At 38.6% G+C, this 144179-nt stretch overlaps 2 protein-coding genes across 2 annotated transcripts; both read right to left on the reverse strand.

The window, feature by feature from the left end:
• Nucleotides 1-4619: 4619 nt before the first annotated feature.
• Nucleotides 4620-79356, reverse strand: LOC139723073 (ubiquitin-conjugating enzyme E2 E1-like). Its single transcript, XM_071634345.1, has 6 exons — nucleotides 79236-79356; nucleotides 78456-78707; nucleotides 77731-77781; nucleotides 19578-19710; nucleotides 14373-14520; nucleotides 4620-5544 (listed from the first exon to the last, which is right to left on the reverse strand). The coding sequence occupies exons 2-6, from the start codon at nucleotides 78677-78679 to the stop codon at nucleotides 5447-5449; spliced, it is 654 nt and encodes a 217-aa protein (XP_071490446.1). The 5' UTR covers nucleotides 78680-78707; nucleotides 79236-79356; the 3' UTR covers nucleotides 4620-5446.
• Nucleotides 79357-95728: 16372 nt separating this feature from the next.
• LOC139723074 (outer dynein arm-docking complex subunit 2-like) lies at nucleotides 95729-113769 on the reverse strand. Its single transcript, XM_071634346.1, has 16 exons — nucleotides 113543-113769; nucleotides 112541-112713; nucleotides 111428-111632; nucleotides 110240-110483; nucleotides 109243-109512; nucleotides 108441-108571; nucleotides 107546-107705; nucleotides 106405-106551; nucleotides 104583-104792; nucleotides 103091-103342; nucleotides 101870-102196; nucleotides 100433-100617; nucleotides 99581-99695; nucleotides 97925-98113; nucleotides 96963-97184; nucleotides 95729-95842 (listed from the first exon to the last, which is right to left on the reverse strand). The coding sequence occupies exons 1-16, from the start codon at nucleotides 113767-113769 to the stop codon at nucleotides 95729-95731; spliced, it is 3171 nt and encodes a 1056-aa protein (XP_071490447.1).
• Nucleotides 113770-144179: the final 30410 nt, after the last annotated feature.

Raw genomic sequence — 144179 nt, forward strand, 5'->3', positions numbered from 1 at the left:
GTTTCTGCATTTCAAGTACTTGTATTGTAATCACCATCAACACACTATTAACAAATGAATGGCTCCCCACCCCAGTTTCTATGATGTCAGTAATCCCCCCCCCCCCCACTTTTGAACCATGCAGCATTCTTGACATAAATGTCACATCTTACAACAAAATTTCCATTTGTGTATTCAAGCAAATGCATACTGTTATCAGGGGAGGTAACCGCAGACACATCCAGGAAAGATGATGAAGCCTTGTAATATTATCTACTGATTTTGCCCTATGCATACCAGCTACTTGGGTTCACACATTTCTCATCTTGAAGATCAACTCTATGTTCTAAAAATTGATGATCAGTTTGTAGTTTAGCACCGTGTGGACACACTCAAAGGTTAGCAATCATGAAGATTAGTCACTGATTAGAGCTATGTGACATCTTAACCCATTGAGGACGAACTGATTTTGCTACAACACGCATTTCCCATAGACCCCTGCCCAAGTATGCTAGGGACTCGTCCTAAACACGTTAAGGTTTATACTTTATCCAGGAGACATGGAGGGGGGGGGGGGGGGAGTTCCACTAATCGTGCATCGAGTGGACATGATAACCAATGAACTTGAGAGTTAGTATCACCTTTCCTCAATCCCTATTTGCTACCCAGGTCAATCTTCAGTGTGTGTTGTACACTACTGTATCAATGCTCATTGTCTGGTTTATCACCAGTGCTGCGTGCATGTATTTCTTCCGGTTCTGTGGTTCACGCATCCAGTGGGACTCTTGCTCGAAGGTTTAATCTTAAAGATTCTATATCGTGTGGACTCGCGAGGTCCTTTAAAAGCACTAACGTTCATTGAAATTTAAAACTTTGGTTTATTGTTGAAGATTAGAAATGAAACTATCATCAAGCTGGGAAAGAACCAACTCTGATCCATAATTCAAGTAAGACATCATCAGCATCAAGTGTGACTGGACTGAGAAAAGACACAATGGCAACTTACAAAAAAAAAACCAACACAACAACTGAAAAACCTCAATGAACATAAAATGAATGTGTGTGTGTGTGTGTGTGTGTGTGTGTGTGTGTGTGTGTGTGTGTGTATTTCCATGGCAAAGTGATGGCAACGCCCAGTGCAATAAACATAGTTTGTGTCCAAATACATTCAGATTTCAAGTATACATGACATACAAATTACCATGTGCATCCAAAAATAGGGCAATATTGGACTCACGTTATCAAGTTTGCAATAGCAGACATTTAATATTATTGTGCAAAAGGACATCAAATTTGAATATTGAATATTACAACAAATACAGTCAGAGCTCAATCACACACTCATGATATCACTGCTTTTACTCTAAAAATAGGTCTTAAATATTACAATGACATCATTATTAACTCAGGTGACTTTCACTGAAACAAACCTGCTTAGTTTTCCTCTGCATACTGCATGAATCATGTATTTCCCACAGGTTTTTATTTATTTATTTTCGCAAGTTGACTGATTATTTGTAAAATCAGCAACATACCAAAATATTGCCTCCTGAAACACAAATGTAACCTAAATCACCTCCATGATGGGAAATTGTAACTTTGCCTCTTACGAAGGATGATACTTTTCACTTAGATTTATACAAATGATCCTTAGAAACTATACGGCATATATAGTACTGTATACGCTGAATATTTTGCGAGGTTTTTATTTTCACAAATTTCGCGAGTCAGGTGCTGTTCGCGAAATCAAAGACACGTGAAAATATTTACTCTGGTCCCGATGTGGATGTGACGTACGCGTGTACATTTTCTCCGTTCAGTACAGGACTCCATGATCGCGAATTTAACCACTCGCGAAATCGTCGGGAATTCCCAATTCGCGAAAATTTAGACTCGCGAAATATATGGCGTATACAGTATATACCAGTACCTTCCTAAACTTATGTACATTTGTATGTTTGTCATTCCTTACATGTACCTCACCTGTCAGCCCTTAGTCTTCAGTGTCAAACATCCTAGGGAGGGTTTTCGAAAAGCAATGAACTCATTAGAATTTGGAAGGACACTCAATGGGTAAACTTGTCGCGAAATTCAATTTCAATGCATCGATTGTCGGATGAAGTTTGCATCTATCACATTCAATCGAAACAGAACTATTTAAAACTGCTTTCTCACTACCACACTTTTGGAAGTTATAAACTAAAAAAACCATAATGCATGCAATTTTGAAACCGATGCCATTTCTCAGATGGATGAAATTTGAGTTTTGGGGGCTTACCGAAAAGGGGGCTACTACTTCAAACATGGCAAAACAATATGAATTTCTTTGCATACAGGCTTATAGAAAGAGTGGGATATTTTTCCTTATAATCTTATGTGCACACTTTGATGTCTTTGTGAACAGTATACAAAATATTCCACTCTGTCTACTTTTTTTTTTCCAATGCATAGAGAGTTCTCGGGGAAAGTCCTAGCGGTGCACACATGGCTTGAGTATGCAGCAGTGGAATACCATTAATAAAACATTACATACAGATATATTTCACAGGAATCGCCGTCAATCATCAATGAGTTGTAACCGATCAGAGGAGGATCCATGACAGAATTTTTTTTCTCTTTAAAAAGACATTGACATGAGCAATCGGGCAATCAAGGCTTCTGGACATTTATTCTTGATGTAGTCCCAGCTGCAACATTCGGTTCTGAGATCACATTCAAGGCCGCAGGTCACTACTGCTCTCTACCTCAGTGTGCGGATGATACCTCTCATGGGTATCCAGAGTTATTTTCACTTTCCACTCAAGGGGGCAAGGAGACGATTCAACAGATGTTTGGCCATGAGCCAACAATTCAAGCGAATATAAAACCAATTTCATGTCAATAGAGCACCATTTCCATGGTGATTCTGTCTTATGGGAACCTGACAAAGCAAAGCATTTCATTAACATCATCATGATATGACACAATTACATGCCGCTACTACACTATACGTTTATCACACAAGTAGCATGACCACAGTTAATTCACCTTGTGCTTGCTGGAATGTCTCGTGCTTGCTGGCCTCTGACTTTTCAGTTGGAGCAAATTTGTCATTTTCTCTGAAGGAGGTCATCGCCTTTCGAAATCAAGTCGTCACTTTGTCCTGCCCATGTCTAGCATTCATGGCCATTCTTGAAATGTCTTAACTCTTTAATACTATAATCCTCTCTTAAAGCCTTTTTAATTTAATCAAATCAAATCAAATCATCATATTGACACATGTGCAGTCGGTTAACATTATATGGTCAAAGTTTGTAGAAATGAAATCAATGTTGCCTAGAGCGAATACAGAAAGAAACCATGTCTCTGACTGCTCCTAGAAATGGAAGCAGAAGGGTCAACAGCATATCATAGCACCAAAACAGCAAGGTTTGACATTCAACTGCAATTCCTCATGTAATTTCATATCCTGATCTCCTGCAGAACAGTTTCACTGATGCAGACCTGCTTCAACTATGTTCTGTTCAGAGCGTGCTGGGATCCATGGAACTAGCACTATTTAATTCTCCCAGTAAAATGCCCATTACACAAGTTCTCCAGCTATTAAACCACAATGACGCAGATCAAAATGAAATACTCGCTACAGACTGACATACAACTGTAAAATAGTGCCATATGTTCTGTGATATCATGTATAAACTTATCTAGTTGATGGACAATATAACTGCAGTAAAGCTTCCTTTTCTTTTCCATTTCTAAATGGTGAGATAACACTGTTGCAAGGTGGAATCATTCCGTAGTGTTTTCTCAACATCAGTTTTGAGGGTTTTTTTTTCTTACCTCGAATTCAGATCCAGGCTGTTTGCAAACTGCAGCCTATCACAACACATTATTAGTTTACACATACACTGTCCAAAAATCAACAATATCTCAATAACTACCATAATCAATTGAAATAATACTGCACTTCCGTATCCAACCAAATTTTCACATCAGCTTGCTAAGGCTGGTTTGCACAAGTATCCAGATGTGTCCACAAAACAACTTGCAAAAAAAAATAATGTCGACTGAGAATACAGTAAGAACAAAACTCAATGGTACTGTTTCATGACAAGCTTTTCGTGATGGTCGCATGGACAAAATACAAGTTAGCGATTACCATTGTAGCACACACTTGTCACCAATCATGAATCTATCAAGTTGGAATCATCCCTTAGATTTTTATTTTTTTCGTCTCTGTCACTCTCGATCAACAGCGCCATCTTTGGGGACGACTCGGAGAATGTACAACTTGAACATTTACATATAGAGTTAGCAATGAGCAAACATGCGAGAGGTTCGATAATTACTGACGGAGCATGGCTGGTGCAGCCTACCAGTGGTTCAAACCCTTTTTGTACCGCTTCTCATCTACATACTGCGTCTACGTCTTTTGATGGCACTTCAATCACATATGGACCAAGAGAGAAAGAAGCGATGACTAAAGACAATTCACGGAGTGAAAGAGAGGGGACCATTGCACAGAGTAAGTAGCAGGGGGGGGGGGATGAGAAAAAAGAATAAGAGGGGAACATACAAAGAGAGAGAGAGTGAAGAGGGGTACTAGTGGGGAAAATGTTGAAACTTTTAAAGAAAAAATCATTTAATGGCAGTATTCAAACTCATTCAAATGTAAAATTCTGTCTCAATCGCCTTCTCATCAATTTGGCATTCCCCAGCTAGGTAGAAAGAATCTTGGGCAACATCTGGTATCACACTGTCTGTGAAACTCGTTTGGCAAGCATACTTTTTGTTGAGTGATGAATATATCAATAGAGAAGCACCCATTACGTGATGGGAGTTCACAGAATCCTACAGACGAACTATGTTACACAACGGTAACTGTCATCTTTCTACGGTCCGTTATACAAAAGTGAATTGCGATAGGCACACACATGATCCTGATAAAGTTCCTCTCCCCAATGCATCGGCAGCAACAGGTGTATTCTCTATAAAACAATGAAGCCTGAAGCACATTGGGTGAGAACAACACAAAAACAAAACAGCAAATGACATTACTTCCACTTCAGATGTTCGTATCAGTCCTCTGACTAGATAATCAATTGAGAACTTGAACTGGGTTTTATTTCCTCCCATTTTCTTGTATCAATCACCAAAGACTTGATACACTAGATACACCCACATCCAGCCAGTTTCTCAAAGATTGACACATCTGAACTTTAGAGAATGAAGTAATGCAATGCACCAGTGGTGGGATGGCATCCCTCTGGCTACGAAAAGAAAAAATGATGCAGAGTTTTGAAACCACTGGTAGACTGTAGCAGGTAAAACTTAAAATCTAGACTTTACTGTACAAGATTGTGAAAGAAACAGGGGGAAAGAGGAGATACACAAGAGAAAAGCATCAGAGAAAGAAGGAGAGAGAGGGGGAAAGTGAGGGAGAGAAAGAGAAAGAGGTTTGCCCGCAATGTCGCAGACGACTCCTGCGTCATGTCGCAAACCTCAGCGTCCACTGCTTGGCTATCCTGTCGTGGTCCTCACGGTTGGATAAATACTGGGTTGCTATACTGCCAACAAGGGGATCATCTGCAATGATAGATGGTACACAGACATGTGACAGGCATGATAAAAACTGTTGCGCTACATGATATTGGCAAGCACATTTTGGAGACAGGAGGAGGAGGAATACATTTACCAGTATACCCTACTAACAAGGAGGTGGGGTGGGAGAGGTCTCCCCCCCCCCCCCCCCCTGCTGCTACCATGCTGGAATTTTATGCTCATGGACAAGGAAGTTCACGAATTGTAGCACGTATGCAATTGAACTGTAGACAACGAAACAAACTGTACCAAACTCTGGGCAATTTAATTAGATATCATAAAGGTGGCAATGAATCCCACCACAAGGGCATGCCATATAAGATGTCATGAATAAATGTAGCCCTGTTGCATAAAAGTTGAGATCAAACGTAAGTCAGAAAATCAAGCATGAGTCTCTGAATACTCAATTTTGATTGGCTTATACCAGACTTTAATACAATATGTTTGATTTTCTGACTTATGGTGCATTTTTAATGCAACAGGGAACAGTTCACATTAAAAAAAAAAATGCAATGAAATGCATGAGAACAAGATATGACTCACAGGTAAACATCTGAAGAAGTCAGACAAAAAAGAGAGGAGAGAAGTGATTACTTTTAGAGCGATAGTGACTCATCACAGATGTCTTGTGGAGTTGTAATATTATGCGGCATAGGATCATGCGATTGTTATTGCCATTGATGAATGCTACTCTGCTATTATGCTCTACACTAGACATCCACTGATATAAAAGAAGTGATCATTGAACAACATCCATAGTACACACTCCAGACATGTCAAGAGAGTGATACACTTTTCCCCTCCCCCCTCAAAAAAAAAAGAAAGAAAAAAATGTTCTACGTAGAGTATCAAGGGTAAGTCAAGTTTTGCTATACATTTTAAGAAAATGATAGCATGTTTCTCATAAAAAGAATAAAACAGAAGAGCAACTCTGCCCCTAGCTTACTACTAATACATATATTTAATGATCTTTTGCTTTAAGAAAAAACATTTGTAGGTTTTTTATTTTGTTTTTTTCAAAGTTCTTTAAATCAAAAACTGCACACAATTCACGCCTAAATGGCAATGAAAAGAGGGAAAAGACACTACAGTAAGAGTGTAGAGCCACAAACCCTCATCACTTATTCTTGTCTGACTCACAGATATAAATAGCACCCTCTACTGTTCCTTCTACACACATGCCCAACAACAAAGGCAGCTAGCTCGTGGAAGGTGCACATGGAAGCTCAGCTAAGCTACAGAACAAACAAAGCTCTTTAAGTACCTGGGCTTGCCAAAGGTGTGTTGACACAGCCCAGAAAACTGACACACAAATTTTGAGGACATTTTCAGGAGGCTATCAAAATGTCCCTCAGCTTCTTTATGTGATCACCATGTGGAATGCATCAGAGCTATTCATGGATACTGATAACATCAAGCAAAACCCCAAAACAAAAACAAAAATAAAATAAGACACCTGGCATAGACATTTGAGCACGATTTGATGTTGGTGTTCCGTACATTATATACATCTTGAAAAGTCTACATACCTTTAAAACTGATACACCTAATGAAGAACAGGGTGTTCAGACGCAAAAAAAAAATTATACAAGAACGGTATAGCTATACCAAAACAGTATAGCTATACAATGAATTTATATGTCTAAATGCTGACTAACGAAACGACGTATAACGAAACGACGTACAACGAAACGATGGTTAGAGCATCGTTTTGAACTAGAACTCGATAACGAATCAGCATTCCATCATGTCCATTGTGCGTCTGAACGTATGGCGACCATAGAACGGTGTAACTGGGCGGGGCTTAATGGGAGCGCGCATGAAAGGTGACCCCATAGCTGTCACTCATGACCATAACAGCATGTGCAGTGGGAAACTGCACATCTACACGTGTATACGACGTTTTCCAGAACGGTCGAGATTAGAGTCTAAACAGTCTGTCGGCTACACGATGATTCTTTATACCGGTACGTCGTTTCTTTATCGAGTTTTGGTATAAACTGGCTTGCATCTGAACAGGGGGGAAGGGCTCTGGCATCTCTCCTGTCATATTAGTTCACCTATGATAATTCTTGAATAAGATCTAAGATATCACCACTCAGGAATTCTGATTATCTGTATACATGAAATTGCCATGCACCAAAATGTATTAATACAGTACAAAGTTTTTGAATATGCTATGAAATATCCTAAAATTTTACCTCCTTTTACTGTTGCACTGTTTTGATTTCTGCATTCCACTTTATCACACAGATATTTCTTCATTGTCCCCTGTTTGCAACTGCCTATAAGCTCCAATGTGTGTATGTCAACTGATATGCATGTCATTGGCAGTTGGGGTGGGGGTATGTGGGACAAGAAGAGAGACTTAACACAACAAAAATTGATAATTTTTAAATCATGTTTCTGAAACAAACTTCTGAAGGTCAGGAGTTTCAACATTGAAATTAATTTTCTTGTGGACTGCAAAACACGCAGTTAGTTATTGCAACTGATTAACAAATTGTGAATTGCAAAATTCATGAAAATATAACCCTAGTGAAAATAACAGCTTATACAGTAAGCAGTCAGTTATCATACAGCATTTCATTCATTTTTTGTGTATCATGAGTACATGCATGTATTTGTGTACCATGGTACAACTGTACAAGGTTGAGTCAAGCCCCACTTCCTTTTGAACAGGTGTAGAGGTCACACCTTAAAGATTACAAATGTGCACCCAGAATCGAGCACTGTATGTTTAACAAGTGTATGCCGATTACTAAAAAACCTTTACCCATGATTGGCAAAATGTTATCTGAGAAGAATCCTAATTTCAGATTGGTTTTGGAATAATAATAACAACACAATGAGCATGAAACGTTTCTGTGCAATGCACTTTATAAATGAAGTTCTTTTGGAAGTCTGAAATCGCTCTCCATCATAAAGTAATATAATACTGTTGTAAACAATGTCACAATATCAGCTACTTCGCAATGTAACTTGAGAATAGAACATGCATGGGGACCAGCAATCCTGAATTATATTTCATTAAGTAGGCAAACTATATGTATGACTAAATGTTTTTTTTTTTTCTTAATACAAAGAGTGCAAGTCCCAATAAATTTGTCCAGTTTTTAAAATCAAAATGCACACATACATAATCACAGCAGAAAACTGTACTTCTGATACTTGTAACAATTTCAGTGCAGAATGAAAGATTGCTGCAGAGCCTAAAGCCTGCATTCCTGCTATTATTTAAAATAAGATCATTGCAATACCAGTACAGGAATGATAAAGACCATTTTAACCTCATCTGGGATAAGATGCTCAGTACATTAAAAAAAGCTACTCAAAATCCCATCGGCTCCTGGCTAATCTGTATGCTGAGGCCTGGTCTCCTGATTTGCATAACACAAGTGGCACTGACGACTGTGTCGTACACGTATGTATTGTATGACAATGATTTCTAATAACATACGTCTCTTTCGGCGAAGTCAAATTTAAATACAACCTTCACAGCTAATGCTCGGTTTGACAGATAGTTTACCATGCAATTTATACATTAAAAAAAAAAAAAAAAATCACTCCGGGTAAAAATATATATACATACATACATTTTATACTTCACAAAAGCTGGAAAATGATAGAGCTTCTCCACAAGCATCAACCTGTAATAAATTTGTCTCCTTTATGCAACTAGCCTGTGTAGCTTGATCCAAGGGAAATCCGCCTGTCTTTTTTCAGACGGCTAACCCAGAGAGATGCCGGACTGGAATACCGGTATATCTTCCTTCCAGATACATTTCATCCCAGTGCAAATTGCAAAAGTGCATTTTGAACAGCATGATAATGAAGTTGTTGTTTGCCAGGGATATGGTCAATGAACCCTTCTTTCCCCACCCAAAGCCAGAGGTTGCTGACTTTACAGTCAAAAGACATTTCAACTCTGTGCGTGCCACTGTGTAAACCCCCTGTGTGTCACATTCTTCTGAGATCACGACACACGAGTGCTTTTGTAAAACATTTTGTTTTTCAAAACTATGTAACTTCTTAAGGAATTTTTATGCTAGACATGCAATGAGCAAAGTTAGAAGAGTAAATTCCCAGCTTTGCTGCGATGTAAATTTTATGACAAAGCTGTGCTTATTTTTCTTGAAAAAGTGTCTAGGTCTGGGGGCATGACTTTTGCAGACACAACCATGATAGAAAATCAGAATTTACTTGAAACCCCCCATGGAACACATCTGCTATTCAATCACACAACACAAGCTTTCTGTGTGGGGAATAGAGTGCAAGTGAATCTTTCATTGAGCTGTGGCATTTGACAATGTTTCAATCAGTTTAGGCGAGTCAGAGTGTTTGAACAAAATATGCAAACTTGGCAAGCCGTTAACTGAATCTGGCATGCGGACGTGGTGCCTACAGAGTTAAAGAAGAAATCCACGACCTATACAAAGATTATTCATAATATAGTTAAGAATCCAGGATTCCGATGAGCTTAATGATATACCTCACTTCATAACCGTTGCAGAAAACGAGATTTTTACATTTGGAATATTTTCAGCCAAACAGTTCAAATTGCTGTACGGAATCGAAATTAATCACGTGACCCGATGACGTTTCACCCTCACATTGCTCGAGCGAAGTTTATTTGCAGAGGAGCTTAGGAGGAGCTCAATACACGTACAGTACCTAGTGCAACTGCGTTGTATACACTGAGCTGCATGCATGATATGCATGCTGTTCGACATCGTGCGTGCATCATAACATTGAGCGAAGATGCAAATGTGTCAGGAATACGGGTCTATGAATAAGCCTGGGAAAGGCAAGAAAAAGAGCTTCTTTCAGATACCCAACCCAGAAATAGAAAGGGAATGGTGTGCAAAATGGCTCAACAACATCGGAACGGATAAATTTGATGTGAAGACATACAAATTTAATCCAAATCGAGTCGTATGCGAAGACCATTTTGAGTCGCACTGGTTCCAGGATGACATTAGTGCGCGTGTGATAGGATATGTGCATCAGCACTGCCAGCAGCGGCAGCCCTCTCTCGGTCAGCTCTTCTTGATTCCACTCTGGTTGGAAAGCATATCCAGGTGGACCCGACATGACACTTGCAGTAAAACCACATAGAATGAACGTACGGCAATAAATGGGCGCTAATTAGAGTGGAGAGAAAATTATAAATGAAAGAACAAGCGATGTATGAACTGTATGCAGTACGTATATGGTTCACGGTGTAGTGGGACGCGACGCGATGCACGCTGTGAGCTGAACGCTGAACGCTGCGACAACACACGTACATACACACACACAATTTCTGTGGCAAGGGCAGGCAGCGATCGTAGAAAATGGAAGAGCGGGTCGTACGTCATCGGGAATTGCATTGTGGTAGAGAACAGTCTCGCTCACTTTTAATGCATCTCGCAAAATAAAAATATTAAACAAAATGATTAAAAATATTTTCCGTCAAATATTTGTGAAATTAAGAGCATATTTGAACGTTTAATATTTTTGTCTTTCATTTGAGCATGACTTTATGTAGTCCCGGATTTCTTCTTTAAGGACAATCTCCATTTCTCTAGAATGTCTGAGCGTATTAAAAGAGTAGCATGTGATGTTACTCAGGGAATGGTCCATTAACAGGATCATATTACTCAATACAGCACAAACAAGATCGCTATAACTGTTTACCTTTCTTAAAAGTTTGTGCTTTCTCGACTTTAAAAAAAAACTCTACTCCCTGCCTACATTAATTACCTCAGAAATAGTTTAGCATTAACCATTTACAGGTCATCTTTCAGAGCACTGTATATGTTTGCCCAAGCAAATGATAGCTTGATTTGTCAACTGGGACAACATCGTGGCAGTCACGGTTTGTTACTTTGTTTACAAGTTGTATGAATCAGGTTCCTGCATCATGTAGCATACATAAAGGACATTTCTTTTCTTCTTGCGTATACACATTGTAGCTACATGTATTCACTTGTATTCACAATCTATCAACTCTGAAAGTGTTCACAAATTAACTCAGGCAGATTTTTTTTTCTCCTTTCATATACTGAACTTGAAATTCAAGCAGCATGAAACTGAAACTTGCCAAATCTGAAAGGATAAATATGACGACTTCTTTCATACATCTAATAGCAAAGTAGGAGTGATCATTTTTGCTATTGCCCTTGAACCCTACAGTTTTGACTTTTCAATTCATCATTATCATTCTAGCTCGTGGAGCTGTTAGATATTACTCCAGTTCATCATACCAACAATTCTACATATATTTCTACAATAACAGTATTTTAGTTTATCATTCATCAAATTTCATTGATTCATCCAAATATTTTTTCAATGCGTTTATATTTAAGGTACTTTTACAACATTTCAACATGACTTTGGACTCCCAACATTTGACCCATTAAACAAAAATAATTCACTGTCACTTAAAGGGATAGTACAGTATTGGTGGAGCTGAGGATTTGGTTTTTAATTTTTTGCGAGATATCAAGAAACCACTTTATGAAATGGTACAGAGCATGCCATTCTAAGAGGAATTCAAAGTTTATTTGATGAAAATCGGTTTTGGACATCAAAAAAAAAAAGTAAAACAAAGCGATCATAACAAAATGTGGGTCCAAAATTTTATTAGTATTGCTCTGTTTTGGGTATCTCAGCCATTTCATATCCAATTTTCATCAAATAAATGTTGAATTCCTCTTGGAATTACAAGCTCTTTCATATTTCATAAGAGGTTCCACAGTATCTCATCCAAAAATGTTAAAAACCTGAAGTTAGGTCTCAACCAAAACTATACAAGCCCTTTAACACCTTTGTGCCAAAGCTAGGCCTATTCTCCTTGAAGCTAGCTCATCTACAATGAGATCTGAACCACTGAACCATTAGCTGGAATTTGTTGCGGGTTTCTAGAAGTCCAATGACTCAAGTACAAATTACAGAATTTCATTTTGATCTCCCCAAACGACGCACAAATCAAGCTCAAGATCTAGTATGATACACTCAATTGTCATATTTGTTTCCACTGATTACCGCACTTAATTAAATGTGTGAATACTGATTGACATATAACACTAACAATGACATTCCATAGAGAATTTAGACCTTTGGACTATGTAAGACTTTTCTCCACAGTCCACTGTGTGAACTAACCTGTCATTCTATCTCCGTGGGCCATTGAATAAGATTGAAGGGGGGGGGGGCAGGAGCACTAACATACACATTTATCTACACATTATAAAACAGATAACCCCCACTACAGGATGTCACTATCCCTTGAAGTGGAGGGATAATAGCACTGCTACTGATCCCTGAGAGAGACTGGGTGTTTCTTTGGGTGCGTTATCTACTCACTTCCGGCGTAGAATATAAAACTTACTCTCACAATTTCTTACTCACTTCAACAGAAATGACATAAATCTCATATTTCAGCTGTACAAATTAAGGTTTCCCAACAACTTTCTGGGAGATTTCGGCAGTTGACAAATACAATGCTGCTTTGATTATGGGTATTAGGAAAGTATTTCTGAATGCCGACAAATGTGTGATCGCATGCATTTGAGCAGGATATGTGTTTCTGTGGAGATGATAAATCAAAAGTTGTTTTGAAATGCATTTATAGTTCAGATCTACCCAAACCAACCACTGCCAACTAACCCCCTATTCAGACGCAAGCCAGTTTATACCAAAACTCGATAAAGAAACGCCGTATAAAGAATCGTCGTATGGCTGATAGACCGTTCAGACGCTAATTTCGACCATTCTGGAAAAACGTCGTATAGATGTGCAGTTTCTCACTGCGCATGTTGTTATGGCCATGAGTGACAGGTACAAGGTCACCTTTCGTGCTCGCTCCCATTAAGCCCCGCCCAGTTATACCATTCTATGGTCGCCATACGTTCAGACGCACTATGGACACAGTGGAATGCTGATTCGTTATCGAGTTCTAGTTCGAAACGATGCTCTGACCGTCGTTTTGCTATACGTCGTTACGTTATATGTCGTTTCGTTAGTCAGCGTTCAGACGTATAAATTCATTGTATAGCTATACCGTTTGGTATAGCTATACCGTTCTAGTATAAATTTTTTGCGTCTGAATGCCCTGTAAATGGTCTCCACCCCTGGGGTCATACTGTGCAATGGAGCTGCACATTGACAAGGCCTACCTCTTGATTCACAACAGAGATGATAAACCCAACAACTCAAGAAACACGATCCCAAAGGCCTTTGCAAACGTGTTTTGAAATGTGTTTTAAACATGGGAAAGATGATAAAGGCAGCTAATGAAAAGTAAACATTATGATCGTGCCTCCAGAATCCTTTTGGGAAATGCATAAAAGTGGTGTAATATCATATTTATGTGTATTATATTGTGCTGTCCATGTAGATAAGCCCTTTTCTCCAACAATGACACTTTACACAAAAGAATTTTCTGATATTAATGATTGATTTCAATGAAATGTAAAGAAATTTGATTTCTTTTTGATTTGCTGAGTCAAAAGATACTGAGGTGTAGCATTTGCCTTATTCTGATACAAATTAACATCAATTGTTATATACAATCATATAGAAAACATATGACTTCAAACTCTTTTACTCTTGAAGCTTTCTATACAATTTATCATAATATCACTTTGTGACATCCGACATGTAAGAAGGGCTCTTTTTACACTACTGTACACCACAATCATGTATTAGCGAGCTAAATTGACCCTCAGAAAATTAACTTCATTCAAATGACAAGACATATATCGCAAGTTCACTCATGGCAAAGGTGGGTTGGAAGATCACCTATCACAAAATCAAAATGAACTCACCAGGGTTGCAATCTGAAAGGAGGGAACAAATGGAGAGGAGAACTTTTCCGATGGTCAGCGCTGGTGACCAGTTATCTTTCAGGATATCTAGACATATCGTTCCTTGGCTGTTGATGTTACAGTGGTAGATGCGAGTTCGAAATGTCACCTGCAAATCAAACAATATCTTTTTAGTCAAAGATAAAACTACTATGAAAAAAACAAACAAACCACTTGCATCATCCATTGCTCTACTAATTGCTCACTACGATATTTATGTGCATTTGCTTGATGCCATATAATATATTTTTCTAGTAAATATCAGGCTTCAGGGACGTCACAGAATTTTTATCTTCTTCTATTTGGCTGTGTTCCAGACAAAGTGATTACATACTCCCCCGCTGAAGTCAGAACCGCTCTTTAATACAGAATATCCTAATTTTCCTATTGCAGTCCCTACAGCTCTTACAGTGATCTCCTTTACATACAACCATGCAGAAGTCATATTTGTGCTGTTGCCAATTGTAGAAATTACAAAAAAAAAAGTTCTTCTTTTCTTGAAACGTAGTTCATAGATGTTGTATGGTATCCAAGAAGAACAACAAAACACCTCAAAGGTTCCCCACTTTTTTTTTTCACTTTCAGCACCAGCAATCAAAGCACTGATTCCAAGCTAGAAGTTAAGGCACACTTGTAAGTCTTCGATAGACAGTTTTCTGAATTAAACATGTTTTAACTAGTTCTTTTTACTCCAGAGGAATTACAAAATGAGATATCTATGAAATGTTCTATCTAAGCTAACCTATTCTAAAATTTAATTTCCATTATCAAAGTGCCAACTCACACACATGTTGTCCACATTGACAGACATAAAAGCATTTTACATAAAGACATATTTCACACGGCAAAGCCAGAATAGGACAAGGGGCACTTATCATCCCCATTAAGACATGAAATATATCTCATGTGTAATCACGTTTGTCCTACTGCATACCGTAAACATTATTCTGCAACAGTGGTATTTTGCAACTTTGTCATTGAAACACAAAGCATAACTCGTAAATACATATAATACAAATATTGTATTGCTCAAAAGCATGTAAATTTATTGTGCAAGAGACAGCAAGGTCAAACTCAGCTCCCCTCCCCCCCCCCCCTTGTGACTTGGGACCAAAACTTCAAACGAATCATACACTCAGGACTGAGCATACTCCGCCTGGAATCCCACCTCAAGACCACAGTTATCAAATGTAATTTGGAACAAGACTTTTTATAATAGAAGTTACTTTCAGACGACAAGCCCTAACCTCGAGGTTAAGCTCTTGCCCCTTAACTTCGATGTGCGTCCACACAACGAATCTTAACCTCGAGGTTAAATTCCTGCCCCTTTGAGTGCGTTGATTTTTGCGTCCACACGGTGCTTAACTATGAGTGGGGACCCCCCGCGGCTCGTGGTTAGAACGCTAACCTCAAGGTTAGCTAACTACGAGTGCGTCTTCACGGTCCCTAACTACAAGCTTAACCTAGAGGTTTCCTAACCTCGAGGTTAGGGCTTGTCGTCTGAACGTAACTAGTGAAACAAAAGTTAAGTTTATATTCAGACATTTAAAAAAAAAAAAAACACCAACAAAATTGCTCAATCAACATAAAACAACTTGCTGGCCACGTTGTCAAACAAGTTCCTCGAACGATCTGAAAGAGCTCTTTGTTTGCATGGGGTTAGCGTGGCAAACCATGCTAACCAGACACTCAAATACCACATTCACACAGTATTCTGAATACCAGCATGAACCCTGCTCAAGGGGCTAACACATAGTTTTATATGCATTTGCAGATAGTTTTTACATGCGTGTTCACATGATGCTCCAGGTGGGACCTCATCTGGCTCATGGAATATTCACTTTTTGTTTCCATGTTCACATCGTACTCCAAGCAGTGGAGAAGCCCTGTGGCCATGAACAGCACTTACATTTCATATTTTAATAAACATTTGTTTCATTTCGGTCTCTTGCAATGGCATCATTATCACTTGCTTGGTATCAGAATTGCAATTACTTGACCACTCTGCATTTTTCCCTTTATTTGGGAGTCATCAGAACATATGGTCACTTTCTAGGAAAGGAATACATACAACTGTACAATCTTGACAAGAGTTGCAACACAGCACGGTACCATACCAGAAGAGAAATAATCTTTATCACTGTGGATTGAGGCAGGGTATTATATGAAATAGGGACAAAAAACAAAACAAAACAAAACAAAACAAAATTACACCCCTGCAACAAACAAGCTCACAGGTCAAGTTTGCAAAGTGAATGGGGTTGCCCTAGTTTTCAGGTCACACAGAGAATACATTGTAGTGTCTACCCAACAGTTGCACTGAAAGCAGTAGATATGAGGGTGCATGGAAAGATAGGGGCTGCCACAGTTTGTGGAAAGTATTGGTCGTGGTACTGTTCATGCCCGCCCAGTGATGCTCACCACAATCAGCTGTTGTGTTGATCCTATGATCAGTTGACACTCTAATGCTGCAGTAATGTTGTTGCATTTTCAAACCAAACTGAAAGCACCGATATCTTTATTAGGTGATCCGAGTATCCTTCGGATCACCTTCTGTAAAAAGTTGTGCAGAGGTTAGCTCAGAAAGTGCATTGCCTATCAATGTCAAACTTATACCATATATGTATCGTGTCGCAAAGACGGCAATCGAACTAAAATCATGGTGATCAGTCGACCGTGACGTCACTATGACGTCATTATATGAAAACATATTCTCAATCATATCTCACTAATGGAATGGAGTTTTTCAATGAAATTTACGTCACATATATTTCAGGTCAAGCGCATTCAACTCACATTCTCAAAATTCATCTATATCTTAAAACGTGCGCGTACGCGCGCGTTGAAATATTTGTATGCTCAAATCGAGCTCAAATTTTTTTTGCACACGTTTCAGACCATTTGCAGCATTTTTTGAAAAATTGAAAAAATTGGACGGACGCGTACGCGCGCGCTCATATACGCACGCACAGCTCATATGCAATAGAAATTTCCCGTTTTTTCACACTTATCGGCTGCCTGAAATGTCAAGGAATATTTCTACCAAGTTTCAAGTCAATCCGACTCAATATGACGTCATACGGGCCCGTCAAAGTTGAAATTCCGCGCGCGCGTCAATGGCGATATACAGTACAACTATGCCAAAAAACTGCCAATTTTAAATCCAATTTTACTCGTCAGGATGGACGGTGACCCTCCATTTTCTGTACATATTTTGAAAGCTGATGAGTTGTACATGTCATTTCATGGGGTGGCAATGCTGACAAAATGATTAAAAGATAGCAAATTTCTTAATAAAGTAAAAAAAGTAAATTTTCAAAATGACGTCATCAAATTTCAAGTTCATTCGAGCGTATCTCACTAGTCCTTTGTCAATTTTCACCCAGATTTCAGTATGATGTAGCTTATTTAATGTTCTTTCAAACATAAAATTACAATATTTTGATTGGATAACGGTATCACCTCGTAAAAATGGATTAAAAGTAATCTTGTCAAATTTGACCAGTTTACGTGTTATCTCTATGGGAGTGCAGTTTTTCTGGAAATGAAAATTGACATGACTATCTTTATCGAGCACTAGCTCACTTAAGCTTCGGTAAATTTCTCCCAGATTTTAATATGTTGTAGCTGAGACTTTACCCTACCGTAAGTGTGCCCTTTGTTTTTTCATACGATGTCGGAATCACGTCCAAAAATTGGGTTGAAATTCAGGCTTATCTTCGATGTATTGAGATATTTCTTTCTTTCTGCAACTTTCTTTGCAATAACTCAAGAAAAACGGCCTCTATCACTTCTATATTTTGCACATGTTTAGTTCATGTCACGTGAATTATTTCATAAAATAACAACTACTTGATCAGACACCATCTTGGGTATGTAAAGTAGGGTCAAAGGTCATAAGTGTTTCACCCTGTATCTTAGTGAATACATGTCCTATCTTTCCCATATTTTGCACACGCAAAGACCATGTTACAAGGATCATTTCACAAAATAACCACTTTTTACTCAGATGCCATCTTGTCGTTGCAAATTGAGGTCAAAGGTCATATGTGCTTCTTTTTGTATCTTCGTTATGACGTGTTATCTCTATGGGAGGGAATTTTCTTTAATGTGAAAATTGACATGATTGTCTTTATCGAGCACTAGCTCACTTACCCTTCGGTGAATTTCTCCCAGATTTTAATATGTTGTAGCTGAGACTTTGCGCTATCGTTTTATTTCCTTTGTTTTTTCATACGATGTCGGGATTACGATAAAAAATTGGTTGAAATTAAAGCTTATCTTCTATGTATTGAGATATTTCTTTCTTTCTGCAACTCTCTTTGCAATAACTCAAGAAAAACACGCCCTATCACCCCCATATTTTGCACATGTTTAGTTCATGTCTCGTACATTATTTCATAAAATAACAACTACTAGATCAGACAACATCTTGGGTATGTAAATTAGGGTCAAAGGTCATAAATGTTTCATCTTGTATCTTAGTGAATACCTGTCCTATCTTTCCCATATTTTTCACACGTATAGACGATGTCGCGAGAATCATTTCACAAAATAACCACTACTTCATCAGATGCAATCTTGGGAGTGCAAAGGTGGGTCAAAGGTCATATGTATTCATTGCTGTATCTTCGTTATTCAGTGTATACAGAATTTGGTACCAAAGATGGCAGATATGACTCCCTTTTCTAAATGAGAATGCAAACATCACACGGCCAATGTCTCTAAACACAGATGAAACTTGTATGGTCATGCCTATTGCGATCAGGACTCGAATCATTGATAAAAAAAAAAAAATCGGATCACCTTAATTTGTCAGTGATGACAAATTACAATCTCTAGTTGCATTTGCAATGCTGACTTCTTTTAGGGACTACTGTTGTCACTTTCATTTCTGGTTCACTTTACACGAGAACTCGGCCAGCACGAACAATACGCTCATTTTGCAAACAATGAAATACAGTCTGTTACATTATCTAATCTTCTTGTAGGACACAGACGTTGCGTGTCTATACTCTCATCCACCTTTTATTAGCCGTTCCTTTGAAAAATGGAAAAAGGGGAAAGGTAAATCCTTGACATCTTCTTGAGTGGCCTGAATATGCTCTGGCATGCAAAGGGTTTGAGGAAGCGCATAGCAGGAAGTTTGACAGATGTTAGAATTACCTTCGGTGGCTTGAATGGATAGTCTGGCGAGAAGTGAATGTCGAGGAAGAAAACGCCACCCTCATATACAGAACCAGGTGGACCCAGAATTGTCGAGACCCACTCGTAGATGTTGTCTCCCTTTGGACCAGCACTGTGAACAAGATGAATATTAAAAAAAGAAGAAGAATTAACACAAACTCAACATAACTACAGATTTTTAATACATTCTTTTTAAATGTATCAGTGCAGGATTTTCAAGCTTTTCTGTTTCCTTCTTTTTCATCACAATAGGGCATAGAATAAGAAAGCTTTACTTGAAAATTATTCAGTGTGGTTAAATAATAACAACTATGATCTCAAAATACCCATGAAACAGCACACTGAAGACAGACAATCAATTAATCAATCCATCAATCAATCAATCAATCAAATCGAGGGGGAGGGTGGATTTACTTTCATCTGGCATAAGATAAGCTGAGCTGTATGTACAGTGTATTCTGAACTGTGGCACATTGTAGATCCCTTACGGGACAACATCATTTGACTAAAAATCTAAAACCTTCAAGAGTTCTCTGTGAGAAACCCAACAGCACATCTCAGGATGTAAAGCTCTTTCGTCTTGCCCTGTGCAGAAACACTGTTTCAATAAAAGTCAATGCCGGGCATAACGCCCACACACAGTATCACAGTGCGGTCTGCTGCTCAGTTGCTGGTATGAGCAGTGTAGATCTGTTTTATTGATTGTGAACACATGCCTCTGATGATGGATAATTTCCTAAATCAAGGATGCCTCATTTTCTGTAACGCTCACCAGTACACACAGTATCTTACTCTGCCACACAAACCATCCAAACTAATACTTGTACCTCAGACATTCCCTCAGTTGTCATAGTAACAGGATTTATGTGATATTATAATTGGCAGGCAGTGCAGCAGAGGGGGAAACCCCACAGTCCTCTTCAATCACAATCAAACTGGCAAAAACAGTAAAATGCATTCATCAAAACAAAAATAGTAGTCTGAGGTTGATGCATAAATCTGACAGAAAAACAAATGCATAGTGAGCACGAGTGACCCTTCAAAATCATGATACTTACTGCAGGCCATTCCGTGTATCATACATGACCCTGTTAATCTTCTTACACTATGCCCTACACACAGTGTACAGCCAGTTAAACTGCACTGTGCATATTGATACAACCCTGATGAAATGATTAATGTGACTCTACAAATAATAACACATGTTATTGTCAATCTAAAGACAGAAAACTTGACCCTTCAGGAACTAGTGGCCCTGATCTTTTATCAGTTTCATCTCAATCCTACTAATCACTAATTACAATGTATGTACCATGTACAAAGTTTCATGAGAAAGTCCAACTTTGAAGTGATTTCTAGAAAATACAGATACCCTTTGACATCCCCACGTGGCCCCATTTCATTTAAATCTGTAAATTGCTCTTTAACATCAGCATGAATACCTGATGAACACAAACCAAACAGTAATGTTCTTGCTTCTGTACATACATAATTATGTACTCTATGTATTTCCAGGTATTTCCAGGCCATGACATAGAATATTAAAGGGATAGAATACGCCTACTAGTATTGGTTGAGGTGAGGATTCAGCTTTTAACATTTTGTGAGATATATTTAGAAACCACTCTATGAAATGTAAAAGAGCATACAATTCTATTATCTAAGGGGAATTAGAAGTTTATTTGATGAAAATCAGTAAAGAAATGACTGAGATATCCCAAAACAAGGCAAAACAAAGAGATCCTAATAAAAGTTGTGGCCTGTCTCATTTAATTAGGATTGCTTTTTTGGATGTCTAGGCCATTTCAAGACCAATTTTCATCAAATAAACTGTGAATTCCTCTAAGAATTACATGTTCTTTCATATTTCATTTACCGACAAGTTGCAATACTGTACTTGGTTGTTTGACATCATCCCTACCAGACTTTACCTAGATTTCTGTAAAACCAGAAATTTTCGAATGCATGAAACTTGCCCGAATTTCACAAGGCACCAAGATTCATAAAAGTAAATATCATGTGAAAGTTTTTGTCTACACAATGCATCGAATGCCGGGAAAAATGCTGTACACCATCACGGTCGGCAATTTGCAAAAGTTACAAGCCGAGAAAAAGGCCATCGGCTCCACTTTGTGAAAGTCTCATGCCACGAACGCTACTGGTTTTACAGCCAAATGAGTGAAAGTTCCTCATACACATCACTTTTGTTCAGATTCTGTCCCCTATCTTATGAACAAAATACAATGTACAAATGTATGTTTACTCTGAGCAAGTTACTGTAAAATGAAGAATGTTCGCGTGCATTCTAATTTCATGAATTTTGCAAGAGCCGAGTTTCACAAAATTAAAATGCACGCTATAGATCTTGTCTACACTATATGCATTGAATGTTACAGGCAACTCACGAAATAAGGCCGTCGGCCGTCATGCTAATAAGGCCGTCTGCTCCCATTCGCGAAAATTTCATGCCGTGAAATATCGTGTTTCACAGCAACTCCAAAACATACTTGCTTTATTTCCACACATTAACAGTTACATGAGGTTTTCCGTATTATCTCACATTTCAAAATATGAAAAAATTTAACAGTGTGAACTATATACCGCACTATCAAAATGATAACTTCACAGATGTGGGTAGAAGGTGTAATATGAATTAATATTTAAGCATGGGCAAAAGCAATTGCATATAAAGACTGGAGGATATTATCCACAACAAACACAATGCCAGCCTGCATACATACACGTATTGCATCACCTCGTACCTTCAGCAGTGGTAAACCCCTGCAGCTCATGAGCAAAAGTACATTATGACATCTTGCACAGTTTGGTATCTAAGATCGCATCAGTCTCTTTGAGGTGGTTTTATTGTGGGTAGGTGGGCAAATGCAGAATTAAACAACTGGTGAAAGGTTTAGAGGGAAGTTATCGTTGTGGAATCGGGCAGTGATCCCTATCACATGCAAATAGAAATGACTTAAAAAGCGCTGGCTGTAGGCTCATAAAAATGGCAGAACCATTGACTTAAAAAGTTGAATCAAATTTTGACAGGCTTGCAGATTTTAAAGTAGCAAAAAAAAAGGTGTTTTTCAGAAATAATGTTATCCCTGGGTTGACAGTCTAGCATCTTTTCATCAGTCATGTCATCATAAAGAAAACACTAATCCATAGGTACTACTTGTTACACAGACATATGTACCCGACTTTGTTGGTTTTGTACGATGAGTTGTGTATCAGTTTCATTGATTATCAACTCTTGACATGAATAATGAGAAATCATGAATCATACCTATTTTTTAAAAGAATAATAGTAATAATATAATTCTGTTTTCACTACGATATAAAAAGCTGCACATTTTACACTACAGAAGTGGAAGATGATCTTAGAATCAACAAGATGACCTTGTTCAGTATAGGAGCTTGTATCAGCGGCTCATATAACATCTACAGCACTTGATAAAGAAAACGCACTGTGCAGTTTCAGGAAACTCCCAGTAAATATAGCGGTCTTATAACAGAAGACAGACGGAAGACAAAAATGATCAGGCAAGAAAATCACTTTCTAAATTAAAACACACACACACACACACACACTAAAAAAAACCCCCAAACAAACAAACAAACAAACACACACACACTACAGAATTACCAGCATTTTCTAGGAACATGAAAGTCACATTGTTCCACTTGCTGATATCCATAGAAGACATGTTTAGCAAACATGGTCAAAACAAGTCTTTATGAATCCACTGAAGTGGATATGCCACACAGAAATCCCTGTGGAATGGTACAAGTTAATCCTGCTCATCTCCACAATCAAGGATCTGGTCATTTGAATAATCCCCCACTTATAGTGGCAGTTAGCTAATTTTGGAATAATTCATTGTTACGTAAACACAATGGAGCTTTCATGGGGAAATGCCTTGAGCATGTGACATCAGAAAGAAATGTTAAAATATGATTAATACATTCCAAGGCTTGATACGTATATCTGTATAATATATATATCACAACTACCACAGCAAGAGCGCATATTTTCTCCCCATCAGGCAAGTTCTCAGAGAGAGAGAGCGCTGATAGGCTCACAAAGGGACAAATTGCATCATATTCGAAATGAATGCAGCGTAGAACGCATCCCCTTCCGCACCCACGCATCTTTGCCTTCGCTCAGCGGGGCTCGCTGACAGGAGATCACAGTATGTGGCACCTGAGATCAAACAGCAAAGGCACGGTCATTCTATCTTCTCTCCCCCCCCCCCCCCCCTCCGTCTGTCTGTTTGTCTGTCTGTCTCTGTCTCTCTTTCTTTCTGTCTCAGTTTCAACCTAACCTCCAGATCTGGTTGCCAATAATAATTTGATTGCCACTGACCAATATGCTATGATGATGGTTCTACAGCCAGATACTCCCTGTGCAAGGGGAAAACATCATACGGTATTCAGCCGATAAGACACACGTGAGGAAAGAAAGGACGCATGGGGCGACCCAAGAGTGAGATGAAAGAGAAACTTTCATTCCTGACAATCATTTGGCAGGAGAGAAAGGTATAGGATCAGAGAGAGGGTGAAGGGAAAAGGGTAATATAGAGAAAGTAAATGCATAGATCTTGATGAAAACAGTTATAAATGAAAGAGGGAAATGGGAACGGAGATAGAGATAGGTATTTAGTTATACATAGACGAAATCTGGTGAAAAAAATAAAGTAAACAAATAAACAAAAACATGAAATACCAAGTAGGAGTGGAGGGAAAGAGAGAGAAAATACAAATGATACTATATGCCAAATACTTCATGAGGTTTTTGCTTTTGTGAATTTTGCAAGTCAGGTGCTACTTGCAAATTTAAACACACACGAAAAGAGTGACTCTAATCAGGATATGAATGTGACGTGCACGCATACATTAGTCCATTCAGTACTGTGCTCCACTATTGCGAATTTAATCCCTCGTGAACTTGTCAGGAAGTCCTGGGGGGTGTTTCATCAATGTTTGTCGGTGCTGACAACTTGATTCGAATCACCATAGTAACAGTCAGTTACCAGAGCATTTCAGCCAATGAAAACGAAGGATTTTGCTGAAATTGGTCAGCGCCGACAGTCGTCGGCGCTGACAAGCGTTGATGAACACCCCCCCCCCCCCCCCCGATTCATGAAAAATTAGACTCGCTAAATATATGGCATGTACAGTTACATACTTCATATTCCCACTGCAGATCCTGAAACCATCATTTGGCTTTCTTCTTTTCTTTCTCTCTTAAAGGCATTATTTACCATTTGCAGACAAACAAAAACCTAGCTTTAGTGCTTCAAAATAGTTCTAAAATGCGAGTTAGGGATAGAAACAACCACTGTACAAATTTGCATCAGTATGGTGAATGGTAAGTGTTGTTAAATACACAAAATGTGAACAATAGTTATGATAAAATTGTTTCTAGACTAAACTATCTATAGTTATGGTTTATTGAGAAAAATAGTGATATCTCCTCCTATTTTAGGCTTTATTGCAAAATCTTTTTATGGTAGGATGTTTTGTGATACAACTATAGCCTACCTCATTTCATGCATCAAATGTGATAACTCAAACATTTTTTTAAATCACTGCTCCCAAAGGTAAACTGTACCTTTAACAGGACTTTCAGTGTACATCAGATAACCAGAAAAGTAACCTTGCACACAATGAATAATGCAACCATAACAATTGGAAGCTACTATCAACATCCTTAATGATGTATCATGAGCGTCAGAACAAGGGTTATCCACACTCATTTGACACTGGAAATAATCAAACTTCAATAAGTCTCGCTTGCACTCTGTTAATGTGAACTTCAAAACGGACATTATAGCCAATATGTTTGCAAAGTCATATTTTGTAAAATTAGAGGATGTACAAGATTTTCGTGAGTTATAAATCCCACATTCATCCCCAGCAGACCTCCAAGCTCTCCTTGATTGTGTGATTCTTGTTTATTCTATAATCATTATTGCTATCATTTTTCTTTTCTTTTTTGCTGGGGGGGGGGGGGGAGGGAATTTGATTTCCTCTGATTTCTGACATCAATGAGGAAAACAATCCTAGCTCATAATTTAATAACGAATCAGCATTCCATCGTGTCTATTGTGCGTTTGAACGTATGGCGACCATAGAACGGTATAACTGGGCGGGGCTTTTACGTGAGTTCGCGCGAAAGGTAACCCTATTTCTCTTGCTAGCGGCCACGTCATAACCATAACAACATGCGCAGTGGGAAACTGAGCATCTATACGACGTTTTCCAGAACAGTCAAGGTTAGCGTCTGAACCGCGTCTGAATGGTCTGTCGGCTATACGATGATTCAAATTATGTCATTTCTTTATCGAGTTTTGGTATAAACTGGCTTGTGTCTGAACAGGGGGTCTCACTCTTTTCTTGCTCTGCTATTCCACAAGCTACTCTCCTTTGGGAAACATATTCAATCATTCACACCCTAATTAATGTCAGAAATGCAACATCTTTTCATAAATTGACATTTACAACAATGTTGCTTCAACATTACAAAGATTACCTAAAACATTGTAAGTGATTTGTAAATTCAGCAGATTTCAGCCATTTAAAGAGTCAACACATATTCGAATAAATATGGTATCATTATTTGAAATACATGCATCTACATGAACTAACCAAACAGCATATGATGATACAAGTTACATGTAATTTTGTAAATATCCTACGTCTGTTTCTTGCAATGTAATCTTCCTTTATTTGTATTCTGCAAAGTAACTTTTGAGTACATTGGCACTAATCATGTTAAGTTCAGTATCACTGTTTCAATCATGATGAACAGTAAGACATGAACTATAGAAAAGTTATGATCTTGGTGACGTTACACAACAAAACATGCTACAAAAATTCTGAATCATTCACTGTAAATTCTAAATCTGAATGTAGATGTGTCTAAACAGTATCGACATTACATTACCATGGCAGAAGGAGATAAATCACAACTTTTATCATACATTTCTGTGTGTACATCTCAAGAAATTAATTCAGCTGACTACAATTATCCATATTTGTCTATGACTAAAATTTTACTCTGAAAAAAAGCAATGAACATTAATGAATGTCTAATACATGTAGCAGCATCTTATCATGCAATGTAAACACCAGGCAAAGTTGTACACTTGAAAACTAGTACATATTGGACATGATGATTGGGATTAGACTGCTCATGACAAAGAAATCTTTAATAATATAGTAGCTCTTATTTCAATGCCATATATATATTCAATATTCAGTGCATGCATTGATTTGACAACCAGGCTCTATTTCATGGCGATACTTGCAATCATTGTCGGGTTTCATTAATTGCAGCAATCATCATAACAACAGATGTATTCCTGCCAAAGTGCTAGTCGCCTTGCTGTCGAGATGTTTTAATTGTGCTTTTTATTACGAAACATGAACATTCCCTTGACTCGTTGCCTACAAGTATTTTTGTGCTATAATATGAAGGGTAATACCATTCTACCTGCCTTCTAATGGAGATAAGTCAAGAGCTCTGTCATTATGCCAGAAAACTGAAAATGTGTAGTATTGTTTTGACATTTTCATTGCATGACTCATGAGTTTAACCAAAAATGTTAATATCCATAATGTTTGGACACATTACATGATTTTCCTTATAATTCCTTGATGTATTCAGCTAACGTTTCTGCAGTCATGGAATCAATGTTTAATATCAGTCACATATCATAAGTGTTCATTAATCAACTTTTCTCACAAAATTCTAAAGTGTTTCTGCAAATGCTCATAATACTGCAGGTGATGTTTCTCATAATGCCATGAATACTATGTCTCTGTTCTGATGAGGAAGGACATGATTTGCAGTGCCTATCATACATACATGTATCCACTTGACCATGTACTAAATCTCACACCCTGTTTTAGCCGACCTACCCTGACAACGTCTGGACAATGTCCGGAGCAGAATTCCTTGCCTCAGACAGTAAAAGCACAGGAGAAAGAGAGGGGTACCATTTTAACAAACACACACCAAAAACCTTCTCTGGGTAGGTTTTCCATGAAGAGGATGTGTCGACTGATGCGACTACCCCACCCATCAGCCTGCGCAACCTATTGTTCTAGATTGTGCACATCAAGTAATAGGCAATCACTGGTCTCAACTACATAGAGATCAGTGATTACAATCCATGCATGTGACTGGTGCATTCTCTGTCTGCAATGTTGCGCATGAGTGTTGAGTGTATCAAAGGAATGTTACCACAGGAGCGTTCTAATAGACGAGTTGTCAGGGTAATGTTGGGGTAATTACCCTAGCTTGCTGGGGTAGAATTTGGCAAAAGTTACCACGGCAACGTCCGAGCAACATTTCGCTGGGACTGTTTGAACAGGCAGGGTAAAAAAAAGATAACCAAGACACTACCTATACGTTGTCGCGGTAACTCTAGTTTGAAAGGCTCTGTTAAAACAGGGCTTACGTGACACAGCTTTTGACCCATTACAAATCATATGTGGGTGTTACAAATTTGGCCATAGTGCTGAGGTAACAGTAGTAAGCATTCACATTCATCAAGTACCACAAGTAACCATTTATTGTATTCACACACACATAATTATTTATATGGTTGTAAATACATACAATTTGTAAATATACACTGTAGTCACAAAAGGTTTGATAAATTCAGCCTGACAACTAAACTACATAGGCACTTGTACTCTACAGCACAGAACTGTTTGCACCATACATTTTGTAACTCTATAAACTGTTATCCTCACGTTCATGTACATGTAGGTCACCAGAAGGGGGTAGAGAGAGAGAGAGGGAGAGAGAGAAAGAGAGAGGAAACAGGTTAATTGCATTGCAGTATGTTTTGATGACTCCAGCATCAACTCATTGTTATGCATTGTGAGTTTGTGAGAAATCAATTTTGTGGCATTCTGTGGACCCTAGCTTGGTTGCTCATCAGGTGTAGTGCTGAAGCTCCCACGTAGATATTTGGTATAGGATGAAAACAGGCTCACATCAATTAAATTAAATATGTGGCAATTCACCTGCTGTCATATTGAATGTTACAATGTATTAGAGAAGATGCATTGTTATGAGGGAAATATGTAGCTAGTTCTTAACAACAAAAAAAATAATATTTGCACACTCAAACCTGTTTATAGCAGCGACCCAAGGGGGGCTAAAGAGTGGCTGCTGTAGACATGTGGCTGCTATAGACAGGGTTTTTAACCCGTTGAGGACGGTTTGGTTTTGCTACAACACGCATTTTCCGTAGACACTTGCCCGAGTATACTTGGGACTCGTCCTCAACGGGTTAACATGGCTTCTTTCTTGAGTAGAGAGGGATTTTTTAAAGGAAACCAAAACCCAATGAGAAATGTGAATTGAGTGAAAGCAGCAACATTAGTAGAATACATCAGTGAAAGTTTGAGGAAAATCGGACAATCAATGCAAAGGTTACAAAAATACATTTTTAAAGTTTTGGTGTTGGAACCACTGGATGAGGAGACTACTTGAGTTTATGACATCATGGGTGGACAACAATTATAAAATCAATATAAAGAAAATTCAACATGCGTTCACTTTTCTAGCATAATGATAGAGCACTTGACTAACTGCTTTCAGAAAGCAGGGGGAATAATTACTACCCAGTACCCTGAACATATGTCAGTATCAAATTGATGGAATGTGTAATTTTCATGAAAAATTAATTTTTGTGGAATTCCCTTTATATTTTCTTTATATTGTTGTCCACACATGACGTCATAACCTCTAGTAGTATCCTCATCCAGCAATTCCAACACCAAAACTTTAAAAAGTCATAAGTTTTGGATCGATTGTCTGATTTTCCTCAAACTTTCACTGATGTGTTCTACTAATGTCGCTGCTTTCACTCAATCCACATTCTCTTTGGGTTTTGGCTTCCTTTGAATGGCTGTTTACAGCAGGTAGCTGGTATAGACAGGTGGCTGGTATAGACAGGTGGCTGCTATAGACAGGTGGCTGCTAAGGCAGGCTAGACTGTATTTCACAAATGCAATGAAGTGCAAGCATTAAATCACTGACATTTTGACTGAAGTCAGTGTTTTTGGTCTCAAGGCAAAAATGTCCATTTTTACATCCTTCGCTCATTTCGTCCATTTTGTCCAGAAAAAAAAAAAAAAACTTCCCAAAACCTGTAACCATTTATTCCGCAGCAAAGCCTCTTCCAGGCTGCTACAGACGGCTATGAATCCACACCCTGTAGGTGGGTTCAGAACCTGATCAGATCAGATATCTTCTGTATTCTGTTTATACTGAGCTAACAGGCTTCTCAAGGCTGCTTGATGAGGCTTTACAACCTGATGTTAGCTTATGGGCCATTCTCATTGCAGGTGAAAACTCGCAATATTACAAATATCGAGAAGTTATGGTGAAAGTTGCCTAGCAACTATCACTAAACCATCGCCCGAAAAATCGCAAGACGGAGTGCGATTTTTCTAACTTCGAGCGAAACTTCGTAAGGAGTTTTGCAATGAGAACGCACGCAGCAGAAATATCGCGATATTACTCACGTGACTTCAGTATCCGCTTGACCCCAAACAAAGGCCGAGCGCGCGATTGGAGTAAACTGGGCATGCTCAGTACGTCATGAAAGATCGCGATTGTTGGCACCGGAGCTAACTTCGTGATGTTTACCTGCCAATGTGGACACAAAGGTAAAACATCGCGAGTTTTCATATCGCGATTTTTTGCAATGAGAATGGCCCTTTAGTAAAAACTTGGTATCACTGAAGATACTACTGAAGATGAACAGAACGGTGGCACTTTCATCAAAATTGAACTTGAAATTAGAAATTTATTTAAATTGAGGGGGGCATTTCATGAAACGTTTTGTCAGATTTTTTTTTTTTCTGACAAATTTGCTCTCAGCCAATCAGATGCAAGGATTTCAGCAATTTATAACACCATGTCAAAATAGAAAACAAAGTCACAAATTGCTTCATGAAATGTCCCCCAGAGTTTCCCATTGTATATATATTTACAGTTCATTATTTTAGTTGCAATCACATTCTTGAATTTGGCAGAGGTGATGATGTCATCAAATCACAAGTCTCCCTTTAAACCGTTCACAAATCTTCACAAGATTTCCTGTTTTGACAAGAATTCATTGCAGTTAATAAAAATAATAATAGTACGTAATAACCTAGCAACAGTGACTTTTGGCAGAGAAAGGTTGTGGTTGCTAAATCATCATCCAAAAACATTATTTTTGATATCTTTGCATATAATCCAATACTTATATGAAAGTTGTGAAGCGATGACATCATCAGGTCTTTGGATTTGAGTGTATTTGGTAAAAACAGCTGTCCTCTGAATTCCATAACTTTCTCGTTTCATGTCCCTCTCTTATGCTTGGTTCCAACTGTTGTGCGATTCGTTATGCATGGCACGACTGGCCATTAGTAGGTGTTGAATTTTGTTTATGTCCATCACAATCTGCATCACGAGTGAAATCACAGTCTGAATTAAATCTTGTCAGATCTGGGTCCCATTTCATAAAAAGTTGATATGATAGCAACTCTTGCTGGAATGGCAATTGTCATAGTAATGACAAGAATCCAGCTTCCTGATTGGCTGTTGCTATTGGAAGTTGCCATTCCAGCAAGAGTCGCTATCCTAACATCTTTTATGAAATGGGGCCCTGGAGGTCAATTGTGGCAATCGCGTTGATCAGAGGTACCGTAATACTTGAACAATCCAAAGCTTTTCTACCATCAACGCGATTGCCACAACTGACATCAAGATTTGATGAGATTAGACAAGATATGATATGATTATCATAATTTCTCCATGATTCAGACAATTTCAATCATGACGCAAATTGTGATAGACATAAACAAAAATTCCTCGATCAGCTACTAATGGCAAATTGTGGCATGGGTAGCAGATTGCACAACAGTGGGGTCCCAGTGTTACTTCAATAATTTTTTCTGGTCATGCATTCAGGCCCTATAAAATTACAATTTGTAGTCAGTATTTCTAATGATGTCTTGCCAATACCTCATGCAAGAAAAGCATATATATGCTTCTGGCTTGTCCTGGTTTGATATAATTATGTTGACAAATACAGTGCATGAAGTGTCATATAGTCCTGGTTAGATGTGATTATGTTGACAAAATACAGTGCAGTAAATGCATGTTTGTAGGCCTAAATCATATGACACAACAATAATTGACTAACTGGCTCTTAATCTAACTAATTCTCTTCATATCATATAACATTGATAGGCTTTTTGTCATATGATTCTGAATCACACATGCCATCCATACTAAACATCAAGCAGAATGATCACCTTCTAAAAATACCACACACAAGCAATCAATGAGTATGATATAAGAATTTGAAGAAATGGCCATCTGATTCAGAGAGATTTCAGGACTGTCACGGTAAAATGCTGAAGCCTGACACAACAATGTGCAACTGACAGCCTGGCAGAAAAGCCTAGTCCATCAGAGAATCTTGAGATTGTGAAAAGAGAAAGGATGAGAGAGCGACAGATTGAGAAACGAAAGAAGAGAGGGAGAGGGAGAGAGCAGATCATGGGCAGGAGGGGTGGGTGATGTTACACCCATCAATATTGGCTACTGTCAACTTTCACCGCGTGATCTGGGATTTGACGTGTCTGTGGTGCTTTGGGATCTCCCCCTTCCCACTACAGCCAGCCCAAGACAATCTGGCCTCTCCACGAATTGATTGCTGCGCTACTCAGCTGAGCTCGGTTGAGAATTATCGATCCCTGCCCAGGCTAAATCAAGGCAATAAACAAATGGCCGCGCACATCATCCTGTGTACTTATCATGGCTAGTTGATGCACCATTGAGAGCAAAATCGTTATGCAAGAAGAAATATTACATGATTCCTGTTAAAATGATCCCGTTCACTGCTTTTACTTTGATCTGCTTGTGTTCAGTCTTCCTATCAATGAAACATCAATTGAATTTGAAGCCTCTCCATAGCTTTACTGATGAAATAATGAGGATACTATTCACATTTTTCAGTACAGAATTTCTTACATCAATTCTTATGATTATTCTGGATTTGGTTGATTGCATTCATGACTGAGAATAACCACACTACAGACCTCATGTTTTTGCCCAAGACAGAAACTATGATAGAAAATGATTCCAGCATAAAAGCACTGGTCAACCTTATTCTATGAGAGGAGGATTGCTGTTCCTATAGTGCATTCTGTTTAGTGAATCGTGAAGGGGAAAAAAAATTGGTGTGTAAAAGCATCATCGGTTGCATGCATAATTTGTGATCCTCAGTGAAAAACAATTCATCAGCCTACATCATAACACAGTGCCACTACATGTGAACGGTAACTGCCATATTACATGCAGTCATATCACACAAGCCTAATGGGAGCAGTTTCATTAAAACTGGACGCAATCCTTTGAGAGTTATTGAAATTTAAAGTTTTATATGTTTGCATACAACTGTGATATTAGTCACAAAAATGTGCAATTAGCATGACGTGATATGTCAATCATTGTCCAATACATACATATTGCTCTACAAAACTTTCTGATGATGCACCCACTCATGGTGATCTTTATGAAGGGTGGTAAACAACAACATCATATACATGTCAATGTTTTTGGGCCAAAATCCCAAGGCAACTTCCCGATTAGTGAGCCCAAAGACTATGAGGGTTTCATCTTGATTGGGCACACAATCAGTGAGCTCTCAATGAAGAGAAACACAAACAAAAAACAAACTTTGTAATGCAAGGTGACTGTGTTGTTGACATAATACTAACTTCAACAACCAATAATTATCACCTCTGTCAACTTCTTGCATTGACGATCTGAATCAACAAAGGTGATTGTACTAATAAGAAACGAGCAAGCAAAAATGAAAACCGAGCTTGCTGCACTAAAGCTTGAGTGCACACACTGAACTTGCACACCCATTGTTGTGGTTTATGATATGGAACATGTGGCAATCAGTCATGTGATATGCATCCATACACTATTGGTAGCATTGCATACCCCTGTCACTTCTCTACTGCTCATTCATGCTTTGGCTAGATCACTGAAAGTAGGGGGATTTTTATCTGCAAATGTCACAAAATCTGAACTCATGTTCAAGACATTCCTCCACCTTCCTACTCTCAAATTAAACGCTGTAATGATTAGAATATGCATTGGATACAGTCTGATGTTGGTAAAAGATTTTGTATGTGTATCATATAAATGCTCTGGTTGTTTGACTTGATAAGCATTACCTACAACGTGTCTACAGCTATCCGTGTTTTGAGTGAGGAGAACTACAGGAATATTACTAGAAACACTACTGTATACGCCACATGTGCGGTGTTTTTATTTTCACAAATTTCAGGCATGATGTGCTATTCAAGAATTTAACAACAAAAGAAAATATGCAGTCTTATCCTGACATGTTTAAATAACAATACAAGTGCAACATATGCCAAGTACATGAACATGAACTTGCACGTGTGTTAACTCATGTTTGTGTACACATGTGCTAGTGCATACCTACACAGGCATCATGATTGATCTGCTTCATTCAAATGATTTTGTGGAATTATTTTTAGGACCACATCACTTTTTTGTACTTCTTACATTAACACACTTGTTCATTCTAATTTTGCTTGCGAATATGAGTGAATGATACCTACTGCAGGCATCCATTGCTGAAAATGGTAAATTTAAGCACTCGCGAAATTGTCCAGAAGTCCCGATTAATGAACAATTAGACTCGCTAAATAGGCCTATACGGCATAGTATGGTATGCAATCATACCCCTAGGTGTCAAGTAGTCAATCGTCCACATAAATTAATAATTTCATGAATGGGCGCTCATATAAGCAGCACATACTTAAAAGGCATTATCAGAGACTCCAACCCAAAGCACCTTCTGATCTGGAGATTCTCCCGCCTGAAACCCCTAGCAAACGGGAGACTCCAACTTGAAGTGTGCGAAGCGCGAAGTTCCTAGGGTTCTAGATGCTCTCTTGTGCTATCTGAGGCTTATTTATTCAACATACGATAGAAATAAGTAAGAAATCCCTTCCAACGGGAGACAAAGAGCCAGGGCGGGAGAAATTAAATCTCAAACGGGAGAACGGGAGATTTTGCAAAAATGGGTTTTCGGCGGGAGATCTCCCGTCGAAAACGGGAGAGTTGGAGTCTCTGCATTATCGTAACAACTTCTATGGGCTCATCAGCACATTATTTGGATGTAAGTAAATGAGCCAAGAATACTGGCAGGACAAAACATTTCTGCTGATTGCACACTGTAAAAAGCCAGCACAGTCCAGATTAGAGCCAGTCTCACACTCCATGAATGTAACCTGTATGTTTCCTCACTGAGGTACCCAACGCAATGTGGTAAATTCATTTGCATCATTTAAGCAAGGTAATATAAAAGTGTTCAGTGAGAACGTTACCGTGGAAGCTAGCAAATCCTGTAGAGCTTGCATACAACACACGCATGGAGACAGTTAGAGCATAAGCATAATTATGAGTATACACAACACACACACATACACACTAGCAGTTGGAGAAAAAATATCAGTTTAGCATCCATCTTACACAGGAAACAGAATTATTTAGGGAAAATGAGTTCTATTTTTAGGAAAAAGATATCACGATCCACACTCGCCAGACCTAACACCTGTTTATTTGTGTTGCTTTGCCATGATGTGCATGTTGATCAAGTGTTACTTTGGGTATGACATACGAGCTTTGTTAAGGATCTAATGGACCATATTAATCAATGGCAGAGCACAGTAAAGTGTATGGAGGTTTCTCATCATGTGAAAATGAACTGGTATTTTGTTTGTTTTTGTCTCTGCACTTGCAGCACTTGCAATTTTAGCAAACGAGTCACCTAGTATGGCATTTTTTTTTTTTTTAAGTTAACGTGTTCTTTGCTGGATTGCACAGCAAAAGATGGTGGATGACCTTAAACCACTAATTTGTATGACATTTTCACATCAAAGCTTTTAAAGTAAGGAGAAGCATAATCAAACTTCTGAAATGCCACTGCAACTACTATGGATCTCACACAGTGACTGTGCAACATTCAGAGTATACTTCTAGATAATCTATTACATTCTGCATAAACACCATCCAGTCATATTTGAATGGATGTTAAAGAAGGCTAAAGTTATTCAATATTTCAGGTTATGTAATGCCTGTGATTTACACATTATCAGAGGAAGAATGTTAATCTAGAGTACAAGTCTTACTCTTACATGCTACATGTATAGGCCTATACAGACTTTTGGGAATGCCTTGCACTCTATGAGGATGAGTGCACATCAGTGTAAGTTCCTTGTAAAATAAGAGATTGGGACATCTAAGTGCGCAGTGCAATGAGCCCCCTCTTATGAATTACTGCAAAACGAGGAATTTTCGCGTGCATTTTAATTTCGCGAATTTCGCTTGCATTTTAATTTCGCGAATTTCGCGAGCGCCGAAATTCGCGAAATTAAAATGCACGCGAAAGTTTTTGTCTACACTACATGCATTGAACGCCAGTGGCAATTCGCGAAAATTTCATGCCGCGAAAAAGGCTGTCGGCTCCAATTCGCGAAAATTTCATGCCGCGAATATATCATGTTTTACAGTACTGATCTGAGACCAATCACACAATATGAAAAAACATGTGGATAAAAAGTTAGCATTTGTAACAATGTTCAAAGCATCTCATATTACAGAAACTGCAGATTCATACAAAAATAAGGTCTCAACATCAAATACCAATATCAAAATGATTTTATACATACAGCCTGTAGGCCCATAAATCATATAGCACAACAAAAATTCGGAAGAAAGGAGGGAATTACTGAGGATAACATTCAAACAAATCAGTCATGACTTTGCTTGTGCTTGCCCTGATTATTTTGCTCTGTTTGAACATGGCTGTCATGAAATATACATCTGCATCTTTCCACAGGGTTCAGTCTCTTGCCAGTATACCTTCTGGAACATGCTCTGACAAGGACAGCAGGCGGGGCAGGAAGTAACACCAAATGTTTCTGGCCGAGGGATTTCAATGCTTCTGAGGGGACTCACTTAGTATCAGCTTACACAAACCAAGCTGTGGCATTTCCTATCATTTACTGAGCCATAGTTAAATGCTAGAACTTGGAATTGATTGCGAATGGTGGATTTTTCCCCCTCTCTTTAAGGGTACATGAATGAATGAGGTCATACTCATCAAGTGCAACTTGCAAATTGATGACAGGTTTGGTCTGGAGCAAAAAAAAAAAAAAAAATAGAGAGAAAAAAAAACCCACACTTTCATCCATGCATTACACAGGGACACAGCAAGTGCATACATGCATTCTGATTGCACGTTATCGTAAACACACACTGTATACACACACACACACACACACACACACACACACACTCATACACAGAATAGACTGATGTAAATTCTTTTCATTCATCTAAAGTACAAGATCGATAATTTGTTAATTCCAGTTTCTTGATTCAACTAATTATCATTGTCATACACAGAGTAGTTTCGATCACATTCTGACTTTAAACACGTTCTGATTACTGCTTTGTTTGCATTTGACTTGTATAATATGCATGCAATTTGGGTATGTACCTTCAGATTGCTTGATAGATTTAAATATCTTCAATCAAGGGAAATTTATCACATGGCCTAACAAGTATGATGTCATATCAATCTGACAGATGTACAGGTGTGCCAGTAGCCTCCATTCATCTTTCCTTTTACAATACTCTGTAGCTTCCAGTTTCACTGAATCTTTCCGGTATGCATGTGCCATAGGCATTGAAATGTCACCTTGCCAGGATTGGAGAGTAATACTGCTTGAGATTCCCCCCCCCCCCAAAAAAAAAAAATAAAAAAATAAAAAAATAAAAATGATAATAATGAACAAATAAAAATAAATAAATAAATAAAAAACAAACTCTGAAAGAAAGAGAAAAAAAGGATCCCTACAGGCTACAGACTGTTAAAAAAAAACAACAAAAATCAGATAAGAAATACGGAAGATATGACATTTGGTAATTTGGGAAAAAATGTGAAATTTCAAAATGTCATTTCTTCCATATTTCTTATCCGAATTTTGTCACTTTTGGAGCATTCTGGAGGGAATTTTTTTCTCTTTATTTCAAATTTTATTTATTTTTGGGTTGAATTTCCTCTTCAAAAAATATCCTTTTTTAGTTTAATTTGTCAGGAATGTGACTAATCTTAGCCATGCTCTCACTGCCTACAGCCCATGCGTCTGTGATTAGAGCTTCTCATACAATTGGATGCGTAAATGATTTGCTTTTTATTGTGCTGTGCACATGTGTTCATGAATGGAAGGGATACAAACACAAAATCATCACGACTTTGTTCCTTCTCAAAAAATAATTTCATATACAGTTGAACCTCTCGTATCCGGACAAGTCGGGACCGGGGCTCATCCGGATAAGGGATTTGGCCGGATACGGGAGACTCAATGCTTTATACATGTACATAATACATACACATACTGTACTGATGTAGCCCATTGTAGTACCACATGTAGTAATGTGTATACTGCAACCTTTTCATTGTTACACTCAGAAACAGACCCCAAAATAGAGGTATGTGTTTGCAAGAATAAAATCATTTTCTTTAATAAATTCTTGGGATGATTTACCTAAATAATTATTAAGAAATGTATTAAGTATTATGTAATTCATGTGTGTTTGTGTAGGAGTTCTCAAGGAGTTGGGAATCCCCCTTTCCTCCCGTAATTATTTTAAAAAAAATCACGGCGAGATTGCGTCCGTATAATAGAGAGATCCGGATAAAGGGAGGTCGGATAAGAGAGGTTCAACTGTATTTTACAATTCCTAATGAATAGGGCTCTCACATTTTACTTGAGAAATTCATTCAGTGGTCCTTTTCATAACTGTTCAGCACCTGTCAGTTATCAAAAGTTTTACAGTGAACACACAAAGTTGACTCCATTTTCCTTATTATTGATATTAGATTTAAAAAAGAAAAACACTTGAATCCTTTGCATCTAATCATTGTCTGGATAAACAATGTCGACCTTTTGTTCACTGCCTCTGTTTGACTTCACTGCCCCAGATCCGAGTGATCACGGAATGGAATGTCACTCATAACACAATGCTGTATGCAGGGAATAAATCTGAAATGAACGGTCTCTATAAAAGAACATCCTGGTTGCACTGCCAAAACAAACTCACATAAATTACAAACAAAGCAGAACTATTGTTATCAATGTACATCACTGCTTGCTGTTGACCTATCACGATCCGCACGTACATACTTTTATGGGTCAAGCAAGGGGGAGGCAGCATGTGATGCTGAAATCTGGTTCTCCTTTGTTCTTGTGTTCTAGATATATGTAATTCTCTCCAAGAACTTGGGAATTCCACGTTTCAGGACCACTGGTAATCATAATACATGTATTGAGTTTAAAACTCTTCCTGCCACCCAGCTGAACAGAATGCACAACATGTTGTCTATTGATACAGCATCATGATGGTGTTAGAGAGCATTACTTATCACTCGCTGTTTCAACACAAAATCAGAAAACAGGAATCAGGGATAACATGCTTTAAAGGTAATTGCTCCATGTCATTACAGGCTGGGTAACTGGTATTTCAATCAACTGGGAGGGTCGTCATTTTCTCTTAAGTAGCTCTTGACTTTAGCTGCAACAGAGAGGTAGGCCTACATGGCATAAGGCTGTACATTTTGTATGCTGTGCAACAACTCATCAACGGTGGTGGCATATGAATTGGATACAACTGTGTTTTGGAAGAAGTGCGTCCAGAGTTATGTGGCTATAATTTTCCCAAGGGGGAAAAGTGCTCACAATACTTGTGCATTAGCAGAGTTCAGAAGGGAATCACATGAACACAACAGCAACAACAACAACAACAACAACAACAACAACAACAACAACAACAACAACAACAACAACAACAACAACAACAACAACAACAACAACAACAACAACAACAACAACAACAACAACGGACGAAAGTACTTGGTATCACTATGGCCTGGAAATCACTTCTTCACAGAAAATCATAATTATTTAGAGAAAAGGGTAAAATTTGCACTAATAATACATGACATCAACGTTGAAAACTAAGTTACTCATAAAATTGCTCGGCCACACAAAGCAATACGTATCCAGACATGATTTTATTGGAACCATGACAGACTAGCTAATTCACCGTCTCTAGCAAACGAGATATGGAACGCACAGTGGAGGGGACATAATTTGATTGCTCAGAGAGGATTATTCCTCGAGCCAAGAGATACAGGGGGAGAGAGGGATAGGGAGAGAGAATGAGGGGGAAAGAGATTGGGAGAGAATGACCACGCGGGGGAAAAGCTATAAGTAACAGCATCATGTCAGCCGAGACAGGTACCGGGCCCTACATGTGTAATATAGCCTGCCGCATATGCAGCCTAATGCGCTATTTATCACATTGACTCAGACACGTACATACATACTCGGGGGTCTGTGCGCTGATGGGTGTGGAAGTGCCTTGTGTGAGCAGGTCCATGGTGTGAGTGCAGGCACAGCCGACTGCTGGCTGGTCAAGGCAAAGGGGTCTGGTGCGTGTGTGGGGGAGGGGTCAGAGTAAAAGGGACTTGAATGTATGTGCCACGGGGTGGGGACAAGGTCTAAAGTAGAGGTCAGTTCATAGATGACTGTGTGTATCTGGGGAGCTTGGAATTGAAAGCAAATTGTTGAGTACAATTTAGGAGTGTCAAAACACTTCAAAGATCACATTGTGATCAAAACCTATCCCAAGCACTGATTTTGGGAGCTGCAAAGCCAGATTCACTGATAGCAAATGCATGGTGTTTCACAAAAATATCTGCTTTCTGCTGGCACAGATCAACAATTTTCACTAATCATTCATACAAAAAAATTATGACTAATAATCATACAGAGCTGGAGATTTCCCTGACAAATGAACTCTCTGAATATTTTGTGTCCTACACAGTCAGACCGCAACGCCCTGAAAAGTCTTCGCATTTATCGTACGCGTATGCATGGACCTCGCGGACATGAATACGTAATGAGCTGGGAGACCACATTTTTAGAGTGTCTGTACATCTAAACGACATTAGCAATCTACATGATTTATGCATCGATAAAAAGCTGAAGAGTTGTACTTTGATGAAATTCGACCACTTGAAAGGTTATGACTATTAAATATACTTAACAAGGGATTTATAAAACATAAAATTTGCACATTTTTCACTTTTTTTGGGTGGTACTCTAGACCAATGAAATAGATGTGGACCAAAATGGAAGAGGTATGAAATGAAAGAGGAAATATCATTCCATGAAAATATAATAATTTCATGTGGACTGATTCTATGAATGGGTCAGGTTGTCGGATAGATCATTGCATTGTACAGTTGATTTTTGACAAGATTTTACTTTGCTGCGAATACGCGTACCTAACTGGTTAATCCCCTCTGAGTGGAGAGTTGAACGAACTTCGCGGAATGACAGTAAACGCGTACTGTACATAACAGTAAATACGCTGTGTGTAGATGACAGTGTAGGACCCTATGTGTGTGTGTGTGCGCGCGCACGATGTATGTATACTAGTACGCGCTCGGGCTCAGGCAACTGCAACTACGATCTCCACGTAAACAACAAGAACAACACTCCACTCTGATCGACAGCTCAACTTTGGCTTGGATTTTGTTTACAGAACTAGATAGAGTAACGTGCATTTAATGAATAGCATGTAAATCAATAATGAAAGATCTAGCACTTACTTTGCACGCATGAGTTCATTGGGGCTCTCTATTTTGTATCAGAATAATTATTCCATAAAAATCCACTGTATACATCGCTGAGTAATTTATCTAATGATACCCTGGGAGAACATGATCATTCAGGTATCTCAATTGCCACACTATGGTTTTTACTCGACGAGACTTTCAATTTTTTTAGTTTTCTAAGTGAGGGACCAATTCAGTTCTTACTGTACTATTATAACAATAACATTAATGTGGTGATTCAACCTATTCAACCGTTGAACAATAAACAAAAAACCTTGTTATAATTAGTCTCAGGGTTGTTTTGAAAATATCGATATAATGCAGAGATAAGAATTATGGAATCGTAAGTTTATCTTTTATAATGTAAGCATTAAAAGGTGTGATTTATTTCAAATATTCACAAACCATGTCAATTAGTCAGGGATAGTAGATCTTCATGTCATCAATAAGTGAATCTCTTCGACCATGCACTTCGTCTCTGAATTATCTCACAAAATCTCGGGAGCTGATAAGGACATGCGCAAAAACCTGCGCGTACGATAAATTTTTGATTTGAGCTCATTAACAGCCGCGTTGCGGTCTGACTGTACATGTATGTACATATCATTGTGGGTTTCAGCTTCATTCAAAGTGGGGGGGGGGGGGGGGCAGGAGCATGACAGACTCAGACATTATGCTTGAATGGTTTCCATGACAGTACTACAGAGAACAGTCTGTTTCTTTGTTATTAAGTGATGCGCTTCAACGAATCCATGTTTACTTAAAAATGGTACACTTCCTAGAATGTGCAGTCTTTTCAATTCAAATGACCCAGGAATTATCTATCTCTCTATAGAAACCTTCACAAAAGCAAGTAGAATTTGACATGGAGACAGCCATACATAGGCATTAGAATAATATATTCTAAACATGGAATCAAACTGCCCTTCGTGCGTCATCTAGATGCAACGTCTTCAAGCAAAAACGTAATCAGTATTACACATCCTGTTCATTTCTCTGCATGAGTATGCACTTTTCAGATGCACCGAATTACTTTTCTCAGAATTCTCGCATACACTTGACTTCACAGCCAGTTTTCATGATACACTGGAATTTGATGAAAGGTCTCAAGGATGTTTGTTTCGTAATGTTGGCAAAAATGTTGATAAATGTTTCAGATTTTACATTTTCTGAATTTTTAGACAGGAAAAGAAGTGTGTGTTGTCATTCTAACTTGTTTTACTTTGAGAGCTTCCTTTCAAATTGTATCTTTAACCCTTAGAGGATGGACTGATTTTGCTACAACATGCATTTCCCATAGACACTTAACTGAGTATACACGGGACTCGTCCTCAACAGGTTAAGCTGGCTGTGTGACTTTAGTCATACATATAAGTGGCAAGGTGATCATTTAGGACAAATATATAATGGACTTCAAATACCATTTCCGATGAGAAAACATGGTAATTCTACACTGCAAACAACATGAATTATGATTGGTGTAATGTGTGCAGTGTGTCTACTTCCCGAGGCTGTGCATAATTAACTACTAGTAATTAAACCAGTGCAAGGGGGGGGGGGGGGAGGGGGGCATAGTCAAGCTACTGGGGCAGGTTACAACTTAGCTCCGTAACAGTTATCTTTTTTTTTCTGCAGTTCTCTCATGCATCTCTTGCCATTATTGCCTTATTACTGGTATAACATGCTGTGGAGGATCCTAAGAATTCCCAAAGTAACATCAAACATATAAATTTCATTTGAAACTTAAATCATAAAGCGTTTTTTGTCCACTCCCAATTGTAATGATTTATGGATCATTTTATTCATCTACATTCTTCTTTCTCGGTAGTTCTTCATTTAAAAAAAATAACTGAAAGCAACATTCATGCACAAATGAAATATGAGCAAAATCATATTTGACTGTTGTTAAGAGAGTGGTTTTCATAGAAGAAATTATATGATATTACTTAGACTTTTTGTATGGCATTCTGTGGGAACCTTGAAGACACATTTGGTTCATGAACTACTACTGTACACAAATTTCATATCACATCTTTTATTTCTAACCCACATATCTGAATGACTTTGACCTTGAACTTTGTGCCATTAAACTCTAAATCTTATCTTCACTTTGTTTTGCCACAAATGTAATTATGTCTTCTCGCCACATAAAGATTATATGTTTGTCATTTAGGTCTCCTCAGTCTCCCTGGTCTCTAGTACCATTCTCTCATACCCCTTTCATACTGGGGGTTAACTCGCTTCAGGTGCTTACCCAAAGCAAGCTAACCCCAGTATGAAAGGTTCAAAAATGTTTAGCCCGAGCTTAAGTTAATCCGCTCTAGGGAGGTAGATCAGGTTTACTTCAGGTCCAAGCTAACTTCAGTACAAATGGCATCTTGAATTTAGCTCAGGCTAAATTCACTGACCCGTGACCGGAAGCACATGTGCCACGCTTCTGGGGTGCGTAAGTATGTTTACTGCTGTACTGTTGCCACCGGCGTGCTGGATATTATGGTACTCATCGCATGCACTGGTGTATATATACTTACACATGTTTTTTTACGCTGTCACTGTTTGCTGTTCGGTATAACTCTCAGCAAACTCTTTATACTAGCAAACGACATGATTAAATTGTGGGGGGAAAAAATAGACCGGTGCAGTACATATACTACATTTTGTATATAACTATGCCGATGACTGGTTGAATTTCGCACTAACGTATAACAACTGAACTGAATTCGTACTCATAAGTAAGCATGAACCATACTGTCACTGAATTTTCGCGCTCATGGAAAGGACAGCAGGCTGATGGGGGGTGGGGGGGGGGAGATAGGTGTGGTCTTGCACTTAACGTTGGGTGGTCGAGAATGGCAGTATGAAATGACTTTGCCCAAGGTGAAGTTAGCTTGCTTCAGAAGGGAGCTAAAAGTCGTGCGCAGTATGAAAGGGGTATCAGAGATGTCGCACATAAAATTAGTCATGGAGACATCTTCAAGACCTGCTGTAGATGGGCATAAGTCTAAAAAAAAAAACCCGAACATGTTTGATTTTGCTGTGACTCCCTGATGACCTGGCCAGTTTCCATGAGATGTCCCAGAGATGTCAAAGAGGCCTACTTACAACCAGCAGAGACTCAAGTTGCTACCAAGTTGCCACTTACTCTCCAGACCAATGAATTACACACTTCATCTCCCGGTCAAACTGGCTCCATCCATGGGTTTAACATTCAACAGCCTGTGATTTGATTCGAAAAATTCTGATCATTATCAGCGATGGATTTCATCATCTACTTTCAAACCATAAGACAATAAAGGAATAAAAATCCCAAAGGCAGCACATCATGACAATGAAACATAAGCTTGCTCTGTTCAAGTGGCAACTCCGCAGCATGCTCTGTGCAAGTAGCACACACCTTGCCACTGGGCAGAATGAATGCATTCACCAGTGTTTTCATGGCAACAACTGGAGGGGCTTTCAGTGTGGAGTCTCCTCTCGATTCACAGTTAAAGGCACATGGTCCCGGTGGTTTAGTCAAATGCATACGCGGGCGCACGGTGCAAGTTTCCGATAGAAACCTATGCTATCGGCTCCTCTTTAGCGCTTACGCTGTGACCCATTTCCCCGAGTCCGGAGAAGTCCGATCCACTGTAGTCAGTGGTCTGACCACAGTTCGGCTCATGATTCGGCTGAGGGGGATGACAGCTTTAGCAAACTTCTTTTGTGATGTCATAATAAGAAGCACATATGCACGCACCCTGGCATTACTACAGACTGCGTGATGCGCAACAAGACAACGAAGGCAACGTCACTTAGCAACACCTACGCGCTTTACTCTTGATGACAGCTCAACTTCGGCAATCTTCGTATCAATGCTAATGGTGATTGTGCAGTATCATCAACAGCGCCCTCTACACTACCGGGACATTGCGCCTTTAATAGCGAATCCAGAAATAAGCTTCAGTAAGGAGCATGCCTTTCACTAATAAAATTCTTATCTGTGTTTTGAGGGGAGTTGATCAGAGAGACTTTCAGAATTCAACAGGTGCAGGTTCAACAAATCTGAATCGAAATCAAGTCAAACATGGATCAGAATTTCTTCGTTTGGGTGGGTGGGGTGGGGGGGTTGATCCTAATCTTTAGCTCTTCACAGTTGAACTATTCCTATCCTCACTATCACTATGTATTTTAATTCTCATACCTACGAGCTACATATGGCACTTACTGCATTTACACTGATATGCCTACAGTACTTAAATTTCAAGATGAAACAGAAATTAGACTATCCACATGAAATTCTTCACCTATTATCAAAAATCTAATCAGCTCACTTCGTGTAGTGGGGAGCATGCATGGCTCTGAGATCTAGGAGCAATGACAAGTTTTGTGGGGTGGTCTGAAGAGAGAGACTACTACAAAGACGATGCCATTGGTTTTCATATACATGCCTGAATGAAAAAAAAACCTACACTATCATAAGACGGTGTCAATATTCACAGGGTTATACTAAATTTGTTCCACAGGTATATTCACATTAGAATTAATGTGGTAGTAAATACCATTATAAAGGTAATGTGTTGTCACTGGTGAAATGCTGCGGTAATAGATATTGTGGTATTTTAATTGGTACCATTCTCAGGTTTGCCAACATTCTCACATTAAAATCAGGGAGATTCTACACAGCAATCAGGGAGATATCTGTGTGTTACATGCATTTCAATGGGCAAAAATAATTCCCAAATCAGGGAGATTTTAATATTCTCGTATTTAGACATGAACAGATTTTGACATTTTCAGGGAGACTCCTGCAGAATCAGGGAGACTTGGCAGCTCTGCATTCGAACTCACAAAATTCTGTGGTATTTCTAGCCCGAAAGTACATGTACATCTTTCCAACTGGTAAAGTGAGCACTGCGCATACGCGTATCTCGTATTTAGGGAGAAGACAGGGAGTGTGGCAGGTTACATGAGAAATACATTGCAGTGTGGTGGGTGATATTTTGTGACACGATTCACACTCAAAGCTCGCATGCATATTTCACACAAAATTTGAATTATCACCCTACATATCACCATATTTTTTTCAACATATTTTGCAGTGTATTTGCATTCACATTACGAAATACCATATAAAATACCGGTCTTTCACCATTAGTATGAATGAGCCTCACCATTATGGTTAAACAGGGGCTTATCTCTGTGCTCACCAAATATTAAAGACAAGCCCGTGCTGTTTTTGTTTTTTGTTTTTGTTTTTGTTTTTTATTTTTACAAACTGCGGGTTAACTGTCAAACCTACACCTCAATTACCCATTGAATTTCATGCCAAAGCACATATTTTACTGAGTTGCACAGACCATTGGCAAAACACAAACAGTGGTGTTATCACATCAGCATGCTGGCAATCTAGACTCATTACAGTCAAGTTGTGTGTATCACTGTAAGCGTAGTAAGCCTCACAGTAAATGTTTGTTCATTAGTATAGATTCTGGACTGGCTTAGTTTTCACGTTGTAATAGTTCAACATGGACAAATTGAGTCAAACAGTGCGATGGCACAATCCTGTGGATCTTTCTCTGATGGACAGATTGTCAGGGCAGCTCCTTCATGCCATTTGCTGCATGAAGTATGTATCGCACTATCATGACGGCAACACAACCAGCTCGAAGTACATTACTCTTTTCCACTGCTATACTTACTTCTTTCTTATCATTGCAGAGTATGCATTGTGTCTCTCACTACATGTACTACTGTACTGTATGTATTACATTTTATTACTTGTACTTTTTACAAAATGTTAACACAGTAAAACTTGTCAAATGTATACTTTGTAATATCTATCACCTTTTGGTAGATGAAATAAAGTAAACTTAATTGAAATGAAATGAAAGAGTCAAGAATCCAGCCTCGTTTGTTGGAAGCATCCGATTCCTCTGGTCAATGTTTGTACAGTATTTAAATCTCTTACCCATATGGTTTTTTGAGCAACATTCAAATATGTTAACTTGGGAACAAATGAGTACTAGTACCTTGCACAGACCATGCCATGCACATTATTTTACAATAAAACCAGGAGTAAGGAGTTCTCCCATCTTGATGCAGCAATTTTAAAATCCCAGAGCACTAACACTTTGTACACTTTACAGTAATTAGTTTCTAATCTGATAACAAACTTCAAAGGTACAAAGCTTCTGAATCCTTTAGTAGTCTTTGGCTTGACCACCTCATCATGACAGTCTGTGTTTCCTGCCTACGTACAATGTATGCAGTGTCATACTGCAGCCGTTTTTCATATACCAGTATTATTATATGACATTTAGCTAGGTAGATGTGTATTTCTGTTCTCATCTGACACGCTCATGACGAGACCTGCATCAGGAATGCGTAGTTCACGCCATTTCTCTTTCTCTTTCCCCAATTTTTGGGACGAACACATCCTCTTCCTGCGTGTCATCTGGAAACTTCATCTGAAGTGTCGATAACATCACTAGACAGCGAGCCATTGGTTCGGCAAACATGGACACACAATGACAATGGGACAAAGTCAAAATTTATGGTAGCCTAATCTGAGTATTAAACGCTTTATGAGTACGTCTGCCTTGTGTGATATTGTCCAAGTGGGAACTCCCGTGATATACATATCAAAACATACGGAGGAAGTTAAAAACAAGCAAATTACTGACTTCCTGGGGGAACAAGGAAGTTATTCATGCACCAAAGTCATATCTTCATTGATATCCAAACTCTTAACTCACAACAAACTATGATTTCCAGGGAATGTTGCTTATGCATCACTTTTACCCACAACCCTCCCCACACCAAATACGACACCTTGCAAACCAACGATTTAAATTTGGTTCCTTTAAAATGCAGCTCTTATCAGAGAATATCACAGATATTTTGAAAAAGCAACAACAAAGCCAAAGAGCATTTGCTAGTCAGAGTTTCAAGCTCTTTACACATATGTTTATGCTTTGATGTAGTGGTTTTATTGCAAGTGATCAAGAGAACCTTTATGTTTAAGATGGAATGTCCAATCACCCATAACATTTCATAAAAGACCAAACAGAAAATACAAAAGCAGTGATGTACATGGTTCGACACACATTTAATCTTCCCTATTCATGGAAGATCATACTTGAACAATAGCCAACTGTTTCTTATTCGAAATCTTGTCTCGTCCACCCAATCAGTAGCCAGATCCTGTCATAATCAACATACGAACAAGATTTCTTCCCCCCCCCCCCCCCTTGCATCATGCAGAGCATTTTGCATGCTACGCTTTGGCATTATGGCGGAATATTTCAAAGTAGAATCTGAATGACAGACGGGTGACGTGTGAGGTCTACGTATGACCACCTTAGGAGGTGCTATGGAAGCACTAATATCATGTTTCGCTTCGGTGCAAAACGGCAGGGGGATGAGAGATTAAAGGTCATGTACTGTCCCCTCCTCCCTTCAGAAATTTAATGCCACATGTTCTACTGTAGTCCATTTTCAAGAATTCCAGTTATTAACTTAACGTAATGTAATAAATTTTAGCATTAACTTGAAGTTGAATAAAAAATTGTTTTGTTAGACTTGGAAATGTAGAGCAATTTGATATGTACTTCAGCTACGGTAACATCAAGAGTAAATCAAAGCTTGATCTACAGTGACACAAAATGAAATGTCTGTCAGGAAGAAGCACTATCAAAAGCACTTATGGGATAAAAGGGATTAAGCATGTCTTCCTACTGTTGTGATATCTTTGAGAGGGTGAGGGATCCAGGATCTCATCCCAATAATAATCTTTTCACTGCTTTGATCACCTTGTATCAGGCAAACTGACCTTCATATCGTAATTGGGGCTTGCAGCACATTAGGGGTACCTTGTCATGCCTTCATGGCTTCAAGTATGCATGGCCAAATATATGAAAAATTTACAAAATATTTCCACTTTTCCATGCAAAAAATAGCACACACAGCAAACTGTTTTGTGATAGTAGACTGATATCATTAATTACTCAGAAGTTCAAGTAAGTGCTGCATAAAATTCGAACACACCAGTAAAAAGGCTGGTACAGTAACACCTGTAACCGAGAGAAGATCCCAAACGATGTATGCCTTGCACCTTACTGTCTGTTCCGCAGACAACAGGGTGCTCAGCTGAATTAAACAATACAAATTACGGGCTAACAGCCCATGCTTCTCCGATTTTATACTGTGCTCTGACAGTTGCACTCCCTCCCCCTGGAAATGCTCCTAATGACCGTCTGCCTGTAAGGTATGTCAACAATACTCTCTTCAGTGATACACACACTCTCACCACAAGCATGCATGCCTGCACACACAAACACACACATTTGGCACATCGCAGCAACACGACAACCTCTGGGTTCCACACACATGCACACTCACACACAATCACTTCATGGGTTTTAGTGCACAAACTCTGCACGCACACACACAAACAACACACACACACACACACACATACCCAATCAAACCATGGTGTCGCTGGCAAGGAAATATGACCAGAAATCATCATTTCTATTCCTCACAGCAGGCTATAAAAAGATTTCAAAGCATTGAAAATTCAGTAGCTACTGAGCAAGGATCTTCAATAACATATGAAGAAAATCTGCAACATACGTACTTCAGCATCGGGATCCTGGCTTCATCAGAACTCTTACTACACTTGTACTATATTACCATGATTACGTACCTGGTAGTAAATACAGTAGCTCTGAACATCACATAGGCCTATACGTAAAGTGCAAAGATTGCAGAATCAAATATCCCCAACAGGGTAATCATCAAAGAATGAAGCTTGTGTAGGGTGGAAATGTTGGAATTGTTCCGAAATCTACCGAACATGCAGAAGCGGCCAAGAATATCCCAGAAGACGACATACCGACTAGTGTAGTACCAAGGCATTGCTAAAAACAGACAGCCAATTATAGAAGAGGAAACAGTAACATTTTTTACATCAACCATAAAAGAGCGAGTGGCCCTCGCATCCAGTTATCACTCAGTAACAGTGCATCCTTGTGCCCCTTTCATGCTTGGCAAATTTCACCCGAGATTACTCGAGATCTCTCACGATTGGGTGACGCCGTAGCACGAAAGGCATCGTGGGTAAACTTCAGGGTGAAACATGATGTGACTTTTTCGAAATCTCCCCCTCGAATCGTCTCTAGTCTATTCGTGGGTGTCCCAAAGAACTCTCGGATGCTCCCGGGTGAAGGGGTAGCATGAAAGGCATCGTGGTGAAACTCTCAGGTGATAAGCGAATGTTAGCAAACCAACAACATCTTGCAGGCCGTTTTACGCAAGCGCCATAACATGTACTTACACTGCAGAAGAGCGGGCAAGAGAAATTCAAGCAGCAGCTCACTCGCTAGTATAAAAGAAATTTCTTGTGGATATTCTTCATTTGATTTTCCACTGAATCTCCCGCATAATTACCCGAGTGACTTGTGTGAAATGGGCATTAGAGACCCAGTTGCGTAGCGAAACCATGCAGTGGGATGCTGGTTCAACTCGGATATATACTCGGATATCTCCGTAACGAATCTCGCGCGGAGCTCACGCACAGCGACAGAATCTCCACTAGAGTCAAACTTTACCGATGAGCATACACTACGCACACGGTGCATACTATCACTGACGGGCAATTCTACTCTAGCATGCCTGCAATACAGTCGTGACTTTTTAATGTACCAAGATGGACAGCAAATGAAGACCAATTCAATCAGGCCAACCTTCTTTCCCCACGCTACTGAATTTTGAAAGGAAACCAAAACCGAAAGAGAAATGTGGATTGAGTGAAAGCAGCAACATTAGTTTAACACATCAGTGAAAGTTTGAGGAAAATCGGACAATCGATGCAAAAGTTATGAATTTTAAAGTTTTGGTGTTGGAACCGCTGGATGAGGAGACTACTAGAGCTTATGACGTCATATGTTGACAACAATACAGGTACAAAGAAAATATTAAAGGAATTTCACAAAAATTCACTTTTCTGGCATAATGAAAGAGCACTTGACTAACCACATTCAGAAAGCAGGGGGAATAATTGCTACCCTTAACATATGTCAGTATCAAGTTGATGGAATGTATAATTTTCATGAAAAATGAATTTTTGTGGAATTCCCTTTATATTTTCTTTATATTGTTGTCCACACATTACGTCATAACCTCTAGTAGTCTCCTCATCCAGCGCTTCCCCACCAAAACTTTAAAAATTCATAACTTTTGCATCAATTGTCCACTTTTCCTCAAACTTTCACTGATGTATTCTACTAATGTTGCTGCTTTCACTCAATCCACATTGCTCTTTGGGTTCTGGTTTCCTTTAAACTTTCACATCAGTTTTAAAACTACAAATCTTATAGAATGAAAGAGGAAGAATAGATTATGGAGGAGTAAGAACAAATGATGGAGGAGTAGGAACAAGAAGAGAAGACAAAGAAAAGGGAGGCTAAAAAGAGTAAGACATTGCAGAAAGAAGGAGGAAGAGGAAAAGAAGAAGAAAAGGCTGGCTTGCATGGCTTGAAAGCTCAAGAGTCCTGGATACTCCACAATATTGGTTTCTTATGAAAAGGGGCAGCTTTACTGTGCAAAGAGGCCTACTGTCATGCGAAGGGCATGTGAATCAATAGCTAATGGGCAAACACAATAACATTACTCTTACTTCCCTGCACAATAGCAAGGACAGTCTTACCATGGTACTAGTAGTTGTAAATCAAGCAGATAATGAATTAGGTCATGGCATTGTCATTAGCACATGTATGGAAATAAAAATCAATTTGAAAATGTCTTGGTGTGCCCATCCGACAGGTTTCATCAATTTATCCTAGATTCTTTGTACTGTGAATACATGTAAGTCTGATCTCTTCATGCCATACTGCCTGATAAGGCACATTCTATGACTGGGGTACTCACGGACAGGGAAGCAATCGCTGGATATTTTGACAAGAATACTGTGAATCAGAGGTAAAAATAAATTCTGGCATGCTCGGTGTGATAAGGCGGGGACCTGTATGATCTAGGCTAGCATCATTTTACAGCTGCAAACCCTAGTATACAAGGTGAATTAGTGTGGAATTCATTCCCAACTAAAACTCATGCAGATGGGTCCGGGCTGGGGCAGATTGGCCATTCTCAGATTAGATGTGGTGTAATACACTTTTGCAGTGGGGAGTATTGAACACATTGTATTTAAGCACCTTCTGACTCATCTCGAGTTCTCCTTTGCAATGTTAGTCATTGCTCTTTGAATATACATGTACAAATATACACACACCAGCTGTTGTATAGCACTGTGCCTGATGGTCACAACATGCACGCTTAGAGTATGCATTCACATTTACCCATTGCACCCACTTTATCCTCACTAGGGAAGGGGAAAGACCTCCAGTCTACCTGTAAAACCCTTGGCAATGTTGACTTAACATGTTGAGGAGCACATGTGTGCAATACATGGCCTAAAGCAAAACTACTACCACCACCACCACCCCCACCCCCCTCCCCCCCCCCCCCCCCCCCGCGAACACACACACACACACACACACACATGCATTTAATAATAGATACTGTGCGATATACAGTAGCAAGCCATACATGTACGGGTACATTTCTCAGCACATTCCACATCATTTATTTTGGCAGAAGAATAAAATTACCATACAATATGCATTCTAGACAGTTGTGCCAAGATAAAACTATTTCTTATGATCGTGATTCTTGAAGGCTTCTTCTCTCACAATTATCATTTGAAATTTCAATCAAACTTCCATAGACACACATTCATTTTTTCAAGCAGTCACGGATCATCAGATAGAAACCATTCAGATCACCATCAGCTGCACAAACATTGCACAACCCGGACTATGGACAATATGATGGTGCCATGTATCAGAGAGAAGTCAAACGCTATGGGAAAACATAAAAGTACAACTTGTAATCAAGCATTACCATCAAAGCATAATTAAAAAACAAACATAATCAATTTTCACAACACTCAAAGCACTTTGTATTTGTTGGCAAACCAATTTTCTGTTGATTGCTTTCTTCAGTCAACTTTGTTGCATACAACGGCACACACAAACAATGATAGGAGCGAGAGCATGACAATCTTTAGCTCTTCCTCATCACTATCGGTATTCAAAATACCAGAACTCTAGGGTTGATGCATTAGCATGCTGGACAAGGGTGAGCAACAAATTCGGGCTTGGGATAAGCTAAGAAAATACCCCAAAATGTTGATCCAAAGGTTTCACAGACACAGAAAAAGAAAAAAATCTGGAAGCAACAGACAAAGACATGCAGCAAACCTCTGCCAATGCCAAACAGAATTACCTGGATTACTTTTGTCATAGAACTGTGCAGGTACACTTTTGGTATATATAGTACAATGTATCCTTTAAAAACAAGATCTTAGAACCAAATAACTACAGTTGTACATGTGTACCACAAACTACCTTTCAATTACCTGTTCCTTTTGCAACAATGGCTCTATCCTCATCATTTCATTGAATGAATGTGTTAAAAACTTTAAAGTAATGCTGCCAACAGACAAACAATATTGTTGGTGAAACATTTTCAAATCTTCTTTATAGCGGGGGAGATAAAACACGAGAATTTTCCATTATGACTGAATAGTACTACCATCCACTAAAAAGAGAATACATTTGATTAAAAGTTCTGAATGAAAATCATAACCAGTGAAACATGTTCATGAAGGCCACCAAAAGGAAACAAAAGACACAATCATTACAATCATTACAATCATTGTATCTATACAATGTACATTGTATGTCGTGTTTACTGTATAGCCAGGTTATCAATACAGATGGCTCAGAAGGGAAGTTCAATAGTCAAAATTGGCATGTGATCTTTACACACACATGGTCACCGACTCAGATGTGACTGTTAGTATGTAGTCAGTATCAAACAAGAAAATGAAACAATGCACCATATCTGTAAAATCCATGGAGTTATACAGTTGTATATATATATATTTTTTTTTCTTTTGCTTCAAACCTTTATGATGGATGGTATTAGTCTATTGCAATTGTCGGACATAACTCAAAATCACATGTCAATCAAATCAAAGATATTACACTAAACTGGATCAACTACAAGTTGTACTGTACATGTACCGGTGAGACCCCCACACTGTGTGAAACTGTAGACTGTGTGAGACTGTACAGCGAGGAAAGCTTTAATATTGTACATTGCACCTCTAAGGCTGCATGCTGTACATTGTATGTCAATGTTATTTGATAACACACATTATCTACACACACACAACCACTACAGAAACTCGAGATTTAATTCAAGAACTTTTAAACAAGAATCAATAGGCAATACTTACATTCACAACAGTCTGTCTGTAATAACAACATTTCTTTCCATTGAAATCTTACTGCTTCATATAGTACATCTCAGGAAGCTACTGCTCACTATTCCCAAATTGACGACAGTCTCATCCGTGGGCATACAAGTGATCATACAAGTACATAAATTACAAACTGTATTGTGTAGTACGCTGTAACTTTGAGTCTCATTTGACTCAAAGGCATTTCTTGTAACAACAAAATCAATTGTACCCTTGGCGATACTATCATATAAAATTCATGATATTACTTGCTGGTACAGCCTGTGCATGATTGATGGGCCTATAACTACAGAAGTTTAGTTACCTAAAACATAAATGTACCTGCACATCACTGGAAGCTAATAGATGTTTAGTTACGGGAAATCCCCAGATTAGGTGTTCAATACGACTATACACTGGATGACCATAGCTGTGAATCTGGATGCCATCACCTCAAAATGATTTAACAACTCTCAGGATACTTCAGGTGACAGGTTCGATACTTTGAAAATCAATTGCCAGCATTGGATGTCGGAATGCCTTGGGCCGTATGTCATACACCCATACAAATGTTATGCAGTGTGTGTGAAGGTACAACCTAATGCATGACAAACATTTTTTTGCCGTGGATCAAGAATGCAGTCTTGCACAGTAACAATAATTTTCCCATTATACACTACCCTTAAATCAAATACCTTTTTGATAAAAAAACGCTGAAACTACAATAAAGCAAGATAGGCCTACTCAAATACCATGCAATATCATACAATCTGACAAGCTGTGCAATTACTGGTACACTGTACTGTACATGTTCACCTTAGTGTATTACCTTACATGAAGACCCGTTTCTCAAGGGGGAGGGAGTGAAATTTGTGTATGAATTAAAGGTGCATGGTCGCGGTGTTTTGGTCAAATGCGTACGCGGGCACAAGTTTCCTATAGAGACCTACGCTATCGAATCCTCTTTAGCGCTTACCCTTTGGCCCACTTCCCCGAGTCCGAAGAAGTCTGATTCACTGTAGTCAGAGGTCCGATCACAGTTCGGCTCATGATTCGGCTGAGGGGGATGACAGCTTTAGCAAACTTCTTTTGTGATGTCATAATAACAAGCACATATGCACGCACCCTGGCATTACTACAGACTGCGCGATGCGCAAAGAAGACAACGAAGGCCACATTACTTAGCAAAACCTATGCACTTTACTCTTGATGACAGCTGAACTTTGGTAATCTTCGTATCAATGCTAACGGTAGTCGGCAGTATCATCAACAGCGCCCTCTACACTACTGGGACTATGCACCTTTAATTTCAAATTGTCAACAAATGCATGTCATACGTGTAGGCCTACAGTAGCCACTTGAATGAACTGCCAGTTTTTATGCCCAGGAACCATACTGTACATTCACTACCAGCACTAACCGTGGTACTTACGTGTTGAAAAAGCATACAGTTTTGCTGTAGGTTGGTACTGAAAAGGTTGTAAAAAAGTCGTAGTTTTGCCGTTGATTGATAGTAGACGATAATGAGCAAGACCTTTTGTTACTGTAATCCTTCCCTTTGTGCTTGCTCCATACAAATTCAAACAATAGGAACTATAGGCGATTTCCAGCAGAGGGGCAGACTCTGGTGTCCTAATTACCTTTTGTCTTGGTGCATCGACGTGTGCGTAAATTTCTAAAGATGATGGGAATAGGATTCACTATCGGTGTCACCAATTTTGTGGAGCCATGCTTCGCGGTCGCCGATCGGCGGGTTTGTTGAACAGCGCGAAAATCTCGTGTCTTTCGAATGCTGGTAGAACATAATTAATGTCTGTTAACGTCAAGAAAATAAAGTCGATAAGGCGTCGTATGTGATGACAGGTGGGCAGTTACAGCTTCCTTTCAAAACTTAGATATGTTTGCATCAGAAATAGGTTGAGGAATATCCCGATTTTGTAGTAAGATATATTTGCTTTGCGGGAAAATCGGCCACCAAAAAAAAGTCGGATGTTTGCCTTTACTTTTGGAAATGAACAACGGTAATATGCGACTCCGTATGATACTAAAATAGATGTCGGATGTTTGCTTATACCTTTGGAAATGAATAACGGTCAATATTCATGCAGCTCCGTACGGTGCTAAAATTAATGTCAGACTTGATTTTGCGTTCGGAAATGAATAAGGATAACATTCGGTTCCAGACGATGCTGAAATAAACGTCGAATGTTTGCTTTGACGTTCGGAAAAGAATAGTAGTAATATTCAACCCCGTACGATGATAAAATGAATGCCGGATGTTTGCTTTTACGTTCGAAAGTAGATAGCAGTAACATACAGCTCCGGAAGATGATAAAAAAAAAATGTCGAATGATCCCTTTGACGTTCGGAAATGAATAAAATAATATTCAACTCCGTACGATGATTTAATAAAACATATCGGATGCGCTTTTACTTTCGAAAGTAAATACCAATAACATTCGACTCCGGAAGATGCTAAAATAAATGTCAGATGATTGCTATACGTTCGGAAGTGAATAACAGTAATATTCTGCTCCATACGAGGCTGAAATAACTGTCGGACGTTTGCTTTTACATTTTGAAATGAATAACAGTAACATTTACCTGCGTTCGATGGTAAAATTAATGTTTGATGTTTGCTTTGACGTTCGGAAATGAATAACAATAGTATTCAGCTCCGTACGATGATAAAATAAATGCCAGATGTTTGTTTTTACGTTCGAAAGTAAATAGCAATAACATTCTGCTTCGGAAGATGCAAAAATTAATGTCGAATAATTCCTATGACGTTCGGAAATGAATAACCATAATATAACCATAATATTCAACTCCGTACGATGATTAGATAAATATCGGATATTTTCTTTTAATATCCTTTCGAAAGTAAATAGCAATAACATTCGGCTCCGGAAGATGCCAAAATAAACGTCAGATGATTGATTTTACGTTTGGAAGTGAATAGCAGTAACATTCTGCTCCATATTCATGATGCTAAAATGTCAGGTATTTGCTCTTATAATATACAGTTCGAAATGTAACATTCAGTAACATTCAGCTGCGTTTTATGGCCAAGTTAATGTCTGATGTCTGCCCTTGCGTAACATTCGGTTCTGCACACGATGCTAAAATAATTGTCAGATTATTCATTTCACTTTCGGAAGTGGACAGCAATAACATTCGGCTCCTTGAGATAATAAAATAAATGTCGGATATTTGCTTTTAAATTTGGAAATGAATAACGGTAATATTTTGCTCCGTACGATGCTAACATGAAAAACAGATTGTTGTTTTTACATTTGGAAATTATTAATGGTAACAATCGGCTCAGTTAAATGCTGAAATAAATAGCGGATGTTTTCTTTCACGTTCGGAAATGAATAAGGATAGCATTTCGCTCCGTAAGATGCTAAAATGAATGTCGGTTAATACATTTGAAAATGAGGAACGGTAACATTCGGCTCCGTTAGGTGTTAAAATACAAATGTTGGATGGTTGCTTTTACAATCAGAAATGAATAACAGTAACTTTCGGCTCTTTACAATGCTAAATCAAATGTCTGATGTTTAAAAACGTCTGCAAATGCTCCCACTTTCTCATTTCAAACGTAAGTTTTGACCACCTAAATATAGGCACAATTTTTATAATGATCAATAAGCCTATACTTGAAGAGTTTGTTTGCAAAAACCGATAAGTCCATTTTTGAAGATTTTGAAGTACGGCCTCTGTCATAAAGTACAAAATAATACCTTTTAAATGATATATTGGTCAATACATATAAAGGTATAATTTTGAAGTTATGGTCAAAAGAAGCAAAAAATTTCTTTTTATTCTCTATATTTTTCTTGACCTTTAATCTCAAATATCTCCATTTCGCAAATATGGACTTATCGGTTTTTGCTAACAAACTCTTCACTTGCTAAATCTTAGAACTCAGAATATCGGTAAGATGATTGAATGTTCTATTCATTTATTTTAGACATGGGTACCTGTATCACTTCAGTAATACTTAATATGCATTTGTCTGTGCTAAGTGGGACCGATTTCGTTTTTCTTATGTTTTTCTTTATTTTTTTTCGTTCCACAAGAATTTTCTTTCGGGCCACCGAAAGATAAAAATCAATGATTTTTGTGACGAAAGTCGGATAACGAAATTGTCACTGCATGCGTGTTTAGAATGAGATTAGAAAATGCCATCAATTACTAGACTTTGACCATAATCGTCTAAAATGGATATCAAAAGACATAAGATGCCCTACATTTTTCCCCCTCCGTTCGGCCTATTCAAAATATGAACATAACTGACAAAAAGATGTGATGTTTGAGTTTTCTGCAAAAACGTGTGACTGAAACTATTGAATCGTTTTACTAGATTGAAAACAGCAAAAACAACGTTTTTATGTCTCTTTCCACCACTCTTACATATGTTTTTGATTCAAAAGTGACCAAAAAAAAAAGGGTTCGCATGCCACCGATGTCCGTTTTTACCTTTACGATTTTACTTTACGATTTACAAGCTATCGCAGCCATCAGGCATTATGCCATATACATTGCGTCTTGCATGAACTTCAAATGGTTGGATATCTGTTCCTGATGCCCTTCCTCCTAGCTATAGGTATAAGTATACCACCATCAACTATTTTTGAACTTTCTAACAACGACTTCATTCACTCATTATTTGTGGCACTTTTCTGACAATGGCCACCCTGGTTCGAATTGAGTGTTGTTGCGTCGGACAGACTCTGGAAAGCGGCCCATTGTCGTACGTGTTGTCTCTCCGTATAAAGGTCATCTTTCTTTTAGCGGTCAAACCTTTCATCCCATCGAACGGTCCTGACCTGGACCCTAATCTTGCCGGTGCTTATACGCACATAGAGGAGAAAAAATTCCTTTGTCCTTAATTCGTGCCGATTTCTGTGGTGATAATGAGCCAAACACGAGCCAGGCCTGTAGGCCTAATAGGCCCTATTATGATAAAGACAGCAAGCAATTACGATGTCTGTAGCATACATCCGCTCTTTCTTGCCATTCTTAAGTTTGAATTCTTTTGTTTAGTTCAATTGCCCAAGCTAGTGACTCATGCTAAGGAGATTTAAACTTTGATGGTTACTCATCTTCTCCTTTATCTGCATGTTTTCAAACTCTTGAAATTATAAGCATATCGTAATAGGTGAAACATGGCTGTAGGCCTATACCATTCCTCTATATATCGTGACACTACACGTGGGGAAAGAAACTCAGCTTTTAATTTTTTTCACAGAAAGCATTTTATTTATTTATTTTTTGGTTTGTTTCAGAGACGTTTTATCCTTCGTACTGAAATCTGTCTGGGGAAATATAGGGCCTGGCCGTTATCGCGCTGTTGCTGTGCGTGAAATGTTCGCAAACACGTGCTTCCACTTTTCACCGCGCCACGTGTTGGCTTCGTTGCCAACATTGCGACGGACGCTACTTCATTTTTCGTATGCGTTCGATAAGGAAGGAAATCAAGTCCTCTGCCGAAATCGTAAATAGCGATGGTCTACTTGAATAGTGTTGTGATTAATACTGCAAGGTTGCAAGTTCGAATTTCTTTCAGTTTTCAGAAGTAATATACATTTTGTTTTTGTTTTGTTGTTGTTTTTCTGAGCATTAGATTACAAGAGAGTTGCATTGCCACGATCATGCCGTGTAAAGTAGTTGGCAGAATTCACCTATCTGCCGCAGAGCCGCTGCCTACCACCCGAAACATTCAGCATGTTTCCACAGAGAATCCGATTTGGTTTGCTTGCGCGCCATGCCTTGTGTATTTAGCACAACAGCAGCGTCGCTAAGCTACATTTGCCTATAATAAGCATACGGCCACGTGTATTTTCGTTGGTCATGTGGAATGTAGTTACATGCTAGTCTTTTTGCAGGGGTAGATTGATATGATTATGTGTGATGAATTATTGGCTACCGGTATTCGCTGGTTTATGTTACAAACGTAAAAGAAAGGAGAATAGAATAATTTCGTATTGCAATGCCCGAGGCCTTTGACTCGAGACTAGCTGGGAAGACTGTTCATTCCTCCGCTGTTTCCCAGGCTGTTTTGTCAAAGAATGATAATTATGCGCGCGTGTTCTTCTGTTTGAACGCCCCCCCCCCCCCCGTGTTCGTAAGAAATGTCCAGTACACCTGTATCTTTTTTTTTCTCTCTCTCTCTCTGCTTGCCTATAAATGAATGTACAAAGTGTATTAATTGTGAGTACTTCACATCGAACCTCGGTGTTATTCTTGCGTTAGCCAGCGCGCTTCGTCCTCGTCTGTACCAGTATAAGGGCCTTTACAAAAAAAACAACAAAAAAAAAAAAAGGGGGGGGGGGGTGGTAGTTGTCGAACCTTCAAAACTACGATTAGCATTATCGACCTACAAATAGGGCATATAGAAATGAGTACAACTTTCTTGAAATTACTGCAGCAAAATGGAAAAAAAATTACGAATATGAACACAGAACACTCGTAATAACGATTTTACTTTGAAGTGGACAGGAAAAAGATTAAACGCAATAAAGAAAGAAATCAATGATGATGATGATGATGACGATGATGATGATCAACAGCATTTGTATGGCGCCATATATCTTTTATAGAAACATTCAAACGCGCAGACTCCTTAGCAATTGAATGCCTGGTTAAAAAAAAAAAAAAAAAAATCAGAGGCTTTGAGGTGATCCAGTTAGTCAATTTCACGTAGAAAAGATGGGAGGGAGTTCCATATCACACATAGGCGAGGAGCACTATCTTAAGGAAAATGCCCGGTCTCACCAAAAGACGTATATACTACGTTGTTTTTTTTTTCATACAGTTTTCTCAATATTTTAGATCAATTTCGTTATGTATAAGCATTTTGTTTTTGGTTGTATTTAATTTGTTCTGATAAGTTATCGTATTTGATTATTTTATGGTTGTATTATACGGTATACTGTTCATGCTGGTTATGTAACAGCGCCATGAGCATCATTCTTGATGGACTTCAGTGTATTGTAAGAGGCCACTATTATTATTTTTTTTAATCATTAGTATCATTATCATTACTGTAAAAAAAAAACACTGTAAAACAAAAGTCGAGTGATTTGATTTTCATTCATTTTTCAACAATAGGTCAGTTTGGCCGATTTCTGTTCGCGCATTCCCGTAGGCTTGTATTATGTAGGCCTACAGCTCATCTTTTTGAAGCAAGGGATGGCAAAAAGATGTTTCATCGTACGGAGTAGGCCTATATAGGCCTACTAGTATACAATGTACACTGTATCTCACTTGGCGGTGACTGTTTACAAACGTATAACTAATTTAAGGTTTAGTCAAGGTTCGTAAACAGTTGCAATTCGAAATTGTATATACGCAAACGATTTTCAACGTCTTAAACAGTGTTTTCTTTTCGTCTTGCTGCAAAGACGTTTGGTCATATACGAGTAGGTCTACAAAATTTCTTGGCGACATGCACGACAATGCAAGCCATAATTATATCTTAGAATTTGATTGCAGCTGTTTTCGAATCCTGCAGACGAAAGTTTAAATTCACAATGTTCGCAAACGTTCGCAGCTCAGTGAGAGACTCTTGAGACCAGCCCAGCTTGGATAAGTGTATTCGATAATCCCCGTAAGGAAATGTGTGCAGCTTCAGTGGCGGATCCAGGCGGAGGCACACCGGGTGCCCCCTCCCCCTTATTTTGGTTTAAAAAAAAAGAAATAAAAAGAAAAATGGAGTTGGCGCGTTCGTCCCCCGACACATTCTAATTTTGTAAAGGCGTCCCTCTTTGCGGAATTCCTGGATCCGCCCCTGAGCTTTATCACTCATCTCTGCATGAGGTGAGTATTAACTCATTAACCAATTCTCCGTTTAATGAGTTCACAACAGCAGAATAACTATGTCGACGAAGGTATACCACCGTGCATACGCTTCGATGCACATGCCGACAGGTGTAATCTTTGTTCATCTCTACATCTTCCCTGAGAACAAAAGGAGAATAGTTTCCTTTCAAGGTAGAGCCGTGTGGCTTACACCGACCAGGGAAGGTGGCCCGAGAAGAAGAAACAACTCTCCTTTGAAGTCATGCTCGACACCATAGAATGTTACGCGTTCAACACTTCGTGTAGCCATGTGCTTTGACAAGAGAGAGTGCATCATGCGGTAAGCAGGTCTTGAATTGGAGTAGAGAATCAAAATGCAGTGTAAAACTGTCGATTTTGACGCCAAAGAGTTTTAAAAACACGCTAGAACATACTTCGGCGGAACACTTTCTTTGAAAAATCACAACATACAGATATGATAAACAATCAAAAATTACATGTAAGCAAAAAGTTTGCATCATGGATAAATATAAATGTCTAAAAAAATCTAGTTTTAATGGCATTTCGAAGAAACTAGAAATACATGTTTATGAATTCCAAATAGAGCATTTCATTTAAGATTTTCCGGTAAAATATAGCTTGTAATTCAATGAAATTCGAAGCGCGTTTTTCGTCTCACAGAGTGGTGTCGGGCATGACTTCATTAACGTAGCCTATGAATGTTGGACATCTTATATGGTATAAAAATGCATTGAATATGCATTGTGTTTGTCCGAATTACACGAAGAGTTGCCACTCCGTCTACACCCCCAGCTGCACAGACCAAAGAGGACACACAGCTCTAAAATTTTCTCACAGAGATGATTGTGTTTTCCTATGAAATTTGAAAAAAAAATCCATTATAACGAACCCCTCCTTTATGATAATAATTTATGTAAGCTTTTCCGACTATGATCGATTCATCGACGACATTAATTGTTTATGAAAATATTTGATATTATACTTTGATGAATAATATTCTGAAAACTGACTTCATGACACAGGAGACAGCAAAATGTTCTTGAAATCCAGTTGGAACTAAACTTGAAGGGGATATAGAGATGAAATGACAATGTGTACAGGCAAACATGAATTAAAAACGCATTCATTCATTTTCCACTGGACCCTCAAAGATTTGTGCCCGACAAGATACACATTTTCGAACTGATGATTGAAATCGTAGACTGTTTGCCCCTCGCGCTATACGACTGGTAGAAATCATATTTGGAACGCGTGTCTCTCAAAATAGTCGACATATTCCAAACTCATCCATTATAGTCATGGAGCTGTTAAAAAAAAGCTGAAGAAAAAATGATGTATATTAAACAGTTTACTCGCGTAGTTGACATTCGTCACTGATAAGGGGATAACCGCATCAGGTATAGAAGTCGCATATAAGATCTCGAGAAAAAAAAAGAAAAAAAGGGAGAAAGTAAGTGTCAGAGATGTCTGAGGGGAATCATTCTGCTAATCGTGGATTGTATAAGAAAACGTGGAAATAACCGCGGGACAATCGGTGGCTGCTTTTACATTTCGATTGAATCTATAATTAATGTAAAAAATGTAAAAAATTTTATGGTGTGCATGAATTATACAATTCTCTGAAGAGCTCATGTTTAAGCGTGTGACGTTCACTCCTGTTGCAATGGAGAGGGTTACGATATTTTGCGATAACGAAGTAATTCATAATTAAAGTTGCCAAATTTGTCGACATTAAAAACAATTGTGTGAAATTATTACGAACACTTTTGTAAGAACACGGTTACAGCAAAATTTTTGTTGAAACAAAGTCATTTCCGAGCGTCATTGGCAAAGAACAAAAGAAACATGCTCCGTTCCAATGAGATGCCACTCCTCGCTTTCCTACATTGTACAAGAAGAAATTCACGGAGACTGCATGAGCGAACGCTTGTTATTTTTATTCGTTCACTTTTCCCCGTGGATAACTTGCATTGTATTAATCGAAAGTGAATATTAGGGATCGTTATCACGAACATTATCTTATGGCGTTTGTCCAAAGGTTCGTCATTCGTATACGGTTCATCACTGCGAAAATGAAATCAGGTTTTTTAATCCGAAAATGATAAGAATCTTCGTTATTCCAAAGATTCGCCGATAGGAATATGAATTAAGATTCGTGAATCCAAACGTGAAAAAAAAAAGGAGTACACAGACACAATTTTGGAATTACAAATCTAAATCATCGTCTTCGTTTCTATAGCAAAGTTACGCCTTTCAGAACCTTATTTCATTTTCGGATTAACCAAGCTTTTGAATCACGAATCCTGGGAATATCGAATCTTCGGAACGATCCTCCGAAATAAGTCGGGAATAATGAACGTTCGTAAACGTTCGTAATCGACGAACTTTGGAATAACGAATCAGGCCTATGAACACATTCCTAACCATCACTTCACTTTTTTATATTTTTTTTTTTCAAACTAAGCATGAAAGTACAAACTATACTCTGTTTGAAATCTGTTTCAAATTGCCTTTTCATCCAGTGCAGCGTATTTGATATGACCAAATATTACTAAGCATTGAATTACGCATCATACGTATCGTTGCCGTCTTTTTTTTTCTTCATAACATACTCAGAACTGTATTCGTCGATAAGACGAAATGCCGTTATACTTTTTTTTTATGAAATTGCCGATCCCTAGGACTTCGATTATTTATAACTGGAATGCAGTGTATACAAAATAGGCACGGTCAGACTGGCAAAAGATCGAGAAGGTTAACATCGCGATCTTTATAAGATCTCGAAGTTTTGCCCGTCTGACGTTTCCCTGGGTGAGATTCGACCACCGCTGAATTCTCACGTGACTACTTGTACCCCCGTTTATGGATGCACAACGTGCGTTGTTGCCTTGACACACGAAGAGGAAAAATGGACTGTCACACGTGCGCACCGTGTGTATACGACGGACCATATACGGTACATGTAATTTATCAGGTGCATCAGCGCTATGAATGTATGCAGTCTGTACTTCGATCGACTGCACAAACGGTTGCGGTATACTAATACAATTAACAGTTGTACCAGCTCGTTTAGCTGACCAGATGAGCTCGAACTGTAGGTATACGACCGCAAAAAGAAATCTATTCTTCTCCGTCAGATTTGCTCGAACTTGGCCCCATTTCGTACTCGTTTGAGGCGCGGCCACGATTAGTAAAAAGCTGAGAGCTATTCCCCTATACTAGCTAGCCGCAATAACGAAGCCACATTGTGTGCGCGAATGGATTTTACCTGCCGATGCATTGATGGCTAGAACAATACTAGTAGTCCAGAGAATCATTTAAGCCGATAATTAAGTCATGAAATAGTAGTTGGGTGTTCGTAGAAAAGTCGTAGTTTTGAGGGAACTGCCCTTGAGGAAAATAGAAGTGGTATCAAAAGACGGATTATCGCCGTGAATAGCTAGTGGTCTATTGTCCGATTTTCACACTGCATAACAAAAGACGGCGTTCTCGGTCGCGAGAGCGGAGATGCGGAAGTCGTCTTTTGTGATGTGGCAAAACTACGACTTTCGTACGACTGAATCCTCACTAATCCACCCCTGATCTACAACCACTTAACAATTTATCTACGCCTCTTTCACTTCTTAACAACGACGCATTCAACACTAAGGCACGAACACAAAGAACCACGGCAAAACTACGACTTTCTTACTACTTTTTCAGTAGCAATCTACAGCAAAACTGTGTGCCTTTTCAACACGTAAGTACCACGGTTAGTGCTGGTAGTGATTGTAACTTAAACTGGAAGATAGAAACTCTTCAGTACAATTTTGGTCTCTTCATGACTACGCTGATGCTAGCATTTCCCAGTGTAATCCAAAATATCATTGTGTACTGTAATTGACAGCATTCCCCAACTGAGTTTGTAGATGCTTTCGATGTACAGATTTGTATGTGACAGGAAGTGCACGGGTTAAATGTGACATGCATACAATGTACATGTACATGTACACTTGTATGCAGGCAAATTAGTTTTCATGTTGCACTGCATCTTGATAGCTTGAAACATGGATAATGTGACAGGCACAGCTATCATCCATGTATTGACAGCACTGTTAGCACACAAGCCCTAGCTGCCATTAAAAATTCATGAAGCTTGAATAATGCATGACATGTGGACTCACAGCTCTGAGATATTCAAACAAGTGTCCTGGCGAGTTACACGTGACACACAGGGTACGATATGTACGATGATGTCATTGAAAGACATTGTTGACATAAATTAAGCGTACTTGTGGCAAAGGTTGGGCCCTCTGGCAGCGATATTCATGGGGGATGCTATTAGACCTTGACAACTTCTCCTTGCCTCACATCTTGATCGACATGTACCAAGCCCCTATGGGCAATGTGTGAGCTTGATGCCTAATATAGTTAGCTCTACACTGAAGCGTAATCTCACAGTAATATCCGATACACTATTCTCCATGCCAATAGTGAGATCTACAGATAGAATCGAAAGCGGCTTCACCTGAACAAAAACAGAAGGGGAAGACACAAAAGCAGTACATTGTACAAAGACATTGATACAACCGTGAGGTAGAAGAAAGTTATTCATCGTACTACTAATCACGATACAGTAGGCTGTATTGCTGTTATTGGATAATTCAACCATGCATTATTCAGGTTTGACAAACATAATGGAGGTCTAAAAATACAGCAGTCTCTCCTAAATATAGACCAGGATGACATTTCGTTCAGTAAACAAATCATTTCCTTTCTTTTCTTGTTTGTTGTATGGGCATCAATTCAAAAGTATTCAGTACATCCTACCATATTCAATCATCAAAGATTAAGCCATAGTATCACACATTTCACGATGTATGCATGCATGCTTTGGAACTGACCAAGACTCGGTACATGAGAGCACTTTGGGGCATGTACAACATGTACATATGCAGTACATTCTGGTGACTGCTGATGACTCTGTCGTACCAAAACATATCATCCAGTGCCAATTTGAGAAATAGATGAGCATGTGCCAAATATCAAGGAGGTATTGTAGATTGGTCCGGCAATGAGTAGTCAATGGAGCACACTTGTTTGATATCAGCAGTCTGGTTCAATTCCTAGAGCCACCTACAATGTTAAATGTTGTGTGCGCTGAAGCCCTCCTCTGAAGCTCATGAGACAAAGAGTGGTCCCTCACACACATCACTGAAGGGACAGGAATGTTATGATTCATACTTAAAGATACATGTAATAAAAAGTTTTGGTATCTCAAAAGTTTCCTTGAATTTCTTTGTCTTAGTTTGTGTTTCAGGTTAAAGTACCTTTCATATAACTAACACTGTGAGACTTACTCGCCCCAAAGTGCTCTCATGTCTTAGTAATCATGCAATTAACGGCGACCAGCAGCCCCGTACGCATAGCGACCAGCAGTCCCATACGCATAGCGTAATCGGGCTTCGCATTGTAGCATTCAGGATCATGACAGATTTAGTATCGCAGGATAAATGTCAACTTAAAATCCCAAAAATTCTTCAATTTGAAGACTTACCAATGAAGGTGAAGTATTGAAAACAGGCTTCGGGCAACGTTTGGTTCTGCCTATAGTCCCTTTCTGTTCGAATTGATGACTGAATGTGACTCGGCCGAGAGGACCTTGGGAGAGCTACATACACTGAATACTGCAGCCAGTGCATGCGAACACATCACATGCGCACAAATTTCAAACCCATCAACGGATAAGATGTTTGTGTGCGCATGCGCTGGCCGTAGTAGTCAGTGTATGTAGCTCTCTCAAGGTCCTCTCGACCGAGTCACATTCAGTCATCAATTCGAAAAGAAAGGGACTATTGGCAGAACCAAACGTTGTTCAAAGCCTGTTTTCAATACTTCAACTTAATTGGTGTAAGTCTTCAAATCGAAGAAATTTTTGGATTTTAAGTTGACATTTACCCGCGATACTAATTCTGTCATGATCCTGAATGCTACAATGCGAAGCCCCATTACGCTATGCGTATGGGGCTGCTGGTCACAGTTAGCTATGCGCACAATGGGCTGCACGCTGCTGGTTGCAGTCAGTGGTTTCGTACAATATTTATCAACGCTGTACGGCGACGGCTCTGGTACGAAACCATTATTGCATGATTACTAAGACATGAGAGCACTTTGGGGCGAGTAATTCTCACAGACAACGTACTTTAACGTGAAACACAAACCAAGACAAGGAAATTCAGGGAAACTTTTGAGGTACCAAAACTTTTTATTATCTTTAAAAGCTCTTCTTCATTTGCACAGTTACTGCAGTTTGGATCTACTCATAACTCTGGTCTGAAACAGGGTGCTACAGACTCAACGTAATACATGCACATGTACAGTGTATGCTTGCCCAGAGTTAATACAACTTTTCACCCGTTGAAGATGGGCTGATTTTGCTACAACATGCATTTCCCATCGACACCTGCCCGAGTATACTAGGGACTCGTCCTCAACAGGCTATTTAAGGTACGGTATGTAACAAAAACTCACAGACAAGCTCGTAAGAAGAATGAGTATTTGCCAGTTAACGGCATAGGACACCTGCTCAAGTGCCCATTCAAGTGGGAAAACTCTAAATAATTTTTGAAATAACTTACTGTAAAAGTGTACAAACACATGAAGCGCACCTCAGATCTGCATCTACATTGTAGGCCTTGAATGTTGCCTTGGTGCAATAGTTGATGATAGATGTACAAAGTACTGGTATTATCAGTAAGCCCCACGGGGTAAAAATACAGGCAGGAGAAAAATGTGTATCTGGTACTGTAATTGACATCACAGCAGAAAGTGGCAGATTTTCTCATTACCACCACTATTATTGTCCGCCTTTACCTGCAAAACTAACATCAATAAACATTAATTCTAATGCTACGTATGTAATTCAACAATCTCACATACATGTACAGCTGTAGATTGCAATTTTCTGTATAAAGCATGCAAGGGTTCATGAGCAGTTCAGAAGACAACTACAGTTTGTACATGTATCACAAATTCTGCTGAGCTTTGATTGCCTCTTGTGATCAGTGCATCAAACAATCATGAAAAGTAATGGCAAACACAGGGACAAGCATTTGCTCCATACATGTACAATTGTACTTCCCCAGAAACAAGCCACAAGCACCTTCTGTCAATGGACATTCCGTGCGCGAGGGACAGCAAGCCAAGAACCCATGCACAAAAGAGGTCCCACTTCACTTTTCAGATACAATGTAGAGAGCAGGGTGGAAAAACGTGGTGAAGAGATTGCCCGAGCACACACACACACACAGGGATCAGAACTGACCCTTCGTGATTCAGCCCACCATGTGTACAAGTGGGTGCACCATACCTGACTTAAAACATGCGTTGATTTGATAGTTCTGATAAACGCTAGCTAGCATCTAGGCTAGTCATTAATATACATGTACAATGTATGTCGTACAGATACTGATGAAAGATGGCTTTCACATAATATTGATACCGTAGGTTCATTTTCCTTCACTCTACAAATGTAGATTGTACAGTATGTAAACCCAAGCATGATCCAATGTTTACTGACATACACAATGTACTGGATACACAGAGTGTACCCCCCCCCCCCCAAAAAAAAAAAAAAAAAAAATCACACAAATTTGTATTATATATATGCACAGTGTACAATACTTCACTTTGAACAAGATTACACACTACAGCAAACATCATACTGCACATGTCACAAGTGCCTAGAAGCTAGTAAACAAGTTCAAATCCAATTACTCAAACTGTTTTCTCTTTGGCGGACGCTTCACAGTTCATGAAGATCAAATTCTAATCAAGTGTAGTCTACTTGCAATTCCCATGAAAAAAAAAAAAAAAAAAAAAAAATCCCTCAGCAAAATGATACTAATCTTGCTGTACAAATATACTATCAGTATACGACATTCACAATCTTTTTAAGACTCCAAGCCTGTGACAGTCGCACACTGACCACTCTATCTAAAATATGATTGGCATGTACGTACAACTGTACAATGTACAATGTATGTCGTATAAATGTAACTGTGTACATTGTATCTCCACAGATGAGTAAAGATTATCAATTGCTGCACATCCTACAACTACAACTGGGAAGCCAACTGGACTAACATCAACAGGGTTGGGAATATGATAGAGGGCAAACAATAAGGCACACTTGTGTACTATAAAGATGAAGACAAAAACCATGCACTTGCTGTACAGGGGGATTTCTTTGTTGGCAAAAGGGCAATATGAAAACACGGTGCATTACATTTACAATTGTAGGTCACTCGACAACAGAGAAAATCAGGGCAGGGGCTCTTGGATGCTCATGTGATATCAGCTAAACAATCTCACTCTACGGCAAAATAGCAAAGCCTTGAAAGCACAAGAAATCAATGTGTGACTGACAAGGAGAATATGATGCAAACCTCACTTGCATTATACATGTATGCAAAAGGCTCATTCTAACAGCAAATTTATACTGTACTTTTGTACAATGTAGAGTGACAGTTGAACATTGACATGTGTGCAAATTCTATTCATGCTCGGAATGAAAGCTGCCGTGTTACTGCTTTTGAGATATTTCATAAATTTTTGCCACCATTATCTTCTTTGTCGTTATGTCATGGGTTTTCTAAAATGCCCGTTTTTTCAATGGCAGTGTGAATGGTCCCAAAGTGGAAGTAGTACACGTATACAGTAAGTCTGGGGAGCAAATTGAGCAAATTGAATGCATGCACGGAAGGGCTGGCATTTTCACCATCCTCTGTGCACTCACTGTACGGCCAGCTGACAATTCCTGTGTAAATTTCCAAATCAGCTCATCATGCAATATCCTGCAGACATGTCATTTCCTACTCATTTTGACATTAAGCTCTCGGACAGCAGATGACACAGTTAGAAACTACTTGGTGCTCTTTATCTACAATTGTGCATGAGACATTAGGCCCATCAGTACATGACACTCATGTCAACAGTCACACAAAACATCTGCTGATTATAAATTCAACATCCTTGGAGTGTCAAAAATACATTGTATCAATTGCAACACCTTATTGCATGGATTTTTACTTGTTCAAAAAATTACACAGAATATATACTGTTAAACCAGAAATTTTTGCAAGCATTTTTATTTAGCGAACACGAAAACCAAAATTCGCAAAATTAAAATGCATGAGAAAGTTCTTGTGTACATGTACAAATGTACATGTTTATGCACTGAGTGCCAGTGGCAATTCGCGAATATTTCATGCCACGAAAAAAGCCGTCAGAATCCGTGAAAATTACATGCCATGAAAAAGGCCGTTGGGTCCAATTTGTGGAAATTCCATGCTGTGAATATTTCTGGTTTTACAGTACAAAGTGTATACCAACAAGTAACCTGACAATATTTGTGTATGACGTATTATCCGGCCCACTACTTGGAATACTGTAGGCTCTCTCACTCACTGGAGACAAAAATGATGATTCCTCTTTAAAGATTACCATGGCATAATAAAAGCACACAATCTAGCCTGCAATCTAGCACACTATGACACAATGAGAAAGACGGCAACAAAGTAAACAGACTTGATACCTGTGAGTCAGGATGCTATTTTGACTCATCACCTCAGAAATGGTATGGGGATTTTCAGCAGCAACTAGCATTCTATTTGTATCGTCAACGTCTGTGGTGATATTATCTCGTCAAATAGACCATTTATATACACAGTTACATTTAAAGTTACTTGTGTATCACTACCAAAGTCTACTGAGTTAATCAGCAGAAGGCATCCTCATTGGCCCCAGCATGAGCATACAATGAGTTCATCAGTTAAAGAACATCAGTAGCATACCAATAGCTAAAACAAACAGAAAGACTTTTAAAGGGACTGTACAGTACTGGTTGAGGTGGGGATTCATGTTTTGAAAATTCCTACGGTAAGTGAGATAATGAGAAACCTCTTATGAAATATGAAAGAGCATGTAATTTTAAGAAGGATTCAACGTTTATTTGATGAAAATTGGTTTTCAAATGGCCGAGATATCAAAAAAAGTGATAATAATAAAAGGCGACAGGCCACGCCTTTTATTAGGATCTCTTTGTTTCACCTTGTTTTTGGACATCTCAGCCATTTCAAAACCGATTTTCATTAAATAAACTTTTGATACCCCTTAGAATTGCATGCTCTTTGACATCTCATAGAGTGGTCTCTGAATATCTCGCAAAACGTTAAAAGCTAAATCCTCACCTCGACCAGAACTGTACACACCCTTTAATACTTCAAATGGAAAACTGCACTGTTGTTCTTCAAGTGTGCAGGCTATGTCATTCAATTCACAGGGTCTAGGTCAATCAACACCTGTATCCAATATTATGCAAATAATGCACAGGTGAGAGTACGTTAGCGGAGATGTAGCGTGCACTCAAGGGTACATGTATAATGGTGAAACAAGCAAGAGGCGCAGCCAAGTGCATCTACATGTATTGCATGACATTGTGAATACCCAAGAGTGAGCTGCATCTCCAATGTCACAAACCTAAACCTGTGCATCATTTGTTTTATAAAATGGGTCAAATATGGTGAATATCAGTCAGCTACTTGCAGTTAACTTGCTCAGAAGCCAATATGTCCAAAGATGTTCGTACCAAACACTCACGGACTGCACAAACTAGAAGTTGTTTACAGATACATGTACTGTACATGTATCAGACATTGAGAGCGCGCCTTGCACTATAATATGCGCTTGTAACAGACAGAGTGCGCTCTGCAAGTATGCGTAGTGACATCCATGAGCATACTCTTTCAGTAAAACGCCATAGGATAACACGGCGTGCTGTTACACTTTTCGTTGAACACTTTTAGCATGCCTGTGCATGTTGGTCAGAAAATAAATGGCACACACATACAAACTGTACATGTACATTACTACTACACATTTATGATTTTTCTTGATTTAACAGATATATCTTCTGCACATGTAGTATTTAGATTTCTCAAAGCTCCGTCTTGTTCTGTTTGTTTTTTTATCCAGGCCAGCTGTTGGCTGTGGTGCAAAGCAGGATAGCATGTTTAAAATGTTATCGTGATGCTTTTGACAGAAACAGACCGTGCAAGCATTAATTAATGAGTGATTAATGTCCATGTGTTGCAGGTCCATATTTAAACTATTTAATTCAGTTCTTGGGAATTGGTATCACAACTTGGAAAAATGGGGTGTCTACCAACTCACTTCCTATCCATTCAAACTATACACAGAAAACACATACATACATGTACATGTATAGCAATGAATGTAAATAGACATTCCATCCTGCCCACCCGTCAGCATAGATCTACCACACACACTGTGTACTCAACATGTACAGTGGACAGATTCACCTGCTGAATGTTATCCCAGTTCATTTGTCTATGGCAGCTGTGATGACTGATGTATATTGATAACATTACGTACAATGTATTGCTTGGTCAGGCGAGATGAGCCACAGATAAGCTTCGTGAACATTCTCTTGTGGAACATAATCTTGTGGAAATAAGTACTGGATCTGAATAAATATTAAATGTTGTCTATTCTCAACTGACTGCACTGGAGTGCTCCACAAGGAATGAGGACAGTGTACTGGTATTGTATCCAAATGTACTGTTTATCAAACTTTTAACAAGCTATGATCTGCCCAAATACATGCATGTGATCTAACTACAAAAATTCCCAATGTTCTACATGTATACCACAAAATACAGCTGTACTTGAATTTACAACATTGTGGTTTAGGACATTAAACATGTCACATTTTACATTGTAAGTCCAATCAAGGGGGTGGCAATATGCCAATTATACATGTACGTACTTGAAGGTCTGCAAGTTTCTACTGTACTTTATAATGTACATGTACAGTATAACTTCAAAAAGTCAAAGAAATATTGACTGAATCCCATTTTCAAGTTTGTGAATGTAAACAGTACAGGGCACGACATTTAGCAGTCGCCCAGGACCACCAAAAATAGGTGTTGAGCCACTAGTTTTAATGAACAGTAGGTAAAAGCGTGTATGGTTTGGTGGCCCTACATGCATGCTACATTGTAGCTAGATGCCGATACAGTTTCCTGCCTGTTTGTTCATTTGTATTCCATCAGTACAAATTAACCTCAGTTGCAATGAGGAGCAATCATACAAATGCTACACCGTGTAATTTTGAACTCCTTTCAATATAAAGGCGTCTTTAGAATAACTGAAATATTTATGAAACAATTCATCACTGACGTTCGTAGTGCAATATTTAGCCAAAAATCTTCCTTCCCAACTGATTTAAATTACCGTAAAGTCCCGTGTGTAAGACGCACCTTTTTTTCGTCGAAAAACATTAAAAATCGGGGGTGCGTTTTATACACAGGTACAGTCGAATCACGGAAAAAAATCTGTCACGTACACCCAATTTTATAAGGTTAACTTGGGGCCATGTATGCCCATCGACGTTCGGAGGGTAAGCAATCACTAAAACTTACGGATATAATATGAGCGATCTTCCAATCTGGACACACACAACAGCTGTAAATACGGGATAAACTTACATCGGGCTTGTGTACCATAGTTACGATGACCGATGTATCAATCTAGCCATAGACAACATGCAGCTGTAGTACGTGATGTGATGTAAACCTACCGGGTACCGATGTACATTTTGTATATCAGTCTACCAAGCTACCAACAGCCAACCTAGTAGCTGAAATACGCGATGTACAGGTATCATTACTAAATTACCGATACCGTAAAACTTATCGATGTACTACAGTGTAATATCCCTAACCCTAACCTTAAAGTCCTCGGAGAAAATACGATTGGACCAATTGTTGCAGGAGCAAATGTCATGTCACCAAATTATCTATACTATTCATAGTGTCTCAAAGACACAATCTTTTTTTTTTTGTGAAGGCATCAATAAAACCACAGCAAAAGATTTGTGAGAAAAATTGGCAAAGCATTACACAAACACAATTTATACACAGATTAAGTGTCAATAAATCTTTAATGTGATAACCAACACAGATAGCAAACATGCAGAAGCAAAGGCGAGCATGAAATGTGTGTGCATGATGACTCTTTGATTAACAGTGAAATCCTCTTCTTTTGGTGACACCAACAGACTATTAAAAATGTGATTTTGCTTTCATTAAGTATTCAAATAAACCTGAAACCAATGTTCCAGAAACAGGTACAGCTCTTCATAATCAGGACTTTCAAGTACACGCTTGTACACTGTACGTTGTACATCCACAGATTCAGGTTTGATAGTGCACAGTACTTTCATTTACATACTGTACAGTACTAGTGTATACCGTGTCTGATCTGTACAGTGTAGTACATGTACATAATGTACATGTCTACTGTACAATGTAGCTCTCATTTGGCAATTCCTTGCAATGAAGGCTGATAAAATGATGTTTGTTTTTTTAATGCCTTTGTATCACAGATAACTACAACATCAAAGGTTTTCTGTATCGTCTTCTGCTCTTTTCAGTCAATTGTGTCGTTCAATTCACACATGTACACATACAAGTTGTACACGTACACTGTACTTTACAGTTTTGCACACTACCGTACATATACTGTATGTACAAACTGATTTTGGTCACATTACAATGTAGGTGCTGGAATGAACAGACACGTATTGCCATTAGAGCACTTGTACGATAACCTTGGTGTCAAATCGAAAAAATGTCTGTGACGTCCTCTTTCACAAAAATGGTCTGTACAGAAGAATAACAGCTTTTACAGTAACCCTTTGGTGATACAGCTATAGAGCTGAAACTTGAAGTGGAAGGTGGCTCTATTTCATGAACTATAATTCAAACCTCCTTTTTTTTTGGGGGGGGGGGGGGAAGGAGGGGGAGGCAGCTTCCCACTATCATTAGATGAAGCCAATACAAAATTTGGGTTATACCAAGGAGGTTCGAGAAATGGAGTCACAACAGCTTATTCGCTTTGATCCCATGCTCGAAGCCGCCACTCAAAAAATATTTGAAGTATGTGTCAAACTGGAGCTGTCTCGCAGATAGGAAGACATCATGACTCGTCACTCTCAATGGAAGATATGTCTTTATGATGGTAATTACTTTTCGCTATCCCTACTTACAAACGATGGGCGGTAGACAATGGTAAAGGCACGGGGATGCGCGAATAGATATTGCTCAAATATTGCTGAAATAGATATCAAAATGACTCGAATGTACATGTCTGTATGCGTATCTGACATACACTGTATTAATTTATAAAGAACTATACTTGAAGATGATACCATATTAGTTTCATTTGGCGGAAATAAGGAGAAAAGTGATAAAATCGGCTTTCCATGAGGGTAAAATTTCAAACACTTTCACAAAATACAGCTCAGATTTACACTTTTGCACATATTTTTGAACGGAAATGACTTTCTTTTATATGCTTTATCATTAGGTGAAATTTCATTGCATTTGATATAAATGAGCAGCATATACCCGATATTATGTAATAGCGTTAAAAATGAATCTTCAGATTGCTCAGAAAGATGGCGGCTTCAAGCATCGAACATCAAAGGCACAAATGTACCTCTGGAATTCTTTTGTCCATCCATAGAAAACTGACTGCTGATTGAATAATCATAGTCAGTTGTAACTCCATCTCTCGAACCTCCTTGATCATACAGTGTATGAGTATCCCCTTTATAAGCCTTCATACTTTAAAGATGTACTACAGGTGTACTTTGGGATTGAGTCTACTTTTTCAAACAACTACCAACACATTTTGGTCTAGTGAAGTTCTTTAAAAAATTTAATGGCAACAACAATATATGAAACATCTTTCCTATTTCTTCAGGGAGAGGTGGTTGGTCCTAATAAAAAGGAATAGAAAAGAAGGTAAGTTAAAAAATGCCAATAAACAGAAAATGAAATGAAAGAACACACAATGTACATTTAAGATTCCTGGAAGTTGTGCTTTAACATCAAACAAACAAACAAACTAAAAACACAGTCAAAGTGTAGCATTTGTGGACTCTGGGTCAGACATGCCCAAATACATCATACATGTAAGATAAAGTCAGAGCAAACTCCATTGACAGAGTTCAGGCGATCATGATTTTACGGGAGAGCAAATTAATGGAAACAGTGCTACATGTATTTACCTGCAATTTGGTGGTGGATCTAGTGTGATTTCAGCCAATTCCTTCTGGATTCTGTCCAATGAAAACATATGTGAAATGCACCATTACTCATTTGAGTAGAACAAACAATGGAAAGTAACTAAAGTATTTTGCCTTGTTTGGGGATATCGAGTCTACATGTGGCAAATCATGTTTCTCTGTGGTAAAAAAAAAAAAAAAAAAATTAAGACAATGCATGATACCAAAGAAGAGTGAGTTCCAGTCTGACTGCCCATTCAATTACATTGCTGCCTGAAACCAGCTACTGCTGCTAGCTTAGGACAATGCATAAATTCATAATGCAGTCTGAATGTTATAAACTCATGAACTAAAAAATACTTTTTTCTGCCTAGTGGAGGAGGGAATCTCCAAAGAAATGGTACTGTGCACTATAGATCACTGAAAGGAACCCAAATGTATCAAAACATTTGTGATTATTTCGCTACTTTAGGCGAAATAACAGTTTTTAGCTTATATGCAAATTAGGTAGCTTGCTGGTAAGTGGAGCGCTGAAGTGGACTTTACATACACATCATGTCAATGGCCGTTTTCTGATTAATGCCATTGATCGCATGGCGCTACGGCACGGTACACACACTGAAATCCGCCCGATTGTTCACGGCATGCCGATTGTAAATACCCCTCTAGATTTAGAGTCCGATTTAGAGTCACAATTGAAAAGGAAACGGGTTGGAATATCGGCATACCTTTTGGCGCTGGAGCTAAGGGGACTCTTGGATCCCCATTTTCCCATGGAATGGGAAGGTTTTCCTTCTCTATTCCCTCGTTCTTGGGAGGAATTTCCGCCTCTTCGTCCACCACCACCTCCACCAGCCGAGGTCGGACGGCTACTTCCAGAGCTTGAAGCAGCAGAAGTCGCGGGAGTGGATCCCTGAGATTGGCCCTCCGAAGCTCTGCTATTGTTCGGCATTTTTGCCTTTTAACATCAGCCAACGATTCTGTAAACAGAAAAAAAATGATATCATTAGAAACCAAAGATAGAAAATTACAAAATCTGCGCCTCGCGAGTTAGTTCCCGAGGCGATACAAAAAAGAATATGATCATCAAATTTTACATCTCGATGGAATTGGGCACATCACAAACGATGTTCAAACTGCAAATTCTACACGGATTTATTTACTCAGCGTCAATATCCTAGTCATCTTACCTACTCTCTAAAGGCGGTAATCAACCTGCAACAAAACAAATGGGAAGTCAAACATGGGTCGTTTCATTAAAATTTTTATTTGAACACAATGAAATCGAGTTGAAAAAACACGTCTGGTCATATCCTCCCCAGCGCACACAAAAAGCGATTCGTTGAGCCGCTCACACACACACACACACACACACACATACACACACACACACGACACAAATGTCGTGACGAAACGAACAAAGATTTGGGTCGATTCTTGATAAATCTGCCAATACTCAATCCAATGAGGCTCATGCATGGTGTAAATAATATACAGAAGTCAAGTACCTGATCGTAGACTAATTGCTGGTGAAATATTCCACAAATATTCCGAAATTGATAAACCTATTCAGAGCAGAAAATTCAGAGCTGAGAGGGGATCCCCACACGCAGAGCGATATGCCAGTTGGTCGCTGCCACTGCTGCTGTGTATAAATGCGTGTACACATATACACACACAGCGCACATCCGGCGAACACCGAGCCATTATTTCCTCCGAGCACACCCCTCCGCGTAATGGCTTACTAATGTCGTGTGAAAATCGTCACTTTCTCGTATCTATCTTGATATCGCAATGACAATCATTAAAGCACAAAAATTTATATTCCCTCTGTTCAAACAGTCATTATATAATTTTTGTGAACTAATAATTGTCGCCAGCAACATTTTCTACGCATCTCGGTATACGTGTCTTAGCAGCAACGTGAGAAGCGGATCGTCTTTCTACGGAATACGATATGACGGCTCTTTTCCTCGAAACCTATTTTCATGCTCTCTTTTTCGATATTTGGTGTAGAACAAGGACGAATAAAGTACCAGTACACATGTAGGGCCTACTAGGCCCCACCAGGCAATGCATGATTGCCACTTTAAATATCCTTTTTCGAATAATGTTTGATGATCCCCAATAAAAACCTGTCAATATGAACATTTCATAACAATACTTCAGTAAATATTGCAAATACGTAATATAATTTGTATTGTGTTGTGAAAGGACTGGCCTCGACTAGCCTGTTTGCTATTGCTGTTTTTACTTTTTACCAACTGTAATGTTCATTAACTTTTTGACTATTCAATATTTGTTATCGATGTTATTGTTTGGTAAATACATTTCATTTAATTAATTAATTCATTCATTCATTCATTCATTCACTTGCTAGATCAATACCTGGTACATTAAGTTGTATTCGATGTATACGCTATGAGACCACTGTGATTTGTAACTACAATTACTCTGGCATAACAGTTGAAGCCCTACAGAGTCGTATCAGCGAACTCTAGTCGAAATTTGATCAGTTGCCTGAAGAAGAGGACTGTAAATTTGATTCTTTTAAAATCAAAATAATGTCACTCACGTCGCCTGCCTATCAGCTAGCATCGTTCTGTAATTGTTGTATCAAAACTCATGCTTTATAGAGCTCCTAAGTAGAACCTAAATCGCACAAAGTTATCAATTACTTTTGACGCCACCAGTTGGCTAAGCGTTGAAGCATTTACAGCCAGCGCATCAGTATCATAATCATGATGTCTGGAGTCCAGAGCAGAATTGTCCTACATGAAATCATTCATTCGAACCTGTAATTGGTTTTCAGATGTCGGTGTGGTCATACGTTTAATTGTCGACCTGCGATATCATTGTGGTCAGCTTGACTCATGTACAAAAGTGTACTAGCGGTTTCACATTCACATATACGTTATACATGTACTTTCACTTGAAATTAATCTTGATCAGCTGAAGCCTCAACAAAAACACCTATACCATATCAGTCTAAAAAAAAAAATAGAAACTGTAATTACCGTGCAGAAGATTATATTTTAAAACTGCTTTTCATATCCCATAGATGTTGTTAAATGATGATAACTACTAGATGTATTTCAATAAAACACCTGTTACATGTATATCTTTCATACTAAAATCAAAGACTCAGAATGTTCGGCATAGTGATGATTATTTTGGATCAAAAATCTATACTCTAGTGATTGGTCGAAAGAGCTTCACGTGATTTTAAGTATTTTCAGCTATGTGGGAATGTTGGCAATGTTTGACACTCCATGAAGTACTATTTGCAAAATGACGACACTTCTATGACGACATTTTGCAAATAGTATAGGCCTACTACTAGTATTTGCAAAATGATGTCACAAAACAATTCTGAAATTGTGTTCAGCTTTGTACTGTCACTCTGTGAAATATAACATTATTAACGAAACAATTGTGACGTCACAAACGATTGTGACATCGCACACTGCGCTGTACCGTCACTCTGTGAAATAAACAATTGTGACGCCACAAAGCAATTTGACTTTGCGCACTGCTCGTATCGTCACTCTGTGAAATGTATAAATTTTTAACAAAACAATTGTGACGTCATAAAGCAATTCCGACATTGCTCATTGCTTCGAACTGTCACACCTGTGAAACATAAGATTTTTTTTTAAACAAAACAATTGCAACATCACAAAACAGTTCTGACATCGTGCGCTGATTTCTTTGGGTCAGTGTAGGGTCCCTTCACAACATCACATCCACAACACGAGGTCTCGCCTCGCATTTTCTCCCCATTTTCCCCTTCTTTTATTTGAATTTTTGAACAAAAATATAAAACAAAACATACTTTACCTGATTTCGTGTTTCTTGTTAAAGCTATAGACCACGGTGTCTTTAAAAGAGCTATTCACTTCGGGGCTGCGCCCCTCAGTGAATAGTTCTGGGAGTCACCTCTGCCCATACTCCAGGCAAAGTCTATTTGTATGCTATACTTATAACTCTAGCCAACTGAAATAACCCTCCTCTAGACATGGAAATTCACTGATCTAACTTTCCAGGCCTGACTTTGTGTTTACAGTAAACAATTTCCATACTTGGGGAAAATTAAACATGACTGCAGTAATGGGCTCGATAACTACAGGCCCTGTTTGTTCGATCTCTCCTTTTTTTTCCGGGTTCCTATTTCAAAGTCTAGATAAGAGACTAGCTCCATAATCGATCTTTATGGAAAAACAAGTGATGGTAGACGCTATTCGAGTGACTGGTTTTGTGCGTAACGTCGCATTGTTTGCTAACTGGAGGCTGAAATGATTGCTTAAAAGCGTCTGTGCCATGAATGATCCCTATTCACACTCGCAAAGCTATTATTGTACGGGCGTATTACGGCAGGTGGAAACAAAGGAGGAGGAGGAGGAGGGGAAGGGGGATCAGGAATAACCTTGTACCCACTCGCACCTGTAGTACAGCCAGTGTAATTATGAAGAGTGATTTTAGAAAGGAAAATCTCCTTTACAAGCAAGTCATCGTAGCAAGAGTGTCACTGGGGTCATACGATACAATCCAAAGTAACGTTCCTCTCTTTCGGTTTCGACTGTCTTTCCACAGGGCCTTGTTTTTTCCTCGGAAGCGCTTCCAAATATACTCGCGTGGTTATATCATCATTTCATTGATAGGGATGTTAATGATTGATGAGTGATTGATACATGTACATGTTTCATCCCATCTAGAGGCGAAAGGGATAATTTTCAAGGCTTTAAGATTCGATGGCCTGTGTAAACGCATAGCGTCCATGTGTTGACTGTCAGCTGTCATGTTTATAATGCATGCACGTTGTGAGGAAACACAAACTGCAGTGCTTCATATATATTCAGAAACACTTCGTCAGGAATGTTGAAGGAGAACGTCCGCTCTTGTACTTTTGCGCTGACTCGAATTGATAGGGAAACGTGAAGCAAAAAAGAAAAAAAAAGAGTGATGAAATAACCAACGACGGAAAATAAGAGCGTCGAATGGGACTCGTTCCATGTCTCATGTCTTTAGGAAACTGTAGTACATTTAGGTACAAACTATAACAGTATACTATGTAGAAGTATGATGAGGTGTGATATCGTACAGGCCTGTAGCTAGGGTTTTCCCATTGACTGACACACAAGGCATGGGATGGAATCATCTTCTCTTCCGAGCCAAATCGCACCTCCTATAGGGTCTCAATCGAAGCAGCAACCCCCCCCCCCCCCATCCTAGGCCGCAATAGATACAATGTGTACGAAGTTTATATTCTAACGCTGGCATTTCCATATTTACGCTGGAAAATTTGAAAGGTTGAAAGCAGTGGTCGTTTACAAGAAGTCAGAAGCTTTTTCTGTCCATCCTTTTCCCTAAGAATAGTTCAGAGTAAATGCATGAGGTGTTTTTGTACGCACAATGTTTAGGGCTAGTTTATATCTTTAGAGTTGATTTATGCACTGAGGGAATGTTTCTCATGTTATACAAAATTGTACATCCTGCCTGTATATGACTGGAGAAAATGATAACATTATTGTAGTTGTGGTACTGTTTAAGACACTTCCTAACCTGCATAATGTACAGGTCGCACTTTCTTCCGTATGTATACAATAATCTGTAATGTATACAATAAGTCTGTATACATGCATGTGTCTTTAGTTTCCCCAAGAGGTGTGTGCCGCTACTGGTCATACAGTTAGTGTCAACTAAGGAAGTTAATATTAGTGAGTATTATAGATGGGCATGAATGAAACCACCTAATTATATTCTCCGAAGAGATGCAATGATACATTTGATTGATAAGTATCGATCGCTCTAATGTGCGTGTCTATACCCAGCCAAACTCACTGAATTCTGCGGATGTATTATCTGTATAAATGATATTCAGTGGCGGATCCGGGAGGGGGGGCGGCCGGCGACGCCCGCCTCTCCTCATTCACATTTTCGTTAAACAAAAAGAAATAAAACAAAAGTGGGGGTTGCGTGCGCCCCTCCCCCTTTAATTTTGTAAAGGCGCCCTCCCCTTTACGGAATTCTTGGATCCGCCCCTGATTACATGTCAAAATAGGCCCGACATCCACTTCCAGATACGACCTTACGCGGTTACTTTCAAATCAATGTCACTAAAAGTCAACCTATAGCGCATCATTTGGAATGGACTTTCCTTTTTTGAAAAGACACTAAATTCATGAAAAAGATCTGCGTATTATACTATTACTATCGCACTATAAAATGCATGCCAAACAGTAGGCATGCAATATGCATGGTGGAACGCCACTTGCATCGTTTTGTTTTGAATTGTGGGTGATCGGTTTAATTGTTTTTGTTTTTCTTTCTTTGATGATACGGATTGTTAGTATTTGCTTGTTATTGTTTGGCTTGTTGATACATTTCATTCACTGATCTGTTAACTTTTCATTAATATTTCTGTCATCTCTCAATCAAATTAAGCTATTTAATTTATCATTTATTATTTTCAGCCGGTCAATCAACTTTATTCCGATGCATTCATCATGTTCATCTTTTATCTAAATTCTCGTCTTTATACATATACCACCGACTAGCATCAATAATTCGCCCATTCATTCATTTATGAAGTCATCTTGTGTCACGCCGGAGCTCAACGTTATAATGCGGGTAATTCGGGAGTGCAATGATGGCGATGGAAAGAATATAGAACTTCATTTCATGATTGCAAGTTGAATTTGGAAAATCAGACTGGCAAGCATGTTTCAAGGCTCTATACATTCTTTAAATGTCAGTATGAATACCACCTCACAAATGTAATAAAAAAGGGGAAAAAGTGGGTGTATGTGTGACAATGACGGATATATCACGATTCAATATATGAATATGTTCAGTGTATATTCAGTTTCACTCAAATCTGTGATGTTGATAATATCATAGTTCGCGACTCTGATACCCTTCCTTCCCTGTTTGCCTGAGGGGAAATGTGTTGAACTGACACGTTCTCTGCATGTGAGGATGGGAAGAAAAGGCTCAACGAGATGATGAAAGAGGGATAAGAACAAGAAGGAGGAGGAGACGGAAGAGAATAAAGACACGAATTAAGAACAACGCGAGGAGGAGGGAAGAATAAGGGGATGAGCTATAGTGGAAGAAGGAGGAGAATGGTTGAAAAGGAGAAGGAGGATGCGGGAGAATTAAGGAGGGGAAGACATGAGTAGAGGAAGAAGTTGGAGAAGAATTAAGGAGAACGAGGAAATGAAGATTTACAGGAGGAAGGGGAAATGATAAAGATGGGAGAAGATTATATAAAGAAGAGAGATTATGAGGAGGAGAAGTAAGAGAAGAAGTAGGAGATGAGGAAACGAAGATTTTCAGGAGGAGGAGGAGGAGGAGGAGGAGGGGAGAAGAAGGGCGGATCCCGAGGGGAGAAGAATTAAGCGGTGCATGAAGGGAGAGAAGAAGATATAGAGAAGAGATATTTATCATTTTGAGGAGGAGAGGAAGAAATAAGAGAGGAAGTAGAAGAATAAGGGAACGAAAATTTTCAGGAGGATGGAGAAGAAGGGGTCCTTAGGGGGAGAAGAATTGAGGGGTGCATGGAGGTGGAGGAGAAAGCTATAAAGGAGAGAGATGAGGAGGAAAAGAAACAAGTAAGAGAAGAAGCAAGAGAACGAAAAAAAAACAAAGATTTTCAGGAGGAGGGGAAATGATAAAGATGGGAGAAGATTATATAAAGAAGAGAGATTATGAGGAGGAGAGGTAAGAGGTAAGAGAGAAGTAGGAGATGAGGAAATGAAGATTTTCAGGAGGAGGAGAAGGGGGAGAAGAAGGGGTCTCGAGGGGGATGATAAGGGGTGCATGAAGGGGAGAAGAAACTATAAGGGAGAGAGACCATGATAAGGCGGAGAGGAAGAAGTATAAAGATGAGAAGTTAGTATAGGGAGGAGAATGAGGAAATGCAGATTTTTAGGGGGATGGGAGCAGAAGGGATCCCGCGGGGTGCATGGATGAAGGTGGAGAAGAAGATATAAAGAAGAGAGACTTATATGAGGAGGAGAAAAAAGAAGTAAGAGAGGAAGTAGAAGGATGAAGAAACGAAGACTCTCAGGAGAAGGAGGGGGAAGAAGGGGTCCTGAGGGGGAGACGAATTGAGGGTGCATGGAGGTGGAGGAGAAGCTATAAGGGAGAGAGTACTTGAGAAGGAGAGGAAGAAGTTATGAGACAAGAAGTATACTCTAGGAGAATGTGGAAACATAGATTTTCAGGGGGGGGGGGGGTGAGAGAAGAAGGGGTCCAGAGAGAAGGTGCATGGAGCTGGAGAAGAAGCTATAAAGAAGAGAAATGAGGAGGAAAAAAAAAACAAATAAGAGAAGAAGCAGGAGAATGAGGAAGCGAGATTTTCAGAAGGAGGAGGAGATGGGTAGGATGATGAAATGAGAAAAAGAAGAAGAAAAAAAAAGGTAAGTGACCTCCGCAGTGACCCATGTAAGGAGACGAATAGGAGAATGAGGAAACAAGAAGAATAGGGGAATTTTTTTTATAGGGATGAGAAGGACGAGAAGAAGTTAAAGCAAGACTATAATCACATCATCCCGAATCAAGAATATAACCACATCATCCCGAATAGCGATTAGACCCATGCAACTGTCGGATGGAAATTGATATCCTATATAATAACGGAGTCACCAAATAGTTGCATGGCGTATAGCTGTCGGCTGACATCATGCGCACTGGATGTTGCCGATTCGGCGAGGTGTTCGAATGTGTCATAATAGAGAAGGTGCGCTACTCACGAAGGCCGAATCATGCATATCGCTTGGCCTGTTCGTCAGAGCTCCCAAAGCGAACCCTGCAGACTATCAAATACCCCACCCCTATCCCTACCCCTAAATAGTGATTGTATACCCTTTTCGTCATTACGCCGTGGTCTACACATTGAGACCGCAAATTCTTTTCAATCCGCACACTAAACTGACAGCTGAGGAAAACAATATCCTTACCAATATCTATGCAGTGTAAAAAAACGTCCCTTCAACAAAACGATCGATTTGCGGTGACAATGAGTTGAATAGGCCTAAAATTCGCATTTTAAATGCTCGTGGGCAATTGGTTTCTGCATGAAAATAAGAAGTCATGTATATTATATGGACTGTATAAGATGCAACTGAACGCGGTTCTGGGTGCTGGATCGGTAAATTGCAAATCGTTTTGACGGTGTTTGATACTGAATCAACCGATTATCAATCATCCGTATAGAAGCACGATCTCGCGGCCAACAGACTCGACCATCTTCCTGCTGTAGTTTTCTTTAATAGGCCTATACCAGTCGTTGTTACGCCTCCTAATTGTTGATACTAAACTTATCTCACCTTATTAGACCATCACGCTCAAAATGCTATGAAGACTGGAATGAACGATTTTCATCAGTTTCTGTTAGTAACGAGGGAACGTAAAGTACGTTTCTTCGTTCTTGTTGTTTTTTGAGGGGTCATCAGACTCTGTAAAAAAGGGGGAAAAAAGGTCCCATCCTTCCCCCTATAAACACAAGAACACTTGAGTTTGATAAATATTATTAATTTATGTGTTCTTTCAAGCCTCTAATGAAACAAATGCTCTTCCACTTGGGACATCGAAAATCAAGAAGCGTTCGGATGTTCTGATTGGTTGTAGACTTACCTGTGTTTTGTTTCTTTTGTTGTTGTTAATGTCTTAGGTGTTTTTTTTTTCCTCGTTCAATAATTACAAGTACATGAAGCTTTTTTTTTCTGCTCTCAGATCGAGAACTCCCTGGATTCAAGTAGCATAATAGCTGTTATATAGTATCCCTCGCCCTCCCCCCCCCCAGCTCTCTCCCCTCTAATCTCCCCCTCCTCCCCTCCCCCTCCCCCCTCTGTATCTTCCTTTCTCTCCAATTCTGCTTCTTCACTTTAAAAACTTTGAGAATCATCGTCAACCAACATTATAAAGTTGTTTCTTTCCACGATTGCGTCCAAAGGGGGAGGCATTGTTCTCGTTATCTCTCGTTTCGGGTCTATAGGGCAATTACCCCCTGAGCGATTGCCCCTTCCCCTTCCCCTGGCCCTAATCCTAACTCAAATTCCTGACCCTAAGCCTAACCCTAATCTTTACTCTAACCTTACCACTAACCAGTATATAGCCGGGGGGGGGGGGGGTGTGTGTGTGTGTGTAATTGCCCTCTGGGGGTAATTGCCAGATACGCTCGTTCTATTCAGGGAGGTGTTTATGGGATGGAGAATCATAAAGAATTAAACCCGGTCTGGTACCTAGACTAGGGTCTCTTTCTTGCTCTCTTCGTATACAGACTGTGTGTGTCGATATCTTTTACGTGTAGACAGGCAATGTATAGAAAGTAGCTCCGTGGTATGTTATGACCGTCAGATGTATCGTAGGATAGGACGCCGGGAGTTCATTGAGGTCAAGCCGAGTTCATATACGGGCGCAACACAACTAATGCCCAATTAAACCTCGTTTTATTGATATATCGCCAGCCGCGAAAATCAGCGTCTGTTTACCGTGGTCCGTAGAGAAATGTCGTCATCTTCGGTGTCTGACGTCATAAGCATCTTACCTGTCGTGACTTCGGACCTGTGTAACGTCCTCGTCCGGCGAGGACATGTTTAATCACCACAGCGTCATCCTTGATAACATTAGCCATCGCAAGCGTGACGATATACTAGACGAGGATGGCGTTTTGTCCACAGACAAAGTTTCACAGACGGAGATATAACAACAATAAAGCATTTTGAAGAGCTATTTCGTGAATTGCCCCTCACACCTCCAGAGTTCGCCCATCACAGGAAAGCAATAAATGGTGATAAGATCCACATATAGCTTTTGCACACCATTATATCTTTATCGAAACCGATCGTTTTACTCAGTATACCATTTGCCTGGCTTTTGAGTCTATTTCTTCTATATACATCAGTACATCGAGAGATTTGACTCAATCAGTCAGAAATCAGTAAGGACAAAGTTCAAGGTCACTGTAGAACTAGAATTCATCACAGCAGAGGCAGGTCTATGGAATGACTCGATAACTATACAGGGCCTATCAATGTTTGTTTTCCATGTTTACAAAGCTAACAAATTTCATTGAAGTTCAATCGCTGGATGACTATTTGGTATATAATAGCATGGTGTAATTCAGATTACCGGTGAACAAACCATTTCCTGTCTATGGTATGTAAGACACATAATAATTTATGCTTCAGTTGTTCCTGTTATTTTCCTCCTTTTTGATTTTTCCTTCTCCTCCTCCGTCTTATGATAAATTCTCATATTGGATTAATTCAATTCGTCTTGATATCAACAAGTATATTCTTCTAAACGATCTGAAATAGATACAAGCGACTTGAATGTTAACGCAGTGTACAGCCAGTGATGTTTTCGAGATGATGGGCAGTTTTAAGGTTGAAGTACTTGATTTATTTTCTTATCTTATGTAATACACAAACATAAAACGCATCCATACTGCGGTATTATAACGCATGCCGTTATGGCGGTCGGTTTAAACTCTTCACCGGGGAATAGGACATCCCTCTGGAAAAAAAAAAAGTATAGGGGAGGGGACAAAAATAGCCTTAGCTTATGATATTAGTTTACTATAGCGATATTTCAGCAGGAAATATATACTTGTCATTTAATGCCCTGTCATAATACACTCGCATATAACTATTGATGACGATATTGAAGATGAGCTTTCGAAAAGGAAGCTGTCGCCTTGCAGATTTAATGTTGTTTTAATAGCAAGACAAACGGTCAAACAAACCTGAAATCTCTGGCATGGCGGTTATTCACCAGGAAGATCGTGGCTGAATAGTCACTGAAAGGTTTCATATCACTTTCACATTCTCCTAAAAAGAAAACCGGTGTGATTTCAGTCCTCTTGTTTCTCGGTGAAATTTTGTCTGTATTTCACACAGTGCTCTTCGTTAGGTTTCAAGCTGTAAAACTCTCAAAAGGAAATTCACAGTGCAATCCCGCAACGTGCTCAATTAAGTTGGCATTAAATAAAGTAAAACTATGTAAACAAAGAGAACATGGTATATAGAGGTTTCATGGAAGTGGACCTAGATTAGAAACTTGTTTCCAAGTGTCAGTTTTCACAGTGTCAGCTTTTGATATTAAATGGCTTTAGACGGCGATATCATCGTGTCCTCGCAAGTGTCCTATTCACTTACGCACAAGTATTACTAAATTTCCCGTTTTGACCTGAAAGTACAAAGAAAGAAATTACAGATCTTTGCATTATTATTATTTTCCTTTTTTTTGGGGGGGGGGTCTTTTTTATGCGTTGTAGTAATGTATATAGCAATGGCATCTTCTGGCGAGGAAAAACTTGTCATGCGTCAGTTGCTAAATCATAAACCGTATAATTTTCATGATAAAGTTGCGAATAAACCTACGGGAATTGCTATAATGAATATCATCGTCATATCACCTAATTTGCCTATCATTGTGATTGTACCGATATCATTGTTACGCAGTGAAATCATGTGGAATTTTAAAATTCGATACAAATTCCATATCTCAGTCCGATTTTGATGAAACTCTATCAGTCTGTTCGTCGTTGTTTTTCTCTGCTTTGAGCGTGGTGATCCTACTTGATATATTTTTTTTCTGTGCTTTTGGATACGTAGTGCTCAATCTGTCAATTAGTGATAGCATCATTACATTCATTTATGTCCATCACTATTTGATGTTCGTTTGCTGGTTTGTTTGCTTGCTTGTTTTGTTTTGTTTTTTGTTGAAAGTAAGTGTTTGAGTATACCATTTTTCGCAGGCTTCCACTCAGTCATGACACTTATTAAAACGGTTCACAGAAAGTCGACCTGTTGTTTCTTTCTTTTACTTTTACACAACAAAATCTCATGAGCGAACACAGTTCTTTAGTTTTTTCTCAATTGAGGAAATATGATTGAGTTTCTGCAAGGACAGGTTAAACATAATGACACCCGCAGAAAGCCACAAACGCTTTGCAGATGGGGTTCACTTGATTTAGCAAAATGCAAAGTATAAGCATGGATTCGCATTTTGTATTCCATTGCTTCATACCATACTGACCAATTATCGTAAACAGAAGCAGTCCACACTCGCGAATGGCTCTATTGTATAGGCCCTGTAGATTTTTGGCGCGACAGGGGAGAATATTTTAAAAGTTCCAATGTCACGCTCTGAAACAAAGCAAACAAAAACCAGCAGGCAAAACTTTAATAGGTCGCTGCACTGTGGACACACACTGCACCGATCCTCAGACTACTGTCCTTGACATTCGGGTAGTTTCTTGCTAATGTGACTTCCCATTCATTTCAAGAGTGAACGCATGGCTGCATGCTGTTAACAAAAAAGCGGCTCAGCATTTGTATGGCGTACAATAATGTTTGTCTTTTCTTTCCCACACCTGCGTGCCAAGGCATTGTGAACCCAATACATGACTGTACCTCACCGCCACGAGAAGTCACGCTTGTCCGTCAACTTTACAGTCGTGTCGCTTAAAGTTCCTCGAATCAACAAAGCGAGGATCATAACTGACCAACGCACCCCTCCCCAAACTCATTGGGTCTTGTGTTTAATACTCGACCAAAAAATAACATATTTCTACATTCATATCATCTCAATTGAGGGACATTTTAAAACACGCATAATAGTGATGGACAAGATTACAACTTGAATATGAAGATGTGGTCCCTGTAATATGGAAGGATCTATGAGAAGTTTAGAAATTATAGGGCCTACTGGTAAACAGAGGCGGCTGATTGTGTCTTGTTTTTGCTTTTTGTGGGATATGGGGAGCGCTGCTGCTTGGAGGGAGGTCAAATTGTGATTTTTTTTTTTTTCATTTTATTTTCAAGAACCATAAGGGGACATGGGCGGGGCTGCAGCCCCATGTACAACGCATGAAGTGATGAATGGGAAAAGAAACAGTTGATATTCTCTGTGCCTCAGCAAGGCAAGGGCCACAGAATTCTTTTCGGTGTGGGTGGGCAACTGGGGGCGGGGAGGTATTAAAGATAATATATAGGGCTTGTGCTTGGGTCAAGAGCCGTTGTCATCCCCACATTATCACTGTTATTATTATTAGTAGAAGTATTATTATTATTATTATCATTATTGTCATCATCATTACCATTTTCTGCAACAACCATAGAAAAAGATTTTTGTTTGTCAGATGTTCTCTATAGTGTATTATACATACTGTAAAACATGATATATTCGCGGCATGAATTTTTCGCGAATTGGAACCGACAGCCTTTTTCGTGGCATGAAATTTTCGCGAGGTGCCACTGGCGTTCAATGCATATAGTGTAAACAAGGACTTTCGCGTGCATTTTAATTTCGTGAATCTTGGCGCTCGCGAAATTAAAGTGCACGCGAAAATTCCTCATTTTACAGTACGCTGTTCTTTGAACAAGTGTTATTTATGTATATCTCTTGTATGTAATGCTGGTGGAAGGCACATTTCCACATCTGTATTCAGTTCAGTTCAGTTCAATTCAATTATTGCTATTCTTATTATTTCTTATTTCTATTGTTATCACGATCATTCTCTTGGATTCTTTATAGATTTGTCTGCTGTGGAAGCAACTGTTTTGTGCAATTTGCAATAGACCCATAAAATCTCTCATTTTAGGTTGATTTCAGAATATTACAAGCACAAAAAGTGGAATACAAAATGCTCATCGCTTGATACAAATCTTATAAATCTGTCATAACGCTACCATCATGATAAAGGACAAGTACTGATTTCATATACAGGGCACTCCCGTTATAATGAATAAGGTTATAACAAAATTCCGGTTATAATGGAATAGAAATCCAGGTCGCAAAATTATTGGCTCTCTGTTTTTTATTGTTCATTCGTCTGTTTATAACAAAATTTCGATATAACAAAAGAAACCTGCTGATCCGGGGGACTTTGTTTTAATGGGATTCCACTGTATATTGGGAACATCACACAAAACTCACAAAGATACTTTCACACAAGTTTTGAAATGGAAGAGTTTGATCGCAAAAATGGATAAAGTGCCGTTTTGAAACAATTTTACGAAAATCCATCATCAGACAGAGCAATATAAATCCTTTCCAGTGGTCCTTCACTTGTGACATAACAAGATATATTCATTGAGATATCAGTAAAGATATTCCATATCATATTCTTATTATTTTCTTTGTTTTTAGCAGCTTTAATCAATCTCACATTAACAAGAATGGAGTTAACTCGTTTTGACATCAAACACAATTGTTGAGGGACTCATGAGTGATATGATTTCATGTAACAACACTTAACAATATTAAATGGGAAGAAGGAAAAGTAGAAATTACGCGGTGCATAATATATGTCCCCGCCGGAAGTAGCATTTAGTAGCAAAATGTACAATATAGGTAAAAAGATCAAGGTCAAAGGAGTCAAAGGTCAAAATTCTATGTAGAAGTTTTGAAGCCCTCACCTAGTGCCATCACATAAAGCAAACGGAATCGAAATCGGGTTAGAAATGGCGAAGGAGTAGCATTTTGTAGCCAATGTACAATATAGGTCAAAAATCAAGGTCAAAGGTCAAAGAAGTCAAAGGTCAAAATTCTGTGTAGAAGTTTTGAAGCCCTCACCTAGTGCCATCATATAAAGCAAACGGAATCAAAATCGGGTTAGAAATGGCGAAGGAGTAGCATTTGATAGCAAAATGTACAATACAGGTCAAAAATCAAGGTCAGAGGTCAAAGAAGTCCAAGGTCAAAATTTTGTGTAGAAGTTTTGAAGCCCTCACCTAGTGCCATCACTTAAAGCAAACGGAATTGAAATCGGGTTACAAATGGCGAAGGAGTAGCATTTTGTAGCAAAATGTACAATATAGGTAAAAAATCAAGGTCAAAGATCAAAGAAGTCAAAGGTCAAAATTCTGTGTAGAAGTTTTGAAGCCCTCACCTAGTGCCATCACGTAAAGCAAACTGAATCAAAATCGGGTTAGAAATGGCGAAGGAGTAGCATTTTGTAGGCAATGTACAATATAGGTCAAAAATCAAGGTCAAAGGTCAAAGAAGTCAAAGGTCAAAATTCTGTGTAGAAGTTTTGAAGCCCTCACCTAGTGCCATCATATAAAGCAAACGGAATCAAAATCGGGTTAGAAATGGCGAAGGAGTAGCATTTTGAAGCAAAATGTACAATATAGGTCAAAGGTCAAGGTCAAAGGTCACAACTGAAATTCTGTGTAGAAGTTTCAAAGCTCCCATGTAGTGCTATCATATAAAGCAAACAGAATCAAAATCGGGTTAGAATTGGCGAAGGAGTAGCATTTTGAACATTTTGATCACACACGGACGCACAGACGGATGCACAGACGGACAGACAGACGGACACACGGACACACACACGTATGGAGCCCGTTTCATAGTCCCCTGCTTGAACTCGTTCGGCGGGGACAAAAATAAAGGGGTATTGTAATCTTGGTGGCAAAGAATAAAACATGAAACAGATTTTTCTCTTTTTTTTCTCAAAATTTAATTACACTTCATGGGTTCATATATACAATATATTCTCATACTCATGTGATACAGCCTTCAAGGCAGTAGTATAAAGATGAAATATAAGTCTTAACTTTTATCTTGTCACAAGTTGTTTGGTCATATAAGATAACAGATCCAAATACCATGCTCATGTTGAGTCAATGGAACAGCATTTGAATGCACATCAAGAATTATTTACATCTAGGGATATAGAGTAAACAGTGGTGGAAAAGCTAGGCATGCCAGAGTTTCATGAATACATACAGAAATAAATAACACCCTCAGCAAATGGTGGTATAGGTCATAATAAATTCATAGAATGTGTGCTTGTAAATATGCAAACATTCCTTATGTGCAATATAAACACAACTCCACCCCCTTGAAGCCTTTCCCACTTTGAAAAGGAATAGTCACTTCCTACTCTTAATATAGATGTATACAGCAACTGCTCTTATGCATGGTCAGTCAGCTCACACACACATCATGTTCACACAACTTGCAAAAGGTGCCATACTTTAAGATCATGAAGTCAAATTGCTTTTGAACTTACATACATCTGCGATAGATGCGTTTCAAATAAGCATGAACATTTGAAAAACTAGTACACATTGTCTTCTTTTTCTTTCTTTTTTTGGGTAGAGCAAGATGTATCTCAGTATTTGCAAACAAAGTTAATTCCATTTAAAAAAATGAAATAAATGACAATTCTATTAAACCTATCCTCGTTCAGAAGTTGATCAATGCTTGTAGTATTTATGAAAGCTTTCAGGAATAATCATGAAAGAAAAATTCCTTTTTTTTTTTTGTCTGGGCACACAAATGACATAGACACAATGGCAAATAGGTAAGAAGGCATATTCACTTTCATGAATAGACGTTTCTTATTGTGACATTCACAATAATATAAAATGTAATGGTAAATACACTTTGAAATGTCACACATATACACCTAAAGTCAAAACTTTTATCGGAATCAAGTTCCAAAACGTTCTTCAATCATTGGGCACTCTCTGGAATGCTCATGTCATTGTCAACTGAAGTGGAAGTGTATATCCCAAGTGGTTGAAATTATCAAAGCACATCTCATAATGCAATCACTGGAAAAAGTCAAATCAATGTCAGAAACTGACAGATATGACACCATGCCTGCAGTTATGTGAGTTATGAAATGGATTAAGTGATAACTCTGCTGTGAGGAAACTGAGAAGCATCAATAACTATTATGTATATATTTACAGGTATGTGTGTATCATAAAACAGAATCGCTTTTATAACTGTCAAACTATGTGGGTCTGACCTAGCCACACAGTGCAGAGTACAGCTGGACGAATTCATTTCTTCTTGCATCATTTTTTTTTTCATCACACAGTGTTACGACAAATGAGACAAAATATGCTTTTCATGTCCTGACATTGTCTTTGGGCTGAAGCCTCAGAATCCTCTAGAACTGCTCTTCCAGGGGGCATACAACTGACACGAAATTGTCCTCTTTTTTGATTGGTTCATTGCATTTCCTGGGCTACTTGTAACGAGCCTTCTCATTGGCCAGCGCCAACCGTCTGATGTTTCCTATGCAGCCAGCAGCAGCTTCTTGCAGGGCAGGATTCTCGGAGCCAACCATTTTGACCAGGAGCTGTGGAAAACATTGACAAACAACGAGAATGAACAACACATACATCTTGTGGGCTTGAAAAGCTGAAGACACATCTTCTTTGAATTGTAGATTTTGAATATCACTAATTTTCTTTCACTATTTCATATGAGTCAATCCAAAGGAGAAGGTTATTTCCTAACAAAACACTTGATCACAGGCATATGACAAATTTATTGAAACAACTATATATATATTCAGTGCTTAAACTTCATCTAAATCTACTGTTTAAGTCTTTACTTCTAAAGAGAGAGAGAAAAAAAAACAACAACAGGTCATTGACTGGTTGGAAACCACTTCCTTACAGTTTTTCCCATTTATCCTTAATTAAGATGTCCTTGAGTACATCCAGTATGATATATAATGCAGCCGCTGATGTCATTTATGCTATACTATACTATACTCTACCCAACCACATTATTGATTTACTTTATACGAGCATCAGAACTTTTTACATTTTGATAGTAACATCATGCCCCTCATGCATCGTAAGGAGGATCTATAAAGATATATATTTCTGTGTGTTTCATGAAATAGAAGTTTATCTCTTTGCTTCACCACCATCATTGTCACCATCACCATTACTATCACTATCATAACAATCATCTTTACCATAAACATCATCATCATCACCATCATCACCATTATCACCACCACCATCACTATCATCATCACTATCATCGTGATCACCATCACGATCACCACCATCATCACTATCACTATCATCCCCATCATCGTCATTACCATCATCACCATCATCTTCTGCTTCATCATCATCATCACTATCATTATCACCATCACCACTACCATCATTATCATCACCACCATCATCTTCATCATCATCATCATCATCATCACCACTATCACCACCACCGTCACTATCATCATCACCATCGTCTTCATCATCACCACAATCACCATCACCATCACCTCCATCCTCACCATCACCATCATCGTCACCAGCATCACCATCACCATCACCATCACTACCATCACCATCACCATCACCATCACCATCACCATCACCATCACCTTCTTCATCATCATTATCATTATCATCACCACCACCACCACCACCACCACTATCATCATCATATCTTACCTTCACAACACCACTCTCATGCATGGTGATGCAGTTGTTGGGGTCTCTTGACAGCTGGTAAAGGCCCTCCGCTGTGGCGCAGTGGACAGCCGAGTCCGGTGAATTCAGGTAGTGGACCAGAGGGGCCACGGCCTGGTTCTGGCCAAAGGCAACACGGTTGTTGCCCCACATGCAGCACCTCGCAATGGCATCTGCAAGATGTCTCCTCAACTTGTCGTCAGGCTGTTGTTGGGCGGGAAGGTGAGATGGGCACATAAGGAAGGAAAATTGAGAAATATTGACATTTATCTCATTGACTAGATTGCTTTCATTGTGATATTACGTCGACCTTGCTTGTCATAAATAAGTCTCACTGGTCATAATTTTGTTGATTTTCAATCAACGAACTTTCAGTTAACCTGCCCTTCACTTTGACATATGATGCATCACACGTTATCCCGGGGTACCGTAGTACCCCCGGGTAACACGTTGTGTAGCGCCACCTCACGTCCACTCGAGGACAGCCGCAGAGAAATGCATGCACTGTGTGCGCGTCTACAGTCATTCCCATGCCACTGCATGTGATACTATGCATGCATGGTATGCTGTGCTAGCAATATAGCGTGTGCTTCAGTGCAGTGCAGTGCAATGCAGTGCAGTGGCTAGCGCGCGCTAGCTCCAGCACCAAAATAATTTCCCACTTTTTGGCACCCAGGGTACAACCTTTGAAAAAAAAAAATAATTCGACAAAATGGCTGATATTTATTTGGTACCCCGGGATACTATTTATGTCATCATATTCTACAGAAGTCTTTGAAGGCAGGACACTAAATGTCTTCAGATTATGATTATTATTATGCAGAGGTATCAGTGGAGCAGGAGAGTCACATGAACACAGTGGCTAGCTCCTTACAGTGACAGCTAAAAATTTACTTCTAAGGCATTGGATGATTAGTGGATCAAAGGATGGGTCATCAACTGACCGTTTTCGCCAGACGGGCGAGCATGGGAACCACTCCGTGGTCAGTGATGACAGCCAGATTCTCCTCGTCCTTAGCGATGTTAGCGATGGCGGCGCACACGCTGGCCAGCACCTCCCTGTCTTCAGACTTGAGCAGGCTGACGATGAGTTCCAGGCCCCCAACAAAGGAGCGCACCATCTCACCAGCATCCTAGATGAAGTACAAAAAGGGGGGGGGGGGGGGAGAAGGAGAAAATGAAGCAAGACACAAAGACCAATGCAACAACATAGGAAGTGGAAATTTAATACATCATTCCCTTACATACTGACCATCTCCACATTAGGGAAACCTGTAATGACAGCCACAATTCAGAATACATGTTCAAACTAACTGTTCAGTGCTTGTTTTCTGTGTAACACTTTAATAGCACTATTGTGGAATGTTACATTTAATCATGCTATAGGTATCCTGAGAAACCTGCATTTATCCAACTTTGTGTATAAATCCAAACCCCTGAGAAGATATGAAGAAGTGAAAATGACTGGTAAATATGTACCATAAAAGCACTTCACTCAATTATCTAACATAACATGAATGACACTAAATATTCATAAGAATCAGAGTTCTAAAAAAAAAAAAAAAGAGAGACAAATGCATGGCTTCATTCAGTGAAAAAATTAATTGCAGAGAAACACATTTGGTTGCATAAACAGCACACACTTGTACAAGATGAGCCCATCAGTTTTAGAATGTAATCCGAATGATGGATACATGAACGACAATAGTCTGTCCACCAAAAAAATAGAAATCATCTTTTGCGAATAAACCCCCTCCCGCCCCCCCCCCCCCCCCAAAAAAAAAGAAAAAAAGAAAGAAAGAAATAAAAAGAAAAATCCAATACAAAAAAACAACAACCTCAACCAGAATAGAGCTTCACTAAGTTCATTAATGAGTAAGTCTTCAATGACAAATGAGTTTAATGTTGTCAACATGCTAAAATGTCTATATGCTGCACAATGTTACTAAAAAAAGTCCCACAAATACTGGTCTATTTTAGTGGTAAAGATCATGGGCACTCTGACTGGACAATTGGCCTTCCACGGAGACAATACCAATGTAGTATGCTGAATCATTCCCTATTTCCTCTTGCAAATCTCTAAGTGATCTATGTGCTTTATCATAGCAATAAAATCCTACAGAGTCATTTTTTTTTCTTTTAAAGAGATAGTATAGTTTTGGTTGTGATGGGGGTTCAGATTTTAACTTTTTGAGATAATAATTAGAAGCCACATTAAATATTATAGAGCATGCAACTCTACGAGGAATTCAAAGTCAATTTTGAAATGGCTGAGATATCTAAAAACAAACAAAGTAAAACAAAGTGGTCCTAATAAAAAGTGGGTCCCGCCATTTATTAGAGCCTCTTTGTGTTTGGATATCTCAGCCATTTCAAAACCAATTTCCATCGAATAAACTTTTGAATTCCTCTTAGAATAACACCCTATTTCATATTCCATAAGAGGTTTCTCATTACCTCACACACACACACACACACACACACACACACACACACACACACACACACACACACACACACACACACACACACACACACAAAGTTGGAAACCTGAAGCCCCATCTCAACCACAAATACTACAATTCCTTTAATGTTTTTACCTTGGCATTTTCTATGCAGGGACAGATGGCCCAAGCAGCACTGGCCTGAACTTCTGGGTTCTGGTTCTTGAGGAGTGACCACAGCAGTCTCACACCATCCAGCCGGTCAATGATGCTAGAGCCAACATGGAAACAAATACAATTGAGGCATTTTTTTTTAAGATAAGAAGACTCATGCAAGGTTGCGCAATCTTGAACGGGAAGCATGGAAAGTGCACTGGCAAGCCTACAAAGATTTGCTTGACAGATTATATCAGAAATATTTGTCTGTCAGGGGAAATATGCAATGAAACCTCCCTCAGTGTATCCTTTCTTGATGTGATGGAAGCCATATTTTACATCTCTCTTCATGGAAAGACTGCAGCAGTGATATCCAATTTCACATCGACATTTCCAAAAATACCAACACTATATGCAGTAGATGCCTGAACTCAACTTCCCCTGTCATGAAGTCCACATTTGGGAGAAACTATACGCCTGCAAAGCATATCTCACATGCATGTGCAGAGTAATGAAACCAAAAGCTCACAAACAAGGGCTACCGCTTTTAAGGAAAGCTTTGTAGTTCGTAGCATGTGGTAAGAAAACATGAAACAATATCATCGATCGACCTATCAAATTGTGCATTTCAAAATACAAAATGTCTTCACAATATGAAAGTGTTGCGGATACACCCCTACAAAAAGCTATTCTCTCAGGCACATGCGTACTGATTGTATGAAATTGACATTTTGGACATGTGGTCTCTGTATGAAGTGCTCTCTGAATAAAGTTAACTTATGCGTCTTTGGTTCTTCAAAATGCTTTACATTACTTCATGTTTGACGTCTGATTCTTTGAGTATGACCATACCCCATGTTGTCTGCTTCCGTAGCACATGCTCCAACGGCTTTGGTGACATTGACGAGTAGAGCCTGGTTGGTGCCTGTCAAGAGGTTGACTAAGGGAGGAATACCCCCTGCCTTGCGGATCAGCATTCTATTCGAGGGTTCCTGAGCTGCGCATTCTCCAAGAGCTCCAACCACGTTCACCAGGACCTAGGCAGAAATTAGCAAGAGGAACATCGAGAAATATGGTCAATCCGTTCCACTTTTGCACAGACAGGTATGCATTTTCTGACTCAACATTGAAAATTCAAGATTGTCAAAAGCAAAATAAAATGCTGTCATTGCAGATATTTAACCTGTTGAAGACTAGTCCCTAGTATAATCAGGCAGGTGGCTATGAGAAATGTGTGCTATAGCAAAATCAGCTTGTCCTCAATGGGTTAAGTAATGTCATTCCTTGCTTTAAAGCTGTGATACCTGCTGGCAGTAACTCAAAATAAGAGAGTGATTTGTATTTGTATCAAGGCTATTTGTTTCAATCATTTATAATGACTCACTTTCACACATTCTCTACAAAGTTCTGTAGATTCTTTACCACACACTGGCAGCTGAGTTACTGCATGCAAGGACGTTCCTTCGGAATATGACCCTGGACTTTTAATTGCATGAGCTAAAATGTCAGATGTGTTCAGCATAACAGATTGTCTTGTCATATTTCATACTTGTACTTATGTGGACTGAACTTAGTCAAGTGCTGTAGAAATCATCCTTCAAACTGTAAAGATACAGTCTCCCCATCACAGGATAATGTACAACTCCAAAAATAACGTTTGGCTGAGTTGTGAAACCAATAGACATATACGTAGAAAAAAGGGCACAGTGGGAATATACAATGAGAAATGGGACAAAATCAAAAAAGGGAATTCTGTATGTGCCTAAAGAGGTATTTTGGTACTGTAATCATCATGTTGCTCACTTAGTGCAGCTCTTTCGTGCTATATTAAATGAGGATTACTAAAGCATTTCCAGCAATGACTCTCTTACGGGATAAAAAGTATTGCACTTTCACACGTTATCCAAAGACAAATAGAAAAATCACATCTTTTTAATCATGGTGTGGACACAGGCAAAAGAGAGGGAATATAGACATGTCCAAACATGGAATGTAATGTAATATGATATCATGACATTAACACTATGGTATCATAACTACTTCCTCTTGCTGATCTGATTTTGCTCAAATCTACTGCAACCCTTTGCTTTCATTTGCTGTTTTTCTTCAGAACTTCAAAATTGTATTTATTTATATGTGTATATGTACATGAATATATGTATGTATGTATGTAGATATTCCAGTGTGTACGCCTATATGCCAAGAAAATGAATTTTCTAAATGGGCAATATATGAATCTGAATCTGAATCTGAATCTGAACAGTTTTCCTGCACGCCCATGATTCTCACCTCCTCTGGCTGATCGTTGAGGAGTGCCACGAGTTTCTCGATGGCCTTCAGTTCCTGGAAGCGCATGACGTTCTCGGGGCTCATCGCACACTTCCAGATGGCGCCGGTGGCTGCGGCCAGCAGTTCCTTGTTCTCCGACTTGTCCAGGAGGGACACCATGGGGTCCAGGCCCCCGTAGGTCCGGACCAGGTCCCGTGTCTCCTTCTCCTCGGCGCACTTGAAGATGGCGCTGGCACAGTGCATCTGTAGCTCCTGGTTCTCGCTGTGGAGGTTTTTGACCAGGTCCTCGATCATTCCCTCCGTGCGGATGGCCAACCTGTAACTGTGCTGTTGAGTGCAAGGAGAAATAGAACGAGAGTTGAATTCATTAATAAAGAGCGCAACGAGCATCTTTAGAGCTATTGTAGTAGCATTAAAGAGCCAAAAAAAAAAAAATGATTGAGAAATGACAATGGAGCACTGCATGTGAAAGCTGAAATAACAGATGCTTGCTCTTCTCACAGAAATATGTGTACATACTTATAAATGAGGTGTACTTTGCGATGTTTCTATTTTCATGCATTTCGCAAGCCAACTTGTATTCACAACATCATCAACTCACACAAATATTGCCTCCCCTAACAGAAATGTGCTGCATATCATCTAAAAGAGCTGAAATCACTATCATCTCTCTTAAAGAGATATACTAGTAATAGTAATTACTCATTTGTGACTACGGTTCTTGATTCAGAATCAAATACTCACAAAATTGTCTCACAAATCTAAATTCGAAAAATGCTATATGCTGGCAAACTATATTGTGTATAGAGTACATAACCGAAGTAGGTGACTATAAATGTTTGATACCATTTTCAAGGTAACCAAGAGTTGCCATTGTAAGTCACAGGAGAGATATGAACTACTTGACCATTATCACAAAGTGGGTGTGAAATAACTCAATATTCTAAGCCAGGAATCCATCCACTAGTCTGTCGTAACATCTTTTTTTTTTCATTGTTTTTTTTTTCTCTAACATCTTTAGAAATGGAGTAGCCTCTGAAAAAATGTAGAAAAAAAAAAATCATGATCTCTTTTATGCCCAAAATGTATTAAACCTAGTTACACTATTCAAGTGCCTTATTGAGATCCAAAACCTAAGATTATGTCGAAAATGCAAAGGCCAAGTCAACACAAACAAAAACAAAACAAAAAGCCCTCATGCTTGCTACGCCGTAGTCTTACCTCAGAAGCACATTCTTGCAGGGTTCCCACGACAGGGATCAGCATGTTCTCATGGGAGGACTTGAGGAGACGTGCCAGGAGGGGGATGCCACCGGCCTTGCGAATGGTATGCTTGTTCTTGGTGCTCTTGCTGCAGCTCCACAGGGCCAGGGCCCCACTGCGGGCCACCTCGATGTCCTTCTCCAACTCGGCCAGCACCTGGGGAGAGCCCATGGGGGCCGAACCCAGAGGGGCACAGTCCAGGAGCACAACCTGGAAAATCCAAGTCAATGTGTTCACACAAACTGAAGAATGCACCGAATCAAAAGTATGCATAATTACAGGGCTCGCTACTAACTGTCTTATCCTGATGGTCCTTTCGGCCACTACAATCTTTAAATCTGAAATTTTGATAGTCTGATGAAAGAAATGTGTTGGCCAAAAATAAAAGGAAACATAACAATCCACTTTCAATCTCAGTTGCCCAATCACCCACCAAAAGATTATCTTTTTTTTTTTCATTTGCTGGCTGGATGTCAAGTTTTAGTGGCCCTTTGCCAGAGCTAATGTCAAGTTTTTAATTATTCTTTTGATCAATCTGAACCTGACTTTCCTTTACTTTCTAATTGACCGATAAAAAAATAAATTTCCCCTGATAATACTTTTGATATTGAAATGTAGCATTGCTGTAAACTTCTTGTCCCATATCAATGGGAAATTCAACTACTACTGCAGACCAATATCAGTCTTAACTCACTGACTTACAGTCAACACAACATTCTACAAAAGATTGCACATCTTGATAACAAATAACAATGAGCAGACAGTTTGTTGTACGTAACTTTCAGTACACTGTCACTTGTCTAAATTTAGTGGTTTGACTGACAATACTAGTGCACATACTGTTATTTTCTGATTCAACACAAACATGGCACTTTGGGATACGTATCTCAGAACAAGAACTTCATGACTCCGAAAACAGGGCTCAGAATATATTTCTACGAGTCAGTGCACATAGAACGAAAATTCCATCCTTATTGTATGTTGCTTTGTACGAAAGAAGAAAATTCGGTGAAACAGATCAGTGAGAATGTAGAAGAACACACACATGCACACAAACAGTTATGATCTGTAAACTCTGTGTGATCTAGGTGTTTACCAGCATTCCTTTCAGTTTTGTACACAAAATTTACCAATTTTCATTGTTCTGAGAAAAGTTTTCTTCAGACCTGTTCTTGGTATACAATAAGAGTGCTGCATCTTTGCAAGTCCTACTCAGCAAATAGAAGTTCTGTCTGTGCTCATACATTTGAGAAAAATGAACATTTTAGCAAAATTTGACCAATTACTCCTTGCAAACTTTGGTGCAAGGAATAACCAAATCCATGTGAACAGGCCCGGCGGAAATACTCTTGGAAAGACTGCTAAAAAAAAAAAGGATGCATAGTGGTTGCTTTGTTTTGACTATCGTCTGCACAGCGTGGATAGTCTCGTGTTGAGACGATGTAATTACCAGTTTCCTGATCCCACCATGCTGCCGCACCGTCCTGCGGGCACGTCGAAACTTGGCTACATGGGCGATAGTCTCCGCTGCCAGGCACCTCAACTCCTTGTTGCTGGACTTCAAGATCTTCACCATCGTCTGGAGGCCCCCTAGGTCAGCAATGGAGCGCCTGATTTGTGTGTTCTGTGAGATCTCCTTCAAGATCTTCAGGGATCCAATCTATGGGGGAGCACAGCAGAGAGAGAGCAACTTATTTATTTCTTCTTTATAAAAGAGACAGAGCGAAAAAGGACTTAAAGGGGACCTCGGGATGATTTTCAGACTTTTACATTTGAACAACTATAAATTAGCTATACTGAGTACGGAGTTACAGAATTTATAGTGATTGGGATGAGGAATGAGAATGTTTTCAAAATCTATAACAAATTGCAATGAACAAGTATGATGACATGATAGCCTTGCCATAAGAATGCATGAGTTGGGGCTCAAGGAAGTAGAACAAAAGAAGAAGGCATGCATAGATTCTTCACAGGTGAACTTGTCAAGAAGGCGGTATTGTACTGGAATTACACTGCTACATTTCTGAAATATATGAGGCTCTAATGTCATCAACACTGTTCAGTGGAATTTGTTTAAGATTTTCAGTTTATTGGTTTCTCTGCACAAGGACAACAATAAATTCCACGAATCTATACATGGAGCTATCAATTTATGTACTACATGACGTGAAATTATGAAAATCGTCTGGGATGCCCCTTTAATATCACACTACAAGTACCTTTTTCCTACATGCAAAGTATGCCACTGGCTCCCCTAAAATCACTTTAAAGAGAGAGAGAGAGGCAATATAAACATAAGTACATATGGCCTTTTCTCTGCCTCTCATTACACTTATCACTCTGTCTCATAGCCATCAGCATATGGATAAGTGAGCAAAATGCAAATTGTGCGTTAACTTAAGCAACACAAAGTCTAACAGTATGAGTTTTAAAAACAGGTGTCTTGAATTTTCCAACTTCTTACTTGAAATTACTCTCTTCACAATGTTTTAATCTGTAAAATACTTTTTGAACTTATCCATGGCCCCAATGCACTTGGGACCAGCTTGGATGTGTAAATGGTGAGTTAAAGTGGAAATCCACCCCAAAAAAATACATAAACTTCAAAAGAAAGAGAAATATATTCCTTACAGAATGATACAAAAATGGCAAAAATTCGATAATAAATAAGGAAGATATGGCATTTTGAAATTACAATATTTCCCCCCCCAAAAAAAAAAAATGTTTCCTGACCAGTCCTTATGAACATTCAAATGAGCTAGTTGATTATGTCATACCCTCACAATTTTTCCACGTGTGTTATATACGAAATTCGAACAAAAATTTTATTTCAAGCTAATACGAGTAAAAGCATGTTCTCACACCAAGATATATGAGAGCCAACATTTGTTCCTTTTTTTGGGGGGGGGGGGGAGGGGGGGGGGGTTGGTGGTTCTAAGTTAAGTTTTACATTTATACAGCTGAAATATGAGATTTTTATCATTTCTGTTTATGAAATGAATAAGAAATTGTGAGAGCATAACACTGTCAACTTGCTAATTTGAATATTCCTAAGGATTGGTCAAGAAATTCTTTCCAAAAAAAAATTTGAAATTTCACAATGTCATATCTTCCTTAATTCTATTCCGATTTTTGTCATTTTTGTATCGTTCAGTTGGGAAGAGTTTTCTCTTTCTTTGAAATTTATCTATTTTTTGGAGTGGATTTCCTCTTTAAATTAAGAATCATGCCTTTACGATAGCTCATATCCACGGCAACAGGAGAACACCTACCATGCACTTGATATCTTGTGTCTCCAGAAGGTTGATGAGAACCTCCAGACCTCCCACGTCCCTTATAGCCAATTGACATGTCTCCTGCCCAAGGTTGAAATCTCTAGTTGCACACAGGGCGATGACAGTGGCTGTTGGGTTGCCTCCCTGCAAGTCAAATCATGACAATCACACATGAACAGCTACACTCCTGATTTCCAGCAAAGATACCCATACGTGTGCATGCTGAGAATCGCCCAATTTTCCAATACAGAAGTCTTTTTTTACGTCATACACTTTCAGCTGCGTGGTGCGCCTCACCCTAGAAGAAACTAGAGCATATATTATGAAAACCTCAAAATGCAAAGCTTGAATTCCCAAGTTAATTGACACTACCTGCCAAAATATCGAAAATCCTTCATTAAGTCCATATTTCCCGATCACCACCAAAATTTGATCATCTGTTACTTGTGTAATTCTCAATCTTTCCTGTAAGTTTCATCCAGATCTGTTTGCAACTTTTTGAGTTATTTTGCACACGGACAAACAAAGCAACAAACTAACGCCGATGAAAAAATAACCTCGCAATAAGTGGTGCGTAAGTATGTTACACAGGTTGATTCCCATTTTTACTTGTGTTTCTATGTGAAGAGTGTAATCCTGAAATCAAATGGTAATGCCGATCTCGCATAGAGAAGTGTGTCTCAGTGAAACAATAAAACAATGACAATAGTGACTACAGCTATGCATGCCTAAAACAGTTTTGATGCTCATGGAATCGCTGATGCAATAGCTCAGGTTTATGCAACAGTTGCTCATGCAGAAATACTTTGAAGCAGAACATCTATCTTGTAAGTCTTTCACAACCAGTTGCTAATCAGTGCAGGAATCAAGCAGTAGGGTGATAGTACACCGCTTGATTTCTGCACTGTGGGGGTTATTGTGACACCACCGTAATTTCACAGTTGGACACTGAGCTCCTAGGATGATTAGCAGAAGGTAATCAACTTAAATGAAAATATGGTAGGCAGGGAGAAGACATTAAACAACTTGCACTCATCTCTGCTGCATTAGCAGAAGTGGAATAAAAAAAAAAAAAAAAAAAAAAAAAAAACACCCACATGCTCACATGGTACCCCATGGACAGAGATCCGATTCATACCTTGAGGTATTTGACGAGTTTCTGGATCTGCCAGTACTCAGAGGGGAGGTCCGAGTTCTGCTCCTGTCTCCGGTCTGTCGTCTCCTCCTCTTCTTCAGACTCTGAGGAGCTGGAGGAGAAATCATCTTCCATCGCTGGCGTCTTGGATTTGATGCGATCACTGGGGGGGGGGGGGGGGGGGGGGAATGAGAGAATCCCTGCATCATCACGTATCATTTGTTTATTTCATAACACTGAGAAGCAAAAGAAAAACACAAAGACAAAGTCTGCAGTCTTTTCATTGCAGTCTAGATTCATAACATAACTTGAATGCTAACATGGTCCAATGATAATACCTCTATTTGTTCTGAATTAAATGAACTTCTATAAGAACTGAATCTCTAGTGTAATCAGAATTTGTACAGGGCCAATGTTAGTGAACTCTGCTTTTTTATAGCTTCAGACATGTTTTTATAAAGGTCATTATGTCCAAAAGTATTTGTGCATTATTATTTTCAAATAGCTAGTCCAGCATGAAATCTGTGCAAATTTTTAAGCTGCAATGTATTCCATGTTCACTTTATTTGTCTATGTTAAGAACAAAACTTGTACGCCATGACAACTGATCTACAACTAGATCCATACTTTTTTTTTCCCCTCTGACTTATGGTTTGTACATGAATTCATAGTTTATCCACAGAGTATCCACAGAATGAAATCACTTCAACTTACAGCACACATACCTAGACATATTTATGAAATCATTGTTGCTATACTGGTGGTGGCAATATTCAATGAACATCTCAAAAATTTTCTGTTTCAGCTGACTCGAGGAGGGTTGAGAAACATCTAAAGGAACTGCTCTCTCCTATATGATTCATACAGGTACTCAGATACAGTTTTGGGGGGTATTTACCTTGTCTGTCTTGAAAGTTTCTCCATTTTCTCTTTCTTCTCATTGTCAGCCTCCTTGTTCTCTTCATTCTTCCAGTTAAGGGTGGCCGGCATGCTCTTTTTGGTCGGCTTGGTTTTTTTACGGAATTTCCTCTGCCAAATCAATGATCAGTAAAAAAGATTTAGCCTGATTGTACAAATTCATGAAAATGTTTTCTCACACATAATCACGGTGAAAACAATCCCGTACTTTTTCAGACAGAACGCACGAACAGTGACAAGAGAAAGATGTACTGTTTAATTCAAAAAGATACGATAAAGATGGATCTTACAGGATCTTACACGAAGGCCCAATCTTTAAGAAGACATAATATATGTGCAGGCAAGATAATGTTGTGGAAAGACTTCTTGTATTATGGAATAACCAGTAGCATTGCCAATGAGCTATGATCTTCATACTTATGATGCTTCAGTGGTGTTGAGAGGCAGTGCATGATACAATATGACATCCTGATTTGGTCACAACTATTTTGTTTGTTTCTTTGTTTAGTCTTTTTAGTTTATTTTACTACATTTGTGTGATGATGTGCACAATGTCTGTGACTGTTTGAAAGAGAATTGTCATAAACATGGTCATAAAGAAGAAACAAGCAAATGATAAATGAAAATGTTTACTTCAACTAACTTCAGATGCCTCCCATACCCATAACGATGCACAAACCAAATGTCCACATTACGTGGATGAACACGCCCCTTCAAGAAACTTGTATCCAGAATTATGAGCTTGCTTTAAAAACAAAGAGAGAAAACAAAGTCAATCTTACCTCTTTTCTCTTCCCTTTGCCGCCTTTCTCCTCTTCCTTCTCCTCCTTCTCCTCACGTGCCGTGCGTTCACCACCAGGACCGTCTTCCTCTTCAAAGTCCTCCTCGTAGTTGCTGATCTGCTCCACACGGTCGTCGCCGTGCAGCTGGAATTCCTTGCTGTCGATGACTTCCTTGAACTTTGCACTCTTTGCAGACAGCATTGCCACAAGATTGCGGTAGACATCGCCGACTCGCTCGTAATTGATCTCCTCTCCTTCCTTCTCTGAGCCCTGGGGTTGGAAAACATTGGGGTCTGGGAAATCAGACTACAGGCCATGGCTTGGCACAATACATTTGAGTCATTTTTATGAGCTTCAGACATTGACATGACCTGAATTCAATATGGAATACTGCCCTCATTTGTGCAAAAAAGTGAAGTGCTCAGAAAAAGATTACATCTGATAGCAAATTGACAACACTTTTGGGGAGCAACAGTGTTAAAATTTCACATTCTACATTCTGTTTGGTAAAGCGATAGCACTTAAAGCTATCACAAATTATGTTATGAATACACTACTAGTATTTGATGTTACAGCACTATGCCACATTCTACAATTTATTATTCCAAATATGGAGACTGAGAAAGTGGGCATCAATAACATACAGATACAAGCAAGTCTTACTACAGCATAAATGACAAGTATAAAGAAAATTATGAAAACCACATAAACCACCAAGTCGGCATAAAGTCCCTGGGGTGACAAGACCTCATATCTCAATTGGCATATATTCAAAAGTTTCCGAACTCAATTTTGAATATCTCACAGATTTGAATGTCAAAACATTACAACTATTAATGTAACCTGAAACAATGTTTCGACATTGCTTGACGTCAACATTGATGTTATTTTGCAAAATCGTTGCAAAAAAAGAAGTATTTTCGTGCTACTGGAAATTCATCGTTTGTTAGATGCGCTGTCATTTCACGCCAGGGAAAATAAATGAATGGAGGCTCACCTTGTTCTGGTAGACACCCGAAGTACTGGCTGTGATTGAGAGCTGATCGCCATCAAGGGGCTTGACGAGGAGGTAGCCGATATCACCGTGCACCTGGCGCCAGGGAGGGGCGTGGCAGCCGTTGTCAAACTGGTAGTCAGAGGTGAACAGGATGGATTGGAGAGCACAACCACTGTCCTCACCTGAGAACTTCTGGAGGAGAGCCACCTCATTGTTAACTTGCATGGGTGTCAGGCGAATTTCTCTGTAGGCCAAAGTAACAAGATAAATGCTGACATAAGATTTCTCAAAGTAAAAACAAAGTCTCCTGGAATTACAATAATGGTAGACAAGTCTATAACTTATAAGCTTCCTTTCCTAAAACAAAATTATTCAAAACTATGATCTTTTCCAATCTAAAAGCATCAATGATTACTGGCTTCATAGTGTGAACTAAATAAATCAACCATCAACAATGCATTATAAAAAACCAACAACAACCAACATTACAATTGAAGATATTGGTGATGACATAAGTGTTATAAAAGCATTGGAATTCATGCATTATCAAAATCTAACATGATTAAAAGATATTCATAGTACATGTAACAACAAAGCACAAAAGATGGCGGTCACCATATCCAAAGCATCATAATCATAACCTGTTGTGACAAAATTAAAACTACCACAAAATGACACAAAATTGTAATCTCTTAGTCTTTGCAAAGTTGCAAAATTTCCCTGTAATTGGGAAAGGACATATAATTTACTCAGAAATTTGCAGTTTTTATGTAGTTTTTACCTTCATACTTTTGTTACCTTTGTAAAATTATGAAATTGCCTACAATTAGGAAAGGGCATATAAGTTGCTCATAATTTGGTGGTTTTGTAGTACTGTAAAACCAGAAATGTTCACATGCATTTTAATTTTGCAAATTTTGCAAGAGCCAGGATTTGCGAAATGAAAATGCAAGCAAAAGTTCTTGTTCTGCATAATGTGCACTGAATGCCAATGGCAATTCGCCAAAATTTCATGCCGTGAAAATATCTACCTTCTACCTTCAAACGGAGAATGACATTTTTGAAACCAATTTGAATTAAACAGAAAAAGTTTTTGATTGAAATTTGCTTGTAAGTAGAATACAATTCCATAAGAACTGCAAAGACAAAATCAATCATGTCAGGACATAGCGAAGCACTGTCTCCTACCCAGACACATCTGCCAGGTACTGGTTCATGAGCTGCATGTCAAAGTCTTTGATGAGAAGCAAGAGTTTGACCTTGGTCCGCTTCTCCCTGGCCTCATCCGACATGTCCTTCTCTGTTTCCTCCAAGAGTCGGATCGCCGAGTTGTCCTCACCCTCCACAGAAGCGAAGCCCTCCCCAAGGATCTTGGCCAGAGGGTCTCGATTTGCTGCTCCCCAAAGAGGAATGAAGTGAGGTAGGAAGTAAAAGCACAATTGCAATGAATGATCAGACACAAGAGTTATTGCTTAACCACACATATTGATAGTTCCCCGATAAAAAAGAACCGAACAATGAGAATGAAGCAATTGCTGTTGTACTACTTAACGTTATAGGTTTTCCTTAGAAGAATGTCACATTTATCATGAAATCAGTTTGGAGCACAATTTGTTTTTTGTTGGACAAAATGACCATCTTTGCTAGCCAGTATTTAAATGTGTACACAATGTCATCAACTGATCAAGTAAATGAACTTTTGTATAACTGCAACCACATTCACATCAACATTGCACACTCTTTCTTAATCATGACTAGATTCCATTTCAAAATGATCCTTAGCTTTGAGTTAGACTCAATTTGTGTGTGCTTGTCTCAAGGCTATTTATATCGGCAGGGATTAGTGTACATTTTACAGAAGAAAAAGAGTGTGCATGTCCGAAAACATCAGCAAAAATGTTAATTGATCTGATATCTCATGAGTGACTACAGCAATATACAATTCTACTTCTGAAAAATGTAGCCATTCCGTCAAACTCATCATAACAAAATACCCCATTATTATTGTTGCACAACTTAAGAATGCAGAATTTGATCCATTTATGGTGCGTTTGAAAGACAAAGACAAGATTCTAGTGACAAAGACAAATTATTAAAATAAAGTTCGCATGCATGTGTATGGGCTCATTTCTGCTGCAGGCATAATGGTTACGGATTTGTGTACATTTAAAATGCTATCATTCATCATAGCTGTGAAAAGGAATTGTTTTACACATGCTGCACTGAATAATTAATTTTATTAAATGCACCGTTCCTTTTGAAACAACAATCGCAAAATCACAAATTTGAATTCAGACTCACCTTCAAGGAGAGTCCTGGTCTCGGACATCTTCTTATCTCCAGCATGTCTCAATACCGAAGCCAGCTGGTCCAGGCTTCTGACGGTGAGCTTGGAATGAAGCTCACCCAGTTTCTCCAGCTGAAGTAGGGGCTGGTCTTCAGAATCTGTGGCATGCGACTGCACTCCATTATCACTGTGGAGGATGGAAGCATGTATTAAAGAATTGCTTGGGTTAGATATACTGTATTATCAAAGGATTCCAAATAATCAGTTTTGCTACATTGCTCTTTTTTTTTTCTCACAGAAATTATAATTTTCTGACCATCGTAACTGACAATTTGCAGTGGCTGTGCTGATGACAAGCTCTCAGAAATAATCTTGTTGACATGTACCACAGCACTCTTTTAGCATCATCTTCCTCCTAATTATGGCCTTCTCTCAGCCTATATGTAAGTGTATGTGTACGTACATGTATCTCCCAAAATACTGAAAAACAATGGCTATGATACCACCTCACTACCACCATAAGTCTCCCCAAGTCTTCCTTTCTGCATAATGCTACAGCTTGGGTACAATTCCCGCAATACCGAGTCCTCAACACATCTCACATACTTACATGTATGTTTATCACAGATTTTCTCTACTTCACCCTTTCTTTGTACTTAGACCGGAAACTAACTTGGAACTATTTAAATGGATTTCATGCAACCGAAGCTATGCCATTTATGCAGCAATGATCATGGACGACAGTGACCAGTAACTAGCAATTTACTTCAGTAAAGAACGTGGAAAATTGCTCTGAGAGGTATTTTCAAGAAACTTGTAAAAGAGTAACTGGGCATCATTTAACATTATTAAAGTAAAAAGCATAAAAAACATTGGAATTAGAAATACATATTATGAAAGAAGACAATATAATACCGGTACTAAACTTCTGAGCCGAGTATCCATGTAAAAGACATAAAGACAAGTAGCTACTGCCTTATCCTTAATTAGTCTCAATATTTGATGGGACGGCTTACGTGTGATCATAGTCTCCTGAGAAAGCAGATGCCTCCAAACTCGTCTTCCACTGGATTGGGCTCTTGAACACCAGTGCAGCCTCATTGTGGTGCTTGCTAGGGAACAACTCGACGAATTTGATGATGTTGTTGAGGAGGGCCTCATTGACTGGTGTGAACTCCAACTTGCCCTCACCTCCATCGCTCGCTGACGTCCACTTGGCTGCTCTAGTCAGGGTCTGGCCCATCTTTCCTCTCCTTTCTTGTTCCTTTTTACTCTTGAATACTGCAGGAGGAAAAACATGGTGGTTCAAAATAGACTGTAGATTTAACATATAGAAAGGTCTAGACTAAAGCTGCTTAACATCTTGATCAGATGGGCATCTGTCAATATTTACCTGAAATGGAAAGACTTGAACTGGCATGACAGTAGGGTCTACAATGCAGAAAAGTCCAAGCCTTTTTAGTCTGCAGAAACAAACTCAATGCCACAGAGACCTGGGGTGGTATTCTGAAAATCTTCCTAAGTTTCTTCCTAAGTTTCTTCCTAAGTCAGAAACTTAGGAAGTGCCTAGGAAAGACAAAATTGGTATTCTGAAATTTCTTCCTAGGCACTTCTTAATGCAAATTAGGCCATCCTTATTAGGCCATTAGGTCATTAGGCCATTCAGAATGCCTCATCTGTCAAATCATTTAAAATTCTTCTTAAAACTCACCTGTTTAATCAGCTGTAATTTCTTTTTTTTCTGGAGGCGCACACAGTTATCAATTGTTGTACCATTGTATCATCATGTATTTTTCTTTCTTTTCTTTTCTTTCTTCTTCTTTTGTTACTGTTAACGTTAATTTTGTTAATGTTATTGTGTTTTCTAGTCTATTTGTATGAGTAGCAAAGTGCGCTTTAGAAACGTCAGTATGAAGCGCCATATAAATGCAATTATTATATTATTATTATTATCCTTATCCCCACCCACGTCCTTTCCTAAGCCAATGCGAAATGCCGTATCATAAGGAACTAACCAATGACAATCGCATATTACAATGACGTAGGGTCAAAATACACGAGTGCGCGGCATGTCCCCTTTCTCACGCTCATTTCGCGCATCAAAGTACATGTGCGCGCAATGACTGACAAGCGCGCCTATCACGATGCTTGCAGCTTGCTATTCTTAACAACGTACTTAGGACAGGGGTGGAGCTTTCCTAAATATTTTCCTAAAATTCTTTCCTAAGTGCATTCTAGAATACCAACTTCTTCCTAAGTCAGAAATTTCCATATTCCCGCCTCCTTCCCAAGTTTCTTCCTAAGTCTATTTAGGAAGAAACTTAAAAGGAAGATTTTCAGAATACCACTTAGGAAAAAATCCTGACTTAGGAAGAAATTTCTTGGGGAAATTACAGAATACCGGCTAAATTAGCATATTATTGCGTATAAGAGCCGCCAGAGGCGGGGCCGAAGGCTCTCCCTTAGAGATGAATTTCAGCCCGTCGTCTGGGGCCCCCAAAAAGCCCGGGAACGGAACGGCCGTCAAAAAGAGGAAAACTGCTCTAAATCAAGATAACTCGAGTAAATCGTCGATAAAGAAAATCGAGCCGATTTTGACGGAACTATTTTTAATCGTGATGACGTCATCACAGCTGGCAGCCCTTCTTCATTCATCTCTTTTCGACACTACAAGCCATTCACGATACTCACACTAGTTTGGCAAGGCAGCCCGTATACGCCGTATTGTCATGAAACAATAGCGCGCTCAACTGTCACACGTACTGTACACTGTACTAGTAAACATGCGCGTGTTGTGCAGACTCAATACGCGCTACCACTGCCACATGTACGCATAAGCTGTTATGTGTGGATAGCCGTGTACGTGTGTATGTGTACTGCATGCATAGAGTCAACATGGTGAGCTGTCAAGCGCACCTACACAGTACGTCAGCTCAACTGTAAGCTAGCAGCAGCAATTAGATAAGTGATTGCTTTGTAGTCTCACCTATATATAGATCTATTTCTATAGTTTCCTTGTTGTCTACACGGATACGGACTATCCTCAACTCCTAAAAACGTGAGTATACATCGTAAATTCCGGTAAATGTTAACAGCTAGTCTAGACTAGCATCGTCAGGAAGTAGAACTACATTATTCGGGGGACACCCCCGAAACCCCCGTAAACAACGTATGAATACCACACTTCTCATCGCACAGAGCAAGGAAAACACACGTAAACAAATGCAATCGTCGACAGCCGAATCACGAACCGTATCACAGATCGGATTGATATTCTAATGGTTGCTATCGGCAAGCGTAATTACGCTCTTTTCAGAGCGATTTGCGCTCTCCGTGATTGGCTGCCGGTATTCTGTAATTTACCCAATTTCTTCCTAGGAAGGATTTCAGAATACCACCCCTGGGTTCTAACATGTTTGTTAGACTTCAAAATATTTACTCCAGTTTACACATCACAATGCCATGACATGTTATTGTTAACTAATTAAACCATGGTCCATGCTAACGTAAGACAGAAGTGTCAAACAACTGTTGTGTTGTGACTGTGTAATTGTGAGGTTCTGTGAAGTGTGAGTGTGAAGTCAATTCTTTGCTCATTTCAGACAGTGTGGGCTTGGCCTTGTTTGGCCTGGTAGACTAGATACAAAATGCATCACACTACTAATTTACTTACCTTTTTAACGATGCTGTTCTTCGGAAAACACGATTCTCTGCGGTTTCCATACATCCACAGTACACAAGCGCTGTATTTGGGTTTGGATGGAGACGACATGCAGCTGGTGTGGTTGCTATGCTGTCAGCGCGCATGCGTTATGGTAAGATAATCGTTAACTCGACCCTAGCAGCTCGCCCGTAACAACTCGCCCTTTATGAGCAAATGAACGGGTAACAGTGTACAGGCGAGAGAAAGAAAGGGTAGGGAATATAGGCGCCTACTGGTAGAAGTATGATCACTCGTAGTTGCATAAGAAGCTTGCTGTATTGGTAAAGGAGAGATAAATGGGTAGAGGAGGGGCACTCTGTTCATCTAATTGTTAGGCTAGGGACAATAAAGACAAATATACCATTTAGGCTGAAGAACGCATAATAATATGTAAGTTTTGACTGATGGCGGTAGACAGGTTTATTGTTCTCACATTTTTAAATACATGTACATCATTATTATTACTGTGTAGATTCTTTTTTATAATATCCATACATTGTACTATTTATTAGGGAAGAAACGTAGATACACCTACGTATATAAATGAATGAATATGATAAGCAATTTCAGGAAACAAAGTTGCTTCTTCTGCCATGTTTGTTTGATTGGCACTGCATTAAAACGTGCCAGTATTGCATGTCAACTCTCAGATGGAATGACAAAACAAAAACAATAAGGTTTTCACAAAACAAACGATGCGAGCTTTCACTAGCTCATTGAAATGATAAGAAAATGATCTTTTTGTGTGTGTGCATTTGAATCAAAATGCAAACTATCAGAGCGATTTTGGTCATTCTTATTACCACTGTCATGAAGGTATGCACGTCTTCCGGGTGACCTAGAGGCTTGAAGAGCTTTGTGCGTCACGGATGCCCTGACACGGATGATGCCCGGCACTGTGTGACTGGTAGAGATCACTGGGGGTGTTTCATCAAGTTAGTCAGTGCTGACAAGTTGTCAGTCTCTGACAATAACCATTATACTGTCAGTGACCAGAGCATCTCAGCCAATCAAAACCAAGGATTTTGCTGAAATTGTCAGGGACTGACAACTTGTCAGCGCTGACTAACTTGATGAAACACCCCCCTGGGGATGTTTCACGAAGTCCAACTTAAGTTAAGATTGACTAAAACTTATGGCATGCCACTAGTTTCCCTGTTATATTTCATTAGCCTAATCAACACCCACTTGTACTATTGTACTATAAATTATCATTTATGTTTACAGAATGATTCTATTGTTATTCATTTTATCTCTTAGTATCAATTGCTACTGTATATGAAAAAAGTCTTCAAATCTTCATTTTCATTAGAAAGTTGGGCAACATTGAAGATATAGACAGCATACCATAATATTTAGTTAATCTCAAATATTATTTTAAGTTCGACTTAAATCCTTCGTGAAACACCCCCAGATCTCATACCAGTACAAAGACTCAGTGTATAATTCAAGGTAGAGAGCAATGTTGATGCTGGTCAATGACACGAAGCCTGACGTAGATGGCGCCAGACTCGAAAACTCAGTTCTCTTGCACAAACGTGCAAGAAGGCTGTACTGGGTACGTACGTGTAGTTTTGTTGTGTGAAAGTTTTATGCTTTATTATGCTGTTCTTGATTACATGTATAACCATTAGGCCCTATGTAGGGTTTTTTTAGGGGGTCTTGTTAAATATTTCGATGAATACCATTCCAGGAATGTATTTGTTCCTGTCTGTGGCTGGGTCTTTTTTTTTCTTTTTTTTTGCACTATCGTACAGTTTCCTTTTGTGTTTGTTTGCGTTTTGTTGACGTTATATGTGCGTGTTGTCGTTGTTGTTGCTGTATAGTTTTTTACGTCATATTTGTTTGTTTGTTTGGTTTCAGTGTCACGAGTGCAGCACATTTATTACTTTAATTGCAGTTTCTGGTTTCCAGAACAGTTTCGTGTTCAAAATTCCTTATCTTTGGTTTGTTTGACTAAATGCCCATCATTAGAGAATAATTATATTTCCCAGGATTGTGAAGAAAAATGATAGAATATGCTGAACAGGTGAAGATGAAAGAAGAAACAGTGGCTCGATTGCAGTAACTAGTTTCCAACGTATTTCCGCGTTAAACATTGTTTTGAGTCCTTTGTTTGTTTGATTCAATGCCTCTTGCAAGACTGACGTAAAACTTGACGTATTTGCCAGAATTGTGAAGACTGGACAGGGAAGGTGAGAGACTGATGAAATAACGGCCTGTTTGTGAGCAGCCAACAATCGACTGTGCTACTTAATGTGCCACTTAACTCCGGTGAGGAGCAGAAGAGAGAAAGATTATCATTTGAAAAACCAGAAATCTATCACGAAATCTCTGACATAAATACAGGATAGAGGATATAGTTTTCAACTCTATTTTCAACATTGTCAGCATTAGCCCCTATGCAATATATTGCATGTATCAATTTTTTTTTTCTGAATCTATTTTGTTTACCAGTATATCATGTTTCGGTGTATGTGAAATAACTATATTATGGACTTTCTTTCTTCATGCTACGTTTTATACACCGACACTATTTTTTTTTTTGCTAGAAATGGAAAATAAACAGTTTGCAAGGGGGAAGCTCCTAGGGATAAGACGATAGCCGTTTATGAGTGAGAAATCATGCAAGGGAAATTAGGACCTGAGACAGCCTGGGCCTTACTTTAGCGGGCAGCTTCAGTTATTAGCAGTAGACAATAATCAAATGTCAAATGTAATGAAATTCCCTTGCTGCAAGAATTACAATTACAAATATCGATATCAGATATAGTGGGATAATGCGTTGTGCTTTGCCAAAATTCTCTTAGCTCCATGAATAACATTTAGTTAAAAAATAGTCAAAATACAAATATCTACGGACGTTTAGAACAGACAATTGCCCATTCGCCTACAATACCTTCTCTCATTTTCTCTTTTCCAGTTAACCTGTTCAGTGTTATTCTTTTGGTATGATAGCCAGACATGCAATCTAGTCGACTAATCAAATAAGTTACCCGTCATTTTCTTTTATTCATGTTTATCATCATCCTTGTTATTTTTATTGTTCTTCTTCTTATCATTATACTAGTGGTGGTACAGTGTATAGTAGTAATTATCGTTATCATTATTACCATTATTTCAATTCAATTCAATAGTTTAGTTATTTCCAAAAACATGATTCAAAATGGAACATGTGTCAATGTGACTTCCATTCAACTGATAAGGACAGTTCATCGAACACAATATAAAATATACATTACTGTCATCATCATCATCATCATCATCATCATCATCACCATCATGACTTCTGTACTTCAAATCATCGTTGCTATATCAGCTTGCATCTTAGCAAATTATGCAAAGTTTAATGATATTTGTCTTTTCGTGACGTCAGTTTTAACTTTTTATTTTCTTCTGTCGTTTATCCCTATCACTGTCATTTATTCACTACATCAGTTGGAAAACCAAACATCAAGTACAAGTTTTAATACTATTTTACTAGTATTTCATTGAATATCTTTTTTTTTCCCGTAGGCCCTAATCTTGTTCACGCAAAATGACATGAGGAATGAGAAACGAGATCCATCCACGTGTCAACGAACGTTTTCCCTCTAAACCCCTTTACCGTTGTATCCTGCAGAGCTCATCGCAAGAGGCAAATGCAGCTGGTGTAATGTCTCCCTCTGTTGTTGGTATCTAGTCATGTTTAGTCTAGTCCCGGTTGACTGAGCGTTCAGTGTTGATTTTTTTTTTCCCGATTGCAGTCATGTGAGCATCCACATCTCTTCCTTGCGCTTCAATGACAATGGCAGTATACATACAGACCTGTTTGCAGCTTGCAGGATAACACGGCACTCCCTCCCACATACCCGGAACTAATTGATACATTTTCACGCATCAAAAGTTTGGCATGGCTTTCCCAGAATATTTCATGCAAGAATATAACAGAAAGCCAATATTGAACAAAGTTGTTGAGTTATACTTGAACTTTCCTGTTTAATTCCGATAAATATTATTGATCCATCTATTGTCAATCAACGTTGTATCTAGAAATGAAATATTACTATTCCACATCGTCCAGCCAACCTTTATGTGAAGACTCTATGATCTCATTCATTGCGTATCTGCATAAATATTATGTACAATATGATAACTTTGTGATCTCTTTGTAGAGCATAATCATTCTCCTTCCTGAAAGCTGGGACAACAAGTTTGCGCCAAATAGTTATCGATAGATTTGCCGTAATAACCTACAAAATTAGCCCCCCTTCATTTGAAATTGTTTTCGAAGATATTCCACAGCTTTTCATACATGTCCTCAAAAGTGCAATATCAAAGAGGGTTTAGCTTGTTATTTCACTCTATATACCTACAAAATTGCGTGATTAGCTTTGTGTGTGTATATGACAAATATAATGGAAAATGCAGGGATAGCAATTAACATAAGATTAATAGCGCTCACATCGTACATTTTGCTCTCCCCATCCTCCTTTTTCCTGTATGACTGCATGTTTCATTTTTGACTGTTAGTTGCCATTTCATGTATAGGCCCTACACATCTAGACAATGGTTAACGGGTGAGAGGTAATACCTGCGGGTCATAGTAATTGCTCCTGGTAGTCCCTTTATATTGGTTCACAATCTCCTTTCCACTTCTGCTTTGTTTTTGTTTTATCATACTTTTATTTCGTTTCTTTATTGTGCTATCTCGAAATTAATGTGTGCTTTTCTATGTAAAACAAACAAACAAACAAACAAACAAACAAACAAACAAACAAACAAACAGCGTTGTCTGAAATACCAAATATAATAATGATAGTAATACTCTATTTTTTACGAAATTGAAGAGTGAAAATCGCCTTACCTTACAATCTTATTCAATTCAATTCAATTCAATCATAGTTTATTTCCAATCATCGAAAATAAAAAACATAGTACAAAGTATACATGTGTTGAAATAAGGTTCAAACGTTTGCAAAAGATTCATGTAATATATATACGAGACAAATTATAGAACAACATATAACATGTACAATATTTAGGAAAAACACTGTATAAATTCTTCGTGGGCGAGCGGAAAATAAATTCGATTATGGAAAATAGTGATCCACTAAAAAGCAAAGCTTGTCGGACGTGGATCGCTAGCTAAATAATGAGTAATTTACCTCTTACCTTATTTACCTCTTCGAGTCTATGAGAGCTAATTCCCGAAGAAATGTTGCAGACTTTCCTCCTTATTACATATTCATTTATGATCCCTAGATGTGTGGTTATAACTCAAAAGTGTGTTGAACTGTTGATTTTATTACAGACGTTGCTCCTTTTTGTTTTGTTTTCTTTTTCCTCGTCCCACGGTCGCTACTAAAGAAGCAACGCTTGTTTGGCGCTATTTGCAGACCTCTGACAAAGGATGATTGGTACACTGCCAAGAAGCTCAGAGAATAGAATAGCAAGTGTATGTTCTCTCGTTTTTTCTTTCGTTTTTATGCATCGTGCTCATTTCTGTACGTCCACAACACAGAAACATAATCATGCAGATTGAATGAAATATCTTAGAATGATATGGATATCATACGCCATTAAAATAATCCATTATGATGGTACTGACTTACGTGTTATGCAGATATTACCACGGTGATAGAATATACCACCTGTCACTCTGACTTCTATTTCCACTTGACATGCATGGCTATATGGAGGGTACCGCAATTGATATTCTTTATGACAGCATCGGGGGCCTTTGTAACGGTTTCATACTTGAAGGTCAGTTTTGCGACATGGTCTTTATTAGTTTTAAAAGAGGAATTCCAGTCCAATTACGGATTAGTCTGATAAGAGAGAGTAAGGTCTTGCGCATATTATAACAGTTAGAATACGATCAATATTGAATAAAAATTAGGGAAGTTATGACATTGTGAAGTCTTGCTAATTTCGGCAGAACAGTCGATATGAATATTATGCAAACGAGTGAGCTGATAATGTCATCACCTCGCAATTATTTTCCATCGATGATCGCGTTGAAAAAGGACAAAATTATTTGTTTCTGTAATTGAAGTGTTAAACATGATGTTATTCCTGATTGAATAACTTCAGAATAATGAGCAGTTATAACATTACGATTTGAGACTGGGCGCAATTGCGTTTGAGTGAAAAAAAAAACCTGGAAATTTTACAAGTTGTGAGGGAATGACATCATTGTTTTCACTATTTGCATATTCATATTGCCTCGAGAATTGATTTGTTTCCTGAAAAATTAGTGAAACTTCAGAATTTCAGAATTCTCTTATTTTTCATCCGATTTTGATCAAATTTTTATAGTTGTGCAAAGAAAACAATTTGCTCCTTCTTTTCAGACTAACTTTCGACTGCACTGAAATTCCCCTTTTATGAGCAAGCTAAAATCAGCTGAGCAGAATGGAAACCAGTTTCGTGGAAATCTGGATAAAATAAGAAACCAACAGAATTTTGAACTTTCGAATGCTTGTTGCAACCACGTGATTAAATCGGCAGAGGTGATGATGGCGTTACATGACGAGTCTTCTTCTGGTCTCTACACCAATCATCACAATTTTAGTTTTTAAACATGAAATGAAAAAGAGTCAGATAATTTTATGTTATGTATTGCATCAAGTTAGTGTAGTCACGAAGTGACCGAGAAACAACGACTTGTATAGAGGGAAAAGTCTGCATTTGCTAAATCATTTGATACCAAAGTATGTGAGATACAAAATACCTTATTGACATTTTTGTTTTCATACCAAAGGGAGAAATATGAGGTGATGGCATCTTCCAATTTGCTTGCTTTTGGTGAAAACATGTGAAACTTCAAAAATTTCCTAACTGTTTTTCATTATAACTCTGTCTGGTTTTTATGCACCAAAATTCAGTCAGATTTTTATGAAACCTGCACCATTGCTTTCGTGTGATTCTATTCTCTTTACCAAAAGTCATCTTGAACAAGGTGTTACATTGCGCTTCAAATCTGGCTAATTAGGCCAAAATCGTCAGAAAACTGTCCTATATAATCTTACTGACTATACCAGTTCCTGTGGGCGAGGTGTTGTGGTCGGGAAAAGCGCAGTTCCCGACATGTCAATCTTATTTTGGTATTTTCCCGGCGATGTTGAATCTGTCACATTTTCACCCTACCCTTGCCCATCATTACTCAGGAGCTGAGGAACATGTAGGGGGACAAGGGTCAATGTATTTCCCCTCCCCCCCCCCCCCCCCACCACCACCACCACCATCACCCGCCCCTCAGCACATCATGGGTTTTGTGATATCTTTTTAAGAATGATTTTGCATTTCCCCTCATTTCTGTCTTGTTTTGAAGAACCAAACTTGTGTGTGACTGGTTGTGCGTGTGTGTGTGTGTGGGGGGGGGGGGGGGGGGGGAGATGATGTGCAGCACCCCCCCCCTTCCCGGTCCCTCGACCCGTGAATTACGTATCGACTTTGTCAGAACTTGAGCCCACCTAAGCCTCTTTGAATGTATCTATAAACACGACGAATCCCTTCAAGACTTCGTAACATGAGCTCACAGTTTAAATGTGTCAAAGGCAACAACATTAAACCTCTAACTGGGTCATGCCAATTTGCCTCGCTGACTTTTGCGAATGTATCTAAATGAGTTTCCTCGACTTTCCTCTCCCGATAAGAATGTATTCACCACATTGATCCCTCATTTTAATTTGACTCGATTTACGTGGCAGAGTATAGCCTATACAAAGAGTACGGAATAAAACGAGGGAAAGAGGAAACCACACAAAAAAAGAAGGAAGGAGAGGAAAAAAGAGATGAATAAGTAAATAAGCATAAATTTATACCGGAAAACAATAGCCTGGATCAAAGCACAAATCAATGATGACAGCCTACAGAGACGACTAGCTAGGACTGGATAGTAAAACGCTCTGAAGTACAGTGTAACTACGCAAGTGGGAATGGGTATCACTGGCAACGGAATTAAACCAACTCATCGAAACAAGTGGAGTAGGTAGTAAAATTAATATTTGTATCATATAAGAGATTAAATCTCAACTCGCTCAAATCAACACTAACAAATTTTGTCAGACCCGCAAAAACTCGGATCGGTGTTAAACAAAGATATAAAGACAGATATAAAATGCGATAATAGCAGTTAAACGTATACTGATGGCAGTGTGTCGAAATATGACGAACTCGTCATCATCCGTACCAAATCTGATCATCACCGCCCCCTCTTCGCTAGAAGAAATGGAAATAAAGACGTTGTTTTGTTGTTGCAACTCATTGGACACATGGTCTCACACGTGAAACGCGACGCAAAGTAGAGAACGTTTTGGAGCTCTTTACTGTTTGTACGAAGTTCAAATTTTTTTATCACAGCTGATGAAGAGAATAATTATGAACGTGCATGACAATTGTAGTGAAAATTCGCCAAATTCAAATTTCATTTCGTCATTGAAAGAAACAAAACACAAAATATGCGTTATTAGGAATGCCTATCACAAGACAGTAATTCATTAATAGATGTTGTGTAAAGAAACTTCTTTTCACTGTGTGTACGTTTTCCCTGGTATTCTTATTTCGGTTATAGTTCGTTAGTCCAAAGGTTAGTTATTCCAAAAAAAAAACGTTATTCCGAAGGTTCTTTAAACCCGAAGACGAAATGAGGTTTGTTATTCCGAAGGTTCGTTTATCCAAAAATGGAAAAAAAAAGTTCGTTATTCAGGTTCATTAGTCCAAAAATGAAATAAGGTTCGTATTTCCGAAGGTTATTATGCACCTTTTTGTTTAATTCTTATTTTCATTTTCAGATTAAAAAACAACAAAATAAGATGTTCAACTGGTATTCATAACACTTGGGTGTGTTAGTAAACCGCTTCTAAAATCCTGATTTCGCACGATGTCTTATCAGAGGCACGTCTTTGACCATTAGTTGCATAATCTAACATGGATTTCCCCAAAGATCTTTATAATATAAAGTCAATGAATAATTATCTACTCTAAATCATGGTTATGCTGTACAATGCAGAAGTTACCAATATCTGTGTGTGTGTGTGTGTGTGTGTGTGTGTGTGTGTGTGCGTGTAGGTGTGTATTTATGAACATTTGTTTTCTAACATTTCAAATCTATAGCGATTTCAATAGCGCGAACGGCCGCACGGGCCATCAGAGGGGAAAAAATGTTGAGCGCTGATGTGAATATATTACACTTTTTCAAAAAAAAAGCAGAAACAGTAGCAGGAATAATGATTTCAAAGCTACGCATCTTTTTTTTTTGTTCCTTTCTATATTCCTCACATATGTGTGGGTGTATACAATAATAGTAGACATTTATAGAGCGCCTTTTCCACTGGATGCAAAGCGCTATATGTTATATAGGTTATATATATATATATATATATATATATATATATATATATATATATATATATATAACAGCAATTAGTTTCTGCTCGGAGTCGTAAGAAAGTATAGATTCACAACAGTAGGTCAATATAAAAACTCCGTTAGAGACGTAAATTTGACAAATTTACGTCTCTAACGGAGTTTTTATATTGACCTACTGTTGTGAATCTATCTATATATATATATAAACTCCGTTAGAGACGTAAATTTGACAAATTTACGTCTCTAACTAAACTCCGTTAGAGACGTAAATTTGACAAATTTACGTCTCTAACGGAGTTTTTATATTGACCTACTGTTGTGAATCTATCTATCTATATATATATATATATATATATATATGATACATATGGATATAAGTATGTTAATCTTTGAGGAATTGTCACTGTGCATTGTTTCTTCTATATGGAATACTAGAATTCATGATTTCTTTGGTCAATTCCAAACGCGGAGCCTGCTTTTTTTCCCTCGGTTACCAAGTGGCGGCGTCCTACAAGAGAAGAGTTCCGGTTTTTCGTAGGTGCTGATTTTAAGAGTTTCTTGTTACTCATTACTACTTTGCTATTGTCCTTAAAAATCAAGATGCAAGTTCAGTCAGTTAAGATGTGAAATTGTTATTCATGCAGCTATGAGCAATTCCATCCAACTTCCGACCACTTACAAGGAAACCTATATCAGATGGTCTTAGTATTCTCGTTCGTGTCTCCCTATTTCCAATCTCAATCGCATTCTCGAGCCACGCATCCCCTGACGTATTCCGAGTTCATTTCGAATCAGGACGTTGGCGTTGTCATGGGAACGCGAGAAAGGCTGTGATATAACCAGTTCGTCAGCGCGACACCAATTCCCGTAACCCTTTACTGGTACAGGGTGTGCAAGCAACCCTTTCACGGAAGTGCATATACAGGACGAGCCTTAAAAAGCTGCTAGTTCGTTATCGACATGATTTTGGGGAAACCCAAAGTTACAAAGACTCTCAAGGCAAAAGTTGCCACCATTCTTCTCTACAAGAACGGTGAATAAAAAGTAGAGAGAGACAGAGAAAAAATACCCTAACATATCATGATTATACTGACATTAACTTTAAAATAGATACTGTTTACAATGATGATGTCCTGGTTATCTGCTGCACATTTAGAAGCTTTATTTTGATAGTTGTAGATGAATAGATTTTAGATGATGATTAGTAACACATTACGCTTTGAATGATCCACGTTTTACAAACCCTGCTTCTTGTGGACCATGCTTTTCCATACTCGCTTTTCTGTCAACCTTGCAAAATGCGCATTGCTGTTCTTGCTTATTCTACTTACTAGTACATGATTGTATTTTATTACGATCCACACTGCATTATGTGTATCTTACCAATAATTGTTGACAAAACAATATCATTTTTGTACTGTATATGCTTTATATTTTGTATTTTGCTTCACTCTTTTGTTGGGTGGAAGCAAATAATGATTGAATTGAAAAAAAAAATGAATTGAAAAGACTCGGCACTCAAGTGCGCTTTTCAATCACTCTACGCAAGCTTTAGAATACGATTTTGTAAGCTATTGCAATTCTGCACTTTTCTATCAATATCAATATTACTTGAAAATATATGCCCTTGAGATTAGTATATACCTGTTGAGAAAAGGGTGAAACATTGCGACCGAGTTATGTGTGAAATGAAATGAAGTGAAATGAAATGAATGAAGTGAAATGAAATGAAATGAAGTGAAATGCAATGAAATGAAGTGAAATGAAATGAAATGAAGTGAAATGAAATGAAATGAAGTGAAAAGAAATGAAATGAAGTGAAATGAAATGAAGTGAAATGAAATGAAGTGAAATGAAACGAGGTGAAATGAAATGAAATGAAGTGAAGTGAAGTGAAATGAAATGAAATGAAGCGAAGTGAAATGAAATGAAATGAAATGAAGTGAAATGAAATGAAATGAAATGAAGTGAAATGAACTGAAGTGAAATGAAATGAGATGATATGAAATGAGATGATATGAAATTGAAATAATGATCCTATATTTCAAACCATAGAAACAAAAAAAAAATATGTAAAGCTGGCTATCACTCACGTATACGTAATCCAACATGCCTTAATGATAACAAACTCACTTTGATTTTCGGAATTTTCTCTCATTGTAACGCAGAGAAACAGGTTAGGTACTGTTCATGACATCTACCATTACCCTGCATGTGTGCCTCATTATGTTTTTCTTTTTGAAATTTGACCATTATCTGGTCATGTGCCGTATAGACCGTATATTATATAATATTATATCATATTATGTTCTATTATATGATATGATATTATATTACATATGACAATGTTATATTATATTATATTATATCATATTAATATATCATATTTTATCTTATTTTATCATATCATATCATATTATATTATGTTACACTATATTATATCATATCATATCATATCATACTATATTCAGCAGGAAAGTGAGCTTCCCGTATTAAAACAGCAAAATGAATCGGTCTATAATATAATGATTATAGATCTAACCGACCAGCTTTAGAGATTGAAAGGATTTAGTTAACTTTAGTAGCAACATGGGCTCCCTTTTCATACTAACGACGTACTGAGAGGAACAACGAGAATCCGTCGATTATATATACACACATATCGATGATATACATATTGCGGTATGAAAACAACGTTGTATAACAACAACGCGAGTAAAATGCTCACATTTATGTCAACAGAAATGAAAGAGTTAATCGACAGGAGCGCCTTTTGAGAGCAGCAAGAAGAATGAGAGATTAAAAGCATGTCATCGTCTCGGGGGACACTTATGACAGACATGAAGATAGGCTGCTGGAAACTTGCAAAGCACTTTTAAGGCATGCGACAGAAAATATTGAATTATTGCATGTATCGTCATCTTTCGTAGTTAGCATGTTGTACTAAACGCTTGTATTATAGTTTTGGAACCTACATCCTACAAGCTTTGCCTTTTAGTAGGTTCCTCATATTACACATCGTTATATTTTATGTTCTTATATATACATTTGTGCAATTTTATCTCAAATTGACTGTTTGGTTGTAAAACATGGAATATAGAACCTGAATATGAAATGTGGAACATGGAACATGAATTAAAAAAAATAGAAGGGCTTCAATTTCTCTGTTAGATTTTGAAGGAATGATACTAGATTTTGCTAACAACCCAGATGATTTATTACCAACGAAAACTACCGACGAACGAAGATAACAGATGATGTTTGTTTGAAGTTTAAGTTCTTTCAAGATCATTGCTATTCACGGGTTCAACCATTTGAGATTTTAGCATGGGGCCAAAACAGCAGCAGCAGCAACAACAGCATAAAACCAAACCCCCAAACCAAATGATATTGTGCATAAACTATATACTTCTAATTATTGTGCGCAAGATGCGAAGTACCACTGCTGTGTAAGGTAAAGGGCCCCCTCAGGGGGATGCGGAAGTTCTGAAGTTCTTGGCGCTCCCTGTGACTATCATGTTAGATATGCCTTGTAACATTTCACCACGATGGGATTATTTAATCCAGTAAGTGATATGACCTTTTTTTAATCAACTTTTTTGTTTAGTTTTTATTCAATGCAATTCAATTGTTATTTCATTTTCTTCTTCCACAGTACATTAAAGATATAATTTACCATTTGCAGATCAAACAAAACTTCAGCATTAATACTTTAAAATAGTTCTAAAATATGAGGTAGGGATACAAACAACCGGTGTAACAAATATAATCCGTATAATCGATGTTAAGTATTGTTAAATACACAACGTGTGAACAATTGTTATAATAGAATGTTTCCAGACTGAACCGTATACAGTTATTACTGAGAAACATACTGATATTTCCCCATATTTAAGGCTTCATTGCGATAATTTTATACGGTAGGATGTTTAGTGATGCAACAGACCTACACGTATGCATCAAATATGATTTAAACATTTTCTAAATCACTGTTCCCAAAGGTAAACAGGACCTTTAAAAAGATAACGAATGATCTTGAGTACATACGCGTTCACTGTGCCATGAAAATCATGGTCATGAAATTTTCATGGTACAGTGAATTATGAATTAACAGCACTAAACATAGTTACAAATCAACCTTCTTATGTTACATTATCTATGCCCTGAGGAAAGAACAAACTCGAGGAAATACACTAAAAAGCAGAGCTTGTACATTGTGGGCAACTCATACAATCGACTCAAAAACTTACAAAAGAAAAATATGTAAAGTCATTCTGAACAAGAGAGACATAACAGGACAGACTAGATAGAAAGAACAAACACACCTAAAAATACAGATACAAAATCACCAAGAGCGTAACATGATGTAACATGACATAACATGACTGTATAGTAAGTTTGCTCACACATTTGATTCATTTCAAATCAGTTTTAACCATGTCGTCATTTTTCTTTTCTGGCATGGTGTTTGGAATGTCGAGCGTTTTAAAAACGCTGTATATGTTGCCCGAATTGATAAACCCCTCATAGGCCACTCTCAACTTCCGTTTCCGACCACAGTAAGGTTGTGTATCAATAGCCATTGATTATTAATCCATCGTTATCCCACACAAGGCGTAAGTTCGTAAACCCAAAGACTGATCGTCTCCGTGTTTCATGCTTTAGTGTTTAGAGTATACTTGTGTGTGCATGTGCGAGGGAAGGGGACAATGGATGAGTGTGCATGCAGAGGTCAGTTCCGTTTCTTGGACACGCTGTAGTCACCAAAGCATCATCTCTTATTTGATTCATATTCCAAAAGTTGTTAATAGCAGATGACGATATGGGCCAAGCTTGCAGGGGGACCACTGAGCCCGAATCCTCCGAAAGCCTTACAAGTCGGTATCGATATCTGCAACCCGATTTTCGCCACCCGAAAATAGACTTTGTCCCTCGAGTTCCGCTGACGGTATATGCCTTCTTAACGACGACCTCTTATCTGGAAAGCAAAATGGGTCATAAAAAATTCCCAATAGTTTGAGAAAGAGTATAGTTAACTTTAGACTGAGGGAATAGTCAAAGACCAGAGGCAGGTCTTAAGAACAACATCTGTGCGTATATTGGAAGAGTCTTAAGGAATTGGGCATACATTTTGATATCTTCTCAATTTACTCTTTATAGAAAAGGAGAAAACGAAAAAAAAAAAAAAAAGGAGTGTGCAATGGGTGGGATGGAGGTGGATGGTTAAAATGCTACTGCTCTGATTTTTAAAGGTGGTATATTGATGTCTGTCACGAATATCGATCTCCTACGTTATCCACACTTTAGTTTATCTCCACTTCCATTTCAAGCTGGTGGGCGATGTGGAGGAGGGAAGAGGCAATGGGAAGAGGATGGCGTTTGTGGTGGCATTTTGTGGTGGTATTTAGTGGTGGGAGTTTAGAAGCACAAGCCTAGAGGGATTAATCAATGGGTAGAGGTTTCACCGGTGGTTGAAAAGTTCAAAACTATAATGTTTGTCTGAGTTCACCACATTGTATACTTTCAATTCTCTCCTACTTGGTTATTCATTATGTTCCATGTGTCATACAAGATTTCTCTTATCTACCTATCTTCCTTTAATCATGGTTGTATCATATTATTATTATTATTATTATTATATATATATATATATATATATATATATATATATACTCTCTAAAAAAAATCGAGTGAAAATATTCACTCTTAAAAGAGTGAATACAAAAAAGAGTGAATTTAGAGTGAAATTGGAGTGAATTTTGAGTGAAAATGTTCATTTTCACTCATTTTGGAGTGACCTCAGGGATCACTCGAAGATTTTGGAGTGATCCCTGAGGTCACTCTAAAACGAGTGAAAATGAACATTTTCACTCAAAATTCACTCTTTTTTGTATTCACTCTTTTAAGAGTGAACATTTTCACTCGATTTTTTTAGAGAGTATATATATATATATATATATGTATATATATATATATATATATATGTATATGTGTGTGTGTGTGTGTGTGTGTATGTGTGTGTGTGTGTGTTGTTCATATCAACAATACACAGAAACACATCTTTTTGTGTGTGTCTCATACCTCATTATCAAATGAGTCGGGAAGGTGTCAAGTCTTTTTTTTTAAATTTCATTTCAATTCAATCATGCTTGATTTCCATTCAGCAAAAGGGAACACATAAACAGTTCATATTGTTTAACAATCTGTAAGAAGTTCAAGTCATACAGTATTCGTGCTTGACATACTAGTAGTTTAACCTGATGAGTAGAATCATTATTTACAGAATATTTGGCATTTTCTTTCCTTTGTAGTCTGTATAACTATTCATACACTAATTCAGTCGCATTGCATCTTCTCATCAGTCCTTTATACTTTGTTTTAAAAAATCACACACACACACACACACACACACACACACGCACACACACAGGAAATTGAGTTGTTTGCAGAAGGTTTGTGGCTAAAATTTCACTTTAACTCTTGTGAGTATAGGTTGCTCCGAATTAGACCTTACGTAGTCACAGTTATCAATAATGATCGTATTTCGTTTTTGTAACTTATATCAAGTTGTTTTGAAAGAAACAGCGCGATGAAGATGAATGATATAGCAAATGCGCTTGATTCAAAGGTTGTTTTTTTCACTAGCAATATTACATCATCTTAATCTAAACAGATCTGGATTTCTCAGGACAGAAGAAAAGATGACCGCTTGAAGCACGATTAACTTGTACAAAGCCAGGTCTGAGGATATTGATTTCCAAAGTCTCTTTTCTTGATCTCCAGGCCCTTTTACATTGACTCGGTTTATCAGATCTTCCTTCAAAACCCATTTGTGTCTCTTAACCATGCATGGGACATCTACGATCTAAATGGTTATTGACAGAAAATTGTGCTTTTGCTGTAATCGAAGGAATCTGCACAACAATATTACCGAAATTCGATTCCATTTTCTATAGTTTTCTTCTTCTTTTCCAAAGGATACGTACATTGAATAGCTTGCTTATAATAATTGAGATTAATGTTATACATGCCAAGGCAATGATTGTCTATTCGAGTCTTTAATGGTATCTGTCAGATGATTCAGTTCGTGTTTTGTCCATCCATGCTGACTCAAAACCTCGACTCATTTTCATTTTCCATGTGTGAAACTTACCTTTTAGCTGTTGACAGATCTTCGAACACTTCACCGAAAATGACCAACAAAATTGAGGCTTTTATGTAATCTGGGAATTACATTGCTTTCAAAACAGTGCTTTTTTTCAATGTGTGTCATCGGCATATTGGTTGGTAAAAGGATAAGTGACCAAATAGGTGAGGGATTTCATACTCTTATGGTGAACACCACGGTTATACGAAATTTAGAGAAAAAAAGAACCCGGAAATGACGTAAAGACCGATGACATTTGAATTGTTACATCTTTATTCATCATCTCTAAAACTATTTCCTGATCTGCTGCTTCATTTTTCAGCAGCTTAAACTTGACATATGACGGAACCTATTTCAAGAGTAAATTTTCACCAACTCTTTCAGCGTGTACTCATAAAATTTCAGCTTGCCTGCAAGCGTTACAAGATAGACTACCTCTGTACACCGTATCCCATTCGCTTTTTCAGTGTGAACAACCGGAACGTTGGAGAAGGGCACACACACGCTACGAGTTTGAGCCACAAGTTGTCTCTCATTTTATGACATAGGCTCACGTGCGCCGCCTTTTCCTTCGACACACAGAAGATCAATCCAGGCACGCTGGCTGTGTAGCGATGCCAACAAAAGCACTATCGAATGTATTAGCTGTTGCGCACGTTTGCGAGTGACGCGAGAAGTTGGAGTTCGTACTTGCCTCCTGCATGGTTTGATAGTTGTCATGAAAAGGCCGTTCAGGTGAGTGGAAAGACGTAACAACGTGACAGCACAAGCACGTGTACCTATCTTAATCTGAGCTAAGAACGGAAATGCCATAGCACACAAGTCCTCTCCTCCAGCTATCCACACAATAACCTGTAAAAAAACAATGAAAAACTTCGAAAAGAAAGCTACAGAGATATGGTTTAAGAATGAGGTCGTAGAAAGGAGCCTATAAGCAGAGAAAAAAATAACAAAGCTGAAGAAAATGATTAAAAATATGACATGATATGAAGCTACAACTCCTGTTTGAATTTGCATGCACTTGCTAATTTGTTTTTCACGATTTCGTCATTCAAGTATGTCGCGCCTCGTTGAATTTGCCTCCGTGACATCGCACAGCACGACGGATGATAGCTTTGTCGTGTTACAGAATACGGGATTGAGCGAGCGAGTGGGCTGAACTGACTCTCTTGAGGATTGGGGTTGAAAAATATCACTGTTTCTTTGGAGTCTGTGCTTGTTGTTGTATCAGTCCCTTCGGTCGAAGAAGGAAAGAAAACACTTTAAAAAGTGAACTTAATAAAATGAAGGTTAACATAAGTCCCTCTTATATGATTTCCTTTTTCATCATTAAAGCACTTTTTCTTACTTTCTTGGATAAAATTGGTGTGATCACAACGTGCGTGGGCGATAGAGATACTCTATTTGTGCCGACTGTATGCCCAAACGTACGTACTCGTCTGGTTCACGTAAACACAGAGCGAGGCCGAAAAAACCACCCGTTGCCTCGTAGGCCCTGCCTGCAAACTGAACATTCTGTCTCAATGTCTTCTTTGCATTAGATCAGGGAGGCACCTCCCTGGTTAAATCAAGGTGATAGTACAGTTGTACCTCCTTTAATATGGTGCACCTTCTTGGCATTGGTTTGACTAGCCCATAGCAACTATCGGCCCTCCACATAGTCTAGATTAACATCCACATAAAAGTATAACCTCTTGTCTACATTTTAATCAATATCCCTACGTACTTTTACCATCTGTCACATGCAGTGTTCATTATGTAAAATTTGTGTATCTCTAACGCCATTTCAAGTGGCGACTTTTGCTTGCGTGTGTTTACGATGCACTGTATGTATACGGTGACCGAGTAGATCTGAAAGATTTTGTTCCCTCCGATTTGATGAGACTCCGATCATTCCCATCGACGCATAGCGTCCACTCATAAAAACATCTCGGAACATTGAAGCCCTCCACGGGCAATCGAAGAGAAACGCCAAGCCAGGAAAGTCAGTGTACTATTGCTAAAGGAGTTTCAAACAAGAACAAGAACAAGGACAACAACAACAACAACAACAACAACAACAACAACAACAACAACAACAACAACTTAACAACACAACAACTAAACATAACCAATATAGAAACAGAACAATTACGTTTGATCAAAATAAAGATATAGTAAGATATCGTTTTTAAAATTCACGGAATAGAAATCTCCACCACCAATCCTGAAGCCCTTCATGAGTACTCTTGGAAAAGAAAAAAACCCACACAACGAAGTCAATCAAATTTTCAGTTTCAAGCAACAAGTTTAAAACAACAACATCAACAGTAACTATAGGTTTTCCCGGTCAATTTCATACTTTTGTCATTCAAGTTCCTATCCCTAGCATTCAATTTCACGCAGTCCACGCTCGCAGCACTGACTCAGCAATCAAATTCAAAATCCGGTCATTCGAATTCACTATCGGAGCATTCGAATTCACTGTCGATGTATTAAGATATTTATCTACTTTGTTAAAATTTCAAGAAAAAGGACCACCACCATGCACTATCATTATCATTTTTAATTCAGTCCAATTCGATCAAATTGAATTAAATTAAATTCATTTATTTTCATTCTCTTCCCCCCCCCCCACACACACACAAAACATAACACAGGGTAAATAATTGGGAATTATTATCATAGACATACTCATTATACATTAGGATATACAAAAGACAAATGATAGTTAACAAATAGAAGATATGCATGGATACATGCCAGCAAAATATACTAAGTTATGTTTGGAGAAAAAAAAGAAGAACTGACAGGTCCACTAAAAAGCATGATTGTAGGCCTATATTGTGAACCACTCAAAAATGAAATGAATATGAAACGACCTCTCACTGGGGGATGTAAATCTAGTCCTCCTTTCGAATCGTACGATTCGAGTTAAATGTTTTTTTTATATCGTATGATGACGTACTCACCATGCGCGAACGCATTCGCAGCTCAACGCAAGATCAGCTTAATCAACAAAAACAGCTAACCAGGCACCAAGTAAATATCATAATGTACATGTACGAGGGTTGGTGAAATACCAGTCAGCAATCGACTTTGTCGTCTGCAAAAACGAGCCATTAGAATTGTAAATCCATATCTGTGCAGTATATATTTTTTTCTGGATTAATACGAAATGAATGGAAATCTAATAACCACATTTTCCCGAAGGTGAATAACACATGCCAAACGATACCAAGCATTAGAATGGTGGTATTCTCAGCGGACTTGAAAGTGTAAAATTTCATGGTTATGTGTATTCCATCCAATGCTATGAGTAAGCGACAAAGTGTATTTCAGGGAAGGAACACGTGACCACATTCGGTACGCACTGAGTGATGAGACTTGCAGGTATGCGTTGCACTTAAAGGGATATCTAGGACCAGTTGAAATTTAGTCTGAAAACAGAGAGCATCATTTTCGAAGCATGCATCAAATGAAAAATTGATCAAAATCGGATGAAAAATGAGGAAGTTGTGATATTGTGAAGTTTCGCTAACTTTTACGAAACAGTTCTCGAACAGTCAACATGAATATGCAAATGATGACTTCATCTTGTCAATAACTTTCCAAACAGTCTGTGCATAAAATTGTGAAATTTCCAGCTTTTAGAAATTAGATTGTGTCTTTACACCTTTAGGGCAGCAAAGTTAGATTTTAGTCATTTTCTTTTTACACAATCAATTGGAAATTGTGAGGTGATGACCGTAATCATCAGCTCACTTGATTACGTATATGTGATATCAACTGTTCAAGAACTGTATTGTAAAATTGGCGAATCTTTTAAGTTTCATATACTTCGTTATACCTTAATTTAGATTTTCACCAAATTATATTTTCACTGTTGCGTTCGTCGTATTTTGCTCTTTCTTCTCAGACAACCGGTCCGGAACTACCACATTATTAAAATGTCAGTTACTGATTTTAGTTGCCGGGAACATACAGGGGATTATGACATCAGGATTTGGAAAGGAGTCGAGGGACTTCAAACCATTCGGATGTAGATGGATCACTTTGTAAGGTGAAGTGGTCCCGCCTCACATCCAACTGGACCCCATGGAAGACCATCTTAGTCAGCGTTAGTGTAGCTTTATATGGGCTGTCTAGCCATCTTCTCAGATGGAAAATGAACACAAACAAACAAACAAACAAACAAACAAACAAAGAAACAAACAAACAAACAAACGTTGTCTCCTAACGCCAGATCTGTTGTGGGAATCGCACGATTCAACAAAAAGGCCAATGAAAGTGTCATTCACCTCATACTTCATACAGTGAACTTCGTGGAGTACTTTCGCTGAGCCAGCTCCACGCCTTATTATGTTCTATCATGTTTGCGATATTCTATTATACCTCCTATAGCTGGATATCATGTATTATCTTATTTTTTTATATTTGATGTATTTTTTCACCGAGAAATATGAAAATAGATTAAAATTGAAATTATTGCAATCGTTACCCAGTTATGGAACGTCTTGAACATCTCTATTATAAACAAAACTGCATCGAATTGCTTTTTATTGAATGGAAGTGGTTTATTGATTAAAAACACAACAAACTACACGGTATAGACATAGCAGCCAACAGGCTAAATTGCTGTTTACCTCATGATGCTGAAATTACTTACTGAGAAAAAAAAACTCGATAGATTAATAGATATAAACATAGCCGTATGTACAAACTAAAATGAAATAACTGTAAAAAGAATATTGCGATATTTACACTAGTGGAACATGAGAATACGTGTAATAGTATCTACCATATACATTTTTTTTTTATAGGCACTTCACGTCCGAGGACGGGCTTATGCTCATGTTTGTTTATTTGTTTGTTTGTTTATTTGTTTTGTCAGTCGTCGTCAGTGCTATACGTCAAAGCAACATGAATGTTGAAGTTTCCTTCATTTCTTTGTCTTCATAGTATTACCGCAGTATCGGTACTCCGATATGGTCAAATAAAAGTGACTTCACGGAATCGAACATTTCATGTACAGCCCCAAGCAGTGTGAAACAACTTATACCCTCAGATAAAAGAAAATCAACATCCTTGAGAATTTTTCAATCTAAACTCAAGACACATATTTTAGTCTAAGTGATTGTTTTTCTTATCATTATTTTCATTATTTTGATCTGATGTGATCTGAACACAGTCTCAGATTTGTCCGAAATCCAGTCATTACGAGGTCAGAGTAAATGTCCAGTGGGTGGACAAGTGTCCAGGGTCCTCTAGTCTGTTCTTAGTGACCTTTGTCCAGACAGCGAACGGTGAAGCGATGACACTAGATTTCTAATGGCACGTGCCCCGACCTCACTATGGACTTATTTAGTGACCTTGCTCAAATCGTTGTGTAGCTTTTGACGAGGACGATGCCGTCTATACCGTGGTGTGCACAATGATGTGGGTTTTTCCCTCTGTTGCCATGTGATGTAGGTATACACACAAAAACAGACGTAAATGTATATCACATGTTCACATAATGTATGTACCTCTCTCTCTCTCTCTCTCTCTCTCTATATATATATATATATATATGTGTGTGTGTGTGTATATATATATATATATGTATGTATATATATGTATATATATTTTGTGTTTGTGTTCGTTCTTGTCTGTTTGTCAGCCGGTTTGAGTGGAACACTGTTTATAGTTATGAAAAGAAATAACTTTGAACATAATGATACACCAAACTGCAGAATATTTGATATTTCACATTTTACTGCTGAAAAACCAGAGAGTGAATATGAACTTAGCATGCCGTGACGAGGTAAAGTGATCGAGATAGGGTGGTGACCTTCAAATCCTAAGGTTATTTTGCGATGTGCACGTGACCTACTTTAAGGATTCAAGAACTACATGCAACTGTAATTTGACACCTATATGTTTATGTTTGCATATCCTACATACAGTAGATATTCATACATATTGATCAACATTTTGTGACTGTGTAAACATATATTATATATAAACATGTTACGCATCCGACATGCATACGAAATATGCAAAATTAGCGCGCATATTGACACATTGTGAGTTATCATTGCAATGTTTATTCACATGAATATTTTCACAACTAAAGAAGCACTCATAGAGAGCTGACCTCCGCCAGCCATGATTGAAATATCGCCATTTCGTAGGTTCAGGTTCAGGTTCAATGACATTACTTTTTATTTCCAGCAAATATAAATATATATCAGTATGACTGTACAAGTAACATGCGATCAGTTTGAAAAAATATAAGGGGCGCATCTCTAGAAGAATAAAAACTTGTGACGAGCGTGCCCTTGATATAAATGAGTATAACATTCCATAATATGCAGTATCAACAAGGACGAGAACAAAGACAAAGACAGAGACATAGACAGACTAAAACACAAATAAAGACAGGGACATACATACAGACACTCATGTTGATAGGGACATCAGCTTCGACTTACAATAATAAGATCATGGGACTCAACAAACGTGCAATACAGGACGACTGTCAAGGGTACATAGAGAATGGAAAATGGGGGGAGAGCCTTCAGACAGTAAACATGCAACAATGCAGAAACATGCAGCTATATAGAGTTACAGCAAGAAAAAAAAGACATACATTCACAACGCCATATAAGCTTAGACATAAAAAGTTATCATAGAATTAAACAACATTATGAGAGCGTCTTTATTTACAGACAGCATTGCGAGATTATCCGCCGGTCGCGTAATGCAGTTTATAAGCTGTATAGGTACCGGAGGCTATTTTTCACTTACGTTCGCTAAACTGTGCGTATTTCAAGTCCTTTATGAACCGTAATACCTTTGATATTTGAACTCATGACACCCAAATTTAATTGTTTCTTTCTTACTTCTTTGTTAACAGTCTGCAAATTTGGTAAAAATCAGATTATCCGTTTTTAAGTTATTACTTATTTTATGCCCTTTATCACCCTATGGCCTTTGACCTCATGACCAGTAATCTTTACTGTTTCGTTCATACTTCATTATGAACACATCCTGCAAGTTTGGTGAGAATGCAATCATCCGTTCTTGAGTTATTGAGAGATTAAGCTTATCTTATGCCCTTATACTTTATGACCACTATGACCTTTGAACTCTAACCTCATGACCCTCAAATAAAATCGTGTCTTTCTCACCTCACTTTGAATATACCCGGCAAATGTTGTGAAAATTCGTTACTCCGTTGTCGAGTTATCATGTACACAAAAAGACAAACACCATCACTCACACACACACACACACACACACACGCACACACACACACGCACACACACACATACACATATGTAAACATATATATATATATATATATATATATATATATATGTGTGTGTGTGTGTGTGTGTGTGTGTGTGTGTGTTTATATACTTGTAATATTGTCCATAAAAGTACATGTTTCTTTCGGTTGCAACAAAAGTTATGATAAGGAGCGCGAAAGGAGTAGGCACATTTTCGTGTCGTAACAGCAAGAGAGCCATTGGAAAGCTGTGGATACCACGGCGGAAGCATTTTGCGCCCATCTGCGCAAGCGGAGGCGCCGCGGAGGCGCCACGGAGGCGCCACAACGCCACGGCATGCACCTATCGCTCGTCTGGTTGTGGACTCTCCAAGACCTGGTTTCGTTCTGATACACAAACAGGTGATGCTTGGTGTTTGGTCTTGTAACAATAATTCATACTCTTCGAACATTTTTTTAAGACCGACCCATTACATTCTAATATCATTTATTGTCTGAAAATGATTTGATGTGAGTAATATACCTACCTTACCTTTTTTTATTAATTATTTCATAGAAAAAAACAATTCATAAATGAACGCTCTACCGAGTATCGTATTGCCCGAGAAGGAACTATTCGTGTTCAACATGTTGTTATATTATGTTACCGTAAACAAAACTTTGGAATAACTTTAGTGATAATTTGAAAAATGTACCGAACAACAACATTATTATGTTTACCGCAGAGGCAGCCAAATAACTGGATGGAAATCTGCTACAGTGAGGAATAAGCGCACAAAGGTTTACTTGAAAAAAAAAAATCTATGCCAATAAAGAGTATAGTATTGTGTTGTTTGTTTCGTGTGTTATCTTGGAAGCAGTGCTATAAAGCCCTATTCTTATAATATAATTGACGTGAACAGTATCACAGTGAGTGGTAAAAAGTATTCGTGAGAGCATAGCTTCCTTGTAGAGGTCTTAAGAGCTCCAAACGATGGCATTCTCATATTGTAAAAAAGTGACATTTTCTTATTTCTTACGTCAACTCATCTCCTTATTACGTCATCCCTTTGATATTTGGTTTGCCAAGGAGGTGTGTGTATACCTCCTTGATATCGCCCACCTGTTCCATCACCTGCCTATTTAGTCGTGTTGCATGCTTTTTCAGAAAGATTGTAGGTATTACATAAATACAATGCACTTACACACACACACACACACACACACATATATATATATATATATATATATATATATACATGTATATATATGTATACATATATATATCATATTATATTATACGGAGAAAACACTCGACCTGTAGACATATCAAACATACATCCACGGAGGGACTCTTTAATATTGCGGTGACTATGACGAGAACAGTTTATTTGTTCATGAAACTGTTTGCGTGTCGAAACACACACATGTGCACACACACATGCACACATATATATCCGACACCATTGAAATGCATACATTTTTCACTCAATTACATTTAAGAGGTAAACTTTACAAATCACCTTCAATGAACGCGCAGTATTTTCGTCTTTGAGACACCTTCTGTGACTATAGATCCCCTATCTAAATTGGTCGTTCGTGTAAGTCTGTCCTTCCCGGACTTGACCCTGTTTCCCATCTTCGAAAGTGCAAGTTGAAAATACTTCAAACAGAAATTTGTTTTGGCAAGGTGACTTCATAGATAATAATCACAATGACAACTGTCGTGAATCATGACAGTAATATTTGCAGCACCGGGAATTAAGAGAAACTGTATCGAGTGAGCGTTAATTATTACGTTCTTTATCATAAATACTTCAATTAAATTCTATAGTTTGTGCGCCAGAACAAAAGGTTTTGTAAGCTGTTTTAATGTTTCCCGTGACTCTTGAATTAAGAACATTATCGCATTGTCGACTTTTGCCTGTTGCTGGCTGGGTTAGTGTAAGATGATTGAAGATGATGCGTCGAACTGAGGAGGTATAAAATACCCCCATGGTCGAAACTAATCAGGCACCTGCTCTACGTTCCGCTGGCTGGCACGTGCAATACTTCTTTTGCGTATCCCGATATAACATCATCATTCTCGTGGAGGATGTGTTTTGTTGTGCAATCGCAACACTTCTTAAGTGGTGAGAGGCAAGGACGCACCAGGTATACTGCTGTGGTTCTAGCCGTCACCAGCCCGGAAAGAAAACTCAACAAGTGCGTCTCTTGTCTTGAGAATCACGTGATGCTATGAGAGTATGACACACACCTGAATAAGTTACTCTTCCTACAAATTTTGTTGCTTCTCCAAAACAAACAAAATATTTACCGAGCTTTCGCACGTGATCATCGCACCACGTGGCACATAAACTGTTGAATATGCTCAAAGTGGACGCCCCAGAAACGTAAGAAGAATCCTTACACAGGAGAAAAGACTTGTTTGGCTACTCTAATTAACAGTGTTCCCTGGCAGCAGAGTTTCAAGCGTAGATAGTGCTTCTTCAGCACATATACACACGTGAATACAATGTGTTTACTTGCAATATATATACATATATATATATATATATATATATATATATATATATATATATACATACATAGTGTATAATATAATGTATTATATTATATGAATATAAATATATATATATATATATATATATATAATAAATGATATTATATATACACGTATATATATATATAAATAAATATATATATATGTGTGTGTGTGTGTGTGTGTGTATGTATTTACGTGTATATATAATATTCATTTTCTTTTTCAAACAAACTTCCACTCCCAAGTTGTTTTAGGCATAAATCTAATCGGTGACACAAAAAGAACAATTCAGAGTAGGAAGCGAAACGGGGCATCAACTTATCAATTTATGATGAATCAGTATTAGAAGCTGATATCGCTTCACTTTTCTGATAAGGGCTTTTTACACTTGTAAAATTTTGCTTAGCCCCGGACCAACGGTGGGGCTAAGGGGGGGGGGGGCCTTAGCCCCACCGTTGGTACGGGACTATCCTAAGCCCACTTTCTGTTTACACTCGTTTTTGCCAAAGTGGGCTAGCCCCACCGATAGTACGGTACTATCTGGCCCTGCAAAATAGCAGGGGTTAGCACCACAATTGCGGTGCTAGCACCGCAATTGCGGTGCCAAGCAAGTTAGTCCTGGGTCAGAGGAAGTCCGGGGTTAAGAAACACAAGTGTAAAAAGCCCTTTAATGAGAGCACTTTTTATAATCATAATACCCACCTTGGCATGTGGCCTAGTTATTACATGCGTCATTGCTCCTATTTTACTTCTCTTCAGAAACCCTAATTTCAGCCCCAGCTCACAGTCCGACATTTTAACCTCCTATTTTTGTATGAATCAGACAACTTGATTTGAACTCACGTCATGCGATGTTTTCGCCAATTAACAGTCAGCTTCTTCTTGCGTCCGTTCGGTGGAAAAAAAAATGATCCTCATTTCTATGATATGAAGATGCGTGAAAGACGTTTACCAAGAAGTTATCCCGCAACTTCTTGGACCTATACCACGTGCCTACCGCCTCAATAAGTTCAGGTATCGAGTCGGCGAGTCCGCGGTGCCTTCGCATCCAAAGACTTCATAAAATTATATCCGCGGCACTCAGCATATAAATAGAGCCATTGGTTCAGTGTCATAAATGGCGTGTATGACGGGATAAGTGAAGGACTTACTTTCGGTCCAGAAATTTATTAATGAGAGCTATATGACTCTCCCCAAGGACCTACAACAACTGCCGTAGGTCCATGCTCTCACCAAACAGGTGAGAAACACCGAAGCAGTGCAAGCTCTCTGTAGATTGCTACCACAGAGAAGGGGAATGGAAAGAGAATCCCTCCCTATGCTGTCGCAGATAGACATTCGTGCAAATTATAAGTATATTATGTTCCTGTCTTCCGTTCCGTAATTCGAATTAAAGCTAACAGACATCGGTCTCATAGACTATACTGCATGCATGCGCGCGGTGCTCTTATGTTCGTCTCCAATATGTGAATAAACAACAAACTTCGAGGAATATTTTCATAAGTGAAAACGTTTTGTAACATTGGGGGTGCACGATCATTTGTATTTGTATATTGACACATTTTTTAGGATAAAATTACAAGACGTTTTCACTTATGTTCGTAACTACTTGCTCCCCAATGTCAGTTCCTGCATAGGCTGCTCAATGTGCGAGGCGGAGAGACAGGTCA

The sequence above is a fragment of the Diadema antillarum genome, unplaced genomic scaffold (assembly GCF_040938485.1).
Source record: "Diadema antillarum isolate AM-2024a unplaced genomic scaffold, OU_Dant_1.0 scf00000180, whole genome shotgun sequence".
Classification (NCBI taxonomy): domain Eukaryota; kingdom Metazoa; phylum Echinodermata; class Echinoidea; order Diadematoida; family Diadematidae; genus Diadema; species Diadema antillarum.

What these genes read in the sequence shown, in the direction of transcription:
- LOC139723074 (XM_071634346.1), bottom strand. Translation starts at nt 113,769, where the DNA reads ATGGGCCAGACCCTGACTAGAGCAGCCAAGTGGACGTCAGCGAGCGAT. An exon ending in TACCTGGCAGATGTGTCTGG is followed by an intron (nt 110,484 to 111,427) that starts GTAGGAGACAGT and finishes TTTGGCCTACAG; the next exon opens with AGAAATTCGCCTGACACCCA. An exon ending in ATGGTGGGATCAGGAAACTG is followed by an intron (nt 103,343 to 104,582) that starts GTAATTACATCG and finishes TGGATTTTCCAG; the next exon opens with GTTGTGCTCCTGGACTGTGC.
- LOC139723073 (XM_071634345.1), bottom strand. Translation starts at nt 78,679, where the DNA reads ATGCCGAACAATAGCAGAGCTTCGGAGGGCCAATCTCAGGGATCCACT. An exon ending in GATCCACCACCAAATTGCAG is followed by an intron (nt 19,711 to 77,730) that starts GTAAATACATGT and finishes TCTTGTTCACAG; the next exon opens with TGCTGGTCCAAAGGGAGACA. An exon ending in ATCCATTCAAGCCACCGAAG is followed by an intron (nt 14,521 to 19,577) that starts GTAATTCTAACA and finishes TTTGATTTGCAG; the next exon opens with GTGACATTTCGAACTCGCAT.